The 139,530-nt window shown below is 42.8% G+C and overlaps 7 protein-coding genes across 14 annotated transcripts in view; 5 read left to right on the top strand and 2 right to left on the bottom strand.

The window, feature by feature from the left end:
- Nucleotides 1-49,938: 49,938 nt before the first annotated feature.
- Nucleotides 49,939-74,685, top strand: LOC123997136 (tropomyosin alpha-4 chain). 4 transcript variants are annotated; one of them, XM_046301218.1, is made up of 9 exons: nucleotides 49,939-50,290; nucleotides 54,389-54,514; nucleotides 68,941-69,074; nucleotides 69,496-69,613; nucleotides 69,782-69,852; nucleotides 70,145-70,220; nucleotides 70,915-70,977; nucleotides 71,090-71,159; nucleotides 73,325-74,685. In XM_046301218.1, exons 1-9 carry the CDS (start codon nucleotides 50,177-50,179, stop codon nucleotides 73,405-73,407), a joined length of 855 nt encoding a protein of 284 aa, XP_046157174.1. In that variant the 5' UTR covers nucleotides 49,939-50,176; the 3' UTR covers nucleotides 73,408-74,685. The 4 variants fall into 4 exon arrangements, with proteins under 4 accessions (XP_046157174.1, XP_046157173.1, XP_046157177.1 ...); XM_046301217.1 differs by lacking the exon at nucleotides 73,325-74,685 and adding an exon at nucleotides 72,448-72,708 and having other exon boundaries at nucleotides 49,944-50,290; XM_046301221.1 differs by lacking the exons at nucleotides 49,939-50,290; nucleotides 54,389-54,514 and adding an exon at nucleotides 58,052-58,538.
- LOC123997138 (40S ribosomal protein S27-like) lies at nucleotides 74,686-78,559 on the bottom strand. The gene is made up of 4 exons (XM_046301223.1): nucleotides 78,398-78,559; nucleotides 77,461-77,569; nucleotides 75,178-75,288; nucleotides 74,686-75,042 (listed from the first exon to the last, which is right to left on the bottom strand). Exons 1-4 carry the CDS (start codon nucleotides 78,401-78,403, stop codon nucleotides 75,014-75,016), a joined length of 255 nt encoding a protein of 84 aa, XP_046157179.1. The 5' UTR covers nucleotides 78,404-78,559; the 3' UTR covers nucleotides 74,686-75,013.
- Nucleotides 78,560-78,738: 179 nt separating this feature from the next.
- Nucleotides 78,739-85,137, top strand: LOC123997137 (ras-related protein Rab-8A). The gene is made up of 8 exons (XM_046301222.1): nucleotides 78,739-78,918; nucleotides 80,893-80,953; nucleotides 81,105-81,165; nucleotides 81,543-81,620; nucleotides 81,738-81,827; nucleotides 82,093-82,158; nucleotides 83,846-83,896; nucleotides 83,984-85,137. Exons 1-8 carry the CDS (start codon nucleotides 78,795-78,797, stop codon nucleotides 84,071-84,073), a joined length of 621 nt encoding a protein of 206 aa, XP_046157178.1. The 5' UTR covers nucleotides 78,739-78,794; the 3' UTR covers nucleotides 84,074-85,137.
- Nucleotides 85,138-87,337: 2,200 nt separating this feature from the next.
- On the top strand, nucleotides 87,338-90,793 carry hsh2d (hematopoietic SH2 domain containing). 2 transcript variants are annotated; one of them, XM_046301216.1, is made up of 6 exons: nucleotides 87,338-87,617; nucleotides 88,359-88,497; nucleotides 88,659-88,748; nucleotides 89,000-89,165; nucleotides 89,393-89,686; nucleotides 89,930-90,793. In XM_046301216.1, the coding sequence occupies exons 2-6, from the start codon at nucleotides 88,376-88,378 to the stop codon at nucleotides 90,467-90,469; spliced, it is 1,212 nt and encodes a 403-aa protein (XP_046157172.1). In that variant the 5' UTR covers nucleotides 87,338-87,617; nucleotides 88,359-88,375; the 3' UTR covers nucleotides 90,470-90,793. The 2 variants fall into 2 exon arrangements, with proteins under 2 accessions (XP_046157172.1, XP_046157171.1); XM_046301215.1 differs by having other exon boundaries at nucleotides 87,338-87,667.
- A 16,292-nt stretch (nucleotides 90,794-107,085) lies between these two features.
- On the top strand, nucleotides 107,086-112,099 carry LOC123997134 (tax1-binding protein 3-like). Its single transcript, XM_046301214.1, has 4 exons — nucleotides 107,086-107,293; nucleotides 109,270-109,389; nucleotides 109,722-109,799; nucleotides 110,359-112,099. Exons 1-4 carry the CDS (start codon nucleotides 107,255-107,257, stop codon nucleotides 110,491-110,493), a joined length of 372 nt encoding a protein of 123 aa, XP_046157170.1. The 5' UTR covers nucleotides 107,086-107,254; the 3' UTR covers nucleotides 110,494-112,099.
- Nucleotides 112,100-115,580: 3,481 nt separating this feature from the next.
- Nucleotides 115,581-131,238, top strand: LOC123996817 (excitatory amino acid transporter 1-like). Its single transcript, XM_046300555.1, has 12 exons — nucleotides 115,581-115,789; nucleotides 116,019-116,124; nucleotides 119,588-119,851; nucleotides 120,115-120,252; nucleotides 120,503-120,710; nucleotides 120,833-120,875; nucleotides 121,034-121,162; nucleotides 121,287-121,471; nucleotides 121,643-121,876; nucleotides 122,046-122,240; nucleotides 129,581-129,715; nucleotides 130,334-131,238. The coding sequence occupies exons 3-12, from the start codon at nucleotides 119,632-119,634 to the stop codon at nucleotides 130,530-130,532; spliced, it is 1,686 nt and encodes a 561-aa protein (XP_046156511.1). The 5' UTR covers nucleotides 115,581-115,789; nucleotides 116,019-116,124; nucleotides 119,588-119,631; the 3' UTR covers nucleotides 130,533-131,238.
- Nucleotides 131,239-135,304: 4,066 nt separating this feature from the next.
- LOC123998028 (C-C motif chemokine 17-like) overlaps nucleotides 135,305-139,530 on the bottom strand; it is a 14,311-nt gene continuing 10,085 nt past the window's right edge. The window contains exons 1-6 of one of the 4 annotated variants that reach the window (XM_046302849.1): nucleotides 139,312-139,530; nucleotides 137,505-137,553; nucleotides 136,675-136,804; nucleotides 136,212-136,359; nucleotides 135,878-135,954; nucleotides 135,305-135,724 (exon numbers count right to left, since the gene is read on the bottom strand). The exon at nucleotides 139,312-139,530 is cut by the window's right edge and continues 311 nt beyond it. In XM_046302849.1, coding sequence (XP_046158805.1) covers nucleotides 135,916-135,954; nucleotides 136,212-136,359; nucleotides 136,675-136,804; nucleotides 137,505-137,553; nucleotides 139,312-139,359 — 414 coding nt within the window. In that variant the 5' untranslated portion in view covers nucleotides 139,360-139,530 and the 3' untranslated portion in view covers nucleotides 135,305-135,724; nucleotides 135,878-135,915. The remainder of the gene's footprint in view (nucleotides 135,725-135,877; nucleotides 135,955-136,211; nucleotides 136,360-136,674; nucleotides 136,805-137,504; nucleotides 137,554-139,311) is intronic. The other 3 variants (XM_046302846.1, XM_046302847.1, XM_046302848.1) reach the window with 3 other exon arrangements.

Below are 139,530 nucleotides of genomic sequence, written 5' to 3'. Positions count from 1 at the left end.
TATTTATTCAATAAAATGTGTTGATTTAATTTTGAATCAACTTGCGTAATGTCACCCATGAGGGAGAGGAGCAATGAGTGTGTTGAGTAAGCCCCTTCTCTCATAGCTCGATCTTTGCTGAACAATTACTTTCAGCTGAATTTGGAAATAACTTGAGCTCGATTGACTCACAGATGATTGTTCTCTGTTGAAATTCAGAAGGACATATTTTAATGTGTTATGTTAACATGTGCAGTACTGAACTGCACAAACAGTCTCTTGGCATACTCAAATAAATGACTCATTCAATGGGACTATGAAAACCAGATGTTTAAAACACAATTCATATAGTATGTTGTCAGCTAAACCGTCTTAAGGTTCTGTTAACTTGAATCTCTCTTGCAAATAGTGCAAAATATATATATTATATATATATATCTGGTGGAGAGGGAGTGGTGTGGGTGTGAAATTAGTGTGATCATATCACTGGTTTTATGAACAGTGAAGTATAACACTGACTCATGTCTTGACAGAGAGTGATGCATTCCAATATCTTAGTCTGAGACATGGGCTCGTTTTCCCCTTCATGTTTGTCTTCTACTTCGGGCAAAACATAGAGTAACCTGAAGGTCAACATGACATAGCTTGATGAGAGAGCAATAACATGTACTGTTTGATTGAGGATAGAATATCATTGGTCTATAAGCATAATGCATATCCACATTTCTGACTAACTCCTGTGATGGATCTTTAGTAAATAGCCTGTCCTCCGACTATAGAACATTCCAAACATATATCTTACACTGCAGTAATATTGTTTCACTAAATCTCATCATCTGTAGAGACAAACTCTCCAAAATAAGCAAAAACCGAGGTCAGGGGAGCATGTAACAACTTAGTGTTATTTGTCAGGGAGGACTTGTTCTTTGCCCTCGCTAAGAAATGACCCACAGATCTGAGTTGATGTTTAAACGTTTCTGTGTGTCTTATATGTACAGTAACTTATGCAGGTCACCGTAAACCTGAGATTTGTGGAGAAATTACAACTCTGTATCTTTTCCGAGTGCAGATGCAGCATTGTTGGCCAAATAAAAACTAAAAAATGTTTGGTAATCATTCAACTAAGCTTTCCCATTCCTAATATAGTATTTTGTTTTTTGATGTTTTCCAATGATGTGCATAAAACTAAAGGAATTGATGCTTAGCAAGACCAAAGTGACAACCCGGTATTTAAGATGGTAATCTCACCTAACCGTGGTCTGTGATATCTAAACCACTGAAGGCACATTCTAATTAAGAAGAAAGATGCCTATTGGCTGCGCTCCCGTTGTATCTCTCTTATCTCAGACAGACTATCCAATGAGGTTGACATATTTGGCCCAAGGGGGAACCATTATGGTAGAAGAAATGTAAGCCTGACTCTGCAATCCACAATACACACCTGTGGGCTTTCCTGACAACACTGAGGAAAAGTCTACTTGACTCTTCAATTGGTATGGTTTATTAATAAACAGAACCACAGACCCACGTTTCCCAACAACCACTTTAGAGAGGAGATTTAAAGAACGGTAGTCACACCATGAGGAGACAGCTGGACATGCATAGGATGACAGAGACCGAGACACAGAGAGACAGCGAGACGACAGACAGGCAGACGGACGGACATAGCTTTCAAAAAGACAGACAGTTATCTTTACATGCGTGAAAACAGCATACGTGACATACAACAAACATGATCATTCACCAAAGGATGCACCGTGACATTATTGCCATTTTGCAAACTCCAGTCTAAAAACCTGCAGCTCTGTCTAGGAGGTCAACGAGCCCTGTGAGCATGAATTACTAATGTTTACGCAACATGCAACATGCAACAATTTGAACGATTTTACTGAGTTACAGTTCATATAAGGAATTCAGTCAATTGAAATAAATTCATTAGGCCCTAATTAAAGATTTCACATGACAGGGCAGGGTGCAGACATGGATGGGGCTAGGAGGGCATAGGCCCACCCACTGGGGAGCCAGGCCCACCCACTGGGAAGCCAGGCCCAGCCAATCAGAATGAGTTTTTCCCCACAAAAGGGCTTTAGTACAGACATAAATACTCCTCAGTTTCGTCAGCTGTCCGGTTGGCTGGTCTCAGACGATCCCGCAGGTGAAGAAGCCAGATGTGGAGGTCCCTTTCTTGTCCCCAGCACAAGGTGCACCTGTGTAATGATCATGTCGTTTACCTGTCAGGTGGCTGGATTGTCTTGGCTAAGGAGAAATGCTCACTAACAGGGATGTAAACAAATTTGTGCACAAAATTTGAGAGAAAAGCGCTTTATGTGCATATGGAACATTTCTGGGATCTTTTCAGTTCACACCTTACATGTTGCTTTATATTTTTGTTCAGTATACTTAATTATAAACATGCATATGTAGTAAATACTACTCCAGCTGGTCTCCTCACTCTCTCTGCATCACACAAACTCACACAGGTCCTCTAGCTGAGTCTGCAGTCAGTCCATTGTTTATTAGAACTCTGCAACCCTCTTCAAAAGGGCCCGTATCTGCATCAAACAACCACACTGCCAAGGTCCCCAGTGTTCTCACTCCAAACCCCCATTTGATTACTCACAGAGTGGAAACGCTGTTGGAAAACTGTAAACGAGCATAAACGTAACTTATATATGTTTCATGAGGAAGCCAGCGGTGAATCCATGTGTACAGTGCTGTATGTCTGCAGGACTTTGGCTTGTGGTTTCCTCATTCAGGGGAGTGTGTGTTCTTTGCTTTAGCTGTAGGCCAAGCTGGACGTCCATGCCCTTTGGTCTTGCGGTGTGTAATGAGTATATTGTCTGTGTATACTGTCTGTGATGTACTGCAGTGGGTTCAGCATTTTTTCACTATAATCCACCAAAAGTGTTTTGCATATGACATACCAAGTCAACACAAAACAAATGTTTCTAGATAGGATCCTGTCTTCAGTTGCAATCGTCCAGTGGGTCTCAGCTCATCATTTGGGAAACACTGTCTATCATAGAACCTCCTCTCCTCTCCTCCCCTCATCTAATCCTTCTCTCCTCTTTCGCTCAGCTGGGAGACTGTTCCCAGAGGCCTTTGGTAATGCTGTCTACAGCTGTGCCTTTTCCGACACCGCCTACAGTAATCTCGCTACCTCAGCCTAGCCCCAAACCTATATCTCCATCTATGTCAAGGACCCCTGCCGGCCTGTCCTAGCACACACATGTTGACCCTCTGCCCTGGACCTTGTGCTTGGGGAGGGAGGGAGTAGAAGAGCAACTCTCCTAGAAACTGTAGAATTTATTGTTGATTGAAAAAGGTCACATAGCACTGTTGTTTTGCATACCAAGCTCTTTATCTGAAAGGGGATTTGTTGTATTTCCAGTCGTTCCCCCTATCGTCATGTCCTAGACACAACTAGAGAAGACCAAGGTGCTGCTAAAGGCCTCGAGGCCAGCTCAGCCGAGCTGAAATGTAAAAAACACACATTTAGCCATTAAAACCATTAAAACAACCGACATGGCTTATTTCAGTGGGACATTTAAGAGCTAAAGAAAGCAATCATTTGTGACAACACACAAGATGTTGTCTCCATATTTGTAAGTCCCATTAAATAATTCACTATGAGAGGCGGTGGATGTTTGGGGCAGTAAATTGGAAAGAATGAACCCAGAAAGGGTTGAGTCTTACGACTTTCCTCATTACAGTAAAAAGCCCACAGTCAAAAAGTAATGGAGAAACACTGGAGAGAGGAAGAAAGAAAACCCTCTCCTGCTTCATCCCTCCGTCCTGACGTGACATGAAGGAAGTGACCTTGTTCTGTCCTCAGGCTGTGAGCTGTATGGAGGCTGAATGACACAATGTCTGTCTGTCTGTCTGTCTGTCTGTCTGTCTGTCTGTCTGTCTGTCTGTCTGTCTGTCTGTCTGTCTGTCTGTCTGTCTGTCTGTCTGTCTGTCTGTCTGTCTGTCTGTCTGTCTGTCTGTCTGTCTGTCTGTCTGCCTGTGTACATGCATGCTTGTATAAACATGCATATGTGTGTGTGTGCGTGTGTAAGAACCTGCCTGGTGAAATTAGTAAATAGACCAATAAGAAAGACAGTTCCATATCTCTCTGCCAATAACAGCTAGTTTTCAGTTTTCCCCTTACCACTCAGACCACTACCAGACAGTCCTAGCAAAATTCTTGCTTGAGAAATTGCTCTTGGCTAAGAAGCCATTTTTGATTCTTTTTGACTCTTTTAATTGACAACCACCACAGTAAGGTACTTAATTGTTACCCAGAAATGAATTGATGTTGAGATGGAAACGGCTGCATTGGTCCTTAAAAGCACAGGGACATGGAGCCTTGCAGGGGAGAACCAGTTTGGCCTCTAATAAGAATCAGACTGTTGTAAGTCCACTCCTCCTCCTCATTCTACTTACACAATCATATTTGGAGACATTCCCATCTATCTAAACCAGTGGTGTGTTCAGTCCACTCTGACCTGAATGAACAATCCTCAGAGGTTTAGTTATGACTGATTAGACAGCTGCAGTACAGCTACAGTTATATATGGTGAAACCTTATTCTATATTATACATGACGATGTCCGCTACTGTACCTCCCCTACTCATAGGTGTGCTATGTCAGTGTATTTCCCCCCCCCCCTTTCATAATTCATGAAAATAAAACACTAATATATCTTGATAAGATAAGTATTCAACCCTATGAGTCAATACATGTTAGAATCATCTTTGGCAGTGATTACAGCTATAAGTCTTTCTGGGTACGCCTCAAAGAGCTTTCCACTCCGGGATTGTGCAACATTTAAACATTACAATTTTCAAAATTCTTCAAGCTCTGTCATATGGTTGTTGATCATTGCTGGACAACAATTCTTAGCTCTTACCATAGATTTTCAAGCAGATTTCAATCAAAACTGTAACTCGGCCAATCAGGAACATTCACTGTCTTCTTGGTAAGCAATTCCAGTGTAGATTTGTCCTTGTGTTTTAGATTATTGTCCTGCTGAACAATTAATTCATCTCCCAGTGTCTGGTGGAAAGCAAACTGAACCAGGTTTTCCTCAAGGATTTTGCCTGTGCTTAGCTCCATTCTGTTTCTTTTTAATCCTGAAAAACTCCCCAGTCCTTAAGGATTACAAGCATACCCATAACATGATGCAGCCACCATTTACAGTGCCTTGCGAAAGTATTCAGCCCCCTTGAACTTTGCGACCTTTTGCCACATTTCAGGCTTCAAACATAAAGATATAAAACTGTATTTTTTTGTGAAGAATCAACAACAAGTGGGACACAATCATGAAGTGGAATGACATTTATTGGATATTTCAAACTTTTTTAACAAATCAAAAACTGAAAAATTGGGCGTGCAAAATTATTCAGCCCCCATAAGTTAATACTTTGTAGCGCCACCTTTAGCTGCAATTAGAGCTGTAAGTCGCTTGGGGTATGTCTCTATCAGTTTTGCACATCAAAGCAAAATTTTGTGGAACATCCCATTGCACCTCTAACCCAGACACATCAGCAACAGGTACAGGGGTTCCCACATACTTCTCAAGACGCCGCTGGCGGCGTGACTTTCTGGGCCCTTTGGTTCCCCCCTCGCACAGACTATCACACAAGTCAGGCAGAGGTTGTAAACCAGCTTTGGCCTGGGCACGAGTGACAACTGAACATGCCATCTGAACATCAGACTGGCAAACTGACTGCACATATAGCTGACCCCCCACACTTCCCAACAGATCAGAGAGTGCAGGCGCATCCCTCCCCAAAATCATCTCAAAAGGCAGCTTCTCCATTACCCCAACTTTGAGGAGGTATTTCTGACCCTGAATCTCAACTGTGAGCTCAGCTGTGGGCTGCTGTGACTGGTCACCATGGACACATTGGATCAGTGTCTGATGACCATAATCAATGTCATTAACAGGTACATTACCTTTTCTGATCAATGACAGGGAACTGCCGGTGTCAATCATTGCAGTAAGACTTTTACCATTCACTTTTACAGGTACCAAGCATGACCCTTCCCGAGTCTGTCTATTCTGAACACCATCCCCCTCTCTGGGTACATAACAGTAACCTGAGAGCTTGGATTTACGTAGCGGACACATTGAAGCTTTGTGCCCCTGCTGCCGGCAGTAAAAACAGGTCAGACCCCTCCCATCAGAGCGAACTGCATGATCCCTTACCTCCCTCCCAGACACATAACCCCCAGAGTTACCTCCACCATCTCTGGCGTTTCTGATGTCCCTTGTGTCTCTGAGACTCCTTGGAGCGGGTGCTGCAGGTTGTGGTGGGCCCCCTTTACGTGCATTAAGATACTGCAGTGCAAGCTTGGCCGCCATAAGCCCGTCCTTGGGCTCGTGCTCTCGGACCCAGGTTCGAATGTCGTGTGGTAGAACTTGTAGAAGTTGCTCGAGGATGATGACCTCCCGATTTCGTCCTGTGTCTTCTCCCCGGTCGAACCCATCGTCGGTAGAGACCCTTGAGGCGGTGGTACGTCTCTGTCTGCGACTCACCCGATGGCGTTGATGCAGCTCTGAAGCGTTGACGGTAGGTTTCCGGTGAGATGTCAAACTTCACCAGCAGCGCTTCCTTCAAGCCCTTGTAGACATTGGACAGCCCCTCATCCATTGCTGTGTAAGCCTCTAAGGCCTTGCCCGTGAGCAATGGGACAAGCCTGCAGGCCCAATCTACCTCAGGCCACTGCCACGTCTTAGCCATGCGCTCAAACCTCAGCAGGTAGTTTTCAATGTCCTCCCCCTGCTGGTATGAGGGCATCTTTGGCTCCTTCCTCAGGAATGCTGGAAGATGGACGTTAACACTGCTGGACTGGTCTCCTGGTGCTGGCCTCATTACTGCTTGGGGTGCCTGCTGTGGAGTTGAAGTCCCTGCTGCATCGAGCCTTTGTCGTCCTGGTGTTGGAAGACCCAATCTTGGGCTCTCACTGACGAGTTCCGCCTGGTAGGGAGCTGTGAGGATAGATTGGCGTAGGCCACGTAACTCCTGCTTGAGGTCTTCGTCCCTCCTCTCAAGGCAGGTGAAAAGTTGCTGAAAAAGGGTTACCATGGTTGGGTGTGGTTTTGGTCCCCCAACTGCTCCTTCCGTCAGCAGCTCACCCAGTTCTGGTTGTTTTTGGCCCCACGGTCGGGCTCCTAGTTTCTCATACTTGACCTATTCTTCACCAGACGATTCCATGGTATTCCACCCCGGTTCAACTTCAGGTACCTTTTCTGACAGTTGATGCTGTTGCTGAGAACGCCATCCTGTACGCATTCCTTTACCTCTCTTGTTGGAATTCACTGATTTGCGGTACGCCATCCCACCACTGCCACCATATGTCACGTAGAGTAGGCCAGAAGGCTAAACTGGATAACCTAACCTCTATCAAAATAAAAAGATGGCGGAGCCGCAAAAGTTCTTCTGTGCAAAGGTGTTTATTTACAAGTGATTCCGGAACAAAAAAACAACAGTACTGCCATCAACATCTACCTTATGGGACAGCTTAAAAACAATGCTGCCCCATCCACAGCTCAATCCAAAAATGCCTCTCCATGACTGAAAGAGAGGCTCCTTTTGTAGGGCTAGCCCCTCCCCTCAGAACAATTAACCCTAATTAATTAATCAATTAACAATACAAACCTACATTTTCCATGAACTAAACATACTAAAGGATATACATTGCAACACGGTTTTAAACAATATCACAAAATACCATTTACAACATTACATCACTACTGACAATATCTTTCAATATGCCCATATGCATTAATGAGCCATTTGGGACAGGCACTATAAAGCCAACCCAATTCCCTTAGCTCGGGTCCTTTTCCAGCATACCCGGAAGCTACAGAGATGGAGAGAGAGGAACAGAACAAACAAACAATGCGCTCATCCACAACATTGATAAGTATAATAATTATTGTATCTCTCAAATATTAACATTGACAAGTGTGAGGTGCATGCACCAAGACAGAAGTTAATTTGTGTGTCGACCCACATTGTTATCTTATCTTATAATGGCGCAGGGAGGAGTGATGAATATGTGTGTGCGTTAAAGAACCAAATGCTGCCCGCGGCCAGTGATGGACTTCTACGTCACAGAGAGACTGAACATTTTTTCCATTCCTCCTTGCAAAACAGCTCGAGTTCAGTGAGGTTGGATGGAGAGCATTTGTGAACAGCAGTTTTCAGTTCTTTCCACAGATTCTCGATTGGATTCAGGTCTGGACTTTGACTTGGCCATTCTAACACCTGGATATGTTTATTTTTGAACCATTCCATTGTAGATTTTGCTTTATGTTTTGGATCATTGTCTTGTTGGAAGACAAATCTCCGTCCCAGTCTCAGGTCTTTTGCAGACTTCAACAGGTTTTCTTCCAGAATGGTCCTGTATTTGGCTCCATCCATCTTCCCATCAATTTTAACCATCTTCCCTGTCCCTGCTGAAGAAAAGCAGACCCAAACCATGATGCTGCCACCACCATGTTTGACAGTGGGGATGGTGTGTTCAGGGTGATGAGCTGTGTTGCTTTTACGCCAAACATAACGTTTTGCATTGTTGCCAAAAAGTTCCATTTTGGTTTCATCTGACCAGAGCACCTTCTTCCACATGTTTGGTGTGTCTCCCAGGTGGCTTGTGGCAAACTTTAAACAGCACTTTTTATGGAAATCTTTAAGAAATGGCTTTCTTCTTGCCACTCTTCCATAAAGGCCAGATTTGTGCAATATATGACTGATTGTTGTCCTATGGACAGAGTCTCCCACCTCAGCTGTAGATCTCTGCAGTTCATCCAGAGTGATCATGGGCCTCTTGGCTGCATCTCTGATCAGTCTTCTCCTTGTATGAGCTGAAAGTTTAGAGGGACGGCCAGGTCTTGGTAGATTTGCAGTGGTCTGATATTCCTTCCATTTCAATATTATCGCTTGCACAGTGCTCCTTGGGATGTTTAAAGCTTGGGAAATCTTTTTGTATCCAAATCTGGCTTTAAACTTCTTCACAACAGTATCTCGGACCTGCCTGGTGTGTTCCTTGTTCTTCATGATGCTCTCTGCGCATTTAACGGACCTGTGAGACTATCACAGTGCAGGTGCATTTATACGGAGACTTGATTACACACAGGTGGATTGTATTTATCATCATTAGTCATTTAGGTCAACATTGGATCATTCAGAGAACCTCACTGAACTTCTGGAGAGAGTTTGCTGCACTGAAAGTAAAAGGGGCTGAATAATTTTGCACGCCCAATTTTTCAGTTTTTGATTTGTTAAAAAAGTTTGAAGTATCCAATAAATGTCGTTCCACTTCATGATTGTGTCCCAATTGTTGTTGATTCTTCACAAAACAAATACAGTTTTATATCTTTATGTTTGAAGCCTGAAATGTGGCAAAAGGTCGCAAAGTTCACGGGGGCCGAATACTTTCGCACGGCACTGTATAAATACACACACATTCACATCACACACATTCTTAGAAATGTGAAACGTATATATGCTGAATGCCACATGTTTTTCCACATGATGCCCCCTCTGTGTCGGAGACTTGCCTTCGTAACTGGTATAAAACAAAGAGGGACTTCGTGAAGGCAAGGGTACCCCATGTCCTTTTACTAATGCTTTTCTCAAATCTACAGATCCCAGGTCCCGTCCCACACATCTACGAGCATCAAGATCAGGTCCTACATTGTATTTGCCCCTTTACTTTTGACACATTTTTTTATGTTACGGCCTTATTCTAAAATGGATTTAATACATTTTCTTCTGCATCAATCTACACACAATACCCCATAATGACAAAGTGAAAACAAGTTTTTAGAAATGATGTTTAGTGTACCATAAACAATGAATGAACATGTACCTGTGGAAAGGGAACAGATTACAGATGGTAGGCAATTAAGGTAACTGTTGTGAAAAATTAGGACTAACTTTCTACTGACTCTGAAAACCACCAAAGGAAAGATGTCCAGGATCCCTGCTCATCTATGTGAATGTGCCTTAGGCACGTTTCAAGGAGGCATGAGGACTGTAGATGTGGCCAGGGCAATAAATTACAATGTCTGGCCTCCCGGGTGGCGCAGTGGTTTCGGGCACTGCATCGCAGTGCTAGCTGTGCCACCAGAGACCCTGGGTTCGAGCCCAGGCCCATGGTGCGACACAAAATTGGCCTAGCGTCATCCGGGTTAGAGAGGGTTTGGCCGGTAGGCAAATCCTTGTCTCATCGAAGCACTAGCGACTCCTGTGGCGGGCTGGGCGCAGTGCATGCTAACCAGGTCGCCAGGTGCAAGGTGTTTCCTTCAACACGTTGGTGCGGGTGGCTTCCGGGTTGGATGCGCGCTGTGTTAAGAAGCAGTGCGGCTTGGTTGGGTTGTATTTCGGAGGCTTTCGACCTTCGTCGACCTTTGCATGGCTTTCGACCTTCGTCTCTCCCGAGCCCGTACGGGAGTTGTAGCGATGAGACAAGATGGTAACTAATAACAATTGGATACCCTGAAGTTGGGGAGGAAAAGGGGGTAAAATAAAAATAAAATAAAAATACAAATTGAATGTCTGTACTGTGAGACGCCTCAGACAGCGCTAGAGGGAGACAGGATGGACAGCTGATCGTCCTCGCAGTAGCAGACCACGTGTAACAACACCTGCACAGGATCGGTACATCTGAACATCACACCTGCGGGACAGGTACAGGATGGCAACAACAACTGCCCGAGTTACACCAGGAACGCACATTCCCTCCATCAGTGCTTAGACTGTGCAAAATAGGCACAATAAGAGTTTGTAGGCCAGACATCACAGGCAACAACGTTGCCTATGGGCACAAATCCACTGTCGCTGGACCAGACAGGACTGGCAAAAAGTGCTCTTCACCGACGAGTTGTGGTTTTGTCTCACCAGGGGTCGGATTTGTGTTTATCGTCGAAGGAATGAGCGTTACACCAATGACTGTACTCTGGAGTGGGATCGATTTGGAGGTGGAGGGTCTGTCATGGTCTGGGGCGGTGTGTTATAACATCATCGGACTGAGCTTGTTGTCATTGCAGGCAATATCAACGCTGTGCGTTACAGGGAAGACATCCTCCTCCCTCATGTGGTACCCTTCTTACAGGTTCATCTGACATGGCCCTCCAGCATGACAATGCCACTAGCCATACTGCTCGTTCTGTGAGTGATTTCGTGCAAGATAGGAATGTCAGTGTTCTGCCATGGCCAGCGAAGAGCCCGGATCTCAATCCCATTGAGCACATCTGGCACCTGTTGGATCGGAGGGTGAGGGCTAGGGCCATTCCCACCAGAAATGTCTGTTAACTTGCAGGTTCCTTGGTGGAAGAGTGGGGTAACATCTCACAGAAAAAAACTGGCAAATCTGGTGTAGTCCATGAAGAGGAGAAGCACTGCAGTACTTAATGCAGCGGGTGGCCACACCAGATACTGACTGTTACTTTTGATTTTGACCCCCCTTTGTTCAGGGACACATTATTCCATTACTGCTAGTCAAGTCTGTGGAACTTGTTCAGTTTATGTCTTAGTTGTTGAATCCTGTTATGTTCATACAAATATTTACACATGATAAGTTTGCTGAAAATAAACGCAGTTGACAGCGAGAGGACGTTTATTTTATTCTGAGTTTATGGGAAGCAAGATCCTTTGTTCTGGTGAAACCAAGATTGAACTCTTTGGCCTGACTGCCAAGCGTCAACCTCACTGGAGGAAACCTGGTACCATCCCTACGGGGAAGCACGGTGGTGGGGATGTTTTTCAGAAGCAGGGACTGGAAGTCATCAGGACCTTAGACTGGGGTGAAGGTTCACCTTCCAACAGGACAATGACCCTAAGTACACAGCCAAGACAACGCAGGAGTGGCTTCCGGACAAGTCTCTGAATGTCCTTGAGTAGCCAGCCAGAGCCCGGACTTGAACCCGATCAAACATCCCTGGAGAGACCTGAAAATATTTGTGCAATGACACTCCCCGTCCAACCTGACAGAGCTTGAGAGGATCTGCCGAGAAGAATGGGAGAAACTCCCCAAATACTTGTGAGCCAAGCTTGTAGCTTTATTTGTGTTTTTTATTGAACCTTTATTTAACTAGGCAAGTCATTTAAGAACCAATTCTTATTGACAATGATGGCCTACACCGGCCAAACCCGGACGATGCTGGGCCAATCACGGTCAGTTGTGATACTCCCAATCACGGCCAGGTGCGATACAACCTGGATACGAACCAGGGTGTCTGTAGTGATGCCTTAAGCACTGAGATGCAGTGCCTTAGACCGCTGCACCACTCCAAAGAAGACTCAAGTCTGTAATCGCTGTCAAAGGTGCTTCAAAAAAAAGTACTGAGTAAAGGGTCTGAATACTTATGTACATTTCTGTAAATTTGCAAAAATGTTTTTTTTTAAAGTTTTTGCTTAGTCATTATGGGGTATTGTGTGTCGATTGATGAGAAAAGTCATCCATTTTTTTATTAGGCTGTAATGTAACAAAATGTGGAGAAAAGTCAAGGGATCGTCATACTGTGAATCGATCAGTGGTTCACCAATCAAGGTCTTGATGGACTTGGCAACTTTAACAAGGCGTGATGGGATAATATGATTTTTTTTAAAATTCTTTGGGACCATCAGGCGATGTCCTCACAACTGATACAATGACATGTACTTGCAATGTTCCCATGAAATATGTCTAGAATATAAGATATCTTATATTCTGAGAACATTGTAACCACATTCTAGATAAGTTCTGCTTGACATTAAGGGAATGTTCTCGTAACTTTAACACCAGTTCTTAGAAGATTTTTGATAACATTCAGTGTATTCTGTTGGCAAAGGAAAATCACACATTCTTTTAACATACAGTGTTTTCAACTTGCATATTTGACACACATGATTACATTGTACATTTATATAGTAATTATTACTCAACATGTCCTCACCTGGGATTTGAACTCCCAAACTCTTGGTTCACAGTATTCATATCTTCCTGCTACGCCACCATGTCTGTGTCAATGAGCATTGTTTAAGGCCTTTCTGTATAGTTGTCTAATGTTGGTGGGGAATATTAACCTGTTTAAATAATATTCCTGAATCACTCTGGTCAATATATGTTTTTCTTGAGTGTACTTTTAACAGAGCTGAGATTTACTTCAAAGTGCATTCACCGTAATCCTTACCTCTACGGAGCTGTTTCAGATTCACACAAGTGCCTAGGGAGGAAAGGTGAGTTTTTTGTGTGTGATAAGGGCCTAACTATACTGGCCCAATAAGAACATGCCCTAGAGATATCCCTTATTGGGTTAGTGCTTAGGGTGTTCGTCATTGATGCTGGTGACTTGGGTTTGAGAACCACTAGCGGAGTCACCCTACTCTCACATTTTTAGCAATATACAGGTATGTTAATGTCATTATTTGGCAACAGTTACAACACACCTATCTGACCTAATAAAAAATTATAATTGAAAGACGGTAATCAGTAGAATTCTAGATAGCTGAGCATCTCAAAGAGAACTCTCTTTTGTCTTTTTGAAATTCACAGCACCACGTCGAACAAACGTGTCTCTGATAATGAAACACATCAGCTCTCGTCAATGCATTTCTATCTGTAACGTTCCTAATTTGTTGCCGAAACATGGCCCAGGTGGTGATGTTGCTTCTGATAGAAATGTACGTAGAACATGGTTGCCATAATTCTCAGAATATCATAAATGTGTATATTTACAGTAGAATGTCTGTACTTCCTCACATTTGCCAATGAAGCAATGATGATGCCAGTTATAACAAAGCCATACACAACACAGAGTTCCATCTCCAAGTTTTAATGTGGACAAATTGACAAATTGCAACAGAATCACTTGGGATCAGTGTTGTAGTCCAGTGGATAAGAACCAAATACACTTTACCCGAGATCGTTCCACATTATGATAAAAGTATCAAACTTGGTACATTGATACTAGATACCTTAAGGAACATTTTAAGGATTGCAAGCAGTCTGGGAAGCCTGTCAGTCAACCAGGGCGACCATTTCAATAAAATGGCTATCATTTGGATATCATGTTAGAATAAAATCATTCCAAACAATATCTTACTTTGTAATGTTATCTACCCACTAAATACACCCCACAGATAATATAGACAATCATTCTGATCATAAAATACTCTTAAGACCTTCATGAGGGTCATACTGTCCATAATCCAGTGACTACGGGAAAAAAAATACTGACTTTGTGACAGAGCCACCAAATTTTACACACAGCTGGCGTATTTCTAAAGAAGTATATTTGGCTATATTATCATTTCTAATATGGCCACCAACCATCTGCATGAGTCCATATTGGACAAGATTCACTTGGCCATATATCCATAAATAATTGGTACGTACAGCCCAATGATGGCTTAAAATGTTTGAGGGGGTCTGGAAAACACACTAAAATGAACTAAAGATGCCATATCCTTTAAACTTGAAACTTTTAGTTATAAACATTTGTAAAAACACGTGCCAAATTACTGTTTTTTGTAAATGTTTTCATGACTAGTTACAATAGATTACACGTGAACACTCGAAAAAGTAATAGATTTGGGTGTTCCCTGCCCTGTACATGTCACTTTTGGTCAAATCCCATAGGAATGTACAGCAGAATGACAGGTTACCCATTTTAACAAAATACTTTTATGATGAGTCCTTCCAGCCTTTACACAAAATAAGTCATTTATTATACTCAGTGGTTGGTGCAGTGCAATTCTTTTGCTGCCAGAGTACAAAAATAAGGAAATTATGTTTATGTTTCTCAATCAACGTAGCCTGTTGAATAATATAATTTTATATGCATATGACAAATCATCCAAAAGGAATGTCTGCCGAAGCCTACACACATTGCCTTGAATAAATGTTTGTATTTTTAATACCTTCAAACACCAAATTAGGACTACCAAATTTCAAAATAAGTCATCATCACTGTCAATAGTGAATGATAATCCTTCTCATTTTACAAATGAAACGTCCAAGCTACATCTGAATGCCAACCCCATAACCATGTGATCTCTCCCAGTTTCATGAAAATATGCATTTAGATCTTCTTTCGTGATGTGAGTAAATATTATTTGAGTTGAGTTCAGAGCACACGATACTAACAAACAGACTAGCCCACCAGTGTTGTTTTCATCAGAGCACATTTCTCCTTAAATCACATGAGAAATGATGTGGTGTTTTTGGTCTTACAGTAACGTTATAGTATGCTATTATATTCAGGCTGCTATGCAGAATACTAATTCATCATTAATTAAGTGATCTTACAAGACATTGATTAGCCTCTCCAGTGCACTCCGGCAGCACTACACACAAAGCTATACTTAGTTTTCAAAGATGACTCCCAACCACCTGATAGGGCCATAATGGAAGGACTCACATGGCCATATCTCCATAAATAATTGGTACATACAACCCAATGATGGCTTAAAATGATTGAGTAGGTATATTTGCTATGAGACTCAAAACTGAGCTCAGGTGCATCCTGTTTCCATTGATCATCCTTGAGATGTTTATACAACTTGATTGGAGTCCACCTGTGGTAAATTCAATTTATTGGACATGATTTGGAAAGTCACAAACCTGTCTATATAAGGTCTGACAGTGCATGTCAGAGCACAAACCAAGCCAGGAGGTCGAAGGAATTGTCAGTAGAGCGCCAAGACATGATTGTGTAGATGCCCAGATCTGGTGAAGGGTACCCACAAATTTGTGCAGTATTGAAGGTCCCCTACGGTAAAGCATGGTGGTGGCAGCATCATGCTGTGGGGATGATTTTCAGTGGCAGAGACTGGAACATTTTCTAAAAACTGTTTGTGTAGATTGATAAGGAAAAATATATATCCAGTACCAGTAAATTTTGGGTTGGAACCAAAAATCTCAAATTTGGACTCATCAGACCAAAGGACAGATTTCCACTGGTCTAATGTCCATTGCTCATGTTTCTTGACCCAAGCAAGTCTCTTCTTCTTATTGGTGTCCTTTAGTGGTTTCTTTGCAGCAATTTGACCATAAAGGTCTGATTCAACCAGTTTCCTCTGAGCAGTTGATGTTGAGATGTGTCTGTTACTTGAACTCTGTGAAGCATTTATTTGGGCTGCAATTTCTGAGGTACAGTTAACTCTAATTAATTTATCCTCTGCAGCAATGGTAACTCTGGGTCTTCCCTTTTTGTGGCGGTCCTCATGAGAGCCAATTTAACCATAGAGCTTGATGTTTTTTGCGACTGCACTTGAAGAAACTTTTAAAGTTCTTGAAATGTTCCTCATAGATTAACCTTCATGTCTTAAAGTAATTCTGGACTGTCGTTTCTCTTTGCATATTTGAGCTGTTCTTGCCATAATATGGACTTAAATAATAATATAATATAATATATAATATCTTTTGTACACTACCCCTACCTTGTCACAACACAACTGATTGGCTCAAATGCATTAAGGGGAAATAATCCATAAATTAACTTTTAACAAGGCACACCTGTTAACTGAAATGCATTCCAGGTAACTACCTTAGGAAGCTGGTTGAGAGAATGCCAAGAGTGTGCAAAGCTGTCATCAAGGCAAAGGGTGGCTACTTTGAAGAATCTCAAATATAAAAGATATTTAGATTTAACACTTGATTACTACATGATTCCATATGTGTTATTTCATAGTATTGATGTCCTGACTATTATTCTACAATGTCGAAAATAGTACAAATAAAAACCCTTGAATGAGTAGGTCTGTCCAAACTTTTGACTTAAATATTTTGTACAAAAGTGGTGGAAAAGTACCCAACAATCTACCAAAATGACTGATTCTTTAACATACTTTCATTCTCATTTTCAGTCTTTTGTCTGAAACTGTCAAATGGGTGTTCCCTAAAGTCTACTAATTACAATGACATAAAATATGCTATTCTGTAATTTGTCAATTTCAAGAAATATGACAAGAAACCTTCCCTGTATTTAATTCCATGTACTTAGAATGTTGAAAATGGAACCAAGGACATGAAGCCATTCCAATAGAACTCTACCTTATTGAATTGAATGTATGGTATATGATACTAATGACTTATTATGCAAGTACTGTTTTGGTACATGATAAATTGTAACGGCTCTCTTCTATCTCCTCCTCTGACGAAGAGGTAGAACAAGGATCGGACCAAAATGCAGCGTGATGATGATTCATGATATTTTAATGAAGAGAAAACTATACATACAGAAACTACAAAAATAACTAAATGAAATAACGAACACCGAAACAGCCCTATCTGGTGCAAACACAAAGACAGGAACAATCACCCACGAAACACTCACAGAATATGGCTACCTAAATATGGCTCCCAATCAGAGACAACGATAATCACCTGACTCTGATTGAGAACCGCCTCAGGCAGCCATAGACTACGTAGACACCCCACAAAACCCCAAGACAAAAACACACCACAATAACCATGTCACACCCTGGCCTGACCAAATAAATAAAGAAAACACAAAATACTAAGACCAAGGCGTGACAGAACCCCCCCCCCCCTAAGGTGCGGACTCCCGGACGCACCTCAAAACCATAGGGAGGGTCCGGGTGGGCGTCTGTCCATGGTGGCGGCTCCGGCTCGGGACGTGGACCCCACTCAATAAATGTCTTAGTTCCTCCCCCTCGCGACCTGGGATAGTCCATCCTCGCCGCCGACCATGGCCTAGTAGTCTTCACCCAGAACCCCACTGGACAGGGTGGCAGCTCGTGACTGAGGGGCAGCTCGGGACTGAGGGGCAGCTCGGGACTGAGGGGCAGCTCGAGACTGAGGGGCAGCTCGAGACTGAGGGGCAGCTCGGGACTGAGGGGAAGCTCGGGACTGAGGGGAAGCTCGGGACTGAGGGGCAGCTCGGGCAGGTAGTTGGCTCCGGCAGATCCTGGCTGGCGGATCTGGAAGAGTCTGGTTGACTGGCAGATCTGGAAGAGTCTGGCTGACTGGCAGATCTGGAAGAGTCTGGTTGACTGGCAGATCTGGAAGAGTCTGGTTGACTGGCAGATCTGGCAGCTCTGGCTGCTCCATGCAGACTGGCAGCTCTGGCTGCTCCATGCAGACTGACAGCTCTGGCTGCTCTATGTAGACTGACAGCTCCATGCAGACTGGCAGCTCTGGCTGCTCTATGCAGACTGGCAGCTCTATGCAGACTGGCAGCTCTGGCTGCTCCATGCAACCTGGCAGCTCTGGCTGCTCCATGCAGACTGGCAGCTCTGGCTGCTCCATGCAGACTGGCAACTCTGGCTGCTCCATGCAAGTTCTGAGAACATAGTAGCCACTTTCTGTCTTAAGTTCTATTTGACATTAAGGGAATCGTCTCTTGGAAACATTCCTTGCACATCACGGGAAAATTCCCATGAAAACATTAGTGAATGACCGAATGACTCTTCAGGGAACATTGTTGGATTGTTTGTTAGCTGGGTTAGTTGCTTAACTCAGTTTAGGATTGAACGTGCGAATGTCTTATTGTGTACTAATATGTTTGTGTGCTTGCATGTATACATGCCTATGTGTATGAGGAATTGCTGTCAGTCAGTTATGTGGGGAATGCAGAATGGCCCAACAGGATAATGTATCTTGTGTTCACCCAGGAGCTGACTGACCATGGGATCCATCCCAGCGCCAGCAGGCCCCATGCACAACCGTCAGCCAGCCTCCACTGTGTAACAGCATTTCACAACTCATCACATCTACCCCTCCACCCAGGCCCAGGAGACAGTCTTGCCAGTCCTGCTCTCAGCCTACCCATTTCACAACGGCGCAACTCCATGCCATTATGGCCCATTTATGATATTTTGTATTTCCTGAAACGAAATCCATCAAACGATCATTTGGGGGTAGGATGTTTGGCGTACTTTTGAAATCTGTATCCAAAATAATTATTGAGAAATAACTCATTAAAGTTGTGACATTTTGACTTTATCCTGGCCTTCTTTCAGACACTTCAATGAGTTTCTAGATGATAAATAGCGTGTGTTGGTGTCATCTGAAACATTACTGTGTTTTCTGACATATGATTAGTGGTTAGATTAAGGATACAATTGATTTACATTAATGGATAGAGAAATATATATATATATATCTCAAAAGTATTCCCTTTTGATTTGTTCATTTTTAGACCTGTTTTAAAACATATTTATGCCAAACATCCTTTCCACAAAGAACTTTTTATGGATTTAATTTCAGGAAGATCCAGTGTATTTCTGCGTGCTTCCATGAACAGTGTGTGAATGTGTTTCTCATGCCAATAAAAGCCCTTAAATTGAATTGAATGCATTTGCAATTGTGCATAGTACAGAATCAGAGTACAGGCATGTTGGTTAGTATATACTCGGTGTACGTGTGAATCTACATGCATGTGTGTTATTCTTGGCGATCAGCCTTGTTGGTCAATTCTATGACCTCTCTTTCTCGCCTCCTTTTCTTGATGTAATACAGAAACAGTCTTATTGTTCTGTTTGACTTATAGCCTGAAGGCTGCCTCCCAGGAGCTCCAGTTACTTAGCTGAGCTTGAATTCCATGAAATGATAAGGATGTTTTCACAACTTTACTTCTGTTCAGGGAAGGACCTATGGCAATACGCATGTGCCTCCCACCTCAGTTTGGACCAATCATAATTAGGGCCAGGAGTTTTCCCTGAACTAACCAGGAACAACCTTGGGCCCTAATAGCAGCATAACACTTTTAGTGCCCGGAAAAAAAGGATGATGTTATAAATGAGCACGTCACACTTACACTTTCTGCTTTCAGGAACTTCCCCCATGTTGTGCCGATGTATCCATCGCACGCATCTCACACAAAGTGGGATCAGGTGGGGCTCGGGTACCTGCGGCCATAATAATATAATAATAATAATATAATGCTATGAACGCTGTGTAAAATGTCAATTGAAAAATGGATAGCCAAAAATAATATTATGAACGCTAGCGTGGATGTTGTCCTACTTTCTCTTAAACCTTAGACAGAGTGGGGATGGATGGATGGAGGATTGTTCTGGGAAGAGCCTAGTGACTCCTTCATGCTGGTTCCTTGGGGCTAGCTGTAGCAGGTCAGAAGAGTGAGAGAGTGTAACCAGTGTCCTCAGAGTGCCTTCATGTGCAGGTCTTGTTGGCCTAGCGTGTGTGAGTTCAGGTCCAAACCACTCATCAACAGAAACAAGCGAAGCCATTTCCAAAGCCATTTGATGTGGATGAGTGAAGGGATGTTGCTCTGTAGGTGGATGACAGGGCTGCATTGTGTGTACAGACCAAGGTCTCTGACTGAGGGTGGTTGTCTGTCACCAGGCCTACGTGTGCTTCCACTCTCTCCACTCTCTTGCTGTACACATGAGGGGCCAAGGAGATGGTCATGGATGAACAGGTTCAGACATGGAAAGGGTGGAGATGGGGTGAAGGAAAGATGCTAATACACAGATGATGGGTACAAATGTTGTTTTTACACACAGGGAGTCATCAGGGCTCAGATGGTCCTGGAGGAGATTAGTTCATGACTTAGTAAAATAAAAACCTGCACAGTTTAGTTTGGGTGCTGTTTCTGTGAGTCTGTTTTAAGTTTAGTTTCTGAACTTTAACCACGGTAAAATGAGACAAATGGGAAAGTTCACTCACGGAAATTAAGAGAGAAACTAAAGTTTCTGATGTCCAGCCTACATTTACATTAAGTAATTTAGCAGACTCGTATTCAAAGTGACCTAGTTTTATGGTTTATGATAGGGGCCCGATCATCCCAAATAGTGTCCCTTTGACAAAATGTCTCCCCCCTCCCCGTTTAAACTAGTTTTGTTTAGCTAATAAGATGAAAACATTACTTCAAACTACTTTTGGGTACATTGTTAACATTTCAACATGAAATTCATGTCTTAAACCTTGCTATGTTTCGGAATTAGCAAAGAAAATCTGCTTGACACAATGCTAATTACCTTACAGATCACAAAGCCAGCTCATTTCCATTCCATTCATATGCAAATACATTTGATTCATACACTGGCTTGTCTGGTTGGCATGTTTTCATTTGAACCTGCCCTTCGCTTTTATACACTGAAATAATCATATTTTAGTAGTCCTCTATTATGAGTCAATTTTTTTCCATCTCTCATAGTTTATTAGTACACCATTCTGGCTGAATACACATTATAAGTATCTATTGTAGGTCCTAGGATACAACAATTAATGATGTTGAACTAACAAATACCATCAAGGGATACCTTACAATTTACAACAATAAACAACTTGTAAAACAGCTGTGAAAACTAACCTGGAAATATTTCTGAATTAAATATATAATCCTTGATCTTTTTTGATACAGGTGTGTCATTAATTTATTTTCACTGATTTTATTTTGGTACACAGATGGAGATCATAGACTGAAATACTGTGTGGTTCTGGAGAACAGGAGCAGAGTTAAATGGAAGTCCAGGGACTGGTCCTTTAGATGTTTGCAGTGAGTCCATTTGGTTACATATTATTTTGTGAAAACTTTCAAGCAGATAATGCCAACAAGACACAGTAGCTGTAGATTAATGAAAAGAATGGACTCAGGTGGATCCCCGTCTGGGTGCCATCCCTTAGGTTCTGGAGAACCAGTTAAATGGAAAAGGCCTGATTGGTTACTTTTGGAGGCAGGCATGTGCAGAGATGGTTGTCCTTCTAGAAGGTTCTCCCATCTCCACATATGAACTCTGGAGCTCTGTCAGAGTGACCATCGGGTTCTTGGTTACGTCCTTGACCAAGGCTCTAGGAAGAGTCTTGGTGGTTCCAAACATCTTCTATTTAAGGATTATGGAGGCCACTGTGTTCTTGGGGACCTTCAATGCTGCAGATTGTTTGGTACTCTTCCCCAGATCTCTGCCTCGACACGATCCTGTCTCGGAGCTCTAAGGACGTCCTTAGACCTCATGGCTTGATTTTTGCTCTAACATGCACTGTCAACTGTGGGACCTTATATAGACAAGTGTGTACCTTTCCAAATCATATCCAATCAATTGAATTTACCACAGGTGGACTCCAATTAAGTTGTAGAAGCTTCTCAAGGATAATCAATGGAAACAGGATGCAGCTGAGCTCAATTTCGAGTCTCATAGTAAAGGGTCCTTAATACATTTTAAAATAAGAAATTTCATTTTTTTACCTGAGGATTGATTGTTGAGGAAAAATTAGGATTTAATACATATTAGAATAAGGATGTAACAAAATGTGGAAAAAGTCAAAGGGTCTGAATACTTTCCGAATCCATGGGCCGAACATGCCCCCATTAACATCAACGGGGCTGTAGTGGAGCGGGTCGAGAGTTTCAAGCTCCTCGGTGACCACGTCACCAACAAACTATCATGGTCCAAACACACCAACAAAAACCCCTTTCCCCCTCAGTAGACTGAAAAGATTTGGCATGGGTCCCCCGATCCTCAAAACGTTCTACAGCTGCACCATCGAGAGCATCCTGACCGGTTGCATCACCGCCTGGTATGGCAACTGCTTGGCATCTGACTGTAAGGCGCTACAGAGGGTAGTGCGTACGGCCCAGTACATCACTGGTTCCAAGCTTCCTACCATCCAGGATCGATATAATAGGTGGTGTCAGAGGAAGGCCCTAAAAATTGTCAAAGACTCCAGTCACCCAAGTCATAGACTGTTTTCTCTGCTACCTCTCGGCAAGCGGTACCGGAGCACAAAGTCTAGGACCAAAAGGCTCTACCCTCAAGCCATAAGACTGCTGAACAATTAATCAAATGGCCACTGGACTATTTACATTGACATCCCTCCCCGATTCCATTTGTTTTGTACACTGCTGGCACTCGCTGTTTTTTATCTATACATAGTCACTTCACCCCTACCTACATGTATAAATTACCTCATCTAACCTGTACCCCCGCACACTGACTCGGTACCGGTATTGTTACCCCCTGTATATATTCTTGTTATTGTTATGTTATTGTGTTACTTTTTATTATTATTATTTCATTATTTAATTATTTATAATATTATTTATTTCTTAACTCTTCTTGAACTGCACTGTTGGTTAAGGGCTTGTAAGTAAGCATTTCATGGTAAGGTCTACACTTGTTATATTTGGCGCATGTGACAAATAAAGTTTGAATTGATTTAATGTTACCCTAAATTGTGAATTTCTCTGCCCTCTATGAACGTTGCACCTCGTGTCGAGATCAGTGGTGCGTTCAAAGTACTACGCCTGGTTGGAAAGAAAAATCTCCCTCTGGGGATGCCATTGAAGTAGCTGTCAATCTAAAAACAGCTTAAATAATTTATTCTTATAACAATATAAATAAAAATGGAGTTCTCTTTCCAGTCTTTTCGCTCTTCTGAAGCAGGTTGTCACACAAAAACAGTCCTAGGAGGCCTGGAGAGGTAATCACTTTGAAAGGACTGAGCAAGCACTTATGGGGGTGAAATAGAACTAGAACTGCCCGCATTCCCCGTGACCGCTACAAGGTCACCGCTACAAGGTCACCGCTACAAGGTCATAGCCAAGCATCCAGCATAGCAATGGACGCTTTGGTTCAAAGTTTCTTCAAGTGCAGTCGCAAAAACCATCAAGCGCTATGATGAAACTCTCATGAGGACATCCACAGGAAAGGAAGACCCAGAGTTACCTCTGCTGCAGAGGATAAGCACATTAGAGTTACCAGCTTCAGAAATTGCAGACCAAATAAATGCTTCAGAGTTCTAGCAACAGACACATCTCATTATCAACTGTTCAGAGGAGACGACGTAAATCAGGCTTTCATGGTTGAATTGCTGCAAAGAAACCACTACTAAAGGACTCCAATATTAAGAAGAGACTTGTTTGATCCAAGAAGCACGTGCAATGGACATTAGACTGGTGGAAATCTGTTCTTTGGTCTAATGAGTCCAAATTTGAGATTTTTGGTTCCAACCCCTGTGTCTTCGTGAGACGCAGAGTAGTACTATTGCACCCTCTGATGGATTTTGTAGGTGGTGCAATTATCAAAAAGAATCAGGGTTGTATTCAATGCATGCATACTGAGCAAATCGTAACAAAACGTTTTGCAATGAAAATTAACATTTCTTATTCCGGACCCAGTTGCTTTTCAATATAGCCTTTCTTAATGTGGTGGAACTTTGTCAGAGAACCTAGTACTACATTAGTACTAGGTTCTCTGACAAAGTTCTTTATTTTTTAACAAAATGAGTGGCTAATTATGGCAGAACTTATGGAAAGAAAACACTCATCTTTCCATTTATTGATGGCTTTCAAAATAAACTACATTATAATGTGGAAAGATGAGTGTTTTCTTTCCATAAGTTCTGCCATAATTAGCCACTCATTTTGTTAAAAAAGAAAGTATTATTGCTTTGTTAGTATTTTCACGTGATGAATTTTCAAAACTCTTAGTACAAAACTGCAAACTAGTAACACTTGTTACGCAGTCAGTGTTACGTTCAAAACGTTTAATTGTGCATTCATTCTGTTTGTAGACATCTTTCATCACACAACCTTTGATTGAAAATACAAGTTTCCTGCGAAATACTGTGTTATGAGTACATTCGTTTAATCATCAAAGCACAACATAAGGATATCTTCTTAATTTAGTTCTTTTAAAAATCCATTAATCCAATAGCAAGAAATGTAAGATAGATGTTTAAAAATGGCCTTTTTGAATGTAGTATACAGTATATACAGTACTGTACATTACACTGTTTTCACATTAGGCAATACACTTGCACTACTCAATTAAATTTGACTGAACATCACATCTCCATCATTTCTATCCCATGTGTGATCAAAGGTGTGGTCCCCGAAGACATATTCCACAATGCAATCAAAGGAAAGAAATGAAACAATTAGAAGTTGTCACTAGTTTGCATCAAGCCTGTCTTGAGCATTTGGCCGTAGGTTCTCATCAAAATTGCAGTAAATATCCTCATCGTTCATGCACCTGGGGAAAAAACTTTTTTGCATGGCGAATCCAAGCCTGACATTGGCCTGGACTGAAATCCTTGCATGCCTCACCCATGGGTGGTACGCTTATAGGGATGGCAATCATACATCTTCCACCTGCATTGTAATCGTGTATTGTATTTTATAGTATTGTACAATCAAAAAGACCCCAGCAACGGAATGTTGGACACATGTTTATGCAGTTCTTTCTTGTTTGGGACTTTCTTGCTTATTTGTGTATTAGTATTGTATTTATATTGAATTAATACACTGTAGAAGCTAGAAACACAAACATTTCACTGCACCTGCTGTAGTAACATCTGCTAATATGTGTACAATAATCGGTGTATAAACATACAGTACATGGGTGGCAAGGAATTGCATTTGGGACAAATCATTCACTAAACCCTAAACCTCAACTTACATCTCATAATGAATCATGTGGAAATTGAGCAAGTTGAGGTGACTAAACTGCTTGGAGTAACCCTGGAATGTAAACTGTCATGGTCAAAACCTATTGACACAACAGTAGCTATGATGGGGAGAAGTCTGTCCATAATAAAGCGCTGCTCTGCCTTCTTAACAACACTATCAACAAAAAACAGGTAAAGATACAGCTTATGGAACAACAGGGACTGTGAAGAGACACACACAAAAGGTACAGACACATACATACAGCACACAAGCGCTAGCACTCACACTACACACACGTACATTGCAATATTGTTGCATGGTGGTATTACAGTGCATTCGGTAAAGTATTCAGACCCCTTTGACTTTTTCCACATTTTGTTACTTTACAGCCTTATTCTAAAAGAATTTTTGCAAATGTATTAAAAATACCAAACTGCACCTTTGGCAGTGATTACAGCATCATGTCTTCGTGGGTATGACACTACGAGCTTGGCACACCTGTATTTGGGGAGTTTGTCCCATTCTTCTCTGCAGATCCTCTCATGTTCTCAATGTACTCCTCCATGGCCTTGGTCTCAGGGCCAGACAGGGAATATAGCCGGCCTTGACATGGTGTGGTGCCCGGGAGGAGGTCAATATCAGATTTATATAACCCTTCTTCCATCAGCTGATATATCAGCTGATATATCAAAGTGCTGTACAGAAACCCAGCCTAAAACCCCAAAAAGAAAGCAATGCAGATGTAGAAGCACGGTGGCTAGGAAAAACTCCCTAGAAAGGCCAAAACCTAGGAAGAAACCTAGAGAGGAACCAGGCTATGAGGGTGGCCAGTCTTCTTCTGGCTGTGCAGAACATAACAGAAAATGGCCAAAATGTTCAAATGTTCATAAATGACCAGCATGGTCAAATAATAATAATCACAGTAGTTGTCGAGGGTGCAACAAGTCAGCACCTCAGGAGTAAATGTCAGTTGGCTTTTCATAGCCGATCATTGAGAGTATCTCTACCGCTCCTGCTGTCTCTAGAGAGTTGAAAACAGCAGGTCTGGGACAGGTAGCATGTCCGGTGAACAGGGTTCCATAGCCGCAGGCAGAACAGTTGAAACTGGAGCAGCAGCACGGCCAGGTGGACTGTGGACAGCAAGGAGTCATCATGCCAGGTAGTCCTGAGGCATGGTCCTAGGGCTCAGGTCCTCAGAGAGAGAGAAAGAGAGAAAGAAAGAGACAATTAGAGAGAGCATACTTAAATTCACACAGGACACCGGATAAGACAGGAGAAATACTCCAGATTTAACAGACTGACCCTAGCCCCCCGACACATAAACTACTGCAGCATAAATACTGGAGGCTGAGACAGGAGGGGTCAGGAGACATTGTGGCCCCATCCGATGATACCCCCGGACAGGGCCAAACAGGCAGGATATAACCCCACCCACTTTGCCAAAGCACAGCCCCCACACCACTAGAGGGATATTTCAACCACCAACTTACCATCCTGAGACAAGGCCGAGTACAGCCCACAAAGATCTCCGCCACTGCACAACCCAAGGGGGGGCACCAACCCAGACAGGAAGACCACGTCAGCGACTCAACCCACTCAAGTGACGCACCCCTCTTAGGGACGGCATGGAAGTGCACCAGTAAGCTAGTGACTCAGCCCCTGTAATAGGCTTAGAGGCAGAGAATCCCAGTGGAGAGAGGGGAACTGGCCAGGCAGAGACAGCCAGGAGATATGGAGGGTGAATCAGAGAGGTGAGGAGGGCTGCCTTAATCGACACCACATCTTTGGCACCCGGGGAACATTGGGTTAACTGTCTTGCTCAGGGGCAGTTTTCACTTTGTCATTATGAAGTATCGTGTGTAGAATAATGAGGGCGGAAAACTATGTAATCAGTTTTTGAAAAAGGCTGTAATGTAACAAAATGTGAGAAAAGTCAAGGGGTCTGAATACTTTCCAAATGCACTGTATACATTTTTCATTGTAGATATGTAGTGGTATAAGAATGTTATATGATGTACTGTTTTATCGTTTGTTTTGTATGTAGTGTATCTGCCTTGGCAGCAGCTAATGGGGATCCCCAATACATACAAATACAAAATCTCTAATAGACCACTACATTACATAAGTACATTTGTACTTTATGTAGTTCTCAACATCTGTGGTAGATAAACCAGTTTACATGTAAAATCATAAATTAAGAGCAATCAAATTAAGTACTAATAAAATGTATTTTAACAAAAGAGAAGAGAATCATATGAAATTAAATGTGAGCATTGCATTGTGAAAGGCAATTATGTTATATGAACATGTATTGCAATGTGAAACATGTATTTCTAGATGAAACTGATTAAGTTATGTGAAAAGTGACTGTGATTTTGTGTGTTATACTTAATCAATAAAAAAACGGTTCCTCTGAATATTGACCACTAGAGGGTAACACATTATTATATACCATGACATGAACTCCACTTTAAGAGCAGAGTCATTAGACATAGTAATACACTCCACAGTAGAGCAGTGGTTTCCAACCTTTTTGGTTACTATACCACCAACATTTCTTTTACTCTTCCCAAAGTACCCCCTCGTGTGCATTTTACCAGTAGGCCTATGGGCTCATGAGTCTTCCCAAGTACCCCCTGTGGATAGACCAAGTACCCCCAGAGGTCCTAGTACCCCTGGTTGGGAATCACTGCAGTAGAAGGGAAGTACAAACACACACAACTCCACACAGTGAATCACTTTCATTTGTGCTGTGTGATAGGAAGGACCCAGAGAAAAAGGAGGAGACCCCAATATTTGGAACCAACCACATGCCTTTTCCCTGGAACAGTTAGCAGTGGGCTGTGAGCAGGAGAGCTATGCCGGCCAGGGTGTGTTACAGGAAGGGCAGGGCCCCCTTCTCTCTGCCCAGGGGAATGGTACATTATGAGCCCTGGAGGTGGGTGGTATGGCTAAAAAGTGTGGTGGTTATTATGGTGGAGAAGGACGCATTTCCTGCTAGAAACTAAAGTTTTGGAGATGGGGAGGGTAAGCTGATCCTTGATCTGTACCTAAGGGAAAGGTCTGATTTGGAGCTAGCTATTGTACAATGTTTGCTTGTGTGCGTGTGGAATGCGGAGTACAAGTGACATCTATTCACAACAGTTGCCCCTCAGTCTAAACCCTGTCTCAGCTATATGGAATTGTTTTAAGAAGGTCATAATAATGATCATTAAGCTATTTTATTTAGAATTTTAAGACCACTTGAAATATTTAAAAAATATTATAAAAAAATATTTGCTGAAAAACTATTTTTGTGTCATGTTTTGTCATTTATTATCATGTCTTGTCCCTGTGCTCCCCATTCTATTCGTTTCCCTCTGCTGGTCTTATTAGGTTCTTTCCCTCTTTCTATCCCTCTCTCTCCCCCTCCCTCTCTCACTCTCTCGCTCTCTCTTCTCTCTATCGTTCCGTTCCTGCTCCCAGCTGTTCCTATTCCCCTAATCATCATTTAGCCTTCCCACACCTGTTCCCGATCCTTTTCCCTGATTAGAGTCCCTATTTCTCTCCTTGTTATTCGTTTCTGCCCTGTCGGTTCCTTGTCTAGAATTCACCGTGCTGTGTTTGTGTATCGCCCTGTCGTGTCGTGTTTTCCTCAGATGCTGCGTGGTGAGCAGGTGTCTGAGTCTGTCTGGTTCAAGTGCCTTCCCGAGGCAACCTGTTGTTCACCTGCTGTTCAAGATCGAGTCTCCAGTTTGTCCTCGTCATTTCGAGTGAAAGTTGTGTTTTTTGGATTGTATTTACTTTACTGGATTAAAGACTCTGTTTTCGCCAAGTCGCTTTTGGGTCCTCTTTCACCTGCATGACATTTTGGACTTACTGCTATTAGCCCATACAATTACATTGAATAACAGCTTCACTACATTGAACAAATAGTTGTTTTTTACATGTATTTAATCGCTTATTTTTGGCATTAAACCGTTTCCATATATACTTCCTTTGATTTTTTCCTCTGGTACCGGGGACCTTCAGGCGAGTCTTGTGAGGCCTGTGGGCATCCAAAGCACAAAACAGAGAACACCATCATGTTATTGAAAGTCTTGTCATTCCATAATAGTTTGTTGGCCAAACCGTTTGGACGCTACAGATGATTTTGTGAAAATACCGAATTTCAGAATGTCTCTTGGTCTGACAAACACCGCTCTAGCTCTGTCACCTTAACCGCAGATGTTGAAGTGCAAAATCGGCGGATGTGGTAGATAGAGACGCATCCAATGCAGATATCTCTACTTGAAATGTACAGATTTGTATGGGGACATTTTTATTATGCTAATTAGATTTCAGAGAGGGTGCAGACATCTACCTTAGGGGGTTAAGTGGGGCCATAATCTTTACAGAATCTCAGTGATGCAGAGACAGACAATTGTGACCATTGGCCAGGAAATCAAATTTACCTTAGGGAACTCTAGGAATCAAGGTCTGGGCTATCCCCTCAGATACAGGGCCGGTCCTGGCTGTTTTGCCGCCCAAGGCGGGGGAAAAAATTGCTGCCCCTACAAGAGTAGTCCCAGTAAGCAAAATTACGTTAAAAAGACATTTACTATACATATTTTAAATGTTCAATTTAGGTTCTAAATGAAAGGTGAAAAGAGGTATTTTCTGGATGTGGAAATCAGGTTCATTTTTGGTTATGAATGAAAGTTGAAAATATGCAATTTATAGACATATAAATGTAGATATCTATCTAAATCTATATAGATATCTATGTTCGGGCCAAATCAAGACTGGTCTAGACCGGACAAAATCTGATCCAACCATAGAAATCTATGATTTGGACTGGACCAAAAACCAACATCCATGGATGTAGAAATCTAGTACGGACCGGACTGCACAAAAAAAATAAAGTCCAGTCCTGACAGGGCCAAAAAAAAGACATCTAAAAGGCATTAGCATTGGTCCATGCTAACGGAGTTATAGCCTACAGCAGGGATGGGCAACTCCAGCCCTCGGGACCGGAGTGGTGTAACACTTCCCCATCCCTAGTCAACACAGTTGATTAAACTAATTGCATTCTGAACTGAAGATCATGATTTGTTGACTATTGGAGGCAGATGTGTTAGCTGGGACTTGGGCAAAAGTGTGACACCAACCAGGCCCCAGAGGACTGGAGTTACCCATCACTGGCCTACAGTGTTGCTTGAAATGACATTTTGTAAAACACAACAACAAATAGGACCGAAAAAAGACGTCCGGCATCAGTCCGTACTTACTGGGGTGTAGCCTACCATGTCGGCCAGCAATGGAATTTTATCAATGCCCATCCATGTGGTAGGCCCACCACATGTAAACAGGCCGTTGTATTGGTTTTATTAGTCCTGATTCCTGTGACTAATCAATTTCAGCTCTGAATATCAGAGTTATCCTGAAGCGATTTGCAATGTGTTTACACAGTGGGAAATGCAGAAGAAGTATTTTCTTTTTCACTATGATCAGCACATAAAACATTTTCCAATAGAAAATTGAAACCACCTGATCATGACAATTTCGACTATTTGACGTTGACCTGTCCAGTTTCTAGGATATGCTGTTTGTTAACATGTCAGCGCATTTTATATTTGATTGGGTGCCATTTAGGGTAGGCTATTTGATCGAAGAAACCAGCATGATGTAAAAAGTTTACTTCTCAGTAAATTGTCATAGATTTTATCTCCAGACTGTAGGAGACGTACTCTGAGTGTACAAAACTGTTCCTAATGTTTTGTACACTCAGTGTATATATATTATTATTTAAGATCTTTTTGTGTGGGGGGGGGCCCTAAGTGGCCACTTATGTCGCTTATGCCCTGAGCCTGTGAAGGAAGCCTGTCATACCCAGGGTCTCAGGTCATTTGAATGTTCAACTATGAGAGAAGTGGCCAACTGATCGTGTTAAAATAAACACACCTTTCAGTCTCTGCTCGTATGAGCAGTACTATTGCACACTCTTCTAGATTTTGTAGGCGGCGGAACTATCCCCAAGATCAGGGGTGTATTCAGTACATGTATACTTAGCAAACCGTAGCAAAAAGCTTTGCAACAGAAAACATTTTTGCACGAAAATGAACCTTTCGTCTTTCGGACCCAGTTGCTTTTCAATATAGCCTTTCACTGATATAGCCTTTTTGCTGTCTCACATGCCTATGGTGGTGGAACCTATGTCACTGAACCTAGTACTACACTGTAATGTAGTTTAGTTTGAAAGGCATAAATAAATGGAAAGATGGGTGTTTCCTTTACTGAAGTTCTGACATAATTAGGTTTTTTATCGCTTTGGTACTATTTTCACAAGTATATGGTGAATTTTCAAAACTCTTAGTATAAAACTCCAACTGGTAACACTTGTAACTCTTCACATTGAATCACTTTCATTTGTGTTGTGTGAAAGAAGGAGGGACCAATAGAAAAAGGACCCCAATATGTGGAACCAACCACATGCCTTTTCCCTGGTGTAATTAGTAATGGGTAGTGGGCAGTGGGCAGGGGAGCCATGCCAGCCAGGGTGTGTTACAGGAAGGGCAGGGCCCCCTTCTCTCTGCCCAGGGGAATGGTACAGTATGAGCCCTGGAGGTGGGTAATATGGCTGCAAAGTGTGGTGGTTATTATGGTGGAGTAGGAAGAATTTCCTGCTAGAAACTAAAGGTTTAGAGATGGGGAGGGTAAGCTGATCCTAGATCTGTCCCTAAGGGAAAGGTGTAATTTGGAGCTAGCTACTGTAGAATGTGGTTGTTTGTTTGTGTGCATGTAGAATGATCAGGACAAGTGACACTTATTTAGTGCCGCAGAAACCTTTTTGGTTCTAGATAACACCTTTTTTCCCTAATAGCGTAGGAATCACGGTCTGGGCTATCCCCTAAGACACACACACACAGTTTTTGGTACAGCTAACCTTGTGGGGACACACAATTCAGTCCGATTCAAAATCTTATTTTCCCTAACCCGTACTCTTACCCTAACCTTATCTTTTTTTAAATTTTATTTTACCTTTATTTAACTAGGCAAGTCAGTTAAGAACACATTCTTATTTTCAATGACAGCCTAGGAACAGTGGGTTAACTGCCTGTTCAGGGGCAGAACAACAGATTTGTACCTTGTCAGCTCAGGGATTTGAACTTGCAAACTTCCGGTTATTAGTCCAACGCTCTAACCACTAGGCTACCCTGCCCTAACCCTAATTCTAACCCTAACCCTAATTCTAACCTTAACCCTAAACCCCCTAGAAATAGAATTTGACCTTGTGGGGACCAACAAAATGTCCCCAGTTGGTCAAATTTGTCTGGTCCCCACAATAATAGTTAAACATGTCCACACACACACGTCCACACACTGTCACGCCCTGGTCGAAGTATTTTGTGTTTTTCTTCATGTATTTGGTCAGGCCAGGGTGTGACATGGGTTTTTGTATGTGGTGTGTAGCTTAGTGGGATTGTAGCTTAGTGGGGTGTTCTAGGAGAGTCTATGGCTGTCTGAAGTGGTTCTCAATCAGAGGCAGGTGTTTATCGTTGTCTCTGATTGGGAACCATATTTAGGCAGCCATATTCTTTGGTTGTATTGTGGGTGATTGTCCTGAGTGTCTTGATGTCATTAGTCTGTGTTAGTTTGCACCAGTTAAGGCTGTTTCGGTTTTCACTACGTTTATTGTTTTGTAGAGTTTGTGGTTTGGATTCGTGTTACGTTGTGTGATTAAACATGGATCGCAATATACACGCTGCAGTTTGGTCCGACTCTCCTTCACCACATGAAAACCGTGACAGAATCACCCACCGTAAACGGACCAAGCAACGTGTCAACAGGCAGGAGCAGCCCAAAGAGGAGCTGCGTATTAAGGATTTCTGGACATGGGAGGAAATCCTTGACGGGAGAGGACCCTGGCTAAACCAGGAGAGTGTAGCCGCCCAAAGGTGCAGCAGGAGAAGAGGAAACAGGAGCAGCCCAAAGAGGAGTACAGTATGGACTATACTTCTTGGGAGGAGAGACAGGTGGGCGGTCGACCCAGGGAGAGTGCCGGAGCCCGCCTGGGATTCCATGGAGCAGTGCTCAGAAGGTTACAGGAGAATGAGTTTGGCAAAGCAAGCACGACGGCGTGGACGGAAGCCCGGGAATCAGCCCCAAAAATGTATTGGGGGGGGGGGCTTACAGGGAGTATGGCAACGCCAGGTAGGAGACCTGCGCAAACTCCCTGTGCTTACCGGGGGGCTAGAGAGACCGGGCAGGCACCGTGTTATGCAGTGGTGCACACGTGGGTGCCAGTGTCCAGTGTGGGTGCATAGCCCCGTGCGGTATATTCCAGCTCCGTGTATCGGCCGGGCTAGATTGAGCGTCGAGCCAAATGCCATGAAGCCGGCTCTACGCATCTGGTCCCCAGTGCGTCTCCTTGGGCCGGCTTACATGGCACCAGCCTTGCGCTCGGTGTCTCCGGTTCGCCTACATAGCCCAGTACGGGCTATTCCACCTCGCTGCACTGGCAGGGCGACCGAGAGCATTCAACCAGGTAAGGTTGGGCAGGCTCTGTGCTCAAGAGCTCCAGTGCGCCTGCACGGTCCGGTCTATCCAGTACCACCTCCACACCCCAGCCCTCCGGTAGCAGCTCCCCGCACCAGGCTTCCTGTGCGTATCCTCGGCCCAGTACCACCAGTGCCAGCACCACTCATCAGGCCTATAGTGCGCCTCTCCTCTCTTGTGCTGCCGGAGTCTCCCGCCTGTCCGGCGCTGCTGCCGGAGTCTCCCGCCTGTCCTCATTTACCACCATAATTTGCAAATAAATTAATTAAAAATCCTACAATGTGATTTTCTGGATTTTTTTTTTCTCATTTTGTCTGTCATAGTTGAAGTGTACCTATGATGAAAATTACAGGCCTCTCATCTTTTTAAGTGGGAGAACTTGCACAATTGGTGGCTGACTAAATACTTTTTTGCCCCACTGTACATGGAATGGACACTTCTCCCTGTCACGGATGCCATGGTTGCCCTTACTTAGTTTGAAGATGTAATCCGGAAACAGCTGTTTTATCCATCTCCTTAGATATCATACTCTAACTGATTTCAAAACTCAGTCCTCCCAAAAGCGGAGAGCAACACTTATGCAGTTCTTCTACGCAATATATATATATTTATGTTAGACAGGATTTCCTAGACATACTGACCAGCTCAAATAGACAGAAATGTGCTACATGGCAGACCAATCCAAACGCGTCTCTCGGCATGTCCAGCCCACTTATTTCAGCCAATCATGGCTAGCAAGAAGGTTGCTTCCTTTTTCTGTGGCTAAACCAACTAGGCTCGTAATTTAACAATTGTGTTTGTATTTACAGATGGCATACAAGGTTGTTATTAAGGAACATGAAAGTTCACATGTTCCAGAATTTTGATTTTAAAAAACAGGTTACATTCAAATGGCTCTCCTGCGAAGTAGTGACGCGTGACATATGCCTAGTTCCCTGAAATGAGTCACATGTTACAAATTACAATGCGTATGATATGTTACGAATTCCAATTTGTTGTCGCTAAGGTGGCTAAGTGGCTAGATGGCTAACACTAACATATATTATAGCTATGCTAGGGGTTAGGGCTAGGAGTTAAGGTTAGGGTTAGGATTATCTTAAAGGGTAAGGTTAGGGTTAGGAGAATGGTTAGATAAATTTGCTAATTAGCTAAAATGCTAAAGTCCATGATATCCATCCAACCACCCCGACCAACCACCCTCATTTTGTATTTGCCTAAAGTGTCCAAATCATGAAAAGAAACTGATCTAGTCTATGTGTGTCTTCAGTAAGGTCTCACTTCTGACCATGGGGAGTGAAACAGTGGCCTGTGTTGTGCTTTTATATGGAGAGTCATCCAGGACTCTAGTGGACACTGACATCTTATTCAGCTCTGGAGATAACGGCTGTGGCTGGACAGAGAAAACAGTCAGGGTGGATAAAACTAATCTGAATATCAAAGCTGTGTTGTGCTGAACTAGCTTCTGAGAGAGTGGAAATGAGGCGAAGAAAAATGTGATGGAATGAGAAAACAGACTTGATTTCTACTGCTTTGGTCTCCCAGAATGCCTACGATGATATCAGGGCTGAATTAAATGAAAGCTACAGTGTATTGTAATTTCACCTTAGCAAAGAAATCAACATTTGTGATTACTTTACCTAAAACATGCCTTCTCACTTCATTGACACAAGCAACATTATTTCCCGACAGTTTATGTTTCCGTGTTGCATGTTTGATTGAATTACATCTCTTAGGCCAGTGATTCATTCTGTCTGCCTTTCCTCTCCTAACTGCTCTTTGCATTCTTGATTGGGCATTTTGATTGCTGACAGGGTGGCCTGTGTCCATGTACCCAGTCTACCCACTTTTCAACAGCTCGCGAGGCACTTCGTATGGCCACGCTGGCTGCTGCCGGCCTATCAGTGGAATGTTAGGCCTGATTACATCATGCATTCTTCCTGTGCTCTTAAGTGTAATACCCAGATAACCTCAGCACTACAACTCCCTATGTGTGTCAGAAATAAATGTGAAGGAGCAGAACACAAATAGCTCTAACGATAAAGCTAGCTAAATATGGAAATGTTCATCCTTTCTTTGGTTATGGATGAGCACAATGCATGTCATCAACTGTGAAATTGAAACATTCAACAATGGAAAATGTAGCAGTGAAGATTGCTCCACATTTCTCTGAAACCGGGTCATGAAGCTGTGGTTAAGATGTTCCCACGCAATCATTTTTATATTCATGTATGTCCTCATATGTCTACCATTTGTGTGTGGAGTTTTGAATAATGGTCAAGTCAGTGTGGTCATCGACTGTAAGGTGTCATGCTAACAATACAAACGCAGAGGTACTGTTTGTCATGTTGTATTAAGATTGGAGACAGGCGTAGGAATACGTAATAGGGGGTTTTACTTTCTCCACCCAAACGAAAGAGAGATGTGTAAACCTTTAAATAACACACCGGACGAGACCCGCAACACAAGTGCACAATAACACTTAGCACGGAAGCCGATACAATAGCACATGTACTCACACGACCAACGTACATAGTAACAATAACCGACATGGACAATGGGGAACAGAGGGCACACATACTAATCAAGGGGAATGGGAACCAGTTGTGCGTAATGAGACAAGACAGTCCAGGGTTGGTGGTAATGAATCCAGTTCAGTGAGGCCTAGAAGGCCGGTGACGTAGACCTCCGGAGCTGGTGAACGGAATGAGCACCAGTACCGGGGGGATCCGTGACAGTACCCCCCTTGACAAGCTGCATCAGTAACGGGGCGACACCGGCCTCGGGAAGCGGTGCGGGTCGGTCAGAGCGCTGACAATGAAAATCCCTGGTCAGCGAAGCGTCCAGTATATCCACCACAGGAACCCAGAACCTGAGACACAGTCGTATATTGCACAAATCTGGCCTTTATGGAAGAGTGGCAAGAAGAAAGCCATTTCTTAAAGATATCCATCAAAAGTGTTGTTTAAAGTTTGCCACAAGCCACCTGGGAGACACACCAAACATGTGGAAGAAGGTGCTCTGGTCAGATGAAAAAAAAATGCAAAACATTGCAAAATGTTATGTTTGGCGTAAAAGCAACACAGCTCATCACCCTGAACACACCATCCCCACTGTCAAACATGGTGGTGGCAGCATCATGGTTTGGGCCTGCTTTTCTTCAGCATGGACAGGGAAGATGGTTAAAATTGATGGGAAGATGGATGGAGCCAAATACAGGACCATTCTGGAAGAAAACCTGATGGAGTCTGCAAAAGACCTGAGACTGGGACGGAGATTTGTCTTCCAACAAGACAATGATCCAAAACATAAAGCAAAATCTACAATGGAATGGTTCAAAAATAAACATATCCAGGTGTTAGAATGGCCAAGTCAAAGTCCAGTCCTGAATCCAATCGAGAATCTGTGGAAAGAACTGAAAACTGCTGTTCACAAATGCTCTCCACCCAACCTCACTGAGCTCGAGCTGTTTTGCAAGGAGGAATGGGAAAAAATTTCAGTCTCTCGATGTGCAAAACTGATAGAGACATACCCCAAGCGACTTACAGCTGTAATCGCAACAAAAGGTGGCGCAACAAAGTATTAACTTAAGGGGGCTGAATAATTTTGCACGCCCAATTTGATTTGTTAAAAAAGTTTGAAATATCCAATAAATGTCGTTCCACTTCATGATTGTGTCCCACTTGTTGTTGATTCTTCACAAAAAAATACAGTTTTATATCTTTATGTTTGAAGCCTGAAATGTGGCAAAAGGTCGCAAAGTTCAAGGGGGCCGAATACTTTCGCAAGGCACTGTAACTGGAGTCAAGGGCTAGGGTATTCAGGGAATTTAATGAGAAAACACACTTGTTGAGTTGACAGAAAAGGAGGAGAGATCTTGCATCCTACCTGGGTTGGAGAAGGAGAATTCCCTGGCTTGTCACCTCGCCTATTAGTGGATCGAGGGCAGGTCTGGGAGAAATGACCCCTTTCTCCACAATAGGAGCAGAGCCTCAGATTTCTCCTTCTCCTAAGCTCTGCCTCGGGCAAACGTGCAGAGCCCACCTCCATCGGCTCTGGCCACAGAGCAGGTGTAGCCATGGGCTCCGGATTCCACACAGGTCTTCATCGGGACCGCAGGAGGTTGTCCAAACGAATCGCCATGCTGATGAGCTGGTCGATTGACAGGTTGTCATCACGGCAGGTTAATTCCATCTATACCTCCTCCCGCAGTCCGCTGCGGAACACAGTGACCAGAGCCGACTCGTTCCGTCCGGTAGAGGCCGCAATGGTCCAGAACTTCAGAGCGAACTCCGAGGCGGTCCTAGCTCCCTGGCATAGTCGGAGTAGGCGCTCACCCCAACTTTCCACCCTCCACAGGATGATCAAACACTGGGCAAAAGAGGAGGGTGAAGTGCTTGTAGGACTCAACCTCGGGTCCGCCCCTTTCCCAGACCCCGGCACCCCAGTCCAGGGCCCATCCGGTCAGTGCAAAGATGATGTGGCAACCCTGCCTCTCCCGGAGGCAGCCTCTGCGTAGCGAGCGAGGTACAGGCCGCATTGCAGAAGGAACCCCTTGCATCCCGCTGGCGCACCGTCAAAGCGCTTCAGGGGGGACAGGGGTATTCCGTGGACCAGCTCAGATGGGACGGAGGCAGGTAGTGGTGTGGGGGCTGGTGCCAGAACTGGTGCTGCAGACTGGATGGACTGCACATTCCCCTCCAAATGCAGGATGGTTGCCAGCACACTGTCCATGGTGTTGCCTAGTCTAGAGAGACAGTCCTCTTGATGCTGGACTGTCTCTACGATGTTCGACAGCTCGGTCTTTCCTGCTGTCTCCACTTAGTGGGTTGGTTATTCTGTCACGTTGGAGCAGAAGATTGGAGACAAGCGCAGGAATACGTAATAGGGTTTTTTATTTTCTCCACCCAAACAAAAGAGTGATGTGTGCAAACAAGTGCACAATAACATGTAGAATGGAAGCCGATACAATAGCACAGGTACTCACTCGACCAATGGAAATGGGGAACAGAGAGCACATATGGGGAACAGAGGGAACATATACGTATACACATACTAATCAGGGGGAATGGGAACCAGGTGTGTGTAATGAGACAAGACAGTTTGGGGGTTTGTGGTCATGAATCCAGTTCAGTGACGCCTAGAAGGCCGGTGGCATAGACCTCTGGAGCTGGGGAACAGAATGAGCAGCAGTACCAAGGGGATCCGTGACACTGTTTCACTTTCCTGTGGGAAGTGGGTAATCCCAGGACAGAGGCAAACGATTCACCGAATGTTGAATTAGAGCCTATTAATAATTAGCAATCATTCAAACATTATGTTGGCCCGGTCTCACTCATGTCTCATCCATGCTAATACTCTCATTTTCCTTTGGACAAAGTTTTGTATTTGCTCTCCTTCCCTTTCAACGCCCAGCCCTTGTGCAACTTGTGGCTGCCATTTATGAATGAATGTAAATGAAATGATAAGCATTGTAAGTACACTTCGCTTCACATCATATTCATCAATCATTCAAAGCCCTGGATCTTTATTTATTCCCTGTCTCAATGAACAGCAGGAGGAGGCAAATGTAACTGCAGATAACGGTGCCGGCTGGAGAGGATATAATGATTCAGCTGTAAAGTGCTGACTGATACAGTCTTTGTGTGGAGAAAGACTGTCCTCTTTCCCATAGCTTTTACTGCCACGTAAGGGTGCCTACATGATGACGTGCTCCACTGATGAAGAGAACAATAAAGAAAGGGTCCGACTTGAGTTATCTGTGTTATTGTGACCTCCATGAACACAGCTCACACAGTGTAATCCAAGTCAAAGGGAGGGCACAGAGGGTAAATGTTATTGATGAGAAAGACTCCTGGAGGTAAATCTCTGGCCATGAGAGGTCATGTGTGCGAAATGTGATGTTTGATGTTTTTTCGCAGTGTTCATCCGGGATATGGACACATTTCTTGTTTAGGTTTCCTTTGTAATTTATGACACGTTTCCTATGGTCAAGAACTGCACTGTAAAAATAAATAATATTGTTTTTACGATAACTTACTGGCAACCAATTACTTGTAAAAAATAAAATAAACTTTGGTTTAACAGTACATTACTGTACCTTTTTTTTACAGTAACTTGCATGTAACTGGCTGCCAGTAAGTTACTGTAAAAACAACAGCATTTCTTACTATGTGAGTCATTCAGTACTGTAAACGTCTGGAGAGGACGACACCGTGAGGAATGTTTACAATATATCGTCAGTGCCAAGGCTCATTGGCTTATATTATGCAATAAAGATATAGAAATGCCTGAGGTTCATGAATGCTCTGTACATAAATGCTCGATAGTGAAATGTTATGAAAATTTGCCATGTGTAAGAGACAGTGACGTGAACCACCTCAAACAGCCTTAAACTAAGTATAGTATCTTCACCAAGGACAATAAGAGAATGTAAGCTAATGCCCTGAGTGTTTTACCGATTGGTATCATCTGTTCTTGTAGAATTTAACTGCCATTTCTGTTTTTTGTCCTTAAGGGTATCTTATCTACACTAAACAAACATTCAGATTAACATGTTCAAAGTAGTGTGAGAGTTAAATCCCTGTTTTGTCCTTCAGAAATACACTAAGCTCTATTTTTCCCTGTGACTCTGTAGCTTTAAATCCAGCTATATCTTACTCCTATTCCCCAGGCAAACAGCTTTTAGGGAGTTTTTTACCTTAAAAGGCCATGCCGAGTTGAGCTGTGGTTTCCTGTGGGAGGGTTTTCCTCGCTCCGCCTGTGCAACTGGGCGACTTGACCTGCCCCCACCCCCCCCTTTACATCCCTCTCTCTCTCTGGTTCTCCCTCCCTTTCCAGCGGCAAGTCCTGGCTCCTCCACTGTGCCACTCCCTCACACACAAATACATGTTCACTTCTGGTCTCTTTCCTGTTCCAGGCAGAGTGGAGCACAATCCCCACAAAGCCAGATATACACAGCTTATGTGTGGCTCAACTGGACGGGTCTCTGTGAGATTGTGCTATCCCCACCACTCAAAGCTGACCTGACCTCTTACTTAACAGAGGTTTAATGTACTTTAAGGCATTCCTCCTATCTCTCATGCTGGTTTAGATTTTTCACTAAATAACCCAAAAGTCAGAACCCAATGATTGCTTAATGTAGGATATTGTAGGTATGTCCAAACAATTTTACTGCCCACTACAACTAGACAATCATGAGAGGCTGGGTGGGGGTGGGGTGGAAGAGATGGTGAGAAATGAAAAGAGAAAGGGGAGAGCGACAGAGAGCGAGCGAGAGAGAGAGAGAGAGAGAGAGAGAGAGAGAGAGAGAGAGAGAGAGAGAGAGAGAGAGAGAGAGAGAGAGAGAGAGAGTACTCCAAGTAGTAGGTGCTCATTGAAACATGAAATCATCCTCATTAATAAATGAAAAATGTCTCCCAATTCTCCTCCAACATCAAGTACTCTAGTAGGTGCTCAGAGTAACATCCTCTGTGAGAGGCATCCTGATTCCTCCTCAGACCAGACAATAATACATGACTCAGTCAGCTCATGTCCATATAAGGTATACTTCCACATGCTGAAGATGACTCCTGCTTTACTGAGTACTGTGGAGAATTGCCACAGGTGTCGGTGTATCATTACTCATCATTAGGTTGGATATTTGAGGAAATTAACAAGTGTGTTGTGACACAGAAACATAGCCTTCTGAAAACAGTAGCCATACAATAAATAGTGTATTATCACATTTGAGTACTACAAATGATTGGAATAGACCTGCATTCATGATACAACATAAATAAGGGAGAGATTAATAGTTCAACTCTCCTTCTCATCTAGTCTCAAAATCAAATCAAATCAAATCTTATTGGTCACATACACTTGATTGGCAGATGTTAATGCGGGTGTAGTGAAATGCTTGTGCCTCTAGTTCCGATAGTGCAGTAATATCTAACAAGTAATCTAACAAATTCACAACATCTACCTTATACACACAAATACACACAAATGTAAAGGGATGACTAACAATATGTACATATTGTAACGAATTTCCTCCTCTTCGTCTGAGGAGGAGTAAGGATCGGCCCAAAGCGCAGCGTAGTTAGTGTTCATGATGATTTTAGTTAAAGAAAGCACTAAACCCTGAATCAAAACAATAAACGATGCTGTGAATTTACAAAACCGAAACAGTACCGTGTGGCCCAAAAACTCACGCGGAAACAAACACCCACAAACCAAAAGTGAAACCCAGGCTAAGTATGATCAGAGACAACTAACGACACCTGCCTCTGATTGAGAACCATACTAGGACGAACACATAAACCAACATAGAAAAACAAACATAGACTGCCCACCCAAACTCACGCCCTGACCATACTAAAACAAAGAATAAAATAACAGAACTATGGTCTGAACGTGACAGTACCTCCCCCCAAAGGTGCGGACTCCGGCCGCAAAACCTGAACCTATAGGGGAGGGTCTGGGTGGGCGTCTGTTCGCGTAGGCGGCTCTGGCGCGGGACGTGGACCCCACTTCACCATAGTTTTTGTCCGCCTCTTAGCCCGCCTCCGTGGCTTCTTTAGAGTGGCAACCCTCGTCGCCGACCTTGGACTGGGAACCCAAACCACGGGTCCCGAATGGACGGGAGATTCCGTCAGCGCCGGACAGACGGGAGACTCCGGCTACGCTCCGGAGTGAAGGGCAATTCTGGCATCGCCTGGCTGACTGACGGCTCTGGCAGCTCCTGGCTGACTGACGGCTCTGGCAGCTCCTGGCTGACTGACGGCTCTGGCGGCTCCTGGCTGACTTACGGCTCTGGCGGCTCCTGGCTGACTGACGGCTCTGGCGGCTCCTGGCTGACTGACGGCTCTGGTGGCTCCTGGCTGACTTACGGCTCTGGCGGCTCCTGGCTGACTGGCGGCTCTGGTGGCTCAGGACAGACTGGCGGCTCTGGCGGCTCAGGACAGACGGGAGACTCTGACAGCGCTGGGCAGGAGGAAGGCTCTGGCAGAGCTGGACAGGCGGGAGCACCTGTAGGGAGAAGACGGAGAGACAGCCTGGTGCGGGGAGTTGCCACCGGAGGGCTTGTGCGTGGAGGTGGCACAGGATAGACCGGACCAAGTAGGCGCACTGGAGCTCTTGAGCACCGCGCCTGCACAACCTTACCTGGTTGAATGCTCCCCGCAGCCAGGCCAGTGCGGCGAGGTGGAATAGCTCACTCTGGGCTGTGCTGGCGAACCAGGGACACCATGCGTAAGGCTGGTGCCATGTACGTCGGCCCGAGGAGACGCACTGGAGACCAGATGTGTAGAGCCGGCTTCATTTCACCTGGCTCGATGCCCACTCTAGCCCAGCCGATACGAGGAGCTGGAATGTACCGCACCGGGCTATGCACACGCACCGGGGACACCGTGCACTTCACCGCATAACACGGTGCCTCGCTCTCCGGTAAGCACGGGAAGTTGGCGCAGGTCTCCTACCTGACTTCGCCACACTCCCCGTGTGCCCCCTCCCAATAAACTTTTGGGGCTGCCTCTCGGGCTTTCTTCTTTTGGGGCTGACTCCATTCGCCGGTATCCCTCCTCACACTGCTCCAAAGAATCCCAGGCAGGCTCCGGCACTCTCCCTGGGTCGACCGACCAACTGTCTATCTCCTCCCAAGTAGTGACATAGTCCAGATCTTGCTCCCATGTCCAGGAGTCCTGTGATCGCTGCTGCTGCCCATTACCACGCTGCTTGGTCCTTTTGTGGTGGGTGTTTCTGTAACGAATTTCCTCCTCTTCGTCTGAGGAGGAGTAAGGATCAGACCAAAGCACAGCGTGGTAAGTGTTCATGATGATTTTAATTAAAGAAAGCACTGAACACTGAATCAAAACAATAAACGATGACGTGAATTTACAAAACCGAAACAGTTCCGTGTGGCCCAAACACTCACACGGAAACAAACACCCACAAACCAAAAGTGAAACCCAGGCTACCTAAGTATGATTCTCAATCAGAGACAACTAACGACACCTGTCTCTAATTGAGAACCATACTAGACCGAACACAAAAACCAACATAGAAAAACAAACATAGACTGCCCACCCCAACTCACGCCCTGACCATACTAAAACAAAGAATAAAATAACAGAACTATGGTCAGAACGTGACACATATAAATATATGGATGAGCGATGGCGTGGGGCATAGGCAAGATGCAGGAGATGTTATAGAATACAGTATATACATATGAGATGAGTAATGTACGATATGTAAACATTATTAAAGTAGTGTTATTTAAAGTGACTAGTGATACCTTTATTAAGTCCATTTATTTAATTAAGTGGCCAGAGATTTGAGTCTGTATGTTGGCAGCAGCCTCTCTAAGTTAGTGATGGCTGTTTAACAGTTTGATGGCTTTGAGATAGAAGTTGTTTTTCAGTCTCAGTCCCAGCTTTGATGCACCTGTACTGACCTCACCTTCTGGATGATAGCGGGGTGAACAGGCAGTGGCTCGGGTGGTTGTTGTCCTTGATGACCTTTTTGGCTTTCCTGTGACATTGGGTGCTGTAGGTGTCCTGGAGGACAGGTAGTTTGCCCCCAGTGATGTGTTGTGCAGACCGCACCACCCTCTGGAGAGCCTTGCGGTTGAGGGCTGTGCAATTGCCACCCCAGGCAGTGATACAGCCCGACAGGGTGCTCTTGACTGTCCATCTGTAAAACTTTGGGAGTGTTTTAGATGACAAGCCAAATCTCTTCAGCCTCCTGTTACGCCTTCTTCACAATGCTGTCTGTGTGGGTGGACCATTTCAGTTTGTCCGTGATGTGTATGCCGAGGAACTTAAAACTTTACACCTTCTCCACTACTGTCCCGTCGATGTGGATAGGGGGGTACTCCCTCTGCTGTTTCCTGTAGTTCACGATCATCTCCTTTGTTTTGTTGACGTTGAGTGAGAGGTTATTTTCCTGACACCACGCTCCGAGGGCCCTCACCTCCTCCCTGTAGGCCGTCATGTCATTGTTGGTAATCAGGCCTACCACTGTAGTGTCATCTGCAAACTTGATGATTGAGTTGGAGACGTGCATCACCACGCTGTCATGGGTGAACAGGGAGTACAGGAGAGGGCTGAGAACGCACCCTTGTGGGGCCCCAGTGTTGAGGATCAGCGGGGTGGAGATGTTGTTTCCTACCTGGGGAAGGTAGGAATCTCTCTGTAGTCTCTTGCTCTCACCTGTTATATCAATGCTTCACGAGTGAGTGATCAGATGACTGTTTGTGTGCATCCTGCTCATTATCACCCCATATAAACTTGTACCACAGGTTTCTGTCCCAGTGTGCCTCAGGACAATTCTCAATTAACTATCTGGATTATTGTGTACTGATCAGAACAAATCAAAGAACATGTGGTCATGGAATAAATCTGCTGGACTTGTCTTTGTTATTTTGCTTCATAGAAACAATTGGCCGTAGGCCTACAGCCCATCTGGTTTCCAATGGGAAGTGTGCATTGTGAGGCAGTGTAATGCGATGGTGATGTACTGATATGGGATCCCACAGGCGTCACATGGTGACATGCACAGGGACAGGCTTTGTCACCGAATAACTGAGAGGTGAGCAAAGGTTGAGTCACACAGGTGTGTGTGTGTCTGTATACGAGTGAGCGTCAGTGTTAATGTGTATGCGTGTACGCGTCTATGTACTGTCTCTGTTATTCTGCAAGCGTACCATGGTACAAAACGTGGTCCTCATGCCCTAGTGCTCAAGGGGAAGTTCATAGGTGAGCTCGCGTCTGATTGGCTAAATGTGATCCAAACATCTGTGCATGGCCGGGGGGGGTTGCATGACGCCATTTCAACAGGCACGAAGGCAGCAATGATAATCAGGGGAACATGTGCCCTTCTCACACAGGTGAGTGTTTGTGTGAGCGTGTTTGTGTGTGTGTTACAGAGGAGAAGGAGAATGTCATCATCACGGCTGGTAACAGAGACCAGGTGGTGCAGTGTCTGGCACGAAGGCAGCAATGATAATCAGGGGAACATGTGCCCTTCTCACACAGGTGAGTGTTTGTGTGAGCGTGTTTGTGTGTGTTACAGAAGAGAAGGAGAATGTCATCATCACGGCTGGTAACAGAGACCAGGTGGTGCAGTGTCTAGGATGAGTCATAGTCAGAGAGTCTGAGATGGATTACAAGGTGATGAATGGAGCTGGAGGTGTACTTCAGGCCTGATTTCATTTCTTTGACTGGGAAAGAGTGAAAGTCATGACTACATGCTTTTGTATTCACCATAGTGATAAGGAATCAAATTGAAAACGAATGGCTGTTTGAACAATTGAGAGAAGTGTAACTACATTGTAATTCATGGTCGAAGCCATTAATAGTGGTGATTAACATGTTCCTACAGGTTTACCACTCATAAAATATAATAGGTATGGTAGGAATAGGATTCCTTTCCTCTTAAGAGAGAAGAAGACCAGCAGATACAAATTATTTTAAAAATGACGTTTAAGAGTTGTTGAGTATGTGCAGATTCCTAATCCATGCCAGAATTAATATCCATCAATTCCATTATAACTCTCCACTTTCCTTACCCCTCTCATATGTTCCGCCTTACATACTTCAGACCAGTATAATTCATGGTTATAAATCAAAACTGTACACTTATACTAGCCATTCAAACTCCGTTAGCAACATATTTAATATTGGTCAAACTTATTTTGAAGCATTTCTGTGGCTTCTTTTCTGAAACAGAATGTGGGCCTGGAAATGTGGGAGAGAATATTAAAAGCACTAAATTATGCCCCATAGTTTCTGTCTCAGATGCTGAGAATGGGAACATGCTGAAATATTCAAAAGTATTTCTGATCTCTGGATCCAGAGTGTTCTGAGGCCCCATCAACCTATGTGGTGCCAGCTCCATAGAGTCCACCCAGTTGCCTGTCTGAACTCAGGCCTATTCCTAAAGAGGAGACATTTAGCAGATGCTCTGATCCAGAGGAACTTGGGTTAAGTGCATTGCTCAAGGGCACATCGGCATATGTTTTATCTAGTTGGCTCGGGGATTTGAACCAGAAACCCGTTGGTTACTGGCCCAATGATCTTAACCACTAGGCTACCTGCTGTCCCAAAGACAGACATTGAAGGGACAGAGGAAGCCAATTGTAACACATATTTAAATAACTATCCTATGTGATCCTTCTGGTTCTCAACCCACATTCAGAAATGGGCTCCGTATTTGGGAGATTCCAGTGGGATCCATCCATGCAGAAATGGGCTCCGTATTTGGGAGATTCCAGTGGGATCCATCCATGCAGAAATGGGCTCCGTATTTGGGAGATTCCAGTGGGATCCATTCATGCAGAAATGGGCTCCGTATTTGGGAGATTCCAGTGGGATCCATCCATGCAGAAATGGGCTCCGTATTTGGGAGATTCCAGTGGGATCCATCCATGCAGAAATGGGCTCCGTATTTGGGAGATTCCAGTGGGATCCATCCATGCAGAAATGGGCTCCGTATTTGGGAGATTCCAGTGGGATCCATCCATGCAGAAATGGGCTCCGTATTTGGGAGATTCCAGTGGGATCCATCCATGCAGAAATGGGCTCCGTATTTGGGAGATTCCAGTGGGATCCATCCATGCAGAAATGCAATGTGAACAGAATAGCAGTGCAATGTCTTATTCTCAAAGGGAGAAAACGCCACAACAAAGAATCATGAAAACACTAGAAAAACAAGTAAATGTTCCTTTTTGGATTTGGATTCCTCGTGTCTCATTCCTTAGTGGATGAGATTTGTTATAATAAGACCCTCTAAGTATCTTAGGGGATACCTTTAATCACACTGGCTTACAGTTCTTACATGCAATACAAATGTGTTGTTCTCCTTAAAGCCATATTATCATCATCTTAACCTATCATCAAATGATCTTTGCCATGTATCAAATGCTTATGGACTTAGCAGGCTTTATCGGAACTACTTATGGCCCCGCGATAAAGCTGTTAGCCTGGGTTAACGGGTGGGCTGGATGGTACATGGTGTGACATTTTTCCTCTAGTGAGCTTTTTCTGGCCAACTCCCTTGGCACCGCTTAAGGAGGAAATATGTATGATGGGCAGGGTTGCAAAATGACGGGAACTTTCAATACATTCCCTGGTTTTCCCGAAATCCCAGTTGGAGGATGAGAGGACCCTAAACGATGGGACTATGGCAGCTTTGCACCTCAGTGTCACCCGAGTCATAGCAGCTGATGTGTCTGTGAACAATGCTGCTCCATGAATCAGGTGAGTCGGGGCGGATGGGATGCCTTCGCCACTGACAACCCGAACATCTAACAGTGAAAGCACAGTGTTTACAAATCAGATCAGGATCCTCGCTGGATACTACATGTAGGGCCATTCAATACAGGTCGCCAAGAGGCCTCTTCCGACCCCTCTTAAAAACATTTACTATTGTGTAACATCCAACCAGTTGGAATATTCAGGGGTTTTTCTTCCTGATCTTTAGGAATGAATAACTTACAGCTATGCTGTCTATACACAAGTAGTGTGTGTGGAAGAGACTGATCCCAGATATAGTTTGTCTATGTGTTTTGCTTTGGATAAACATGCCAAGGAGAATATACACAGTGTTAACACTGCTATTAGCTTCCCAATAACATTGTTATTAGTTGCGTAGGCTGTTGTCGTAGTGGTTTACCACAGCTAGACAGTTGTAGTGCAGCTGCTATGCTACTAAGCTGTGAACAGACAAACAGGCTACAGGTCCAGGTTTCGGGGGGTTACACCCCTACCCCCTGCACATCTCTCCACATACACCCCTATGAGAGAGAAGCTCTCCACAGTTCTACCATTGTTCACAATGCCCTGACTCTCTGTGAATTTTCACCCCTCACTCATCAAACTCAAATATCAGGTTTACAGAAATCTGGGCAAAACTGTATCTATCAGAGGTTGGTGTTTGGTAGCAAAATGCAGAATTTTGCCTGCTATTTATTACTATAGTAGATGTATGTCAAACCTTAATTAGAATCGTGTTTATCTTCCTGTTTTGTTGGCAGCCATTATTCTCCATCAGGGTTGGGGAGTAACTGATTACATGTACTTTTTGGATTACTTTTAAATTCAGAAAGAATGAAAAAATACAATATGACACCTTTCTGTTTTCTCAATGACATTTAATTCAGAATTGAAAAAAGGTGCAAGATTAAGTTTGTTCCACCTGAGCGAGTCTGACCACAGGTCAGAGACCACATGATGACACACCAAATGTGTTTGATGGATCCTTTTTGTCTTCTAACGGAAAGTAATCTAACAGTAACTGAAAGTAATACATTTACATTACTGAGTTTTGGTCATCCAAATGTTACGTTACTGATTACATTTTTGGACAGGAAACTAGTAAATGTAATGGATTACATTTAAAAGGTAACCTATCCAACCCTGTACTCCATTCTCCCCCATCAACAGGACATCTGATCCCCTCATCCAAACCTCAAAACCCTGCCATTCCCACTAATATCAGCTTGGTGAGGGGGGGAAACTACGTCAATGCAACCTCATTAGATCTGTCCTTTGATGTATCTGGAGCTGCTAAGCATCCTGTATTAGTGGCTTGGGTGGCCCGTTCAACAATAGCCTACAGACATCTTCACTAAGCAATCACAACTTGATAACTCTCTCTTTTTCTTTCGTTCTCTTTCTCTCAATCTCTCTCTCTCGCTCTGGCTCACTCATAACAGAGCCTAAACCTATTCTTGAGCAGGACAAGAAGTGTGTTAAGCCTTGTACTGTATGTCAACACTTCCATCCACAAGGTTAAATGTGGAAATGGGCCTTGTGTTTCTCTCTCCTGTCTGATCGGTCTTTTTTTTCAGTGAAAACATAGCAACCCAAATAAGGAGATTGGCTGAGGGCTGCTGTGTGAGTGAGTGTGTACAGCGGGCCAAGACATTCTTTAGAAAGGCCTTGTATGAGTGTTTTGATTGGGTGGAGTGGGGGGGGGTGTCTGGTGAGGTGAGCGGGACAGTGTGGTGAGTGCAGGGTGGGAGGGATGGAGGAGAGGAGAGGAGAGGGGGGTCATTGGAGATTACACTCAGGTTTAGTTGGGCGTTTAAAGTATTGACGGCAGCCCTAGGCTTGAGTCTGCATCCCTCTGTGCTGCGCGTGCTCCCTCGCTCTCTCTCACTCCCTCGCTCTCCCTCGTTTCTACCTCTGTTTGTCTCTCTATCCCTCTGACTCTTGTGGACGCAGGTTCCAGTGGAGGTTGCTCCAGTACTGAACAGGACAGACTCTGTCTCACACTACAGGGGTGACATCTCAACTTTCTCAGCTGCATTTCTCATCTCAGTGAGCACACTCTAACCAAGCACCATGGAGGCCATCAAGAAGAAGATGCAGATGCTGAAGCTGGACAAGGAGAACGCCATCGACCGCGCAGAGCAGGCCGAGACCGATAAGAAGGCAGCGGAGGACAAGTGCAAACAGGTGAGTTCAGAATGATGGAGAGAAGGACACATGCTGATGGATCTATGGACCATACACTAGACACAGTCAAATTGCACACTCTTAGAAAAAAAAGGGTTCCGAAAGGTTCTGTGCCTGTCCTCATATGAGACCCCATTTTTAGTTCCAGGTAGAACTCTTTTGGGTTTCATGTAAAAAAGGGTTTTACACGGAAGCCGAAAGGGTTCTACCTGGAACCAAAGGGGTTCTGCAAAGGGTTCTCCTACGGGGACAGCCGAAAAACCCTTTTATGTTGTACGGAGTTGGATGATGATGATGCTCAAACTCAAGCCATGTACAGGCTCTGATGTTATGTCTCATACTGCCCAGACTCTGTAAGCCAACCTCAGCATTTATTCCATACCAGACATATTTCTGAGGAAATGAGGCGTAAACACATCACACAGTTTATTGAATTAATCCCAGGCATTATGTTTGATTAAAGTATGGACCTAAATCAAAGATTGACATTGTTAGCAATTTATTGTTAGTGAATTTTAAAAGAAGAGGTAAGACCAAGTGAGTCAAAGTTGATGAAAATGGATGAAATAATCCAATTTTATGAAGCAAAATGAAAGCATATTGAAGATGATGCTTCATGGAGTGAGAGTGTACAGTATGCCTACAATGGTTTGAGCTGACAGAGCAAAGCCTGGTTTGAAAGTGTGAATGTCGGCATAAATCAACAAACGACTCGTGGACGCTATGAAACCTGAGGACGCTGACCTCTGAGGCAAGTTCCTTCCCAACAGCCCACAGCAACCTTGGGAGGGAAAGAGGACAGGATGACATCTCCTTCAATGGACCACACACATTACCACTTGGACTTGACAAGAGGAATAAAACAGAGCTACAGTTGAAGTCGGAAGTTTACATACACTTAGGTTGGAGTCATTAAAACTTGTTTTTCAACCACTCCACAAATTTCATGTTAACAAACTATAGTTTTGGCAAGTTGGTTAGGACATTTACTTTGTGCGTGACACAAGTAATTCTTCCAACAATTGTTTACAGACAGATTATTTAACATAAATTTCACTGTATCACAATTCCAGTGGGTCAGAAGTTTACATACACTAATTTGACTGTGCCTTTAAACAGCTTGGAAAAGTCCAGAAAACTCAGGAAGGAGACACATTCTGTCTCCTAGAGGTGAACGTACTTTGGTGCAAAAAGTGCAAATCAATCCCAGAAGAACAGCAAAGGACCTTGTGAAGATGCTGGAGGAAACAGGTACAAAAGTATCTATATCCACAGTAAAACAAGTCCTATATTGCTCAGCAAGGAAGAAGCCACTGCTCCAAAACCGCCATAAAAACGCCAGACTACGGTTTGCAACTGCACATGGGAACAAAGATCATATTTTTGGAGAAATGTCCTCTGGTCTGATGAAACAAAAATATAACTGTTTGGCCATAGTGACCATCGTTACGTTTGGAGGAAAAATGGGGAGGCTTGCAGGCCAAAGAACACCATCCCAAACGTGAAGCACGGGGGTGTCAGCATCATGTTGTGGGGGTGCTTTGCTGCAGGAGGGACTGGTGCACTTCACAAAATAGATGGCATCATGAGGTGGAAAATTCCGTGGATATATTGAAGCAACATCTCAAGACATCAGTCAGGAAGTTAAAGCTTCGTCACAAATGGGTCTTCCAAATGGACAATGACCCCGAGCACAATTCCAAAGTTGTGGCAAAATGGCTTAAGGACAACAAAGTCAAGGTATTGGAGTGGCCATCACAAAGCCCTGAACTGAATCCCATAGAAAATGTATGAGCAGAAATGAAAAAGCGTATGTGAGCAAGGAAGCCTACAAACCTGAGTCAGTTACACCAGCTCTGTCAGCAGGAATGGGCCAAAATTCACCCAACTTATTGTTTGGAAGCTTGTGGAAGGCTACCCGAAACGTTTGACCGAGGGATTAACAATTTTAAGGCAATGCTACCAAATACTAATTGAGTGTATGTAAACTTCTGACCGACTGGGAATGTGATGAAATAAATAAAAGCTGAAGTAAATCATTCTCTCTACTATTACATTTACATTTACATTTAAGTCATTTAGCAGACGCTCTTATCCAGAGCGACTTACAAATTGGTGCATTCACCTTACTATTATTCTGATGTTTCACATTCTTAAAATAAAGTGGTGATCCTAACTGACCTAAGACAGAGAATTTTTACTAGGATTAAATGTATTTGGCTAAGATGTATGTAAACTGCCGAATTCAACTGTACATCAGCTGCTGCCTATATAACCCATCAGTTTAGCTTTAGTTTGCATCCAACAGAATTCAGCACATCATATAAAGATTTGTATTTCTATTATTATTTGTATTATATTCAGCATTGTTGGGAAGGGCCGTAAGTAAGCATTTCACTGTTAGTCTACACCTGTTGTTTACGACGCATGTGACAATAACATTTGATTTGATTCATGGTGATCTGAGTACTACACCCCCCCCCCCCCCCATGCTTGGACTAAAGTGATGCCAACTGAAAAAGGGCAAATAGGGGCTGAATGCAGCATTACTGGGATATGTCTTGATTGACGGTCTGTTTTCAGCAAGGCTCGCCCCAAAATCAAGATATTTGGTCCAGCAATCCCAACCTCTACAGCCACTGAGACCCAGGTGCCAGAGCCTATTCACACTGAGAATAGAGCTTTGTGATGGGGCTCTGGCTGGGGTCCACTGGTAGACCAAGGGCATCTGTATGGTCGTCCATCCAAATGCCTGACAGGTGTCTCCACCTGGATAGCAGCTGTATTTTTAGACAGAGGAGAGATAGGCTGTCTGGAATCCAGTGGGATTATCAGGAGGCTGTGCATGCCAACGCTCTTGTTATTACTGACTAAAAATAAACTCCGCTTTCAACACCCCGAAGGAAGTCATCATGCACTTTATAGACTTATCATCTCATCACTGTTACTTTGAGCAGATGATCAATCCATCAGCAGAATTGTTATAATTTTAAAGGCATTCATTTTCCTCTGTAACATTTTCCCATCCCATGATAGAGGGGTGTAATAATGGCACCCATGCGGGTGTCTGCTAAATAGGTCCCTGAATAACAAGATGGATTGGTCCTGTAAAGTTCACTGAACACAAACATCTAACGAAGTCATTTATTAAATTGAACCTTTATTTAACTTGGCAAGTCAGTTAAGAACAAATTGTTATTTACAATGACGGCCTATGCTGGGCCAATAGTGCACCACCCTATAGGACTCCCAATCACAGCCGGTTGTGATACAGCCTGGATTCAAACCAGAGTGTCTGTAGTGACACCTCTAGCAGTGAGATGCAGTGCCTTAGATCGCCGCGCCACTCGGGAGCCCTGGTAAATGAAAACACACACCCTTTTATTTGCGGCTCTGGGGAATTTGATGTAGCTAGATGTGTAGCTGAGACACAATGCTGTGTAAAGCATACACACTCCCGCCCATACCAAAATATTTTCTTATAGAAAGTGAAAAATCTTTCCAATTCAACCACTTAAATGGATTTTATTCATTCATAAAAGAGCACACACAAGAACGATAAGACATAAAGGAAGCTTGATACTAAAAACCTTGAGTTGACCTCAAACCATAAAAGCCTGGAGGAATTTGAAGAATTCTTCAAGATACTTTCTTGTTTAACTTTGATTGGGCTGTAATTTACGAAGAGTAAAATATGTTATTATAATACTGAAAGAAGAAAAGACACTGTGTGTGTGAGAGAGAGCTAACGAGTGTGTGTGTGTGTGAGAGAGAGCTAACGTGTGTGTGTGTGTGTGTGTGTGTGTGTGTGTGTGTGTGTGTGTGTGTGTGTGTGTGTGTGTGTGTGTGTGTGTGTGTGTGTGTGTGTGTGTGTGTGTGTGTGTGTGTGTGTGTGTGTGTGTGTGTGTGTGTGTGTGTGTGTGTGTGTGTGTGTGTGTGTGTGAGAGAGAGAGAGAGAGAGAGAGAGAGAGAGGAGAGGGGGGGAGAGGGAGAGCGAGCGAGAGACGGAGGGAGAGGGAGAGGGAGGGAGAGAGAAAGAGGGGTGGGGGTGAGTTAACTGTGTGTACTTTTAACTAACAAACACCTGTCCTGCTCTAGCTGGAAGACGAGCTGCTGAGCCTGCAGAAGAATTTGAAGGGGACTGAAGATGAGTTGGACAAATACTCTGAGGCCCTCAAAGATGCCCAGGAGAAACTGGAACAGTCTGAGAAGACCGCCGCAGACGTGAGTAGGCACCAAAGCCTCTGGGTAGAGCCCCTATAACACGCCCACTGGGTAGTGATTGGAGGGAGGGGACTAGGAGGAGGTTGGAGGTATGGGTTAAGTATGTTTGAGGCATACCTGAGCCAATACCCTCATTAACCAAGCCACAGGCCCCCTAGTTCCTGTCAAATGTTTAGGTTTGTTTAGAAAATGTAGAAACTAAGAATAACGGCTAAGAATAGCGGGCTAATGTTGCTTATTTGGGGAACGGTAATGTAATGTAATAGTCCAACTATAACACAGGTTCTCTGTTATGAACAGTCCCTATTACCAAGGCTTTATTATTTAGTTAGATAATTGTTACAGTATTGAGCATTAGTGGAATGGCTCCCACCTGTTGGGACTGAGCCTTCACCCAGTCCCTTCACTATCACCAAGGGCTCGAATACACCAATAGCGTTTGCCTACCGAGAGTACTTGTGAATCGAGTGGAGACCAATGTCAACAGCATAGTGAGCGATCGGTAGGCGGAAGGGAGATCCACATTCCTGTGCAACTTGTGTGACCCTTAAGAGGCCTTAACACCAAAAACTAAATTTGGCCACTGTTGTACCAGCACAGATCATTATTTTGAATGGGAATATCCATTCTACATATTCTAGTTCTATAGCTGGCCAGTTGCCCCAGTGCCAGTGCCAGCTGTGAGTGTGCTTTGATCAGGCCTATCTGCTGGGGAGGAGATCAGATAGTGTGTTCACATTCCTGTGCACCCAGTCCTGAAAGATGAGGTCACTAACACCCCATATACACTCCACCTAAACACAGTAGCACTGGTTAACAGACAGTAATGCTGATAAACCCTGCATAGTGATTATTGCATGGCTGGTCAGCTGCTGTAAAGGGGGTATCCCTACACCTTCTCTGTACTGCACTGTCCAGCTGTACTTACAGGCTTAGGCTTCATTTCAAAGTGTCATATAGAATTAAGGGTGTATTTGTCATACTTAGCCACAATCTCATTTTAATCAATAGCCATTCAATTATACAAAATGTACAGATTTTCATCAGAAGATTTTGACACAAGCAGCTGTCAGATAGGACGACACTGTCTGTTTTGCCTGTGGCTAAATTATGTTATCCTGCGTTCGTCCTCAGATATTATCACTCACACCAAACACAGCAGGCCTGGTGCCTGGGATCTGCAAGCAGACAGACAGAACATATTACCATAAATATTTATACAATAAACAATATAAGCTAACCAACATAATGATTATCATCAGGATTTTGGGGAGGGGGAAGCTGATCCTAGATCAGTGCCTAGGGGGAACTCCAACCTGAAGCGTGTGGTATGTCTTACACTCTTAGAAAAATAGGTGCTATCAAGAGCCTAAAAGGGGTTCCTCGGCTGTCTCCATAGGAGAACCATTTAAAGAACCCCTTTGGGTTCCAGGTAGAACCATTTTGGGTTCCATGTAGAACCCTTTCCACAGAGATTTCTATATGGAACCGAAAAAGGTTCTAACTGGATCCCAAAATGGTTCTACGTGGAACCAAAAAGGGTTCTCCTATGGGACAGCCGAAGAACCCTGTTGGAACACTTTTTCTAAGAGTGTAGGTCTGTGTCTTTGGGGCATGCTACATTATGAGGGAGTGGGCTGTAGTGAATAGGGGGCTGGTGGTAGTTCATTGCAGGCCTGTTACTGATAAGGGCTGTGGAGCAGCAGGGGAGAGCAGGCTCCAATAGCTGAGTAGCAGTCCCAGAATGTCAGGAATGCAGCTAAAGCAAACAGAAAGGCCCACACAGTCCTGTGTCTAATGAAATCAATGCTCCAAGCTTTTCTAGTGGGCAAATCACACTGGCATTTACAGAGCTGGAGCTGTATCGACCACATTTCCACAACAGACACTCACTCAAGACACCATAAATCAAAACCTGCTTATTCTATCTGCTGGTTGGAGTATATACAGACAACTGAATCATAAGTATTGCTTTGTGTATTGGCACCCACACACATATGAGATATTTAACAATAAAGTTACAGTAGCCAATACAAATAGGCATCTCCAGAACTACACCAACACACCACAACATACAGTAGCGTGTTGTCAGGAAAACAACCTCTCACGCAACGTCAACAAAACAAAGGAAATGATCGTGGACTTCAGGAAACAGCAGAGGTGGCATCCCCCCATCCACATCGAGGGGACAGTAGTGAAGAAGGTGGAAAGTTTTAAGTTCCTCGGTGTACACATTATGGACAAACTGAAATGGTCCACCCACACAGATAGTGTGGTGAAGAAGGCGCAACAGCGCCTCTTCAACCTCAGGAGGCTGAAGAAATGTGGCTTGTCACCTAATACCCTCACAAACCTTTACAGATGCACAATTGAAGGCATCCTGTCGGGCTGTATCACCGCCTGGTACAGCAACTGCTTCCTCCTCAACCGCAAGGTGCAGTCTGCACAACGCATCACCGGGGGCGAGCTACCTGCCCTCCAGGACACCTACAGCACCCGATGTCACAGGAAGGTCAAAAGATAATCAAGGACAACAACCACCCGAGCCACTGCCTGTTTACCCCGCTACCATCCAGAAGGCGAGGTCAGTGCAGGTGCATCAAAGCTGGGATCGAGAGACTGAAAAACAACTTTTATCTCAAGGCCATCAGACTGTTAAACAGCCATCACTAGCACAGAGAGGCTGCTGCCTATATACAGACTCAATTAATTGGCCACTTTAATAAATGGATCACTGGTCGCTTTAAATAATTCCACTTGAATAATGTTTACATATCTTACATTACTCATCTCATACATATATACTGTACCATCTATTGCATCTTGCCTATGGCACTCGGTCATCGCTCATCCATATATTTATATGTACATATTCTTATTCCATCCTTTTAGATTTGTGTGTATTAGGTAGTTGTTGTGGAATGTTAGATTACTTGTTGGATATTACTGCACTCTCAGAACTAGAAGCACAAGCATTTTGCTACACTCACATTAACATCTGCTCACCATGTATATGTGACCAATTCAATTGGATTTGAGTATAGGCTAAAAAATCACTTTGGACTTTGATCTGGACAACTGTTGATAAAACCTGGATTTTTTTGGGTACACTGTAACATATACTATATAGCATCATAAGAATTAAGTGTTCAGTTTAATCTCTTTAAGGTCAAGGATCTTTTCCCTGTCAGAGAGGGGAGGTATTTTTTAGGCAGTTAAAAGTGTTACATTTAGCCTCATGTTTGCTGTACTGGATTTCCCCTGTAACGTGACTCCTTGTTCTTTTGTTACTGAACTGAAGCCCTGAATTTGAAGAACATTCGTTGAACAACTGTTGACTTACATACGGCTTTATAGGCTATGCACTGTGTTGATGTCTCATCATTTAAGCTGTTCATTTGAATTTTCATTGAAAGTTCCCTTCGTCTACACCCCCCTCAAGCATCACGCAACCAGGACCGGCACGCCCTGCCTACCCTGGAACCGTGACCTCATCGGAATCACACTTCTCTGGGTTGGAGGAGTGCACATTAACTTTCCTCATCACTCCTGCCATTTTATCTGCCTTTCAAAACTGGAACGCTGCGCTTCGCTAATGCGTTCATCCATATTACATTCCAAATTAGATATTTGAATACTTTTGTGAAGCCATTCGTAGGCTGAAGCTGAACTAAAGAAACATTTCGGGAAACACCTGGATAGCCTACTGCTTTGGTTTATACAACTTTAATTTTTCCACTTGAGATTTCTATTCGGCTCTTTCGGGTCCATTCCAAAGACTTTGAATACTATTTGTAGCCTATATCCTGTTTCGAATAGACTAAAGCAGCTTTGACCACAATATTTTCTTTTTCTATACCAAAAGTTTTATTTTTAACCAAATAGTACGACAATGGCAGGTTTGAATTCTTTGGAAGCTGTGAAGAGAAAGATCCAGTGTTTGCAACAGCAAGCCGACGACGCAGAAGACCGGACCCAGGTTTTACAGCGAGAACTGGATGGGGAACGAGAACTTCGGGAGAAAGTGAGACAATAGAATACTTCTCTTTTCCCTCTCTCTGTCTATTCCCTTTGGAAACGTCTTTTACCTGCCCCCCCCCCCCCCCTGACCAAGTCTGCCATGTTCACTACGACAGAACAGTGTTCCGTTCAGTGATAGTGTGGTAAAGCCACGTGAATTAATTGATCTGCCGGTAGTGATGAAGACATACAATGCATGGCGTTGGTCCCCCCCCAAAAAACAGGATAATCATTCTCAGAGGTGTTATAAAAGTAGGAATCATCCATCTTTGTCTTAGACAGTCCTCTTTTGACATATTTCATAGCATGAATATATGATCTTCTTCTCGTTTTGGACATTGTCACGTGTACTTTTAGTTATAAAGGGAGTAAGCCGTAAGTAGGCTACTTCATTAGTATTACATCTTAATAAGGCCTAATTTTGGTTTGTATAAGTGCAATGCTACTAAGTGTTAGTAGCCTATAGGTAAACCAGGGTACTTCTGGAGGGCCAGTTCAAACTTAGCTGGATGGTTTCAAAAGTATTTCTCACACGGTTCCTTTTTAAATGTGCCTAAGGGGATCTGAATCATCAAACCTAATATGATGATATTTCCAATAAAAGTATTAAATGGCTTGTTGCATTATGCGATATTAGATTTTGACTGAGAGAGAGTGAATGAGGGAGGTAGAGAGAGATTGGCGAAATAATGGGTGCGAGAAAGGGAGAGAGAGTTGTGGAGTTACTGCTCAGTAGAATGGGAGGCCGTCTTGACATGTTGTGTATGGTAAAATACTTGATTATGTATGTAGAGAGCGTATGGAGGCTACCATTTGCATACTTGTAGGAGGCCCGGATGAGAGAATTAGAGAGAGAAAGCTCAGGTCTTTCCTGGAAAGGCAGCAGAGGTAATGAGAGGATCTGGCTAAAGGAAGGGTTTCCCCTTCATTTCAGAGGAATCTATTGCAGGGAGCAAAGAAAGAGAGATGTGAAATGGATGGAATTGTCCTCCATGAGAATCCCAGGATGTCAATGTCCCAGACCACTGGCATCTTGGGAGTTGTTGTCAGCTATAGGCCTTGTGGGGAGGCAGCTTTCACTGATATATGGTGATAAACAAAGAAGAGAGAACCTCAAAGCTCACTGATGACAGAATACTGACTTATTATCATTGTACCAAACGCTTTGACATATCTTTTCAATAACCCAAAAAATATTGTATTTTCAGCTGTTTTAGAAGCTGGTGTACAAAACCGAAAGTAATACACGCACAAACGAAACATAAGAATGGGAATCCAAGAAGGAGCGCACCGCTTCCTAGACTTGCTTTCAATGAGAATGACAGATCTATAGCTCATAGTTCTATGTGAATTTGGTCAGGTCGCTCAAAATGTTATATGTTGCATCCCTTGAATTAACCCCAAGCCCCCAAACTGGTTGCGATTGAGATCTGCCATTCATTCACAGTTTACTGAGACACAGACTGTCTTAACATCATTTCAGTCGTCTCAGCTTCAAAGCATAAGAACACGTACCTCTTAAACTCAAGCTATTTGTCTGTGTTCAAGGATGAAAAGACTTGAAGTGGTTGACTGAGCACTTGTGTAGCAACCTTGTGGGAGTATGGGCCCATGTGTGAGTAATTGGCGCAGAGCAGGATGATTTCTTGGCACAACAAACCCTTTCATTGCAACATGGTGCACAAAAGAGGGAACATTGGTGTGCCTTTGAGGTAATGAATCGTCTTTTGAATAGTTAAAGCGGGGAGACTCTTTTGGCATCAAACAAATTCCTTGACGTTAATTTGGTGTGAAGTGGTATTCTTGTCTTTCAAGGCGTTACTTGACTTCACACAACACCCTCAGCTTTTGTTGAATCACCATTGAAAGATTCAATTAAGGAACGTGTGAGGAGCAAAGTGTGTACCGTTTACATTCTTCTGGATATTCAGGTCAACAGTTCTCACAGTTTAGTTTAGAGATTGAGGTAAGATCTATTTTCCATTCATGTCGATGAGAAGGATGGTTGCCACCCACTGGGCACAGACACCAATTCACATCTATTCCACGTTGGTTAAACGTAATTTCTTTGAAATAATGTGGAAACGACGTTGATTCAACCAGTGTGTGGCCAGTGAGTAGATATAGCCCAGGCTCTGCTAACTCCATTCCCAGCCGAGCCAAGCCTCTTCCTGGAGGGAATACCTCTGGCTTGATATAGACCTTTTTGTGCCAAACCACAGATCTAGGATCAGATTACCCTACCCCCAGTCCTAGTCTTAACCATTAGAGGGATGAAACAGTATCTGACCCAATATCAGTGGTTAGAGACGCAGCTTCTCTACTCCCTGCCCCTGAGGAACATGCCCAGGATACTGCCTGTCTGCCAGCTCCACTCCGACACTTCCTGTGCTTCAGCCCAGATCAGCAGGAAGATAAGCAGATGCTGGACATTTCTCCCAGGCTTGGGCTCTATGATACAGACACATCCTGATGATGCGAAGGGTCAAGACAACCCAGTTGCTATTTGAAGATGGCCGCTGTTGCTGAAAGTATCTCTCACCGATACTTTTTTTCCTTTGAAATACCCCCCAACTAATCCCTTCTTATACGAGTCTTGTTGTCTGTCCCTCTCACCAAGCTTTAAATTACATTTGTTTGCTTAGATCCGTATGCTTTTGACAGCCACGTAAACATACAGCAGCCTGCAGTGAATGCCAAATAGGCCTAGATCTGTTGACTGGCCTGTCTGGTAATTGGCTAGTGGTTTCCTGCCCCTAATAGCACCAGGATGAATTGCATGCCATGGAAAGAATTACTTCCTTGTTCCACTGGATTCTTTTTTCTCTTTGGACTTTCTCTATGGGAATATCACGACTTTCCTAATTTAACTTCAACGGTCGTGCATTTTGGCATTAATTGAAGTTCCACGGGGCACTCCCATGAGCCTTCGAAGTACAGTATTTGAGGGAGTGGATCAGGGATGCAGTGGCGGGTAAACGCACGTGAACTTTTACGCCGTTTACGCACTTTTTCTGTTGTTGTTGTGAAATAGCGTTTACTCACCTTTTTTTATTTAGTTAATTATCGTTTGCCTACTTCTTATTCTGTTCCCAGCGTTGATCAATACTCAGAACACGGATATTCTATATGGGGTCCCCTGAAATGTACATGGAGTCCATTGAGAGAGTCTGTAACCTTATCAAACTTGTGTCTCTTCAAATGGGTATAGAGTACATTTTAGAGGCAAACTAAGGGCCTTTTACACTGGTGCACTTAAGCAGTTAACAATACAGAATTGCAGTGCTGCTCACATGAGATACTAATAACATGAACATGATTTTTTTTAAACACCACATTTCAATATAAACATCTCTGCATCCTATTTTTTCTTTACTTTTCTAGTGTCCAAATTGACTATTTTGGGAGGGATTATCTTTATGTGCATCATGTGGAATTTTTACCACTGAAAATGACATTAGGCTTCCCCTATAGACATGCATGAAAATTCAATCAAACAATACAGTTCTAAAAATGTAATATGCTTTGGTTTATATCGGTGGTTTTTCGTCTTATCTCGATCACCCACTGGAGTTGATATTTTACCACTACATCGCTGGAGTGGATGTTGTCTTATACTTACTTACAGTGTTGACCAGGGGTCCCACTGGCTGCCATGCGTAGTGACAGGCCTAAGCTTGTCCACTGCTTTAGAGTTGTGGGAGGGGGTCACCATGATATATAGACCAGTAATTAGTTTTACTAGCGGAATGTTTACTTGACCTGATGGCACTTAACTCTCTGGTCTCTGCTGTCAGCAAGGCTCAAAGATTTAAGACCCAATTGAGCTCTTGTATCCTTATTTGCATGCATACCCACACTACTGTGGACCCTACTGAAGCTCGGGCCTTTGGTTTTACCCATGTTCTAAAACTCATATACGAATCAGCGAGCAGTGAGCAGTCTCCACTATAAAGCTGGCTTAAGTCTGGATGGAGAATGGAGCAGGGTCTGAATGTGGCTGAAATAGGATGGAGTCGTCCACTCTATTGATTCAGCATCCTATTTGCATTGAACAGGCGTGAGGAGCTGCATTAGAAGCATGTGCCTGATGTTTAATAGCCTCTCTTTACATATCTCATTCTCCTCCTGACATGCCTGCTTATATGAGGCTGTCTTTGCATGTCAAGTCTCTGCTAACAGATGGGATCTCACCAGGACTGGATCAGCATATAACATAGTGCCTGCCTGGAACACTTCCATAGAAACCCAAGCCTTATGCTCTTCATTACTCCACCATCCTCAAATTAAGCAATTATTACATTCCTGATGCCTCACTTCCTTGTGCTGTAGCCCTCCTTCCCTCTCAATGCCTATGACTCAACAGGATGAGTGCAACAACAGGAATGTAGAATGAATGGCATGTCTCACCTCCTCGGTCCTTTGTGGCTCAGTTCAAGTACCCCTCGCTGCGGCACATAGAGCGGGGTGGGGTCGGCCGTGGGGCTGACCCCATCCACAACACATTGTTTTTGGTTGGAGGCGCATTCGCATTCCACCGCGTTCGTGACGTTTGTTCAGCAACACAACCTAGCCTGCGTGGTTATACGTCAGCACGTACATGCAGCTACTGATCAGCTAGATTTCCACTCTAGCTCTAGCTAGCTGGATTATAACTAGGTTTACAGAGTCAGTCACAACTGTCACATCACATGTTTGCAGAGTCCATCACAATAAAAAACATTAGTTTCTAAAACATTTTGGGTAATAAATTTGGTTGCCTGTAAATACTTTTTGAAGCATGTTTATGGTGCTATAGCAATTCACTTTTCACACTTCGAAAATGTTTGTTTACTCCATTGCTATGGTCACCATTGGCTGTCATCCTCTGTGTGTGTGTGTGCGTGCGTGCGTGAGCGCGTGTGTGAATGCACTAGAGTTAGTGCAATCCGGTATCCTTGGGACATCCCTACTATAAACCCTAACTTTAACCCATACCCTTACGTTAACCGTAACCCTTACCTAACCCTAACCTTAACGGTCATGTATAGTCAAAATCATTTTTTCCCTTCATGAAATTGGATGATATTTGGATGAAACCAGTTCAAAGTATGATGACCAAAGTATAACAAAGTACTGGTGCTTCTACAATGGTAAGGGTTGATCATAAAGATACTGGTCCCTTCCCCCATGTCAAACACTTGGATTCAGGATTCAGGATTATTAAGGGGATGGGGGTTACTCTTATTTTAATACACCAATGGTAACATAGGGTAGCCTAGTGGTTATAGCGTTGGACCAGTAAGCGAAAGGTTGCAAGTTCGAATCCCCGAGCTGACAAGGTACAAATCTGTCGTTCTGCCCCTGAACAGGCAGTTAACCCACTGTTCCTAGGCCGTCATTGAAAATAAGAATTTGTTCTTAACTGACTTGCCTAGTAAAATAAAGGTAAAAAAATATATATATATAAAAAAATAAAAAAACATTGGAGAAGGTGTGTTTTGTAGAAGGGCGTGGTTAATATGGCGAAGTAGCTACTCACCTGCTGCCAAAATTTGACTGTAGGCTGTCAGGAAATATAATTAGAAGTTTACACTATTCATCTATGGCAAAGATACTTATATGTTTCCCATTTCATGTGTCTGGTGTTAGCTACTTAATGGCTAGCTAGGTCTTCAGCCACCATGGAACAAAAGGGAGGAGGGTTGTTCAAAACTCTGATGCAGTTGTCATGTCAACACATCCATCAGTGCTGCTGTGAACCGCATCACAAGAAATACGCCAAATTTCAATGTTGTTTCAGTTGCTTTGTGTTTCACCAAATTTGCTTGAGATGATTTTAGTGCAACACTGTTCACTGCATCCAAGTTTCTTGACATGGGCGTTTCAAATAGCTGTCAGTCAAGGCGAGCTCATGATTATAAGCCCTCCAAATCAGGCTCTTTAAAAAAAAATAGCCATGAGAAAAATTAATTTTTCTCAAAATTTGAGCATTTCAACCCCCCCACAAAAAAATATTCTAGGTGATATTTTAATCACCCAAAAGGATATTTTACACGGAATCAGAATGACTGATCGGGACCTTTTAACCCTTACAGAACCATTTTACATTTCATCTTCAATAGGTCAGAGTCGGGAAGTCCAAAGGATTCTGGATAGCACGGACCAAGGCACTAGCCGCTTTGACAAGAGGGACAAGCGCGTACCAGAGCCATGTATTTAGATGAATAAATGCATGCCTCTGGTGGGTACCAGGCATACCCAACTCCACTCATCACTTGTATGTATGGAAAGAACTCTTAAGCAAAGATGGTTTAGTTTGAAAACTCCGGCATAAGTATGAATATGGTAGTAGTAGTAGTCGTCTTGGTCCTGGTTGAATAGCACAGAGCGTCTGCTCTTTTCATAAAGTATGGTCCTTTGCCTCCACAAATAAAAATGTGTGGTGTGCTGGTTCGGGCCCGCCCGGTTCCATGAGCCACAGCGGGTGGTAAGAGCGTGACGCTAGAGACGCCAGGGTCTTGGGTTCCGCTGGGGCCATCAATGCGAAAATGTATTTAAGCACTGTATAAGTCGCTTTGGCAAAAAGAAAGTGCGAAATTATATAGCCAATCCCTGTCGTCTATTGCTCGGAATTGACATAATTGTGGCAATTGAAAAGGCTCTGGTGTTGATATAAAGTATCTTGGAAGTTATATTGGCAGCATAAAGAAAGCCAGTCGTGTGGCCAAAGAGAGGGAGATACCACTGTGTGCAGAGCGGGGGACAAAGGGAGTGATTCAGCGATTCAGCACTCCAGATGCTGGGCTAACAACATCAAGCTTATTCTAGTGAGCTGCGGGCGCTCATTGAGGATGCTGTGTCAGTGTGTAATTAGTGTCAGTAGGGTGTCGTTGTGTCATCAGCTGCCAAGCTTCAAACAGCCTCCATATAACATAACACATTCAGCTGGTACGGCAGATATGTTGTTGCTACCGACCTGCAAGGAGTCTTTCCTGACCAAATAACTTGGGCTTTCAGTTTTTCCTGATCTAGCCATGGGATCAGATAAAAACCTCCCGTTCCTAGTTATAGACTGTAACGTTAACTGAGGTTGCACGTTTTTCCTGACCAGGAGACACTCCTGGCCCTAGCCATAGCTACTGAGAGACTTTTCATTCTGAACACGTTATTGTTGATAGCTATATTAAGTGTCATCATGACGTAATATTAGACATGTCATTAATGTAGTCTGTTTAGTTTCTCACCAGACATTTCCTATCGTCATTCGTAATAGGGGGCGGCAGGTAGCTTAGTGGTTAGAGCGTTGGACTAGTAACCGGAAAGTTGCTAGATCAAATCCCCGAGCTGGCAAGATACAAATATGTCGTTCTACCCCCTGAATATGGCGGTTAACCCACTGTTCCTAGGCCGTCATTGTGAATAAGAATTTGTTTTTGACTGACTTGCCTGGTTAAAATTATAATAATAATTGAATCGGCTTAGTTTATATGAGGAAGAACAAACAGAGCACGTCCTTGTAGCTTGGTATCTTTCCTTTTCCTGAATCTCAGATGGTTTAATTTAAGCATTGTTTTCTGTGTCTGTCCTTGTGTGATTGTGTGCGCACAAGTGTGCATGTAAGACAGTGTGTGTATGTGTGTGTGTGCGCGCGTGCAGGTCTGTGTGTGTGTGTGTGTGATTGCTCTCAAACATCTTCCTGGCACTGCACCACAAACATTCTTGTGAGTATGTTTTACCATATAAGGCGTGCAGGCAGCTGGAGAATGCTGGGTGACTAAGGAAGGGGCATGGCTAGGGAAAGAGAGAAAGAGGGAGAGCGAACTCTCCTCTGACCCTGAACTGACAGAGAAAGAAAGAGGGGAAGGAGGAAGGAGAGGGTTGGCTTCCTGTTCCTTTTCTACCTTTTACCCCCTTGAAACTTATTCCACTTCCTTTCCCTCAAAAAGGGTCATTACATTTAGTCTAAAACGTTTAATGTGTAACAGGAATGTACTCATGTACTGTATATGGTGAGCCTGTAAGCTGTTATGTCAGCTTATTGGTAATGTGTTGCATACTTTTCTTTGTGGTACTTTTCAAGTCTCCACAGAGTATTCATTAGCGACAATCCATAAGGACATGGGCCTGGGCCATAGATAAGTGACTGTGTAGCTGAACTAACAACAACGAAATGCCTCTCCCATCCAACCCTGAGAGACTTCAGTTGTTGAATGCCAGTATCTACCATCATCATGCATCTCACAGAAGAATGCCTGGTTCCCTCCACATGGCTGAATGAATTACCTTTGGCAGCATGAAGGGACATACTGCCTAGGTGGATAAGCATGTTTTAAAACCCACAGAGTTCTGTCTGAGGGAGATTTCCCTACATCTTAATCGAAGACATTTCACTGTACTTGTGCACGTGACATTAAAAACGTAAAAACTTGAAAGTCTGATGTTCGATCGCCATTCCAAACTAGTACCTCAACACTATTGCACATTTTTTTATGTGGTAAATCCCCTGGTAGTCATGTTTCTATGCTGCTGATATTTTGACTACAGCCGTTAAACTGTTCTGGAAGCTAGCTCTGTTGCTAACTGCCTGCCTGTCTGTATCTGGACCTGTTTTACAGCCGCATACCGACCTGCATACCTAACTGACCTGCGCTCATGAATAGAATGTTTGTTTATGGAGGAATTCTCCAGATTGTTATTTCCTGGGTGAAGTAATGTCTATGGTTTGTATTTTCTTTCAAACTGTCTGACAGTTGATCTGATATCCATAAAATCCCATAAAGAAGTCAGGGAACAATACATTATCCACAATGATTCATTTTGTGGTCAATTTATGCAACAGTATTCACTTTCTGGAAAATCGGTCATTGGATTCAATGGATTCAATTGGTTTTTAGCTGGCTGGTTGTTGTTCCATCAACCTTCATTTAACAGACATTTCCTGCCCTCCTCCACTGTCTCTTTGCAGGCTTCTGTCGTAACTAGGGAAAGACAGAGAGAGAGAGAGAGAGAGAGAGGGAGGATGGGTGGGGTGTCAGTCAGGCCTGAAAGAGAGGGAGAGATCAAGAGAAATAAAAGGGAGGCATAGAATGGAGAGTGCTGACTAACCACCGTCCCTGAGCAGAGCAGGAAGCCATGTCCCTCTCCCACAGTCAGAGCAGAGCAGGAAGCCATGTCCCTCTCCCACAGTCAGCCCAGAGCAGAGCAGGAAGCCATGTCCCTCCCACAGTCAGCCCAGAGCAGAGCAGGAAGCCATGTCCCTCTCCCACAGTCAGCCCAGAGCAGAGCAGGAAGCCATGTCTCTCTCCCACAGTCAGAGCAGAGCAGAGCAGGAAGCCATGTCCCTCTCCCACAGTCAGCCCAGAGCAGAGCAGGAAGCCATGTCCCTCTCCCACAGTCAGCCCTGAGCAGAGCAGGAAGCCATGTCTCTCCCACAGTCAGCCCTGAGCAGAGCAGGAAGTCAGCCCAGTCAGCCCAGCAGAGCAGGAAGCCATGTCTCTCTCCCACAGTCAGCCCAGAGCAGAGCAGGAAGCCATGTCTCTCTCCCACAGTCAGCCCTGAGCAGAGCAGGAAGCCATGTCTCTCTCCCACAGTCAGCCCTGAGCAGAGCAGGAAGCCATGTCTCTCTCCCACAGTCAGCCCTGAGCAGAGCAGGAAGCCATGTCTCTCTCCCACAGTCAGCCCAGAGCAGAGCAGGAAGCCATGTCTCTCTCCCACAGTCAGCCCTGAGCAGAGCGGGAAGCCATGTCTCTCTCCCACAGTCAGCCCAGAGCAGAGTTGGAATATCCAGCCCATGAGAAAATGGAATGGAATGGCACTCTGCACAAATAGCTCCTAATTACCCTTTTCCCCTGTGCTCTGTTAGCTCCCTCTCCAACTGGAAACATCCCTCTCTGTGGCCCTTTTATTCCAGGCCCTAGCCCTAACGTGTGTTTTACTGGCCTCTGAGACAGCATCTCCAGCAGGCAGGCCTCATGTTCAGTCCTCACACCCATGGTAACTACCTGACTGAAAGACTGACTGGCTGGAGATAGGACCAAGTGATAGAGGGCAGTGGAGGGCAGCTCCCTTTGTCAACACGCCTTGTAATTAGGAGGAGAGTAACTGCAGGTTATGTAAAATGGGTCTGGTCATGGTCAGCCAGAGGCAGGCCTGCGGGTGCTGTACTGAACTGTGGGATAAGTAGTAGTAGGGCCTGAGTGAGTCGGAGTTTGCTGGAGAACTTCCATTGCACTGGTCTGGAGTCAGTTCGCTGGGAGGTGGATATGCTTATGGACTAAATAAATGTTTGCTTTTCTGTTTGCTTTCTACAACGTGGATTGTTTATCGAGTGAAGAGCATCCAATTTAGTACAACAGCGTTACGATGCGAGTGTGACCCTGATATCTGCCTAACCTTCGACCCCTCTTCCCCCTCTCTTCTCCCAGGCGGAGGGTGATGTGGCGGGTCTGAACCGCAGGATCCAGCTAGTGGAGGAGGAGTTGGACCGGGCCCAGGAGAGGCTGTCTACCGCGCTGCAGAAACTGGAGGAGGCAGAGAAGGCCGCAGATGAGAGTGAGAGGTCAGCACCAGCCAGCCACAGAACCTGATGGATTTCTAATCTTTCATTTGACAGCATATTTATATGCCCTATTTTCCTGCTAATTTGAGGCCTGTTGGATAGTACCAGGCACATGCAGCTTCCTTTGAAGGTTCTTTATATATATATATATATATATATATATATATATATATGCCATTTAGCAGACGCTTTTATCCAAAGTGACTTACAGTCATGTGTGCATATATGTTGCTATGTGCTTTGCTAGCAAATGACAAGCCCCTCCAATAGCGTAGTGAAAGCGCGCTATTTCCCAGACAGCCATCTTTGATTGTGTAAAACGATTCAATGTGCCTCCGTGTTGGATGAGCTATCTAAATGACAGTTGAAATTGAGTGTGTCTTGGGTGTTGCTGACATCGCTGTGTGTCCTGTCCAATCAGAGGAATGAAGGTGATAGAGAACAGAGCCTCTAAGGACGAGGAGAAGATGGAGATCCAGGAGATGCAGCTGAAGGAGGCCAAGCACATCGCTGAGGAGGCCGACCGTAAATACGAGGAGGTGAGATTTCATATAGTCCCATAGAGATTGTCCTGTCTGCAGTTCTACACCAACCGTCTGTTCACCCATCCGTAGTGTTTTCATACTCTTCTCCCATTCATCCCTCTTCCTTTTCATATTCCTTTTGCTCTTACTGTTCACTCATACAGTTGGCTCTGTCTACCTTAGGTGGCCCGTAAGCTGGTGATCTTGGAGGGAGAGCTGGAGAGAGCTGAGGAGAGGGCAGAGGTCTCAGAACTGTAAGTGCAGCACAGTCCGCCTATTACGCTGGAATGACAAAGGGGAATTGGGGGTTAGGACCTCTGTGATGGGGTCTCTTATCCTCCTATTTAGAAATAGATGAGTTAAAGACTACGGTTTGTAAGGAGTTTCATAACACTTTTTTAAAATTAACATTTAAAAAACAGTGTCTAGTTAAAAACGGGGATTTTCTGCCATAAGCTAAAATGGACATCAGTAACTTGAAGTTTTTTCCAGGCCAGCTATTACGATGTCAAAGCAAAATACTTTTCTTCCTTTCTCCCCCTGTAGTAAATGCAGTGACCTGGAGGAGGAGTTGAAAAATGTGACCAACAACCTCAAGTCCCTAGAAGCCTCGTCTGAGAAGGTCAGTGTGCATACTATGACATCATACAAGTCAATGCAGTCAACTACTGATAAGTGAACGTTGGTTAAGTGCGGTGTAGATCACCAGTCACAATTCAGAAAATACATGATTTGAACTTATTCTGGATATCTGCGTGTTCAGGGTTAGTTCACCCACTTAAGGGCTGTCCCGAGCCTTTGTATCTATCAGGAGTTGACTCGACAAGGCTGATGTGAAAGCAGAGTAGTTGAGAGTATAATCACTGCCTGCCACACTTTTACCTTCACAGACGTCAGAGCAAAGACCCTGTTATCAACCGGACAAACTAGACGTTGATTTCTTTATGATAATGTTGATGACGCATGACGGCGTAATAGTCCTAAACCAGCACAGATTTGTCTCTGCGTTCCGACCCAGCCGCTCTAGTGCCAGTCACGCCACATGATTCCACCTTAGCCACTTAAGCAGTTGCCCTGTGCTGATTAAATCAATGTCCTTCTCTTTGGCATCGCAGCACAATGTGTTCCTTATACCAACACATAGCCAGTTTGATCACACCTGAAGAGTTGTGTTACAACTAAGCATGGTTGACACACAGTCCTGCAAGACCATCATTCTCTGTGCACTTTCATGCTAATATGTCTGCATCTGTCTTGGGAGTTCAGGCATGTTCAAGAGTTCAGAGCTTGTCTGTAACAGACTTGTATTTTGACAGTACTCAGAAAAAGAGGACAAGTATGAGGAGGAGATCAAGGTTCTTAGTGACAAGCTGAAGGAGGTAAGGAACTGCTGGCATCTGATTCTTAATTCATACAGTAGTAAACCAATTTGCTCCATGTCAAAGATGGCGTCTTGTTCTGACGCCCTCCCACTTCCTCTGTGTCCCCCAGGCCGAGACTCGTGCAGAGTTTGCAGAGAGGACTGTGGCCAAACTCGAAAAGTCCATCGACGACCTGGAAGGTATGAGTGCTTTGTTTAAGAAACTGTTGCAAACTGCTCTATGGCAATATAGAATAGAAAGACAACTTATCTTATTGCAGAGCAACTTACTGTAAGTTAGACATATTTCATGGCATGATATTAAACTATATTTGGAAAGAACCATTTTATCATTGTCTTTAGTAGAAACCCAGACCTGTAAACCTGGGTATCTCTAACAAGAATAACATACAGGGATTATAATTATTGTTTGGATAAACGTTTTTAATATTATGATAGATTTGTACCTTTAATTTTTCACTCTTTATGCAATGCAAACTGCAGAGAACCCCGGAAGAAGAATTATCACTGAATTACCACAGTGAATTATTGTAATGTTTGTTTGTGTCAATTGATCACATAAGGGATGGGTTGCCAATTGGCGATTTGACACAAAAATAAAATGTCATTAATTTCATCCATACAGTAGTATATCAGGCAAGAGAGGCCACAGTTTACCATAGTTTACCATATACATTTCTCCCAGGGAGACGTTCCAATTTATTACATTACTAAAGATATCAAAGCTTGTTCAGGAATCCTCGATGGATGTAGTTTCCTAGGTCAAGAGGTGTGGTTATTTAATCCTCTCCGTGAGCAAAGAAACATCATCTTAATATACACATTTCCATTTTGTGATAACGTTTCACGTTGACACGGTCCCAGCTAGGGTTTTGTGTTTCAACTAGCTGGAAATATTTCTCTGGAAGAAATGGTAACCTGCCAAACGTATGGAAACTTCTCCGACAAGCTAATAAAACACACTGCTGTGGTCTCAAGTGTAAAGAAATATGTAGGCCACTTCTCTACTAACCGGCAAAACGCCGGCTTCCAAAGAGAACCACTTTTTGTGTCTGCTGTCTGCACAAAGGACAAAGTATGCTCAAATTCCTTTTAGATCAGCATATTTGGCCCTAAAGCCACATGGAATGGGTTTACCGGTATGAAGTACTTTGATGAAAACCTTTAAATGGGCTTAATTGCATAAGGTAGTCACCTCCTGCCCATAAAAAAAGATTTGCAACAACATTTTTATTTTTACATGCTCAGGTAGACAAACATCTCTTATCGTTCTGGCATCTTCTGTTGTTAAATGTTTATACTGTATGAATTTTCTCTTCTGCAACCAGTGACCTGTCCTCTATTTCTCTTCCCTCTCTTTTTGCTGCTATTTCTTTTCTCATTCCCTGTCCTCCACCTCTCTCTCTCTGCTACTGCTGCTTCCCTTGGGCCTTACCTGCACTACTTCCTGCTGCGCTTTGACCTCCAGATGAACTGTACGCTCAGAAGCTGAAGTACAAGGCAATCAGCGAGGAGCTGGACCATGCCCTCAATGACATGACCTCCTTGTAGATGTCTCTTCCTGTCTGTCTCATGCTGCCTCTAGGGTGTCTGTCCTCTCACCCTTCCCACTGTAGGCCTACTGTGTCCCAGGGTTCGCTTCCAGAAACACAGGCCGTTCTCTGTGCCTTCTGTCCATCTCACTGTGCAAATGAAACTCATTAAAAGCCTAATCTTTCCTACGTCTAAACCAGCCTTTATTCTTGAATTCAATGTTTCAATGTTTCAAAACAGCTGTTTTAAGAAGGTGAGAATTTATGGAGTGACGTATGCATTCACGTTGAGTGTCCCTCACCTCTTTTGCATAAATGTCACACAACTGTGTATCTCTTGACTAACACACTCCTGGTTGTGGTTGCAGTTTAAGTATTTGAAGTGTGTTCACAGCAACGTGTTTTAAAAAGTGTGCATTTTGCTTACAGCTCATAAGATCGGAAATGTCCAGTGGCTTTGTCTTTTAAGTTCAGTTCAACAAATTGCTTTCAATAGACTGTCACTGTACATAGTTGCTGAATAGAGACAGACTTCGCCATCATCCATTTTATGCATGCAAATCTGCCTTTTGTTTTGGGGTAGGGTTCTTTAATGTGGTTGGGGTTTGCATATGGAACAACTTAACATGACCACAGCAGTTATGTTAAACAGCTGTTGGGACATACGGTATAAGAATTGCTTTGGCGTCAGTGTAGACTATTGTTTATCAAACCTAAGGAGAATGAATGCATATGAATCAACTTTATGATGCTCCTGTCCTGTGTGGTTTCACTCAATTATTCTTCAATATGTCATTCTTTTTTGTTTTCCAGAAAAATTAGCAGGTGCCAAAGAAGAGAACTTGGGGATGCATCAAGTCCTGGACCAAACACTGCAAGAGCTCAACAGCTTATAAACATGATGAAGAAGATGGAAAGGATAAAAGTCTTGCAACATTCCATAAATATTCAATTTCGTTCCACATTTCCAGCTGTAAAGTCTTATTCCCAGGGAAAGGGGATTAACTTAAATACTTGTACCCTTAATTTTCTCTTCTCTTTTTAAGTCACAACTTTCTCTCTCTCTCTCTTTAAGAGAAATGCATTCCAAATCACCAGCTTCCTCGAATCCCGATTCTTATGTTTACAGCATTTTGTTTCATGGAACTTTGAGATTATAGACCAGCATTAAAATACAATGGATTATGACCATATTTACAAACAGTCTTATATTCAGGCCAATTAGTAAAGAATAGAAATATGACAATTAATATCTGAAGTGTGCACTCCAAGAGCATGTTTTTGAAATAGGTCTTGTGACATGGTCTTCATTTTACGTATGATTCATGAGCTCCACCTCGGGGTCTTATGTGAACAGTTTACAGGAATCAGCTTTACTGTCCATGCACCCATCGACATGGTCATGTTTTATGCATTCACAATGTGTGTGACCATATTCACAGGTTGGACTGTGCCTTTTCAGAATGAGCCAATATCCTACCTTTGGTGTGCTTGCGTGTGTTAACATGGTCGTTGAGACTAAAGGATGACTCAAGGAAAGTGTGGTGAACATGTCTGTGGTGCTACTTGTGGTGGTAAAATACTATGACCGACAGTCAGGTGGAGGGTTTGCCAAAGCCAAACTCAAAATGCTTTTGATGTGAAAAGAGCCTCATGCAAATCCTTTAAAGAACTGCATCCCATCCTCTGACTTAACCTATAATCTGTATGGTTTTAAAGTGCCACCATATGCTGACATGCAGCTTTATAGCACCTCCTTTCCACTATCCCAGCTCTACATTTGACTGCCTGAGCATTGGATGTAAAATCACATTCCTGGTATTAAATGTGGTGGTAGCATATGCAGTAAACGTTATGCCAAATAAGCACCACTGGAGCCTCAATCAAGGTAATACAACATGGATACTTATTGTATATAGTAGAATAATGTTAGTTATTGAGAAGATGTATTGCTCCAGTTTTTCACCACTTTCCGGCAGGGGAACTCTCGAAACCAAAGAATACACATACCAGAGAAGATGAACCCTCAAATGTTTTTTATTGTTGTCTGTGAAGGTGATCATGGCTTCTCATTCTTGGCCCGTGAAAAAAGCTCATTTGACTTGAGTCTGTGTTGAAATGTTTCATTCACCTTTCCCTCTTTCAATCTAATAAATTTTTACAAAACAAAGTAACCTGGTTTAAGCGATTATTTATTTGATGATTTACTAAGAAAAATATACATTTCATACACATACAGAGGGAGACTATTTCAACTTATATTATATCATATTATTCCTATTCAATATGAAAAGAAGACATAATATTGTAGCCGAACATTAATCTGCTTGTATTTTGTGTGAAATACATCACAATAAGATCAAAACACTGTCAATCAGCTCAGCTAAATATACCCATTCCAATCAACATAATGTAAGCTAAAATTAAGACTGAACAGTCAGAATCATTCATGGTCCACCTTCCACGACTATCAGAGTTGAAAGCTCACAACTGTAACCTCCCTCAGTGTTGCTTTCTTCTGAACGAGCAGCCTGGACAGAGGCGAGAAAGAGGAGTTGAAGTTCATAATCAGTAGACATTCAATAGAGCTCTAAACTGATATAGTGTGCGTCATTGCTACTGTATAAGTTCAGGCTCTTGAGCAATGTGATTGTACAACGTCTTACCCTCAGTGAGGCGACATTTACCCCCTCTGGGCTGGCACAGGACGAAGGAGCAGCCGCCACAGGGCACCACTCTCTGGGCATGACTGAACACTGTGGTGATCCTGTAGCAGCCTGGAATAAATGTGGAAACAAAGATGTTTTTCTGTTCCCTTATATATGTTTTATTTATCTGTTATTTTACCAGGTAAGTTGATTTAGAACACATTCTCATTTACAGCAACAACCTGGAGAATAGTTACAGGGGGAAGAATGAGCCAATTGTAAACTGGGGATTATTAGGTGATCGTGAATGGTTTGAGGGCCAGATTAGACATTTTAGCCAGGACACCGGTGTTAACACCCCTACTCTTACAATTAAGTGCCATGGGATCTTTAATGACCTCAGAGAGTCAGGACACCTGTTTAACATCCCATCTGAAAGACAGCACCCTACACAGGGCAGTGTCCCCAATCACTTCCCTGGGGCATTGGGATTTTCTTTTTAGATCAGAGGAACGAGTGCCTCCTACTGGCCCTCCAACACCACTTCTAGGAGCATCTGGTCTCCCATCCAGGGACTGACCAAGACCACCCCTGCTTAACTTCAGAAGCATGCCAGCAGTGGTATGCTGCTGAAAATGAAAACATTCATATGTTTTCATGAAAGTGATAGTTCGGGATTTTGGCAATGACACCCTTTATCCACCCCAGAGTCAGATGAGCTCATGGATAACATTTTTATGTACCTGCGTAGTTTGAAGGAAGCTGCTAACTAGTGTTAGTGCAATTGCTAACAAGCGTTAGCGCAATGACTGGCATGCTAGCTGTTCCTGTAGATTTTGTCTTTTTTGCGCAACACAAAAAGATACATAAAAATGGTATCCACAAGTTAATCTGACTCTGGGGAAGTAGCTAAAGGGCCTCATTGCCAAAATCCCAATATATCCCTTTAATAAGCCTTTGTAAATGCTTTATTTTCATGCTTCATTTATTTGTTGTAAATTATAATTATTTTAGATAATAATGTTATTAGAATAATAATGTGAACATCATTTTCATTTATTTTATTTTTATTTAACCATGCAAGTCAGTTAAGAACAAATTCTTATTTACAATGATGGCCTAGGAACAGTTGGTCAACTTCCTTGTACAGGGGCAGAACGACAGATTTTTATCATATCAGCTCGGGGATTTTATCTAGCAACCTTTCGGTTACTGGCCCAACGCTCTAACCACTAGGCAGCCCGCCGCCCTGTACATACATACACATAGTTTATCAATGGAGTATGGTAAATAGTGATGGTGGGGAAATAGTTACATATCATTATATTATTTTGCAAGACATACAGTATCCATACTTTGACTCCATGTAGAGGGCTGCGCGTCCTGACAGAGATCATTGTGGTGCATCGTAATTTTCCATGCTGTGGGCAGGAGCGGCCAGTCAGACAGACAATTTTGGGATGAAAATGGTTTTCTTTTGGTCGCGCATATTATTTGGAAACTATTGTCTTTTTGCTTTGTATGCATTAGCCTGGGCCTACCTACTGTATTAAAAGCAACCTTTTGGGGCATCATTCACACTCAGAATTCACTGCTTCCAAGTTCAATGGCCTACCTCTCCTCTCTAGTTTACTACAGTGTCTGTGAATAAATGTTGGTAATGGAAAGAAGTGTCAGGCCCTCAACCAATGAGTCGAGGTACAATCAAACAATTAGATCCTCATTGAAAAGGTAAAGGCTCAAGGCGCACATAGGCTATGGTGAGCAAGCGTTGTGCTTTTTCATTTTCTGTACTAAAACTCCAGTATTGTTCATCCAATAGCTCGTTCCCAGTCTTCTTTCTATAGTGAGACAACACGCTGGGGCGGCAGCGTAGCCTAGTGGTTAGAGCGTTGGACTAGTAACCGGAAGGTTGCGAGTTCAAACCCCCGAACAGGCAGTTAACCCACTGTTCCCAGGCCATCATTGAAAATAAGAATGTGTTCTTAACTGACTTGCCTGGTTAAATAAAGGTTTAAAAAAATAAAAACATGTTTCCAACACATTTATTTCCATGACTAATCAAAAATCATTTTCTCATGGTCTCTCTGCAGCAGATATATAGTGAGCAAAATTTGGACCATCAAATTGCAATAAAATATCAGTATGGAAGTGCAATGCATATACAGAATCGTGAGAATTACAATGCATATCATATCGGCACATATGTATTGTGATAATATCATATTGTGAGGTCCCTGGCAATTCCCAGCCCTAATGGTAAATCGCAAACTTGGGAAGTTGTACATCCTTAATACTCACCTGGGCATTTTACATCCATGAAGTAGGAGTTGGGACTCTGAACCAACCTCTTCTTCTTGTGTCTTTGCCTCTCAGCCACCAAAGTAGGGTGCATTAGGTCCTTAGCGAGCTGCAATACGGATTAATGTGTAAATATATGACTGTACAGTTTATACATTTAAGATCCATAGAAAGATATAAACACAGATTAGAAGGGAAATCGTTGGTTATAATAACATTTGAGGTGGTCCTTCTGTAGCTCAGTTGGTAGAGCATGGCACTTGTAACGCCAGGGTAGTGGGTTCGATCCCCGGGACCACCCATACATAGAATGTATGCACACATGACTGTAAGTCGCTTTGGATAAAAGCGTCTGCTAAATGGCATATATTATATAACTGTATGGTTTTTATGTAAATAAGTCAAGGGCGCCCTCTCATGTCTCATACAAAAACTTCAGCAGAGCTATTTTTGAGGCATGCCCAGACATGTATCCCATTCCCGGGACAAGGTCCACTATTTAATTTGTTTATGACATGTGGTGAAAAAGTAATCAATCGTCATACTTGAATAAAAGTACAATTCTATACATCAAATTCCTTATATTAAGCAAACAGCACGATTTTTTTTACTTACGGACAGACAGTAACACTCCAACACAAGACAAAATTTACAAACAGTATGTGTTTAGTGAGTCCACCAGATAAGAGGCAGAAGGGATGACAAAACATTATATTGATAGGTGCGTGAATTGGACCATATTGCTGTCCTGTCTGAGCATTCGAAATGTAACGAGTACTTTTTGGTATATATTTTTACTAAAGTACTTTACACCAATGAAAGCAAGGCCTACAATAAAGAATTAGGCCTACAGTATTTGACTGGCTATTCCAATGGTGTAAACACGATAACAGGTATATGTGGCTACTTCTCACATGAGCAAAGAAAAAACACTTACCGACATTGCTTCTCTTGGTTATTGTTATTTCACTGGCACTGTACTTTGATAACAAGATTATCTCACGGCTTTCAGACTGTACACTGATATTGTTGTCGTGAATGTGAAACTGAGAAGTTGTAAAACTGTATAAAGGGTGAGATCATATAATGGGTGGGATCACATCTTAATGGGTGGGACATTGACTGCAAACGCACAATCAGCTGCCTTTTCTATTTTGATTGACAGTGGGGAAGTCGCGCTTCCGGAGCCACGACTGCTGTCAAGAGTGACATGTTGTTTGTCCAATCACTGGTCCAGTATAAATCGAAAAAGAAGTGACATATCCAAATATTTTTTCAACTAACCATATCTCTTTACACAGCTGCCGGGCGGGATTTCCGCAATAGCTAATAACATGGCGAAGACTTACGATTACTTGTTCAAATTACTGTTAATCGGCGATTCTGGCGTCGGAAAGACTTGTGTGTTGTTCAGATTTTCAGAAGATGCGTTTAACTCAACGTTTATCTCGACAATAGGTATGTACATTTCGTAAGTTTTGTGGTTCGAAAAGTTATGCAGGAGGAGGGGTAAGCTAGCTCTCGACCCCAACTAGCAATATTGGTGGTGAGCGCCCATCCTGTCATACTAACGCTAGCTAACTAGAGCTTGTTTAGTTAGCATTTAGTTCTCCAGCCAGGAAACAACCGGCTTGTTTACAGGGCTCGCTTCACAATAAAACCAGCACTTCAGCTTCCCCGGCATACCTCAAGTTGAAATGTTCATGATATTTTTTTAGCTGGCGACGTCACCAGCTGACTCCTTAGCTATCTAGCTAACGTTAGCTGTCAGGTGAGCAAGTAAACTACCCTGACTAAGTAACTACACAATATATATATATACAAAAGTATGTGGACACCAGTTCAAATGAGTGGATTCCGCTATTTCAGCCACACCCGTTGCTGACAGGTGTATAAAATCGAGCTCACAGCCTTGCAATCTCCATAGACAAACATTGGCAGTAGAATGACCTTACTGAACCTGGCACCGTCATAGGATGCCACCTTAACAACAAGTCAGTTTGTCAAATGTCTGCTCTGCTAGAGCTGCCCCGTTCAACTATGTGCTGTTATTGTGAAGGGGAAACATCTAGGAGCAACAACGGCTCAGCTATGAAGTAAGTAGGCCACACAAGCTCAGTGCTTAAATCGTCTGTCCTTGGTTGCAACGCTCACTATTGCTACTGAGTTCCAAACTGCCAACACAATAAATGTTCTTTGGGAGCTTCATGAATTTATTTTTTATTTTTATCATGGCCGAACTGCCATACACAAGCCTAAGATCACCATGCACAATGCCAAGCTTCGGCTGGAGTGGTGTAAAGCTCGCCCCAATTGAACTCTGGAGCAGTGGAAAAGTGTTCTCTGGAGTGGTCAGTCACACCATCTGGGTTTAGCGGATGCCAGGAGAACACTACTTGCCCCAATGCATAGTGTCAATTGTAAAGTTAGGTGGAGGCGGAATAATGTTTTTTATGATTTGGGCTAGTCCCCTTATTTGCAGAGAAGGGAAATCGTAACGCTACAGCATACAAGGACATTGTAGACCATTATGTGCTTCCAACTTTGTGGCAACAGTTTGAGGTAGGCCCTTTACTGTTTTTGCATGACAATGCCCCTGTGCACAAACAGATGGTTTGTCGAGATCGGTGTGGAAGAACTTGACTGGCCTGCACAGAGCCCTGACCTTAACCCCATCAAACACCTTTGGGATGAATTCAAACTTTGACTGCGAGCCAGGCCTAATCGCCCAACATCAGTCCCCGGTCTCACTAATGCTCTTGTGGCTGAATGGAAGCAAGTCAACGCAGCAATGTTCCAACATCTAGTGGAAAGCCTTCCCAGAAGAGTGGAGGCTGTTATTACAGCAATGGGGGAACCAACTCCATATTAATGCCCATGATTTTAGAATGAGATGTTCGAGCAGGTGTCTGTTTTTAATAGAGTCGCACACTACATGTATAAACTCCCAGTAATTTATTGGGTAAACCTGATGAGCATGTGTCCACATACTTTTGGTCATATTGTGTATTCTAGCTAGCTAATCTAGCAGTGATGTTCATACACAGCAAGAAGTCCAATTTTAGCTGAGTTGCATTACAGAAAGGTTAGCTCGGAGGTGAGGTCTCCCCTGAAGTTTTGCAGCAATTTACATTTCCTGTGTGTGGCTTGCAACATCATCTAAAAAAATGGGCCTCCCTAGCCAGACCCCAGCCACTCTGGACTTGGTGTCATGCAAATAAGTACTTGCTAGCTTCCGAGTAAATGTTGAATGCAGTCTGCTTTTGCCACTTGTGCATAAACAGTGCTGTACATCAACGTCAAATGGTTGTTTCAAAAATCTTTTGTCATTTGCAACTCCGAGACGACCGTGAAATGTACATCTATTTTAGGTGGGTAGAAGTGCAAGAATTGTCTCACTCTTGCTAATGCTAGTCCTCTTTGCCTTTTTAGGTATTGATTTCAAAATTAGAACAATAGAACTAGACGGGAAGAAGATCAAGCTACAGATATGGTAAGACAGCCCTTTGACTTCTTCACACAGTGTCTTAAATTATGTATTAGAAAGAGCACCTTGGGAATGCTCACAATTGGCCTATAATTCAACAAGTGGGTTGATTCAGGGACAGGAATGAAAGGCTCTCATTGTGTTGTTCTCTTACCAGGGACACAGCTGGCCAGGAGCGGTTTCGAACAATCACAACGGCATATTACAGAGGAGCCATGGTCAGTTGCCTTGCTTCACTATGTCACTCTCACAATGTCAGAAATGTACTAAGCATATGCCTAGCTAGCTAAGAACTTAGTTTGAATAAAAAAACATTTTTTAAATAAATCATATTCGGAGACGTTCATGGCGATCAGTGCATCAACTAATAGATTCCAAACTAGTTTGAGCCGCTCCCTTTTTAGAGTTGTAAATGAAGCAGTACATACCTGAGATCATCCATGGGAGGTGGGTACAATCACCCTGGAATCCTGTTTAGGCCCTTCATAACAATTCGCTATCCTCCCAAGTGTACAGGTTTCTCAAGTTTAACAGGATGCTAATATCTGACATGCCTCTGTTTTAAATTGGTTGTTTGTTTTTTCTTCCTCCCCAGGGCATCATGTTAGTCTTCGACATCACCAACGAGAAGTCATTTGAAAACATCAAGAACTGGATAAGGAATATAGAGGAGGTAGTCGTCAGAAATTGTAACATTTACATCTCTGCAGGAGAACAGAAGTTAGTGAAATTGAATGCGTTGCATTGCTCTATAAATGCTATGGATGACTTATCCTCTCTTCCTGTCTAGCATGCCTCTGCAGATGTCGAGAAGATGGTGCTGGGCAACAAGTGTGACGTCAATGACAAGCGACAGGTGTCCAAAGACAGAGGGGAGAAGGTGGGTGATCACTGACCAGTAGATGAAAAGTATATCATAAACTAAATAACTCATAATAGTGTCTATAGAGTAGATGTCGATTTCTGATTGTGATACTGTCCATGTAGCCACTCAAGGGCACCTGATCCACACAAACTTACATTAAAACGCTGCATGTAAGCTCACGGGATCAGGTGGCTTTGCGAGGCAACATGGACAGTACAATAAGAAATCTACATGTTGACTGAGGTTTTTTGTGTGTGTCCCTCTTATCTCCTGTTGGCAGTTAGCGTTGGAGTACGGTATTAAGTTTATGGAGACCAGTGCAAAGGCCAACATCAACGTGGAGAATGTGAGTTGCAGTGGGGTAAAATTTGATAAGACTATGCAATTAATATGATCAAAGTCTATTAAACCAAATGCCTGACTCGATTTAACATTATAGTAAAACCATGTGCAATTATGTGTTTAGCTGACTAAGATCAAGGAATGGTCATGAGAAGAGAATATCAAAGCAAGTATTATTTAATAACTCTGTTAAATGAATGGATTCACATTAGAGGTCTTCACGGGTCCAAGTCCGAAATGGATCTGGGCTTTCCCGCCCAGACCCGATATGAATTTATTATTTTATTTTTTTAATATTGTGACTCATTCCAAACGAACGCGAGGACAACTAGACCCATTCCGTGTCGACCTGGTTGGCTCCAGACCCGGTCCGATCCGAGTGAGGGAAACAGCAGAAAATGATTTTTACAAGCTACTCTATTAACCGGAGCTAAAGCGTAAGAGGGAGAGAGAGGTGCTGCTTTAGCAGGTGGGGGAGGGGCCGAACTGTGAGTGAGTGACACGGGGAGGAAGAGATGGCAACCAACCAAGACGACTCGCACCATAGTAGACTAATGGCTGCCGTAGCTAACTTATTTATCGTCACATATCATTATGTAGTACCTGTCTTGACTGCGTCAAACCGGGAGAAGCCAATTAAGCTCGCTAGCTATGCTAATTGCAGTTTCTCATCCTACAGTTAGAAATAACAACTCCATTCAGAATATTAAGTAGCAGCCTAGCTGTTTACTCTTGGTCATTGTAGCCTATCCTCCTTTAACATTTAATTACATCATTTTAATTACATCTTCCATTGAGTAGATGTCTCCTAACTTTAGACATACACAGAGGCTCTATGACTAGCTTATTGCTGCTTTGATGGCTTATGATAGGCCAAAAACAAGCTACACGTGCCATGCTCCACTCTCGTGAAAAGCAAGAGTAGCAGCATAAATTATTAAAATCTTTCTCTCTCTCTCTACTGCAGCAGTTGCGTTCGGATCCGTACCAGCCCTTACACATACCCGTGACGATCTGACCCGTGACTTTATTTAGAATTCTGGATCCAGACCCACTCGAGTCCCGGTTTGGGTCTTGTGTATTCGGATACAAGTGGATCCATGAAGACCTCTAATTCACACACAAGTCATAATATTAAGGTTAACTTACAAGACCAAGCATGAACGAAGAGATGCCTACTAGGCCAGTGTCTGAGGAAATATCATACAACCATTATCCAATGGACTGCATGCAGGATAAGAGGAAGAACAGAACTTCATTTCAAACATCTGAAGGTGTAAAACCAACCACCATTGACCAATCATATGATACAAAGTTTACAGTAACCTGATCACCCATAGGGTGTCACAGCATCTAAAGGCTTGTGTGAGGGGTGAGACCAATGCAAATAAGACAGAATTCCTGAAGACAAACTCTGATTCATCTATAGTCATTTAAAGTTCACCCTGTACAAATACAAGTTACCACAGAGATTATACATCCATATAGACAGCTTCATTTGCCGTACAGCCCCAGGTGACAGCGAGCACACCGTTTAGGGCCAAGCCTACAGAGTTGACTCATTCCAAGCAGTTCTAAAAACAATGGGAGTACAGTAAAGTTGTGACATTAGTGAAAGACAATGCACATTGTTTTGTCTCTTTTGATTTGATCTCTATTTGCCCTGTTTTTTTTCCCCCTGACATTTTCAGGCATTTATGACCCTTGCCAGAGACATCAAGGCGAAAATGGACAAGAAACTGGTAAGTGTGTGTAGCATGTGCACATCTATTTCAATGGGCTATAATGTGTGTTCCCTCTGACTTACACTCAGTGTATGTGTGTTCCAGGAGGGCAACAGTCCTCAGGGCAGCAGTCAGGGGGTGAAGATCACAGAGCAGCCCAAGAAGAGCAGTTTCTTCCGCTGCACCCTCCTGTGAGGACCACGGCCTTCTCATTGTCCACAGCTGGACAGAACTGGACTGAGCTTGCTCAGAGCTCTCCTCTCTTTAGCCCTGTTCTCATCCCTTTCTCATTCCCCATATCCCAGGCCTCTGGGTTTTGAGCTTTTTTTTCTGATTCACCATGTGTCCCCCAGTTTAAAAACGGATGTATTCATTGGTCAGGCGGATCAATCAGTTGCTCAATCAGGGTTGTTAGATGGAGATCTCTATACCGGGCACTCCTCATGCTCTTATATCGTTTCTCATAATTACACTTAGGCTTCTGCTCCTCCTCTCTTTGTCTTATGCAACTGGTATTGTTACAGGTACTTCATGTTGCTATGTGGTTGCACTGCTGCCAAAGTTGATGCTTAGTGAGTTTTTTTCTTTTCTTCTCAACATGAATTAACCTTAAAAGCAGTGGCTTATTTCCATGATAAGACTAGTTAACCATCATATACATCTGACGTCTTCTGTCAGAGTTGCCTTCTATGTCATCTAGCTACTACTATGGAGATCTATGCGTCCCTGTTTTTTCCTTTCTCAAATGATAGTGATTCTCTCTTCTACCTTGACATTACTCATTTGCCATCCAAGAAAGGACACTTATGTTCTTAAGATAATACCTAGAAAAATTCTGAAGTCTTACCATGTTAATAGTGAAGACGTGTGAGGTGAGGACAGTGGGAAGGTAGGCCCCTAAATGGCAGGCAATCCAAGAAATAAGATGAGTAGGTGGCCAGTACGTTGTAATAAACTTTTCTGATCTGTTAACAGAAAATATACATATTGGAGCAGATCGGCATTGTACTTGAGGATGCACAACTGCAATGCATTTTGACGCTGACTGTAGAGAAGTCAAAACGCGTTGCAGTTGTGTCTCCTCATGTACATTGCCGATCTGCTCCAATATGTATATATTTCTGTTAACAGTTCACTGAAATGTATTGCAACGTACTGGCTGCCTAATCATGATTTTTTTTTTTTCAATAGTGGACATTCCATCTTAGACATACCTAAAAAATAAAATAAAAAGAACTGTGTTCATCATTTTACATGTACTCTATCGTTATGCAGTTCCAATTTGTTTCCTACGCAAGGTTTATCAACCATATTTGAGTGGTAAAACAATTCTGTGCCGATATCTGCACATTTTGATTGCACTTTAGTAATGAAATTGGCTTCACTGCTTAACATTTGCAAAAGCATGTCTTATTCTGTTAGCTTGTATAGGAATATGTCAGTGTTCTTTAGAACTATTACATTCCGGAACTTCCAGTGGCTGTCAGTTGAAATCTGTTCCACAGTAACATCAGTCTAGATGGAGCACAATTCATTTCCTAACAATTGAGTTGCATAAATTGCCCACAACTTTGGTTTTGGCATTCGAAATGTGTTTTAATATTAAACCACTCCACAAAATGCTTTCTTTGCCCCAATTATGAATATTGTGTGTGATGTGGAGACCACTGAAACGGAGAGAAACTTTTGGGTGGTAATAATCACTTTGTCATGGATTATAATTATTTTTTAAAGTCATGTCTTGGGCAACCTTTCCAAATGCCAACCTCAACCTATTCCTTATTTGTTTACTGGTTGTTAAATTGTGATACTGTAATACCATTCGGGTTTAGTTGTGTGGCCTTTGTCTTTCTAAGCCTGTTTTAATGCTGCTGTTGTCGGTATTTGTGGCAGAAAATGAGTGACAATTGCGCAAATATTAGTCTGCCTTGTAGTTGTTTTGTAGGCCTTTTGTCCATTCCAACTAAAGTACATGTTATGGTTATAAGAACTCAATTGAGTAATGTCAACCTACTGTATTGAGAATATTTGAAATACAATATGCAATGACAGTCCATTTCACTAGAGAACCACTCCTGCAGCTTTTTTTAGTCGAGGATAGTAGCTATATGTTTTCCTAATACTTGCTGCTTTGAAACTGAAGAGACCAACATTTTGGTGTTGATAATTACTATTCATGTGCCAGTATTAAGACAATCTAATTCTGGGTGTTTTGGGTTTGATTTAATGTTGCAGTTTTACATTGAATGCATTGACATCAGTACTTTATCTAAGCACTAGGGGGCAATGTCGTGACGTGGCAATGGACTAAAATGTCACAAGCAACGAGTCAAGAGGACATTTAGTCAGTATTTTCAGTGAAACAACATGAAAGTGCCCTTGTAGAAACCCTTGCCAGAGTTGAAATATTCTTCCAGTCCCTATCCTCAAGACTTAATCATAGTCTCAGTGATTTTTAGTCCGTTATAGGGTGACAATGTTAAATGGATGCCTGGAGGAAAGTAGCTTTGCTTATTGGAGTTTGCGTTTCGGTTTCGTTCTCCTTCCTTGCTTGCCCTTCCCTCTGAATTTGCCACTGTCCATGACAGCGTGTCTTATTTTCACCTAATACTTGATATCATGGTCTTTGCAACTATGCATCATGAGGCTGTAGGTCCTCTTGAGGGTTTGCACTTGAAGAGCTTTTCTTTGATATTAGACATGTGCAAAGGATCATTATTGCATTGCTTTCTGTTCTCTTTATACATTGTCACTCCCATCATTCCCATTCAATCCGTCTTAATGTGGAACTTGCATTCCATTTGTCAACACAAACATTTCTAGGAAATTGAGCACATATTAAATCACAGCAAAAGGAAACGACTTCCCTGATTTTGCACAGGTCTTATCTCTACTTGTGACCAAGTAAATTGTATTTAGAAATACTGTATATTATTTTGCGGATGAGCTTTTTATGTCCTCTCTTGTGTAGAACATCACGAGTGGCACAGTCAGTTTGCTGAACAGCTGTGTATGTTCAGGACCTTGTATAGGTCTGGCAAATGTTTATTCAGAATAGCAATTATGACGGTTTCGTTTCCTTTTGGTGGAACTATTTGTACATCTTTTTCAGTTCATAAATCATTCCAGCATTCCATGTTCAAGACCATTTGGATTTCATAGATAACTATGGAAAATGGGGGAGAAATGGCATTTAGAAAACAATTGTAAATAAGAAAGATCTAAAATGATTGTACTTGTACTTTCATAAATATTACTGAATTGATCTACACCTTTTGTAGACGTGTACTTTTGATGATTTATTAAAATGATTATTTTAAAACTTGCTGCAGTTTCTCAATTTACTTACAACTTATTAGGCTACCATCATTGTCCCAATTAATTCCTTCCTATAATATTAAGGGAAACGTTAGCCATGCAGAAATGTCAGATATTTATATCCCAAGATCGGCCACAACGAAACTCGTTTTTATTTTTCTTACTTTCGATTGCACCTGTGCTGTATATCTTATCAATCGTATATATTGAAGAGGACTACTCCTATAGAATTAAAATGAAATGTTTAAATTAGCTTGATAAAGCTGCAATTGGTATTGAGGCTAGGCAAGGCTATTTTACGAAGATAGACCTACCCGTTTCACGCATGGGAAAAATATCTCCACCCTTTTCCCTCACAGGAGCTAACTTGTAAAGGTGTGTGAACAGAGCAAAGCTTCAGTTTCGAGTTGCTCCTCATGAGGTAAATTGCTTTATTGAAAAGGCGACAAAAATTGTAACTAGCCACAACAGGTGCGTAGACAAAATGTAATGTTCGTTTTATTTGTGGGATTGGACAACTTTTCTTATTATGTACATTTTCAAAGAAGAGTATTTGTTTTGTTAGACAATGTGGTATGCAGATGTATAGTTAGTAGGCCTAATTACTCGGGTATTACTATAGTTTTGGTATTGTATTCATTTGGATGCATTTTTTGTATTTGGTTTTACCCACTTGTCTAAATAATATTTGAATATTAAGAGCAGAGTAAAAAAAATAAAGATTTCCATTGAGACCAACAATGTGGCATGTATGTGAAGCTATTTCACTTTGTGTTAACTGTCTCAGTTTAAATGTAGTTGAATATATATGTAATACTAATCCAAGGTTTATTAGTGCTACTAAATATTTGGCAGCATAAATGTCTTTGTTGCCCTAATGTAAATAAGTGTATCAACCAGCCAGCTGAATGGTCTTCCTCATTGAATTCAGAAACTGCAAATTATAGAGGAACAATCAGAGCAATAGCGAAGTGCTCTTTGAAATTGGGATGATTACATCTTTTACCTTACAGTTTATAACTGGACATTAAATCTGTCATTTATACCAAATGTGTTTACTGTCCTTTAAAACATTTTTTGTTGACATGTCAAACTGGCAATGGAATAACATTTAGAGAATGAGGGGTGCTTCCTGACATCATTCTTTACTGTATGTTACCAGGACACAACTGGGGGGGTATGGATGGAACACAGACTCAGGGAAGACATGACGCCCTTTCCTGGTTCACTGAGTTCCAACTGGACTGTGTCATCAGGAATGGGGTAGTTCCAGAATGGTTCCATGGCATTATTTCCAGGAAGTAAGTTATAAAATTGTGTCTGTTTCTTTTCCCTGATAAACAACATAGATGAGACCAATGTGTGGCTTGTGGTGAAGGATATACTGTATGCTTTATGACTGTTATTGTCTTACAGTAGGGCACTAAGTTTGTTCTAACGCTGTAGTGTTTATTCACCGCAGGGTTGCTGAGGAAATGCTCCTGTCCAATCCCACAGGCTACTTCCTGATCCGTGTCAGTGAAAGCAGGATAGGATACACACTCTCCTATCGGTAAGCATCTGTGCTTTGTACATGAGATAGACAACTCCAGGCGAGGCATCATTAGATTGGTTGTTTGTTCAGCTGATGACAATAAGCATATTGGTGTGTTCTGTTTCCATAGCTTTTATCCTATTCTACGTCAATGCCACATACTACCCACTCTGAAACGTTCTATTCCATAGAACGTTCCATTCTATTCAACGGTGTAGTTCAAAGTCCATCTGCATTTCCTTATCAAAATTAATTATCTGTACATCTAGTGCCACTGATCGGTGCAGGCACTTCATGATCGATGTGCTGAAGGACAATCGCTACATTATTGTAGGAGAGGACATGCATCACAGCTCACTGCAAGACCTGGTGAACTTTCACCGCAGGGTGCCTATCATGCCTTTCAATGAGCTGCTGACTGTAGCTTGTGGACAGGTGAGGAACTATACTTGATTCAGTAAACTACAAACTGTCGTATTGTTTATTTTGTATACACACCAGTACGCTATAGGCTTGAATTGAGTTGGTTTGATATAGCATAAACACACAGTGGTCCGGATACGGTACACTGTGCTGCATTTCTGTACACTGTTGTGGATACATTAGTGAATTGACGTGTGTTTGACTCAACATTCTTCCCCTTCATCTACTTCTTGTTGTAGGTATCAAAGGACAAGACTGATTATGCAGAACTGTTATTCCCCAAAAGACCAGCCATGAACCCTAATCATGGTGTGTTGCCAAATAACCCCCCACACATGCACAGTAGTACTCATCTGAAAGTAGCTGAGGACATTCCACCTGCCCTCCCACATCGTCCCAGCACATTGAGTGATCCTGCCGGCCCACCTCCAAACACTAGCACACCACCTGTATCTCCAAACACCCCTTCTCCCAGACTCTACCCCTGCCTGGAGACCGAGTTAAACACACTAAGCTTCCAAACCCCAAGCATGGTAAAGACGCTGGACTATCATAGTGTTTACAGTATGTGTTTGTTGGGGGATAGGGCTAAATCTTTATTTTCATACTTTGAATGGTGAGATAATGCTATTGCAAACGTGTTGTAGGCCTACATTGCCATAATATTGAGGTTTCCTAACTCTGGGTCTAAACTAAATACCTACATATTTCATTGTAGGTTAAGCAAACTAAGGTTAGACTGTACTCTTATACAGAATTTATTATTTTCATTCCAGGTAGATCATACTGCTAAACCAGTGCCATTGCCCAGGAAAATGAATGTAGTCACCACGGCCCAGCCGGACCAACCTCCTGAGTTACCTGCCAGAGGCCCTGCTCTACCACAGAGAAAGGACACGAACCAGAGCAGCACAACATCTAAAGGTCCCACAGAACCCAGGACTGTGGGTACAGGCAGACCACAGACCCGACCAAACACACACCACCAGGACCCAAACTCCAACCAACAGAAGAATCAAGATGTAAAGTCCGTGGTCAGCAACCTGAGCTACTTCAGGAGGAAGTTCCATAAGAAGAGAAGTGCCTCTCAGGAGCACATGTATGCAGAGATTAGTGTGGAGGATGAGCAAGGGCTAGACCAGGGGAAACTCACAGCCGTGGAGTCTAGAGATATTGATACAGCTGCTGATAACGAGTATCAGATGCTACCAGGAGAGATTGACAATGGCCTTCCACCCATCACTGCTGTCAGACCCACGGACTGTGGGTTACTGCCAGAGTATCTGAACCCTCCTCCTTTTGCCCCTGGATACTAATGTCCACTTTTCTACCCTCAGGATGGCTGGGTGGCCAAACGGACACATGCATTTTGAGAAGGCACCGATGAGTTAAAGTTAGTCTGACGATGTTCTAATTTAACTGGATAAATCTAGAATCTCTTTTACAACGTAACATTGAGAACTATTTATGTCTGCAACCAGCTCTGGTTAGTGATTAGACAATATCCCATGTTTTTTTACAGTGCTATGTATGGTCAACTATTTCATATCAAATGTGAAAATACTTTTGTTTTATTTAATTTGATGTGAGGAATTATGTTAGACATCTATGTATTATTTTCATTAAAATACAACCATGGCAAATAACTGTTTCAATTGTCCATCCAGTTATGTGATACAACCTTGTTTCTGCAAGAGATGGCAGTCAAATGCTGATTTGTTATCAACAATGTAATAGGGAAGTGTGCTCTCAGAGATAGGTGCTGGTCTAACTGGTTTGACCAGATGAATGTGAGTGAGTCAATCGGGAGAATCAAGTGACAACGTGGGCATTCGGGTGCATTCGGGCACCTTCACTTCTTCCACATTTTGTTACGTTTCAGCCTTATTCTAAAATTGATTAAATTGTTTTCCTCAATATACACACAATATCCCATAATGACAAAGCAAAAACAGGTTTTTAGACATTTTTGCAAATGTATTCAAAATGAAAAACTATCACATTTACATACTGTAAGTATTTAGACCCTTTACTCAGTACTTTGTTCATGCACCTTTTGGCAGAGTTTACAGCCTCGAGTCTAATTGGGTATGACGCAACAAACTTGGCTCACCTGAATTTAGGTAGTTTCTCCCATTCTTCTCTGCAGATCCTCTCAAGCTCTGTCAGGTTGGATGGGGTGTCGCTGCACAGCTATTTTCAGGTCTCTCCAGAGATGTTCAATCGGGTTCAAGTCCGGATTCTGGCTGGGCTACTCAAGGACATTGAGACTTGTCCTGAAGCCACTCCTGTGTTGTCTTTGCTGTGTGCTTAGGGTCATTGTCCTGTTGGAAGGGATCCTTCGCCCCAGTCTGATGTCCTGAGTGCTCCGGAGCAGGTTTTCATCAAGGATCTCTCTGTATTTTGCTCCGTTCATCAGTCCCTGCAGCTGAAAAACATCCCCACAGCATGATGTTGCCACCACCATGCTTCACCGTAGGGATGGTATTGGCGAGGTGATGAGCGGTGCCTGGGTTCCTTCAGATGTGATGCTTGGCACTCTTCCTAGTGCTGGCCGCCTGGCCAAACTGAGCAATCGTGAAAGAACAGCCTTTGTCAGGGAGGTGACCAAGAACCTAATTGTCATTCTGACAGAACTCCAGAGTTCCTCTGTGGAGATGGGAGAACCTTCCAGAAAGACAACCATCTCTGCAGCACTCCACCAATCAGGCCTTTATGATAGAGTGGCCAGACGGAAGTCACTCCTCAGGAAAAGGCACATGACAGCCTGCTTGGAATTTGCCAAAAGACACCAGACACAAGATTCTCTGGTCTGATGAAACCAAGATTGAACTTTTTGGCCTGAATGCCAAGCGTCAGGTCTCGAGGAAAACAGGCACCATCCCTACGGTGAAGTCTGATGGTGGCAGCATCATGCTGTGGGGATGTTTTTCAGCGGCAGAGAATGGGAGACTTGTCAGGATTAAGGGAAAGATGAACGGAGAAAAGTACAGAGCGACCCTTGAATACTGGGGCGAAGGTTCACCTTTCAACAGGACAACGACCCTAAGCACACAGCCAGCCAGAGCACAGAACCCGATCTAACATCTCTGGAGAGACCTGAAAATAGCTGTGCAGTGACGCTCCCCATTCAACTTCACAGAGCTTGAGAGGATCTGCAGAGAAGAATGGGAGAAACTCCGCAAATACTGGCGTGCTTAACTTGTAGTGTCATACCCAAGAAGAGTAAAGGCTGTAATCGCTGCCAAAGGTGCTTCAACAAAGTACTGAGTAAAGGGTCTGAATACTTATGTAAATGTTATATTTAAAAAACAATGTATTAGGTGCAAAAATGTATAAAAATCGTTTTTTGCTTTGTCATTATGGGGTATTGTGTGTAGATTGATGATGGGGGAAAACAATTTAATCGATTTTTAGAATAAGGTTGAAATGTAACAAAATGTGGAAGGAGTCAAGGGGTCTGAAAACGTATCCGAATACCCTGTATGTCGTCTGCACATGCAGGTGATAGAAAGCTGAAAGCACTGCCATCGTTTAAAAAAAAGTATTTTTAATAATTATTTCCTGTGTACATTTTGTCACAAATTCCATCTGCATCATGACTAATCACCTAGACAACAGGTTGAATAAATTAAAATGTAATTGTATTTAAGAATCTGGCTTGCAGTGGTCCTGAAAGCACCCCTTCCAAATTATTGTACAGACAAACGTGGTTAGGGGAGGTGGGGTTCCGTGTATATCGTGGCCAATGGTTTTCCGATGTAAAACAGCAACGTGAAAACTGTTTTTTTTTTTCAAAACGAGAAACGCTTTGATTTTTGTCATCTCGTTTTCAGAACATGAACAAAACAACAATTAGCTTTTATGCATTTTTTTCTCTCTTTTCTTTTTTAAAAATGGTTAGTTTTTTGTTATCTCGATTTATGCATATAAAAAACAACTTGATATTTCGAATTGCAGTGGGTGGGGTTACATGTGGAATGTCTGTCATTGGCCAAATGCACGGCCAACACTTCCTGTCCCTTCAAAATAAGAGTTAACTCTTTCTAACGTTTTTCTATGAATCTACTATGAATTAATGTATTATTAATTCATTATTAATCTGTTATTAATGCATCTACTGTAACATACATGGTAGGCTTTTTCTACATGCTATCAATGTTAGTAAAGGGGTTTGTGTGTCTCTGTGCTAACCATCATGCACAGTAAAAATCTTCTGTCCTCGGCTGAAACACTCACTTCCGAGTTCCAAACTGCCTCTGGAAGTAATTCAGCACAAGAACTGTTCGTCGGGAGCTTCATGAAATGGGTTTCCATGGCCGAGCAGCCGACACAAGCCTAAGATCACCATGTGCAGTGCTAAGCATCGGCTGGAGTGGTGTAAAGCTCGCTGCCATTGGACTCTGGAGCAGTGGAAACGCATTCTTTGGAGTAATATTTCACGCTTCACCATATTGCAGTCCGATGGATGAATCTGGGTTTGGCAGATGCCAGGAGAACGCTATCTGCCCCAATGCATAGTGCCAAGTGTAAAGTTTGGGGCTGTTTTTCATGGTTTGGGCTAGGAAATCTTAACGCTACAGCATACAATGACATTCTAGATAATTCTGTGCTTCCAACATTGTGGCAACAGTTTGGGGAAGGCCCTTACCTGTTTCAGCCTGACAATGCCCCTGTGCACAAAGCGAAGTCCATACAGAAATGGTTTGTCGAGATCGGTGCGGAAGAACTTGACTGGCCTGCACAGAGCCCTGACCTCAACCCCATCGAACACATTTGGGATGAATTGGAATGTAAACTGTGAGCCAGGACTAATCACCCAACATCAGTGCCTGACCTCACTATGGCTCTTGTGGGTGGAGTGCAAAAGAGCTTTGTGTGCATCTCTGTGTGTGGAGTAAAGGTGGTCTAGAGTTTTTTGACATACTGGTAGAAATGAGGTAAAACGGATTTTAGTTTTCCTGCATTAAAGTGCCCGGCTACTAAGAGCGCCGCATCTGGAGGAGCATTTTCTTGTTTACTTATGACAGCTCGCTGAGTGCGGCCTTAGTACCAGCATCGGTATGTGGTGGTAAATATACAGCCATGAAGAAGATAGATGAAAACTCTCTTGGTAAATAGTGTGGTTTACAGTTTATCATGAAGTACTAACAGGCATTCAAAACCTTGAGACTTCCTTAATATTAGAGCACACCAGCTGTTGTTGATAAAGAAAAATAGATCACCCCCCAATCTTACAGGGGGCTGCTGCTCTGTCTTGTTGATGCACAAAAAACCCAGCTAACTGTATATTATCCATGTCCTTGTTCAACCAGAAATATAGGACAGTACAGTTTTTAATATCCCGTTGATAGGACAGTCTCGAACGAAGTTCACCCAGTTTATTCTCCAGTGATTGCATGTTCACCAGTGGAACGGAGGGTAGAGACGGAGGGTAGAGATGCAGTCTCGCCAGGCATCTGGCTTGTCGACCCCTGGAGCGGCACCTCCTGTTCTTACGAATATCAGGGTTTTGGGCCTGGTCCGGGAAGAACATTATATCCTTTCCGTACGACTCATTTAAGAAAACATCCTTGTCCAGATCGAGGTGAGAAATCGCTGTTCTGATGTCCAAAAGCTATTTTCGGTCATAGGAAACAATGGCAAAAAAAGTTAAAAACACACAAAATATCACAATTTGTCAGGAGCCATAAGAACCGTGGCAATCCCCTCCCGGCACCATTCTAATAAAGCAGCGTTCTACAGCAGCATTCTAGAATTATATTGGGGTCTAAAGGGTTAATTACTGTTTCCCTTTCCCATGTGAAGCCCACTGGTGTTGATAGGGTTAATTGTTTTCTGTATTTTATCTGGATTTTTGCACTATTGTGTTGTATTAACTATTTGTGAGCCCAGTGTAAGTAGGAAGGGGAAACAGTAATTAAAGGGATAGTCATACTCAAATGACAAACACTTCAACAGGAGGTCAAAACCTGAGAATTCTACCTGAATTTGATAAAGTTGGTATATATTGTCCGAGCTGCTGGAAGGAGAGACAAGGAAGATGTGTCTATCCTCAGCTTCGGATGAACACATCCTCCACATCTCTCTTCCCCAGCTGGTATTGAAGCATGAGTGAGTGAGGTATTGCTGCCCCACAGGAGAAGGGGAGACAGGGAAGGTGTCGCTCTTCGGCGTCAGATGGACACATCCTCCCAATCTCTCCATCCGCAAGCTAGGACATACCATCCCTCACTCCATACCAATCTCCACCCTCAAATACACCCCTCTACCCAAGTCCATCATGGCACAGGTGCCTCCACACCCCTGACTCGTCTCCTCCTTCCTCCTTCCCGGTCTGCTGCCAGCTGCAACCACATCTTCATGACTGACTCCACTGTACTTTAGATGTTTTGGGATTCTTCCGGACAGCAGCGGAACAAGAACACAATTGGTTGGAAATATGTGAAATGTAGTTGTAACAGGTAAATGGAATGCTGTAAAATTGAATCTCTCAAAAAGAGCATGACATACAAAGTGGAATGAAACTCACCAGTTTCAGTTTGAAGTCGGCCCCTGAAGTTTGGTTTCCAGGCTGTGGAGACCTTGTTGATCCTTAGACGGCAAAAGGCCTTCTTCAATCACATATTCTGCAGCATTCCACTATGAGGTGTATGATGATTGTTTTCTGTTCCATGCTTGGTGAGCATTTTCCGAATTTACGCTGAAAAACCTTTTAATGGGCATTTCCCTATAACACAACGAGGTGGACGAGAGTGAAGTATATTGCTGCCCACCAGGAGGAGAGATTGAGAAGATGTATCTTTCCTATGCAACGGATGGACACATCCTCCCCATCTCTCCCTCCACCAGCTGACACTGAAACATGAGCGAGTGAGGTATCGTTGCCCACCTAGATAAGAAGGAGAGACAGGGAATATGTTGTCTATCCTCAGCGTAGGATGGACCCATCGCTCCCTTGTGCGTCTGATGAATCCTTGGGTTTTCTTGTGGTGGTGTCTGCTGGGAGCCTAGGTCTTGCAAGGTCTTGAGGAATCTGGTGGGCTAGAGATAGGAAAGGAAATAAGGAAAGGATGTTTCTGAACACGTCGACGTTAATGTGGATGATAACATTATTATGGATAATCATGAATACATTGTGAAAGATAAAAAGTGAGAAAGTTACAGAAGGACAAAGATCATACCCCCCCCCCCACACACACACACACACACACAAAAATGCTAATCTCCACTGTTATTGGTAATGGTGATGGAGGTTAGCATGTTTTGTTGTAGCCTCTGTAACCTTCTCACTCATCATTATTCCTGATTTTTCTGAATCATGGCATTATAATATACTGCCCTAACAAGCAAAAAGGCAGCAACTGCTCATTTGGTCGGAAATTAGTTAATGTCCTTTTTGCTACATTAAATACACGCTTAATCATATGGACAAGTATCCTGTCACGTCCTGACCTTAGTTCCTTTTTTATGTTTCTATTTGAGTTTGGTCAGGGCCTGAGTTGGGGTGGGCTTTCTATGTTTTGTTCTGTGTGTTATATTTCTAGGTGTTTGGCCTGGTATGGTTCCCACACAGAGGCAGCTGTCAATCGTTGTCTCTGATTGAGAACCATACTTAGGCAGCCTGTTTTCCCACTATGGGTTGTGGATAGTTGCTTTCTGTTTTGTGTATTGCACCTTGCAGAACTGTTCGTTTGTCATTTATTTTGTTCAAGTATTCGTATTGATTAAAAGGTATTATGAATACTTAGCACACTGCACCTTGGTCTTCTCCTTCTCCCGACAACAGACGTTACATATCCTGACTCTATTGTATTGTGTTTTGGAGAAAATGGGGGTCATGTTAGCAGTAACTGCATAAAGTTACTGTGAAACCAAGGTAAATAAAAGTAATTTTGCTCAGTTTCACACTCTGAGCAGTTACTGCCTTTTTGCTTGGTAGGCAGTATAGTTCAGAAACATTTTACTGTATCCACTTACATAGACAGAAAATTATTCCAGTGATCATTCAGTTTCTATTGGGAAAAACATCGCCCAAACAAACTGCAAATGCATCCAAAGAGTGTGTAGAGTCACACGATTGATATAGTCATTGCAAGCTAGGAATATGGGACCAAATACTAATCTTTTGACTACTTTATACACTTTGGGTGAATTTATTTTTAGCACTTTTATCCTTTACAGTCATGTGTGAATGGGTGGTCCAAACTACCCTGTTGCACATGCTCTACCAACTGAGCTACAAATACATGTGACTTCTTCAAATTGGGGTACTAGATATATAAAGTGCTTCAATTTCTAAACGGTAAAAACAGATATGTATGAAAATCCCCATAAGAAACATGCTGTGAGTATAGAGCCAAATATTATTATTACATTTGTCTTAGCGTCACTGTACAAATACATACGAGGGGAGTGACTGTGGTAGGGAGATTAACCACAGTCAATAGTATTAATATTAGTTTTAGTGCGAGGCCAGTGTATTTAGTGACAGGCCATGCTGTCCTTCAACTACACTGATATGAAAAACCTGCACAGAAAAGGAGACAATGATGGGGTCCCCTCGGGGGTGCGTGCTTAGTCCCCTCCTGTACTCCCTGTTCACCCACGACTGCGTGGCCGTGCACGACACCAACACCATTATTAACTTTTCCGACAACAGGGCGGTGGTAGACCTGATCACCGACGATGATGATTCAGTCTATAGGGAGGTTAGAGACCTGGCAGTGTTGTGTCAGGACAGCAACCTCCCTCTCAACGTGGGCAAGACAAAGGAGCTGATCGTAGACTACAGGAAACATCAACAGGGCTGTAGTGGAGCAGGTCGAGAGCTTCAAGTTCTGTTGTGTCCACATCACTAAGGACCTATCATGGTCCAAACACACCAACACAGTCATGAAGAGGGCACGACAACGCCTCTTCCCCCTCAGGAGGCTGAAAAGATTTGGCATGGCCCTCAGATCCTCAAAAAGTTCTACATCTGCACTATTGAGAGTATCTTGACTGGCTGCATCAATGCTTGTTATGGAAACTGCTCTGTATCCGACTGCAAGGCGCTACAGAGGGTAGTGCGTACGGCCCAGTACATCACTGGGGCCAAGCTCCCTGCCATCCAGTAACTCTATACCAGGCGGTGGAAAGCACACAAAATTGTCAAAGACTACAGCCACCCAAGTCACAGACTGTCGTCTCTGCTACCACACAGCAAGCGGTACTGGAGCACCAAGTCTGGGACCAAAAGGCTCCTGAACAGCTTCTACCCCCCAGCCATAAGACTGCTAAATAGTTAGCTTATACATACTGGGTGAGTGTATGTGGTAGGGAGATTTAGCCACAGTCAATAGTATTTATGTTAGTTTTAGTGAGAGGCCAATGTTTTAGTGACTGTCCTTCAACTACAGTGATATGAAGAACCTAGAGAGGTTAAGGCAAAATTACCTGAGAAAAATCTTAAAAGGAGACGATGATGATGTTGAGATGCAGCCAGGGTAGCAGTGCAAGTAAGTGCATCAGGAGCAGTTGGTCTAATGGAGAAGGTCAGTCTGCGATTGAAGTGTTTGTCTCTTGATTCAGTGGCAGACATTCAAACAATGAGACATAACATTGTGTGATTTCTCTATGCTACAGACCTTGGGGACCCGTACAGATAGTTACAATCTGTAAATAAGCAGCTATCCAGGTTGCCTGTTACATCATCTGATAGCTAGCTAACGCTATCGCTGAACCAAAGATACTAAAGGATGGATTGAAATGTACAGAATTGGTACCTGGATGAAAATGGGGAAGGGTCATGCTTTTTCAATTTCAGTCAAGGGGAGAGTTTTTTTTATTTTTATCATGTCATTGTGTTTTAGAATGAGCTGCTTGTTAGGCTATACAGTATATCGATGTGTGCCCTATGCCGACCCTCATCTCTGATTCTCAGCTGGGTGCACAATATCAAGTTCACCTATATGCTATTTAGTGTGGTCTTAATCTATAGGCTAAGAACTGCATGCTCGAAGAAACACAAAGTTACAGTATATTTCTAAGATAGCTGCTGGGATCGTGTAAATACAACTAAGATATATTATACACGGCAATGGATATTGGGCAGTTCAGGAAGAGAATCAAAGGTTTCTTCTGAATTTTTGTGTCGTTTGGGCCTAGTCCAAAAAATGCAATATCTTATAGGCGGATTAGCCTATAGCATATGTTCTGTTCAGTTTAAGAAGGAAAGTGCAAAGACGAGGAGGACCAGAGGTCAACTTTGATAGTTTGATACAACTATAATTGATTCGAATAAAAACTGTTTCTTACCCATGACGTATTTATCAGAGATATTGTCCTCAAAATAAGCCAGATTCAAGTAACTTACATTGTGTTGCTGAAACATGAAACAGCAGCTGAGGCACAATCGGAAATGGACATGGAAATGGACATGGCTCACGGTGCTGAAAGTAGGCAAATTCAAGTAGGCATAATTCAAGTAGGCATAATTCAAGTAGTCATAATTCGTTTCAACGTCTTTATTTGAATGCGACTCACAACTAGACGGCTTTGTGTTGGAGTCTATTGCTTACTATTTAAGAAATAAGAGGTAGGCCTACCTGTTTAACAGAAAAATGTTTGCCCATGCTACAGATGGTTGTTTTGGTCCGCTAATACAGGACTAATACAGGTCCAGTGTACTACTTTTGGGGGAAAAGTTATATATTTTAAAAAAAATAGAGTTTCTCAGGGGGTGCTTTATGCCCGCCCACCCTAAAAGCCTACCTCTGTGTCAGTGACTGTTAAGTTAAAAACAGGACGAATTGATGAGAGAGTGTGCCATAGGCCTACCTTTTATTAAAGAAAATGGAAAAAAGCACAGGCATACCCCTTGTTAGGTTTGGAGGAAAATAAAACTGATCCGATTTATATAAATTGATCTATGACAGCGCTTTGGTCCGCGGTGGTTTATGCTACAAACAAGCTGTAAAATACCCGGGAAAGACGTAACTCTGATGCACATGGGGATATCATTGTTTAGTTTCTTTGAGTTTTAGAGGCTGGGCTACAACCTTCTATAGCCGAGGAGACCAAAAAATGACTTTGTATGGGAAGTAATTCAAATTATCAAATTATCAAATTTATTTATATAGCCCTTCGTACATCAGCTGATATCTCAAAGTGCTGTACAGAAACCCAGCCTAAAACCCCAAACAGCAAACAATGCAGGTGTAAAAGCACGGTGGCTAGGAAAAACTCCCTAGAAAGGCCAAAACCTAGGAAGAAACCTAGAGAGAAACCGGGCTATGTGGGGTGGCCAGTCCTCTTCTGTGACCCCAAGTAATCTAATTGGGTCACTATTAATTGGTTAAGCTATTCACTTTATGTGCAATAGAAGATGTTTACACCCAGACAGCTGTTAGGGAAACACTTGTGACCTTCTCTAGTTGGATTAAGCCACAGAAGAAGGGTAGCCAGCAGTTAATTCTTACATTTTTCAGCATCGGTAGTTCTACTCTGTCTGGGGAGGAAAGGTAGACCAAACTTTTGAAAGTACCATGCTAATGGCATCTCAGATTTCATTGCAAACAAGACACACTGATTTGACATTGGAGAAATATGATAAGATGAACACACAGGCATATATCTCTCTATCAGAACTCAGAATAAGATCCAGATGCAGACAGCTAGAGTCAACGATGTTTATTGACCCAAACAGGGGGCAGGGAAAATACAGGTCAAAGGCAGGCAGAGGTCCATATTCCATGGCAGAGTCAGGCTGGTACAGAACGGCAGGCAGGCTCAGGGTCAGGGCATGCAGAATGGTCAGAACCGGGAAAACTAGGGAACAGAACTTGAGAAAGCAGGGAGATGGGAAAACACACTGGGAAGACCTGACAAGTCAAACTGGCAACAGACAAACAGAGAACACAGCTATAAATACACTGGGGACAAGGAGGAAGATGGGTGATACCTGGAGGGGGTGGAGACAAAGCAAAGACAGGTGAAACAGATCAGGGTGTGACACTGTCCATTTTTAGCCTGTAGTTTCAGTAGTTTGTGTGGTATTAAAAAAGACACTGCTACTATGTCAAATTATGTAGAATTGTTTATAGAAGTGTTTTTTTTAAAGACTATTTTTTCTCAGACCTGCAAATAGATCCACCCCTACTTTTGTCCACGGTGGTCTGTGAACCCACAACCTTCTGGCTGACAGCCTTCTGTGCTATCAAAATTCCTTGTAAGTCTTGTAATGCTTACAGGATCCAAAACAGTTGTTAAAAGCTCTGGTCTGTCCAAGTAGATAGAATAAATGGTAGGCATGTTCTCTGCTATCCACTTTGTTTTAATTATTATTTTGGGTATAGGGGAGGGTCACTTGTTTGTTTTTTCAAGTGTTCAGGGAGGGTTTAGTTAAAATATATTTTACTGAAGGGAGGGCCATCCATTTTCATTTTAGAGAGGCCCTTATTATAAATAACGTTCACTTCCAGTGTATATCCGTGTATATCATGGCCAATGGTTTTCCGATGTAAAACGGCAACGTTAGCAAGGTGAAAACGGACCATTTTTTGTTTTGTTTCACGTGAAAAATTCCTTGACTTTTGTTGTCTCATCTTTGGCAGATGAACAAAACAAATTGTATTTTTGTTGATATTTAGTTGTTTGTTTTTCCTTTTTGTAAAAAAAAATGAAACAATTGAGAAATGTCAATTTTTTTGTTGTAGATTTTTTGTTGTTGATATTTAGTTGTTTGTTTTTCCTTTTTGTCAAAAAATGAAACAATTGAGAAATTGTTTGTTTTTGTCATCTTGCTTTTGCATATAAAATTTGATATTTAGATTTTCACAAGTGGGTGGAGTTAAATGTGGAATGTCTGTTATTGCTCAAATGCACAGCCAACACTTCCTATCCCTTCAAAATAACAGCCCAGCCTTCTAATTTATTTAATCTACTATCTATAAATTAATCTATGATTAATTCATTATTAATCTGTTATTAATTAATATACTGTAATGTTAATAGTAGGCTTGCTACATGCTATCAGTTTTTAGTAAGGGTTTGTGTGTCTGTGCTAACCATCATACACAGCCTATAGGCTATTATGTGATGATGTGTTAGCTTGATTGCTACTTCAATTGAGTTTTGTGTGTCTGGGTTTGTGTTTGTGTGTGTGTGTAGGGGCTGCCGAGATGCAGCTGTGTGTGAAGTCTCTCTGGTGACAGTGTTCTAGGTGTTGGTCGAGAGCTGGGAGAGTTCAACGTGACTGTGGAAAGGGCCAGAGCGGGGAGCACCCCTTATACTGCATGCACACAGCCATGGAGCTTATCAACAACACTCCTTGTGGTACAGCCATTACGCGTAAGACGGGGAGAAATAAGGGAGACGTGTGTTTGTGTGTGTAGGAGGTGGGGAGGCAGACCGTGTCGTACCCTCTGTCCTCTCTGAAGGGGCTAGTGTGTGAGGGCTCTAACCTGCTACTCTCCCTCTGAGGAAGTATGTCACGGAAGACATGACCTTCCTCTCCTTTTGTGTGTTGTGTGTCACTCTGTTGGTGGACATCCCAACAAAGTGGCAGTGTTGGCACAGCTACCTCCTACATGATGAATAGGAGGTCATCACTTGTACTTAATATACCAACTATCAATCAAGTATATATTTTTTATTTCAGCAGTTGTCACAAAGTGCTTTTACAGTAACCCGGCCTACACCAGAGACACCCGGGACATACAAGGAACTACTGCTCCTGCCATATATATCTTCCTGTTTGATGTCATATCCTGTTCCTGTTTAAGCCAGCCGAGTGCAGGTGGGCTCTCCTGTCAACATGAGCTTCCTGCTGCTCTCGCCCCAAATACACACACAGTATCATAATGATGCTATACAGCACTTTCAATTAATCAATATTATTTTATGAAGCCCTATTTTAGTGTCCAGATTGTTTTTCAGTTCATGGTGGGCATATGTATGTCAGACTGATGAATAATCAGACAGGATAGAGTACACAAAAAGACATTCATGAATATGTTCATAGATGGGCCATATTATAAATAAATAGGATACACATACCTCAAAATCGATGGTCAGATTACTTTACATAGATGATAAATTAGTGTGGCACAACTGTTTACAGATTCAACACATCAGCTATTGTTTATTTATGTTGGATGTTAAAAGTAAAAGATTACAAAGAAGACACTACATGAAATTTAGCCAAACAGGTTTAGAATAATTATTCGTGTATTTCGATGGGTATAGTTGGCTGGTTGTTTTTGTGGGGAAGGAGTGACGATCAAGTGACAGCGTCGCGAGTGAGCAATCAACTCAACTTCAATCAACTCTTGTTTTCTTGCCTGACAGACTAACTACAGAGTTTGCCAATGTTAGCTGATTAGTTACGAAGCTAGGACAGTTTCCACATGAATAGCATCGGTAGAAACAGGACAAAACAAATACATGTAACTTGTTAGCTGGCTATGTAAACAAATATCACTGCGCGGGCATCTACCCTACCTAACACGAGAGCTAAACTGTCAAATAATAGGAAAACGAGGCAATGTAAAGACTGTGAATATCTGTACCTAGCAAACATGACAAACCATAATATAACAGATAAACAACAATTACTCTAATCTACATTTCGGTGGCTAGTTAGCTGGTATGGCTAGCTAGTAAAAGTGACAGCTGAGTTTGACGCGTCGCAAACGCAGTTTACTGCCACACAACCTTTCTTTCCTGACAGACTAGCTAGCTAGATATACCAAGCAGTTTGGGACGTTTCCATATGAATTACATCAGTAGAAACATTACAAAACAACCAACTAGTTAGCTGACTATATACAGCTAAACACTGCAACTCTTTCCATGAGACAAAGAGCAATCCTTTGAGTTCCACCGTTGATGTGTTCGCCTGTACCAACCAAGACACCGTGACAGGATTTGCTAATCTGAGAGCTACTCCCCAAATGTCAATGCATCAAACATCGACAACTTCAAACATACAGTGCATTCGGCAAGTATTCAGACCCCTTGACTTTTTCCATATTTTGTTTCGTTAAATACTCATTATAAAATGGTTACTAATACCCCCATAAGGATCCATTTAAAACAGGCTTTTTAGAAAAAGTGTTAAGAAAAAAGAGAAATAACTGATTTACAAAAGTATTCAGACCCTTTGCTATGAGACTCGAAATTGAGCTCAGGTGGATCCTGTTTCCATTGATCATCCTTGAGATGTTTCTACAACATGGTTGGAGTTCTGTATTATGTCATGTTTCATGCTTTTGCATCAGCTAATGGGATCCTAATAAAATAACAAATACCACCTGTGGTAAGTTCAATTGATTGGACATGATTTGACAGTGCATGTCTGAGTAAAAACCAAGCCATGAGGTCGAAGGAATTGTCCATATAGCTCTGAGACAGGACTGTGTCGAGATCTGGGTAAGGGTACCAAAGCATTTCTGTAGTATGAGAGGTCCCCAACAACACAGTGGCCTCCGTCATTCTTAAATGGAAGAAGTTTGGAACCACCAACACTCTTCCTAGAGCTGGCCACCCGGCCAAACTTTGCAACCGGGGAAGAAGGGCCTTTGTCAGGGAGGTGACCAAGAACTCGATGATCACTTTGAAAGAGCTCCAGAGTTTCTCTATGGAGACGGAAGAACCTTCCAGAAGGACAACCATCTCTGCAGCCTTTATGGTAGAGTGGCCAGATGGAAGCCACTCCTCAGTGAAAGGCACATGACGGCCCACTTGGAGTTTGCCAAAAGACACCTAAAGGGCTCTCAGACCATGAGAAACAAGATTCTCTGGTCTGATAAAACCAAGATTGAACTATATGGCCTGAATGCCAAGAGTCACGTCTGGAGGAAACCTGGCACCATCCCTATGGAAAGCATGGTGGTGGCAGCATCATGCTGTGGGGATGTTTTTCAGCGGCAGGGACTGGGAGACTAGTCAGGATCGAGGGAAAGATGATTGGAGGGGGAAAAAACAATTGAATCCATTTTAGAATAAGGCTGTAACATAACAAAATGTGGAAAAAGAGGTCTGAATATTTTCCCAATTTACATCTGCTGTTAACGCATCTCAATTACCTCGATATCATAATTTGTGGCAGGAAGCCGAGCGGTTAAGAGCGTTGGGCCAGTGACCAAAAGGTCACTGGTTCGAATCCTGGAGCTGGCAAGATGGGAAGAAAATCTGACGTTCTCTCCTTGAGCAAGGCAGTTAAACCCCAACAACAAATGCTCCCCAGGCGTTGAAGACGTGGACGTCAGTTAAGGCAGTCCCCCGAACCTCTCTGATTCAAAGGGGTTGGGTTAAATGCTGAAGACACATTTTGGTTGAATGCATTCAGTTGTGCAACTGACTAGATGGCCGTAGATGGCCGCTATGGGTTCTAAAGAATAAGGAAATCTCACCCAAATGTAATTAGAATGTAAGCAGTCTATGGATAAGGTATGACAACAGTCCATGCTTTGGTTTTGTTTACCTGGCCAATGTTTCAAATGATAACTTTTTTTTGTATTTGTGGCAACAATCCACTGCAAGTCACTAGTACCTATATACAATGAGTACAAAACATTATGAACACCTTCCTAATGTTGAGTTGCATCTCCTTTTTCAGAACAACCTCAATTCATTGGGTCATGGACTCTACAAGTTGTTGAAAGCATTCCACATGGATGCTGGTCCATGTTGACTCTAATGCTTTCGAAGGTTGTGCCAAGTTGGCTGGAAGTCTTGGCTGGTGGACCATTCTTGACATACAGGGGAAACAGTGTGAAAAACCCAGCAGCATTGCAGTTCTTGATATACTCAAACTGGTGCGCCTGGCACCTACTACCATACCCCGTTCAAAGGAACTTAAATCTTTTGTCTTGCCCATTTACCCTCTGAATGGCACACATACACAATCCATGTCTCAACAGTATCAAGGCTTAAAAAGCCTTCTTTAACCTGTCTCCTCCCCTTCATCTACACTGATTGAAGTTGATTTAACAAGTGACATTAATAAAGAATCATAGCTTTCACCTGGGTTCACCTGGTCAGTCTGTCATCGAAAGAGCAGGTGTTTCTAATTTTTGTATACTCGGTGTATTAGCATTTTGTGCACTACATGTCAGAAGCTGTCTCTTTTTCATATGCTCCATGTTACCTGTTGCAACTTTTTATGAACCAGATAGATGTTTGATTGACTACATCTGCTCTTCTCTTTAATTTAAATACATAATTTGATAGCAGAGTACATAACTGTGATTTGGGGAGTAGCAGGTTTAATATATCCCCATATAAGGCCCGTGTTGCAGCGTGCATCTAGCCACCCTCTAGTCTGGGAATCTAGGTGGGAACTCAACCTTTGTGCAGTACGTGAACCAGACCTTTTTATTTTTACAACCGTTTTGCACCAGATATGAGCCACACCTTTTACAATGAGCAATTGTACAGAGGGCCACACATTTCAATTGGATCAGTCTGCACTCTGTGGGCCAGGTCCTTTTTAATCTGATGGTGATGCCGTATTTTACCAAGGCATATGGTCCAGAAAAACACAAAGTATGTGCCCCACAGCTGCACCAGAGTCATTTTGCTAACTGGGGAACAGGAGAAAAGGCCAAGAGGCCATTGATTTTAGGCAGTTAACTTGAGATGCATGCCCTGTCAAACTCAAACACAAAGCAGAATTCTGTGAGAAAGACCATTTATTTTAGTGGTAATGAATCCTCCATGACATGAGTTTTCCAGTTGCCAATTAAATGAAGTCCTTAAAAAGTAGTGGGCATTCAGTAAAGCTCTTGACAGAATAACTATTTTCATAATTGGCAGGTAGTATGCCCATCATACAAAGAGAAATACTGTAATGGGCCTGCCTAACCCTTTTCTGGGCTACACCCCAACCTTGTCCCAGGACATTACAGGATCCATGATGATGACTAACCACGGAAGGCAGTATGACATCACCAACCCTGCCTTTACATGCCAGGAATCATTTGCTAGTTGTTACTCACGCTTAGCAAGTTGCTTCGAGTATTGTATGATTTAATGAAAGGAGCAAAAACGACTTTAGACCGTTGAGTTATTTGCAACCGGGGAGAAACACAAAAGTGTCTGAACATTCTGAAACAATGTCTTTCATCCCAGGACAACCAGTTACTGCTGTTGTGGTAAGTTTTGGAATGATAACGTTCCTCTTCATTCAATAGCTACGGCATCCATTGTCCAGGCCTACAATCTTTCCAGCAGTGCCTCGATGCGAACTATAAATACCTACCTGAAATATTTCGTTAAAAAAAAAAATCGGTTTCACATTGTAGTATTACTGTTTACAATAGTGAATGTAACATTGTGGTCATGCTATGCTTTCTACTCTTGTCAATGTAACCTGGTTATTCGAATTGACCCTTGTAAAAGTGTTACATTCTAGCAGTAAAACTCGTTCGAAATATTGCTGTTCGATAATCCAACTACCTATCTTCGTTTTACTCTTTTCTCTGTTTGTTGTCAGTCTTGTTTCTTTTAGATTGAATGGAACTGCTGTAGCTAGCTGGCTAACAGTTTAGGAGAATTTCATTTAAACTTAATGGCCTATGCATTTCATTTTCATATGCGCAATCTAGTATTAACCTAAAGTAAATTAATCTAGCCAGCTAATGTTACACTGTTCTGTCTTGGCAACATTTTCTTTCTTTAGTAGCCTGTTATCTCTGCACTATGGATAGCAGCTAGCATTAGCCAAATTGTTCGCTAAGCTACTTGCATGAAAGTGAAGTGTTTCAGAGGAAGGCGTCACCTAGCTATCTGAGACAACTTTGGTACAAGCGCCCCCCTTCCCCTGGTCAAATAGCCCTTACACAGCCTGGAGGTGTGTTGGGTCATTGTCCTGTTGAAAAACAAGTGATAGATTCCCACTATGCCAAGAATGTGCAAAGCTGAGTTACAGGAGTAATAGTGACCAGCAACAGAACACAATAGATCATTTTTGCAGCAGTAGCGGTTTTATGGCCAGGGGATAGAAGCTGTTTAGCAGTCTGTTGCTCTGAGCCTTGATGCACCAGTCCCGTCTGCTGGACGGGAGCATGGAGGGTAGGTGTCTCTGGCAAAATTTCGGGCCTTTTTTAGACACTGCCTGGCATGTTAGTCCTCAATGGCTGGGAGCTCACCCCCAGTGATGCGCTTGGCTTTCCACACCATCCTTTGTAGGGCCTTCTGGTCGAGAGCGGTGCAGTTGATACAATCAGCCAGGAGGCTTTCGATGGGATTCCTCGCAACACACTGTTTATTCCTAACATCAGCAAGAAATATGAGTCACGGAGTAATTGCCTAGTGACAAAATTATGTGATTTAGGCTACAGGCTACACACACCAATCGTATTTAGTTGTATGATTTAGTATGTGTTGCCTACTCTTATGCAACAGCTATCTTCCATACACTCTATAAGTTGAATGCTGTGGTATGCTGCTGTTTTCTGGTTGATCTTTTTTTTTTTACAAATCTGATGTCAGTCATGTGAACAATGGGTTACACAGATACTTTGGGTTGATCTTTCCGTTAATATGGTCAGCCTGCGTTATACATTTCCATGAGTATTTCCCATGTTCTCATCACCAAGAACTTCAGATCCACTGAATGATTGTTGACCATGTTGACCACTGAGTGCAGTGGTTGGAAGAACTTTGAACCACTGACACTATGAACCACACTGCTGAGGCTCCTCTTATTCACCATCACACAGACTGGCTTTGTGCTGTAAAGAGCAGCGAGCTGGATGTGCCAGAACTCTCCATCTGCTCTAATGAGAGGGCAGCTGTCTGAGGACCATGGGGATAGCGAGACTGAGAGAGAATCTGTGTCTCCAGTCAGTTGGTGGCAGAGGGCTTCCCTTTCAGCCGGTCACTCGACTTCACACGACAGTGGGATTCTCTTTGTTCCTTCGGGGGAACTACAGCCTATTCATAACCATAGTGTACTACATTCTTAAAGGGAACACAGTGCTCAGCAATCAATTTTTACATTCTATTCATTTACCACATTTTTATTATTGCAATGGTGGAATGGGAATATAACAACTACTTGATGGTTGTTAAAGTTCTGAATGATTTCCTCTCCAAGCTCGACTCCCAATGTTCATGTGTTTTACAGCAACGGATAGAAATCCGCAAACTCCGCCAGGGTGAACATTTGATCCTGGGTTTCAGCATTGGAGGAGGAATAGACCAAGACCCGGGCCAGAACCCCTTCTCTGAAGACAAGTCAGACAAGGTACGAGTGAAACAGGGAAAACACTCTCCCTGTCAGTTCTCAGGGAGCTCAGCTCTGGCCAAACTCCATTAACATCAGTCGTAAGGTATCAAAGAAGCAGGTCTGAACACATCAACTGTAGCCTCAGGTAGCAACACCGCAGACCCAGGTAGCTCATCTTATACAATAGCATACAGTGTTACTCAAATAGTGGCATTTTATAGTTCTATAATCAAACCAGTTTATTGAAGCTAGTTAGTTAATACATTTTATTTGTAGTTGCACAGATGTTACGCTTTCATATATCTCTCTATTGTTGTTTTGTCTTTTTCTGTGTGGCTGTGGGATCACAGGGCATCTATGTGACACGGGTGACACCAGAGGGACCAGCAGAAGTTGCAGGCTTGATGATGGGAGACAAAGTAATGCAGGTAAACTTCAAAATATTTGTAGAAATGCATGTTTCAAACTTTTGCCCTCGAGACCTGTTACCTAATCCCTCTTGGACAAATTACGTAAACATACATTTGACCAAATTACGCATAATTTTAGTTCTGGGTTAAAGGTAGACTCGGGAACCACCGCAGATATTGAAATGAGCGAGATGCAAGACACAGTCACACAGTATCTGCGCCTGCGCATTGGTTCACTTCACGCTGTCACAGGGTGATCGCCAGGGCACCAAAACAGCAGAGAAGTTAAGCCCCACGTTTCAACGCTCTGAGTTGTGGAAATTGACCCACTATGCTGTTTACTGTCTGCATCTACATCATATCACTGAGTCTACCGTTAACCGAGATTACTTTTTACTTTATTGATACATTTCCACAAGGTGGCACCATTTACTCAGTTTCAGTTGTGATTGGACTTTGCCGAGTGACTGTAAAAGACCAGTACACTATTCAATCCAGATATTATACTTACCTCACATCAGGAATAATAACTACTGTAAATAATAATATTATAATTATTGATGTCTGTTGCCACCAGGTAAATGGATGGGATATGACCATGGTGACACACGATCAGGCACGCAAACGGCTGACGAAGAAGAATGAAGATGTCGTGCGGCTACTGGTGACCAGGAAATCCCTGGAGCAGGCTGTCAAACATTCTATGATGTAATGACTCCAAACAGTAGCAGCAGCTTGGTGACCTCATTGTCTTTCGACAGGTGGCGTCCCTTCTATGCAACGCTAGTCCTTTCGTGCAGACCGAGTTCGCTATCTGACGTCAGACAATGCCAGTGACCGAGAGCACAGTATTCCAAAGCTTTTCTTGCAAGCTGTAAGGTTGGGGTGAATTCCATATCAATTTTGTCAATTTAGGAGGTGGAAAAGAAAATGCTATTCAAGATTTGAAAATTGGCATTTATTTTCCTTCAGATTTTTAACTTCCGGAATCGATGGAGTTGAAATTAAATTGATTACAGTCCTACTCACATTTTCCCAATTCAAACATGGTACAACCCTTTTATAACATCACTGTAGAACCAATATGGTGCAAGTTATTGGGATCATTAATGCCTTTACTAGCTGACATGAGCATGACTTATTAAGTAATTAGTACACTTCATTACAGTTAATGATCTGTCATTTTTAATTTAGCCAACTAATCATTTGATGTTTTTCAAGTCGATGTCTTTACAAGCCAAAGGAAAACAATGCCAAGAAACTGTAGATTGATAGAGGATGCTTTGCAAACACATGTGTACAACGCACATAGCATTTATCTGCTACGGTAATTTGTATGTATTCCATAGAGGCTTCCTGTTTATATGAGTTGTTATGTTTGATGTATGGCATTAATAAGAATGGAACGCTTAGTGCTTAACACTGCTCTGTGTTGGTCGAAATGAATGAATATTCATCGGGCTTGGACAATATATCTTTATTTTGGTATCTTTATCCATGCAGTGCATCTACCAAAGTAACAAGCACAGCCAAACTGCATACTTTATATTTCATTATACTCTAATTGTACTTGTCTACCAAATACTGTAATACTCATTTGAGGATTGGATTTTTGTAGGTAGTGTAGCAGGAACACAGTTACTTCTCATTCTCAACCCTCTGGGTATAATTCATTTGGTGTTGCCATCGTTGCCTGGAAATCAAGGCTAGGGTATAGTCAACTTTTTAAGTGCCTTCTTTCTCAGGTTTATATAGAGAAAGTGGCATGTTGGATTGTTAATTAGGTTGTTTGCTGGTTGATGTCAGACAGCTAATACACTTTAGTTGAATGCTGAACAAACGTTGAAGGATCAAATGAAATGAGACGTTTGAATACACTTGAATACAAATTACACTCTAGTGAGTACCACTAAAACGTGATAGCGCCAATAGGGTTTTAGTATTCATGCTCCTTTCCATTCCTATATAGTTCAGTAATATATCCTTTTTCACTGCCTCAGCCATGTTTTACACAGTGATGCCTCACTTTTGTAATCCAATTTGATCAATTCCTATTCAAATGAATCAAAGGTAAAGCAATATTGTAATGTGGATTACAATAGTACCTAGTATGTTCTACTAATTCAATATTTTGTATGGCTTGGTTTTTGCTAGAATTCTTTGAATTGGGAGATTATCATTATACTGTATATCGTTGGCAGAGTGATGTAACTAAGTCTACACACAACACACAAAGAATTAACACTTCAAAAGACTGCCCAAACTTTTGATAAATGTAGCCTTGCATGAATTTTCTATAAAGTTGACTTCTATCAATATGTTGTTTGTGTTAAAATATCTTTTTTTATAATTACTCCAAGTATATGAGGAAACACTTTGATCATTGTGGCATATGATTGTATATTGGACACATTCTGAATGTTCTTTAACATAAATCAAAAATGAACTGAAAGATTGCTTTCTTTTTTGCAGTATTATGTGTTTGTCAGGCACTTTACATTTGTGGTTGTTGTCAACCATAGACAGTCACCCATACTGTAGGTCCCAGAGGGATGGATAGATAAAGAGAATACTTGGTTATAAGATATGAGCAGGGATATTACCTCCCAGTGTGCACTGGATGTTGGAAGAAATATCCCAAAACAAGCTGTTTTTGTGAAAAAAAGAACCCAACATCAGCTAAAACCATGAAGAGCAGCTGTTCTTCACAGATTCACAGCTGCTAATTAAATGGTGTTAGTGAGCATAAGAGTGGTGGAGAAAAAAGTGTGAATGTTAGATTTGAAGCAATTGGATCATCCGGGTGTGTGCATAGATTTATGGTGTGTGTGGGCAGTTCCACAGCTTACCATCACCCCGTCATCCACCATTGTATGTAGCATATGAATCAATAGAAAAACAGATGTGTGTTTGTGATGCAGTATTTTCATAGGTCGATTCTTATTGTCATATTGAAAGATGTGATCTTCAATATTGTTTGTTCATTGTACTGTATTTTGTCAAATTGTCTTGATCTGCATGGCCTTTATCACCACTATTGACTGTAGATATATTCATGTCACCAACTCGAAAGTAATCGGATGACATTTCAAAGCAGCGAATCTATTACCTGACCTTTCCCTGTGTGCTCAGGCATTTTATATGGGGGTGCAATAGAAACACATTTAATAATATTCATAGATGGCAAAAGAGGCATTCAACAAATGTATCATAAGGAATAAGGTTTTGAAGTGTCTGTCCTATATCTAGGAGATTTTTTTATTTAAATTGGACACATTTAACCACTTTTTGTTGGCACAAAAGTACCTCCATACTTCCAATTATTTTTTAAACTGGTACCGGGTTACCTTCAGATGAGTCTGTGACACAATCATGATCGTGTGGTCATATTTCTTTCTAGGCCAAACCTTTCTGACAATACATAGGTTTTCGTGAGAAGACCGATTTTTGGGATGTCTGACAAACAGGGCTGGGGGGTCGATTCAGTGAGATGCTAGCTAAAATCTTTTGAGAAATAATTGATGAGGAAACTGTGTGCGTGCGCCGCACACATTGTGTGGGTGTGTTTCTCCCTATGAGAGAGGGAGTGAGTCTGTTGACATGAAGACTTCAGTAAGAGTTTTGTTTGTCTCATTGGGACTGACTTTTTGGGGGGTCTACTGCAGAGGGAAGCATGCTCCATTCCACTTGCCTTAACACTGTAGGGAGATTTTACGTGGGGCTACAGTGGATGTGGTTGACCACAGATTTCTTGTTTGCTTGTTGCTAGGTAACTGGATATTATGAGATATGAGATAATCACCTTCTAATAAATAATACTGTAGTGGAGTAGTTGTTCATGTAGAGGAAATCATTTCATTGAAGTAAACTCTAACCAAAACTATGCCAAAACAATAAGCTTATTGAGAAACTATTCATACTGATATTCTACTAATAAACTGGAAAGCCAGAGACTTTCTTATTTTTTCTTCCTTATCTGTACTGATTTACATTGGATTAAGCAACCATTTCACACTTGAGAAAATCACATTGATTTAATTAACCATTCAGATTTCATGTGAGACAATAGAGCCATCACCCATCACACATACTATCCAGCAAATGACATGCCTTACTTTCTACAGAGAAGTGCATAATTATCTGGCTAAATGTGGATCATACATGGTCCAAACCTCCCACGCTGTGACAGGGCAATTGTGTTTCCATAGTGATGCAATCTGCTCCCATCACTTTGGAGACACCAGATTGGAATCATGTGATCATGGAATCATAGCTTCCAATCTCTGCTGGTTCTGAGGGAAAAGGATTTTCAAGCCATTGGTTATGATGATGGTTCAACACTTAAGACAGTGAAATAATGCAGCACACAATTAACAGTATTCAGCTGTTGGACAATTCCATCCCACTGGGCGCAGATGTCATTTTAACGTCTAGTTTTGATATACATTTGATTGAGATGTCAACTAACATGAATTCCACATAAAATCAAAAAAACATTTCACTCTGTCATTGGATTTAGGTTCAAAGTTGGGTTCAAAAAAGATGAAATGCCCTTCTGTTGATTACTTTTTGCAAATCCAATCAGTTTTCCAAGTAGCTTCAACGTCATCACATTGTATTCTTTGGTTGAAATGATGTGGAAACAACGTGGATGTGGATTCAACCAGTTTTTGCCCAGTGGGAGCCTTCACAATTTGAATTTGAAAAAAAAAAACCTAGAGAAAGAGCCTTGCTCATACTTGGTCAGAACTAGGAGACACAAATTTAATTCTAATGAAACACTAAATTGAGGATAGACCATAGCCTACTTGTTTTTTTAAGTATCAGAGAAAGATGGCCTATTGAGCCATTAAGAAGTATTTTGGCTTGAACTTTGTCTAAGGCTTAACATTGCATACTATTTTGAGATGGATGGTATTCACGTCTCCATCTGACTTATTTAAAGGCCCCCTGGGACAGTTTTTATAGAAATGTCAAATTCTCATGGTACAACAAATATGTCCAATGCGCTTCCTGTTTGTGCGGGGGGGGGGACACAGTTGATCACCTTTGTTGTTTTTGCCATACAATAAAAATCAGTCTAATTCACATCTATAAGAGGACAATATCTGAGTTTCAAGGGTATACACCTTTTTCTATTAATAAACAGATACCAGCGCATGACCTCACCCACACTACAGCTCCAATACTTAACATTATTTTACTACTCTGTAGAATTTAATGGTGGTATTTCAGTGAAAATACTATAATGTCAATAACATGATGACGAGGAGCCAATGGATTCTGAACAAGGAGTTATCTGAAGCCCTCTGGAAAAGTTTTAGAACATCCTGCTTGTGTATGAAGAGGGCCTAAAACAATGTGTGGATGGGAGTGTGGGTTGTCAGGAGTTGAATGTTACACATACGGTTTTCTTTGAGCTGCTAAAATCAGACCCTGAGCAATTGCAGGAAGGCAGGTTGTCATGGAAATAAGAGCAGGGTGTATATACCTTTTCACCCCTCTCTCTCCCAAGTTCACAACATCCAATGAGATGTAAAAATAAAAATAAAAAAACGATTAAAATGTGTCAACTATTAAAAATATCGTCAACCTCACAGTCATCCTTATAATGACAGCAAATGGATTACACTTTTAATTGGTTGACCAATTACTGTGGCCATTAGAGAGCAAATTATCTCTGTTATCAGTATTGCAATAACCACTCTAACTACCACCCGCATTGGGACTCTGCTCCTGTATTTGAGCTCTGCCGATTCGGATGGGCAGCAGGTGTCTTTTCTTCGCGCCAGAAAAACTCTTAACCTCTTTCCTCCCACGCAGACCTCTGCTCGATGTCAAGGCGTTTTTCTTTCGCGCCGGAGGGCTGGAGAAAAAGCGCTTAAGCTCATGTAGTAAATGAAAATGAACTGTAGATGTGTGTGAGTGTGTGCTACTGTGCTTCATGTGAGTGGAAAGCAGGCAAGGAAAGAATGAACCATACCGAGTGAGGACCGTCATGAGATAAGGTATGAAGATATGACAAGGCCTACTTTTTTTGGGGGGGGGGTTGTATTCATTTTAAATGCATGGTTAATTATCACATGCAAAACATGTATTTCACCGGTTTCAATTAATTCCTTCTCTGTTCATAACTACATGATTTCATGACTCCTATAAGTGGTACCAACTTTGAAAACGGATTATCAAGTACTAATATTGCAATTTAAACGTTACATTTTTACGATTATGACCTAGAGTGAAGAACCATCAGTTGAAAACGTTCCACCTGGACCAGAGAAGCTCTCCATGTCTGTGGACTATCTCAATCCGTGAAGACAAGAAAGGAAGCATCAGAAACAGGGTATCTTTCTCTTTGCCTATTTTATTAACAGTGATTAAATAGGAAATACATTTAAGTTATAATTTATTCATTGTCCAGATTTGTTTGTCAGTCAGTGTTTGGAGAAAAAAAGACAACGACAACAGCTAATTTCCTCCAGCATCGAAAAGGGGAAAAAAATAGCTCCCACAGCTGACACTGACAACTCACTTGCTGATGCTCAGTGAGTATGTCTGTTAACCATTTATTAGGATTAGGACTAGTTGTAAGGATTCTGCTCTCCTGGGTTATCACCACGCCCATGGTAGAGTAGTGTCACTAGTGTTGATGCAATGTGCACCAACAATAAGAGTATTTATATGAATGAACAACTATGTGGAGGACCACATTTTTGAAAATGAGTTTGCTTTGTTATGTATTATGTATTGCTATTTCCAGCCCTGATACTGATACTAATGTTGGCTAGGGCAGTGGGAAAGGGGTAGGGTAGGTTGCAGTTAAACTGTACCTGCTGTTGTCCCAGGGCTTTGTAGTGGTGTTCTGGTGTGTGTGTGTGTGTGTGTGTGTGTGTGTGTGTGTGTGTGTGTGTGTGTGTGTGTGTGTGTGTGTGTGTGTGTGTGTGTGTGTGTGTGTGTGTGTGTGTGTGTGTGTGTGTGTGTGTGTGTGTGTGTGTGTGTGCGTGCGTGCGTGTGTGCGTGCTAGAAAGGGAGGGGAGAGCAGGCATGTGAAGGTCAGATCAGACGAGATGACAGACCTTTTCATGTCTGCCTACTTCAGATTATTGAAGTGTCACCTCCAGTCACTCTGGCCCTGAGTCTCTGGACAGTACCCGCTATCTGTTTTATCTAGGCTTTGGACTGTTCGAAGACAATCCCTAAACTCAACCATGAGTGGTGAGTATGCTGTAACGCTTAAAGAGTGTGCTAAAGGTAAGGCAAATAGAGTCTGCTTGGAAAAAGGGTCCACAGGTGGGAGATTAAGTTGTGTAGCTAAAAGGAACTGGAATATATTTTCTGCAAAAACTTTGTGTCTCTGAGAAACGGAGCTGTTTGATCTCCCATGGTGATTTTGCTTCTTTGTTTCCAAAACTTGCTTAGAAAAGCTTTGATTTGTTTCTGTCGGTAAGATGTTAGAATTATACTGTCAAATGGCTTTTAGTACTCTGTGCTCCTGCATATTTTAGCAGGATAGTTGGAAGAGGCTCAAGGCTTTCTGTTAGGTGTGAAATACCATCTCCTCTAACAAAATGGGGCCATGTCTATGCTAGCCTAGTCCCAGATCTGAATGTGTTTTTTACCTAACTTCTCCATACATGGCATGGCAATTCTACCCAGAGGAGTTGGCTATATCTCAGACAGATCTGGGACCAGGCCAATGTAGGTTACCTGTACTCATCTAGACAGAAATGTATGCAACTTTAATACCATACTGCTGAGTGTCTGAACCAGAACTGGCCAGCCTGCCAGCTTGCCAGGGAGGACACGCAGGGTGTGTTCATTAGGGTGAAACATAAAGAGCTTTGCCAATAGAAATATAATGTTGACTACAGAGCTACCAATGTGGTTGGATCTTCATTGAGTGTACAGTAATGCCCGTATACTGTCTGAATTCACCCCTTTGGGAGTAACAGTCGATTATTAAGGCACGTAATAGGTCAATTTCCTGGGATCAGTTACGTATACGATATGATTTGGACCTGGCCCATCTCATTCTTCTGCAGGGCATTCATTGACATAGCTTGCACACTGTATATGCAGCACAATAATGCTTTTCTGTCTCTAATGAATAGATTTGTGAAAGGATTCCCAAGTGGCCATCCATTTGAATAATAACTGCATGGAGAATTCCGTCATGTTATCCACTTATTGAAGCACACAACGCCCACATCAATTAAGACTACTGTGTGAGACTGAATCGAACCCCCTTGACTGTTATATGTGGCTTTATGATTCATTGTGAAAGAGTGTTAGTACGTTTCAATCAAGGTAAGTATCACAATGGATTTTTTTTATTTGACCTTTATTTAACCAGGCAAGTCAGTTAAGAACAAATTCTTATTTTCAATGACGGCCGAGGAATAGTGGGTCAACTGCCTGTTTAGGGGCAGAACGACAGAGTTTGACCTCTTTTTTTCTTTTTTTACCAGCTCGGGGATTTCGATCTTGCAACCTTTCTGGTTACTTGTCCAACACTCTAACCACTAGGCTACCTGCCGCCCGGCTGACTTGATCCGCTGATCCGTTAAAACAGAGACACTGTTTTCTGCAGTGCGGGAAGTATTATGCTACTGACACCTAGCTAAATGATAGATATGGACCACGGGTCATTCAACAGTCCTCTACCACGATGGATGGATGGATTGCATTATGAACATTTATAGACAGAGCAGAGCAAAACAATGAACAAAGAGGATCAATGGGCAGTAAGACAGAATCGGAGGACATTCCCTGTGGACCATGTTGCCACTGGTCACCTCTAGTTAGTGTTCATCCTTGGGGGAAGCTGTAGAGATATAAAGGTGGTTCAGAGAAAGATCTGGAAGGGCATCAGCTACAGACACACTGTTTTCCTTATAGGATTGCCTTGGACCAGGTAGGAAAATATTCAGAAAATAACAGAAAATAAGTATTTCAGTGCAGAGCTGTGATCCTGCACTGTATGTATTTGCCATGCATGTCACCAAATCTCATCCATCACTGTTTAAACATTAGCAGTGACCATCAGGTTCTTGAGTGCTGAATTGATCAATATTTCCAACCAACTTCTCTATCAAGAGCTCTTGTGCACTTCATACACACCGTTTATTCACTGAATTATAACATAATGCTTATAGTCTCCATCTTCTCTTTTTACATTTGTTTTACATTTATTTCACCTTTATTTAACGAGCTAGGCCATTTGAGAACAAGTTCTCATTTACAACTGCGACCTGGCCAAGAGAAAGCAAAGCAGTGTGACAAAAATAACAAACAAACGTACAGTCAATAACACAAAATAAAATAAAAATTGAAAAATCGATGTACAGTGTGTGCAAATGTAGAAGAGTAGGGAGGTAGGCAATAAATAGGCCCAAGAGGCGAAAATAATTACAATTTAGCATTAATACTGGAGAGATAGATGTGCAGATGATTATGTGCAAGTGGAGATACTGGGGTGCAAAAGAGCAAGAGGGTAAGTAATAATATGGGGATGAGGTAGTCGGGTGTGCTATTTACAGATTGGCTGTGTACAGGTACAGTGATCGGTAAGCTGCTCAGACAGCTGATTCTTAAAGTTAGAGAGGGAGATATAAGACCCCAGCTTCAGAGATTTTTGCAATTCATTCCAGTCATTGGCAGCAGAGAACTAGAAGGACAGGCAGCCAAAGGAAGTGTTGGCTTTGGGGATGACCAGTGTAATGTACCTGCTGGAGCGCATGCTACGGCTGGGTGTTGCTATGGTGACCAATGAGCTGAGATAAGGCGGAGCTTTTTCTCTCCTCCAGTTTCCCACGAAACCTGCCTCCTGGACCAGGTGCTGGAGCTGATTATGAATGAGAAGCCCCCCAACACTGCCAGCCTTTTCCTGAACGAGGACGCCGACAAGCCCCCCCTCCCAAATCGAGGCCTCTGGCGGCGGCTACGTAGAGCTATGCAGAAGAGAGCGGCCAGCACCCAGGACAGGATGAGCACCATCACTAAGGAGAGCATCAAGGGCTTCCTGAGACGCAACCTCTTTGTCCTCCTCACCATCGCAGCAGTGGCTCTGGGCAAGTGGACGAGATACTCGCTTACTGTCTTTCTAGGTTTAGGGCAAAGCTTAAGGTGGGGTTAAGGCTAAGGTTATGGGTAGTTTGTTGATAGTTAATACAATTTTAATTTAAAAAACAATAATAACTGCAGTATTATTATAATTACACAGGTATATGAGCTGTAGCCCAAGGTAAAGAAGTCTTTGTCGAGATGACTTGAAATACAGTATTCTTCATCAATGCACCAGCCTTGAAATCATATCCCCTGTGTGTGTGTCCAGGTGTCATGCTGGGTTTCGCCCTGCGGCCCCACAACCTGACCCTCAGGGAGATCAAGTACTTTGCCTTCCCTGGAGAGCTGCTGATGAGGATGCTGCAAATGCTGGTTCTGCCTCTCATCGTCTCCAGCCTGGTCACAGGTAGCTGGTCACAGGAGTTCTGCTTTATTAGCGTCATTATTTGCTTTTATGTATTGCTTTTCTCAAACTCAAAATGATAGTCATATTATGGTGATCGCTCACCCCTCCTGCAAGCTACTATTTTCCATACTAAGCTACTGTTCTTCACCCTAATACTACTTCTTGCAATGTTGAGTTTCAAAGTGAGTTGGTACAGTGGAAGTACCTAGAATGTTCATGAGAAAGGAATGAACTTTGTCTTGTCTTGCAGGTATTTCCTCTCTGGACAGCAAAGCGTCTGGGAAGATGGGAATGCGGGCTGTGGGTTATTACATGGTGACCACCCTCATCGCGGTCTTCATTGGCATCGTCATTGTGATTGTCATCAAACCAGGGAAAGGCCATAGGGACAGCCCAGTGGCCTCTAGCGGTACCATAGAGCCGGTACAAGCAGCCGACGCCTTCCTGGATCTCATCAGGCGAGTAACTACTGTAGGATCTAAATTACGGTGTCAATATGCGGTATGAATCATTTATTGGCCTTTATTCACTGTGATAGATGCTGAAGGGAAAAAAAACATCACCATTGTTTATCTTTCAGGAACATGTTCCCTCCTAATTTGGTGGAAGCCTGTTTCAAGCAGGTAAGGGAATTCACTTCAACGTGATTGATCATGTTGCCGATTCCCTATACACTGTGTTAAAATGCTCACTCACCATCACAGTATATTTTTGAGGACTGATACTTTATACTGCTATGGTAGATTTTTTTTTTTACAACAATATATGTGTTATATATCAGTACAAAACGGTCTACAAGAAGACCATCCACACGAAGAACGTGACTGTTGCCCTCAGTCTGACTGACTCCCTCAACGCTACAGAGGCTGCCTTGGCTGTTAACATGAGCAGAGTGCTGCAGACCATCCAGGTGGGTGATACATATTTGTGGTGAATAGGGGGACTTACCCCAAAGTCCTTTGGGGGGAAAATAACTACAGTTACTTCGGATAAAAGTAAAGATTATGTGGATGGTTGTTCTCCTCCTGCTCCAGGAGACAGTGGTGGAGATGATCCCCGTGTCTGGTTCCTCTAACGGGGTGAACGCCCTGGGTCTGGTGGTGTTCTCAATGTGCTTCGGCCTGGTCATTGGCAGCATGAAGCAGCAGGGACAGGCCCTCAGGGACTTCTTCGACTGCCTCAACGAAGCTATCATGCGCCTGGTGGCCATCGTCATCTGGTCAGTAGTCAGATTAGTGTTCACAAGTAACATGCTAATGAACTCTAACGTGCCCCTACCATTACTTCTCACATATATCTCTCAAAATAGTTGCTTTTGGTGGAATTGTTGTAATAGGTGAGAGTGTAAACTATCTCTGTCTTTCTCTCTCCTCCTCCCTCTCTCTGTCAGGTATGCTCCAGTGGGCATCCTGTTCCTCATAGCAGCTAAGATCGTGGAGATGAAGAATCTGGCCGAGGTGGGAGGTCAGCTGGGGATGTACACTATGTCTGTCATCGTGGGTCTGCTCATCCACGGCTTGTTCGTCCTGCCCCTGCTCTACTTCCTGGTCACCAGGAAGAACCCCTACACTTTCATGGCTGGCCTTCTGCAGGCCCTCATCACAGCACTGGGAACATCCTCTAGGTGGGTGTATGAACTGATTCAGGGTGGGAACATAAACTGATTTTGCAATTCCTCTAGGTGAATGTATGAACTCATGAACTGATTCAGGGTCAGGCTAATTAATTTCCCTGGGGACACCGTGTAGTTATGATCTCACAAGGTCTTCCATTATCTACCACTCCTGCCATAGCTCTGCCACCCTGCCCATCACCTTCCGCTGTCTGGAGGAGAACAACCGTGTGGACAAGAGAGTGACACGCTTCATCCTTCCCGTGGGTGCCACCATCAACATGGATGGCACTGCCCTCTACGAAGCCGTGGCAGCCATCTTCATCGCCCAAGTCAACGACATGGAACTCAACTTTGGCCAGATCCTCACCATCAGGTCAGTCTAAAGACACGATCTGATAAGGCACAATTCTATCAATGTGCTAAAGAATAGAATAAAACTGTATTGTCCATCCAGATGGACATTTTTCTTTGGCATCACTTTACATTAAAAGGATCACACACACACATACAGTTGAAGTCGGAAGTTTACATACACTTTGGTTGGAGTCATTAAAACTTGTTTTTCAACCACTCCACAATTTTCTTGTTTAACAAACTATAGTTTTGGCAAGTCGTTTAGGACATCTACTTTGTGCATGACACAAGTAATTTTTCCAGCAATTGTTTACAAACAGATTATTTAACTTATATTTCACTGTATCATGGTCCTTCTGTAGCTCAGTTGGTAGAGCATGGCGCTTGTAACGCCAGGGTAGTGGATTCGATCCCCGGGGCCACCCATACGTAGAATGTATGCACACATGACTGTAAGTCGCTTTGGATAAAAGCATCTGCTAAATGGCATATATTATTATTATATATTATATTATATTATCATAATTCCAGTGGGTCAGAGGTTTACATACACTAAGTTGACTGCCTTTAAACAGCTTGGAAAAGTCCAGAAAATAATGTCATGACTTTAGAAGCTTCTGATAGGCTAATTGACATAATTTGAGTCAATTGGAGGTCTACCTGTGGATATATTTCAAGGCCTACCTTCAAACTCAATGCCTCTTTGCTTGACATCATTGGAAAATCAAAAGATATCAGCCAAGACCTCAGAAAAGAAATTGTAGACCTCCACATGTCTGGTTCATCCTTGGGAGCAATATCCAAACGCCTGACGGAACCACGTTCATCGATACAAACAATAGTATGCAAGTATAAACACCATGGGATCACACAGCCGTCATACCGCTCAGGAAGGAGACGCGTTCTGTCTCCTAGAGATTAATGTACTTTGGTGCGAAAAGTGCAAATCAATCCAAGAACAACAGCAAAAACCTTGTGAAGATGCTGGAGGAAACAGGTACAAAAGTATCTATAACTACAGTAAAACGGGACCTATATAGACATAACCTGAAAGGCCACTCAGCAAGGAAGAAGCCACTGCTCCAAAACCACCATAAAAAAGCCAGACCATGGTTTCCAACTGCACATGGGGACATTGATCAAACTTTTTAGAGAAATGTCCTCTGGTCTGATGAAACAAAAATAGAACTGTTTGGCCATAATGACCATCATTATGCAAGCCAAAAAACACCATCCCAACTGTGAAGCACGGGGTGGCAGCATCATGTTGTGGGGGTGCTTTGCTGCAGGAGGGACTGGTGCACTTCACAAAATAGATGGCATCATGAGGATGGAAAATTATGTGGATATATCAACATCACAAGACATCAGTCTAGAAGTTAAAGCTTGGTCACAAATGGGTCTTCCAAATTGACTATGACCCCAAGCATACTTCCAAAGTTGTGGCAAAATGGCTTAAGGACAACAAAGTCAGGGTATTGGAGTGGCTATCACAAAGCCCTGAACTCAATCTCAAAGAAAATTTGTGGGCAGAACTGAAAAAGTGTGTGCGAGCAAGGAAGCCTACAGAACTGACTCAGTTACACCAGCTCTGTCAGGAGGAATGGGCCTAAATTCACCTCTACTTATTGTGTGGAAGCTTATTGTCCTCCTACAATCTAAGCTTGATGCCCTCAATGCCATCAATCTCACACAAATTATCAGTGAACCTACCAGGTACTACCCCAAAGCCGTAAACACGAGCACCCTCATAGATATCATCCTAGCCAACTTGCCCTCTAAATACACCTCTGCTGTTTTCAACCAAGATCTCAGCGATCACTGCCTCATTTCCTGCATCCGTAATGGGTCAGCGGTCAAACAACCTCCACTCATCACTGTCAAACGCTCCCTGAAACACTTCAGCGCGCAGGCCTTTCTAATCGACCTGTCCGGGGTTTATCCTGAAATGATATTGATCTCATCCCGTCAGTAGAGGATGCCTGTTTTTTCTCACCATCTTAAATAAGCATGCCCCATTCAAGACATTTAGAACCAGGAACAGATATAGCCCTTGGTTCTCTCCAGACCTGACTGCCCTTAACCAACACAAAAACATGCTATGGCGTTCTGCATTGGCATCGAACAGCCCCTGTGATATGCAACTTTTCAGGGAAGCTAGAAACCAATATACACAGGCAGTTAGAAAAGCCAAGTCTAGGTTTTTCAAGCAGAAATTTGCTTCCTAAAAACACAAACTGAAAAAAGTTCTGGGACACTGTAAAGTCCATGGAGAATAAGAACACCTCCTCCCAGCTGCCCACTGCACTGAAGATAGGAAACACTGTCACCACCGATAAATCCACTATAATTGAGAATTTCAATAAGCATTTTTCTACGGCTGGCCATGCTTTCCACCTGGCTACCCCTACTCCGGTCAACAGCACTGCAGCCCCCACAGCAACTCGCCCAAGCCTTCCCCTTTCTCCTTCTACCAAATCCAGTCAACTGATGTTCTGAAAGAGCTGCAAAATCTGAACCCCTACAAATCAACCGGGCAAGACCATCTGGACCCTTTCTTTCTAAAATTACATTTACATTTAAGTCATTTAGCAGACGCTCTTATCCAGAGCGACTTACAAATTGGTGCATTCACCTTATGACATCCAGTGGAACATCCACTTTACAATAGTGCATCTAAATATTTTAAGGGGGGGAGGGGGGGAGAAGGATTACTTTATCCTATCCTAAGTATTCCTTAAAGAGGTGGGGTTTCAGGTGTCTCCGGAAGGTGGTGATTGACTCCGCTGTCCTGGCGTCGTGAGGGAGTTTGTTCCACCATTGGGGAGCCAGAGCAGCGAACAGTTTTGACTGGGCTGAGCGGGAACTGTACTTCCTCAGTGGTAGGGAGGCGAGCAGGCCAGAGGTGGATGAACGCAGTGCCCTTATTTGGGTGTAGGGCCTGATCAGAGCCTGGAGGTACTGAGGTGCCGTTCCCCTCACAGCTCCGTAGGCAAGCACCATGATCTTGTAGCGGATGCGAGCTTCAACTGGAAGCCAGTGGAGAGAGCGGAGGAGCGGGGTGACGTGAGAGAACTTGGGAAGGTTGAACACTAGACGGGCTGCGGCGTTCTGGATGAGTTGTAGGGGTTTAATGGCACAGGCAGGGAGCCCAGCCAACAGCGAGTTGCAGTAATCCAGACGGGAGATGACAAGTGCCTGGATTAGGACCTGCGCCGCTTCCTGTGTGAGGCAGGGTTGTACTCTGCGGATGTTGTAGAGCATGAACCTACAGGAACGGGCCACCGCCTTGATGTTAGTTGAGAACGACAGGGTGTTGTCCAGGATCACGCCAAGGTTCTTAGCGCTCTGGGAGGAGGACACAATGTCTATAATAATAATAATAATAATAATAAAATTATCTGCCGAAATTGTTGCCACCCCTATTAATAGCCTGTTCAACCTCTCTTTCGTGTCGTCTGAGATTCCCAAAGATTGGAAAGCAGCTGCGGTCATCCCCCTCTTCAAAGGGGGGGACACTCTTGACCCAAACTGCTACAGACCTATATATATTCTACCCTGCCTTTCTAAGGTCCTCGAAAGTCAAGTCAACAAACAGATTACCGACCATTTCGAATCCCACCATACCTTCTCCGCTATGCAATCTGGTTTCAGAGCTGGTCATGGGTGCACCTCAGCCACGCTCAAGGTCCTAAACGATATCTTAACCGCCATCGATAAGAAACAGTACTGTGCAGCCATATTCATTGACCTGGCCAAGGCTTTCGACTCTGTCAATCACCACATCCTCATTGGCAGACTCGACAGCCTTGGTTTCTCAAATGATTGCCTCGCCATGTTCACCAACTACTTCTCTGATAGAGTTCAGTGTGTCAAATCGGAGGGTCTGTTGTCCGGGCCTCTGGCAGTCTCTATGGGGGTGCCACAAGTTTCAATTCTTGGACCGACTCTCTTCTCTGTATACATAAATGATGTCGCTCTTGCTGATGGTGAGTCTCTGATCCACCTCTACATAGACGACACTATTCTGTATTCTTCTGGCCCTTCTTTGGACACTGTGTTAACAACCCTCCAGGCGAGCTTCAATGCCATACAACTCTCCTTCCGTGGCCTCCAATTGCTCTTCAATACAAGTAAAACTAAATGCATGCTCTTCAACCGATCGCTGGCTGCACCTGCCCGCCTGTCCAACATCACTACTCTGGACGGCTCTGACTTAGAATATGTGGACAACTACAAATACCTAGGTGTCTGGTTAGACTGTAAACTCTCCTTCCAGACTCACATCAAACATCTCCAATCCAAAGTTAAATCTAGAATTGGCTTCCTATTTCACAACAAATCATCCTTCACTCATGCTGCCAAACATACCCTTGTAAAACTGACCATCCTACCAATCATCGACTTCGGCGATGTCATTTACAAAATAGCCTCCAATACCCTACTCAATGAATTGGATGCAGTCTATCACAGTGCCATCCGTTTTGTCACCAAAGCCCCATATACTACCCACCACTGCGACATGTACGTTCTCGTTGGCTGGCCCTCGCTTCATACTCGTCGCCAAACCCACTGGCTCCAGGTCATCTACAAGACCCTGCTTGGTAAAGTCCCCCCTTATCTCAGCTCGCTGGTCACCATAGCAGCACCCACCTGTAGCACACGCTCCAGCAGGTATATCTCTCTGGTCACCCGCAAAACCAATTCTTCCTTTGGCCGCCTCTCCTTCCAGTTCTCTGCTGCCAATGACTGGAACGAACTACAAACATTTCTGAAACTGGAAACACATCTCCCTCACTAGCTTTAAGCACCAGCTGTCAGAGCAGCTCACAGATTACTGCATCTGTACATAGCCCATCTATAATTTAGCCCAAACAACTACCTCTTTCTCTACTGTATTTATTTATTTATTTATTTTGCTCCTTTGCACCCCATTATTTATATCACTACTTTGCACATTCTTCCACTGCAAATCAATCATTCCAGTGTTTTACTTGCTATATTGTATTTACTTCGCCACCATGGCCTTTTTTGCCTTTACCTCCCTTATCTCACCTCACTTGCTCACATTGTATATAGACTTGTTTTTCTACTGTTTTATTGACTGTGTGTTTATTTTACTCCATGTGTAACTCTATGTTGTTGTATATGTCGAACTGCTTTGCTTTATCTTGGCCAGGTCCCAATTGTAATTGATAACTTGTTCTCAACTTGCCTACCTGGTTTAATAAAGGTGAAATAAAATGAAATAAAATTGTGTGGAACGTTTGACCCATAGTTAAACAATTTTAAGGCAATGCTACCAAATGCTAATTGAGTGTATGTAAACTTCTGACCCACTGGGAATGTGATGAAAGAAATCAAATCTGAAATAAATCATTCTCTGGAGGTGTCCTCGAGGGCAGGTAGTTTGCCCCCGGTGATGCGTTGTGCAGACCTTACTACCCTCTGGAGAGCCTTACTGGAGAGCCTTACGGTTGAGGGCGGAGCAGTTGCCGTACCAGGCGATGATACAGCCCGACAGGATGCTCTCGATTGTGCATCTGTAAAAGTTTGAGAGTGCTTTTGGTGACAAGCCGAATTTATTTAGCCCCCTGAGGTTGAAGAGGCGCTACTGCGCCTTCTTCACCACACTGTCTGTGTGGGTGGACCAATTCAGTTTGTCCATGATGTGTACGCCGAGGAACTTACTACCTTCTCCGCTACTGTCCCGTCGATGTGGATAGGGGGGTTCTCACTCTGCTGTTTCCTGAAGTCTACAATCATCTCATGTTTTGTTGACGTTGAGTGTGAGGTTATTTTCCTGACACCACACTCCGAGGGCCCTCACCTCCTCCCTGTAGGCCGTCTCGTCGTTGTTGGTAATCAAGCCTACCACTGTAGTGTCATCTGCAAACTTGATGATTGTGTTGGAGGAGAGGGCTCAGAACGCACCCTTGTGGGGCCCCAGTTTTGAGGATCAGCGGGGTGGAGATGTTGTTACCTACACTCACCACCTGGGGGCGGCCCGTCAGAAAGTCCAGAACCCAGTTGCCCAGGGTCTCGACCCCATACTGCATACACTGGAAACATAGAGGACATTGATAGATTCACTCACAACTGACCACTGCCCCAACTGCACTGTTAAATAGAAAAATAGATAAGTGTATATACCGATACAATTTATGTTGCATTTGGTAGTCCAACAGCACAATCAACTAATTAATGTTTAAACACATTGTTCTTGGCCATGGGCATTCTGAAGTGCCGGCCAAAGGGAAGCCTCTCAAACTGAGGGTGTAGAGGGTGGGAGGGATTGCCAACGACAGCCAGTGGCTTCCTTTTGTTTGCCTTGTGGACAGATTGCTCAAATGTACCTGTGGTCGACCAGTTACTTTGCTGGCTGTGTTTACTATTCTGGTCAGTTTGCTTTTGCTCCTCACGCTCAGATTACCATACCAGACTGAACATCATATTAAACATGAAGAAGCTCTCCACCAGATTGCTGTACACCCTCTCCACAACCTGGCTGACCCCAAACCTCTTTCAATTTCCCGATTAAAAACAGGTGTTGGCTTGCTTTAAAAAAATATGTTGCATTCTCTGTAAAGCTCAGCTTGTCATCAATTTGTGTCCCTAAGTATTTGAAACACTCAACCACCTCCACTGGTTGGTCATTCAGAGATAGTGTTTGGGACATTGGCAGGTTGTTGCCATTGATGATCAGCTCCTTTGTCTTGTCCACACTGATGTGGAGGGCACTTGACCGGCACCTTTATTGAAAGTTGTTGGCCAGTTTAAAATTGCTGTCCCCTTAGCATCTTTGAAAAATAGTCTCACCAGAGTCATGTCATCCGCATACTTGAAAAGGCTCATATAGTTTCCTTGGATTTTCATCTCACTAGTGTAGATAGAGAACAACAATGGTGAAAGGACACACCCCTGGGGTGCCCCTGCGTTCAGTGCCAGTTCATCAGAGAGGGCCCTATTCATGAGAACACTTTGTGGGAGGTCAGTTAATAAAAAGGCCTTGATTCAACCTGCAAGGCCGTTGCCCTTCAACTATCAGACCTATTAAGTCATGTTAATGCGAACTAATCTTACAGTAAAATACTTGTAAAGGCTATATCAGCTAATTTTATGTCCACATTAGTGGAAGGAGAGAAAATAACAAAGACTTTTCTTGGTCTTGATAAGATTGATTTTGTGGTCTTTGCCGAACTCCTCCATGTTATTGACTTTCTTCTATTGACTTCACTACCAAGAGGGTTAACCTCTACCGTGGAGTGTTGATTTATACTTCTCTATATCCATATCACTCCCCAATGTGTGTGTGTTTGTCTCTGTTATTAAATGGCGCTGTCGCCACCTCCTCCACAGTATCACAGCAACAGCTGCCAGCATCGGCGCAGCAGGCATCCCACAGGCTGGTCTGGTTACCATGGTAATCGTATTGACATCGGTGGGACTACCCACAGAGGACATAACGCTGATCATTGCTGTGGATTGGTTCCTGTAAGTCTGCCTAAATGTCACTATGAGGCCGCCACCCCACTAGAACAGGTTATTGATGCATTATGCACATCAGATTATTGTAATTAATTAAGTGTTTACAACTAGCCCTATCTAATTTTGTGCAGTGGTGTTGTATTGTGGCTGGAAACCATTTGAATACATTTTGGGTTGATTACTGGTGGGTGGATTACCCCAAAGACTGCCTTGTGTTTTTGTATGGCTGAGCAGGGGTTGAGACCCTGACGAAGCGTCTGTGTGTGTGTGTGTGTGTGTGTGTGTGTGTGTGTGTGTGTGTGTGTGTGTGTGTGTGTGTGTGTGTGTGTGTGTGTGTGTGTGTGTGTGTGTGTGTGCATGTGTGCGTGTGCAAATCAAATCAATTTGCATTTTTCACATGCACCGAATACAACAGGTGGATATATGGATATACAACCTTACAGTGAAGTGCTTACTTACAAGCCCTTAACCAACAATACCGTTTTAAGAAAATACCTATGAAAAAATAAAAATGAGTAAGAGCAGCAGTAATTAACAGTAGCGGGGCTATATACAGGGCGTACCAGTTCAGAGTCAATGTGTGTGTTTGTGCGTGCACTATATAATGTGGGTATACCTGTGCAGGGATCGCTTAAGGACTACCACCAACGTGCTGGGGGACTCTATCGGGGCAGGCATCGTGGAGCACCTGTCTCGCCAGGAGTTGCAGAGCCAGGATGTTGAGGTGGGCAACTCAGTGATTGAAGAGAATGAGAAGCCCTACCAGCTCATCTGCCAGAAAAACGACTCAGTGAAGCATCGCAACAGTGAGACCCCCATGTAGGGGTTACGACAGTCTGAAAGCATCCACTATCCGCTACCGTACTTCTTCAGTGTTTGTAGATATGGAGGAACTGGATAGGTGTAAGCAATATGGGGAAAGCTATTGGATGCCTAGGTGGAGCCATCACCATATTGCTAACACTTATCTGGGTAACGTCAGATCTGCAAACACTGTAGGGATAGTGGCTGGAGGTTTTGACACTGTTAACCATATCAACTCATATCAACTGTTTTGGTCCTTTCAGTCCAAATCTGAGATGCATCTCAATTGTCTAGAGCAGTGGTTTCCAAACTTTTTATAGTCCCTTGCCCCTTCAAACATTCAACCTCCAGCTGTACCCCCTCTAGCACCAGGGTCAGCGCACTCTCAAATGTTGTTTTTTGCCATTATTGTAAGCCTGCCACACACACATTATATGATACATTTATTAAACATAAAAATGAGTGTGAGTTTTTGTCACAACCCTGCTAGTGGGAAGTGACGAAGAGGTCACTTTTAGGACCAGGGCACAAATAATAATATATTCATAATAAATAATTTAGCTCTTTATTTAGCCATCTTACATATGAACTTTATTTGTTCATCTAAAATTGTGAATTACTCACCACAGGTTAATGAGAAGGGTGTGCTTGAAAGGATGCACATAACTCTGCAATGTTGGGTTGTATTGGAGAGAGTCTCAGTCTTAAATCATTTTCCACACACATTCTGTGCCTGTATTTAGTTTTCATGTTAGTGAGGGCCGAGAATCCACTCTCACATAGGTATGTGGTTGCAAAGGGCATCAGTGTCTTAACAGCGCGATGTGCGGATACTCTGAGCGCAGCCCAATAAAGAAATCTGTCAGTGGCTTCTGATTAAATAACATTTTCACAGAACAGCTTGTGGCAATTTCGATGAGGCTCTCTTGTTCAGATATCGATAAGTGGACTGGAGGCAGGGCATGAAAGGGATAACGAATCCAGTTGTTTGTGTCATCCGTTTCGGGAAAGTACTTACGTAGTTGGGCACCCAACTCACTCATGTGCTTCGCTATGTCACATTTGACATTGTCCGTAAGCTTTGAGTTAATTTGCACAAAAAAATCATACAATGATGGAAAGACCTGTGTGTTGTCCTTGTTAATGCAGACAGAGAAGAGCTCCATCTTCTTAATCATAGACTCAATTTTGTCCCGCACATTGAATATAGTTGCGGAGAGTCCCTGTAATCCTAGATTCTGATCATTCAGGCGAGAAAAAACATCACCCAGATAGGACAGTCATGTGAGAAACTCGTCATCATGCAAGTGGTCAGACATGTGAAGATTATGGCCAGTAAAGAACTTTAAGCTCGTCTCTCAATTTAAAAAAATGTGTCAATACTTTCCCCCTTGGTAACCAGCGCACTTCTGTATGTTGTAAAAGCATTACATGATCGCTGCCCGTATCGTTGCATAGTGCAGAAAATACACAAGAGTTCAGGGGCCTTGCTTTATCAAAGTTAACAATTTTCACTGTAGTGTCCAAAACGTCTTTCAAGCTGTCAGGCATTCCCTTGGCAGCAAGAGCCTCTCGGTGGATGCTGCAGTTTACCCATGTGCTTTACCACTCCACTGTGTCTCCCTGTCATGGCTTTTGCGCCATTAGTACAGATACCAACATATCTTGACCACCAAAGTCCATTTGATGTCACAAAGCTGTCCAGTTCCTTAAAAATATCCTCTCCTGTTGTCCTGGTTTCCAGAGGAGGATGTCTTCCTTAATTGACTCCCCGTAAACATAACGGACATATACCAGGAGCTGTGCCAGCTGTAACACATAGAATTCACTGGCTTGTAAGCGAAGCCGTTATTGTTTCAAAACATCTCCTGCCATGTCACTGGTGCGTCGTGAAACAGTGTTTGAAGAAGTTTTTGTCTGTATAGTTTTTTTGGCCTTTACCCCAGCATTGTCCCAGCCATATCTGCAGCAGCAGGAAGAATGAAGTCCTCCACAATAGTATGGGGCTTGCCTGTCCTAGCCACTCGGTAGCTCACCATATAAGATCCTTCTAGCCCCTTCTTATTAATGGTATCTGTTGCTTTTTGCACATATAACACACCGTGGCTGAGGAAAGGCACTACTCCCAATATAAATGAACCCCATTTAGTTCTCATCATATTTCCTCCTCTTCGATGGTCCATTATCCGTCTGTTGTTTGGGGCAGAAGCTCTTCGGCTGCAACAGATTCACAAATGTAGAATTACTGATGCTAGCATTGGATGTGCTTGTGGAAGCAGAACAACTTGTGTCGTTGACAGGTGTAGTACTGCTGGTGTGTCTCTATGGACGAGGGCCTTACAAGTGGAATGAGCAGCAGCTACGTTTGGCTACATACGGACCGTTAGTGGAATTCCCGCGAGAGAGTAACGGTTAATGTGATTGGATGTTAATTATTTGAGTAGGCTACTTGTATTTGACCTCGTGTTGTTATTTTGCTGAACACTAGATGGTTTCATTTTATTTTTGGCAGTGAAACGAGGCTACTCAGGCGAGAAATAAACCTTACCCAAATGTATAGCCCTGTTGGGAAATATAAATGGACCATTTGAAAATGTGAATATTTTATTTTTCTTTGTTAAAAATGTATCACATTTGTATTTGGCATACCCCCGACGGAATCCCCAGTTTGGGAATACCTGGTCTAGAGGAAACTGATGTGAAATAACTGGACAGGTGAAATCAAATTTCTCATAGATATCTAGCTACTATATTGTTTTCACTTATTTTATGTGTTCATAACAGTAGAGACCACTTTTGACTGTTGTTATGTACTCTGTATAGGATTGATTTTCATGAGCAAGAAAATAAATGCCATTCAATGGCCTTTTTAGAATTTGTGAATAAATGGGATATCCATTTGTATACTCACAATCAATTAGCTGGTTCTGTTGCATGGCTTGATTTTTAGTTTATTGTTCTATATTTTGCCACTTTAAGTTGGTGGTTATTCTTTTTAATGTGAATCTACCTCTAACATTCAAGTGTACATTATGCTTTCTCTTGAGTCATTTTATTTTCTGCCCCAAACATTACCAAGAGGTCATTTTTATTCCATATTATCCGTGCTACCAACTTTGATAAGCATTTTTTTCTACAGTTTCAAAAACAAGTATTGAATTTATGATGTAATGTACTGTAGTTTACTTGATCTGTCAATTGAATCAACGTGAATGTATACAGTAAATATTTGTACCGATATCTGTTTTATACTTTGGTGATTTCTATGTTACTTATTGAGCTAAATTGGGGTTAGACTTTGTTTTTCAAAACAATATTTGTAACAAAGTATTAACTAGTGTTACTTAACTGAACATATTTTGGTACTAGTCACTTAAGTCTGAAGTATGTGAAAGTATTACTGTATGCTTGCTTTGAATAGGAATGTTGATATCATTGGGGCTGTTGTATGGTTCTGTGTGTAGTAAAGATGGACAAAAGAATGTTACATAGCCTACTGAATTACTTGATATGTTTCTCCCCCAATGTTGCTATGGTTTATATTTTAGGGCTTGAATCCATCCCTCTTTGTTTGAGTGTTGCGAGTCTTTTCAATGTGAGGGTTGAATATCCATTTGTAGAATAGAAGGGAGATCTTCATGTATTTCTTGAATCAGAACTAAAAAGTTCACCAGATATTCCCTTTCCTTGATGCTGTAATCTTACCTGGCCATTTCAGTTCAACGTCTGGTGCTTTATCGATGAAAGCACTATAGCCAGATGTGGTACATTTGATTATGACTTTTCTCTTTGATTTGACTGTTGAAAAAAGTGGAAAAATTATGCCTAAAACATAATTTGAAAGCAATTAAGTTGAATGTTAAGTGCGAAAGGTTTTAAAAGTAAGTAGGCCTACTGTGTATGTAGTTACGTAAAAACTAAACCTGACCGTGGTTGAGAGCATATTGTTGTAATGTGTGACTCTTGTTTAATGTATTAAATAGTTGATTTATGTTTTTGTGAGATGGCTCAAATTTGAATTGCTTTTGGGAAGTGTCATTATCAGTATTTTGTTGGAAGAATAGCAGTTGCAACAAATAAATGTCTCAGGAATTGACAATTGTGTTTATCTCTGGAGTGTAATAGATGTGGTCAAGAGATTCCCCAGGGCGTGGTGGTATCTTCCCGTTTTCTGGCTACCCCTGGTGGAGAATCTCCTGTTTTTGGCCCTCAGTCTCCATGGATTCTTCCTCACGACCAGTCTAAACTGCAGGACTGAACACCTGCATTACATTCCAGTTGGCTTCACACTTCCAGTTCTGCCTCTCATTGAATAAAGTCTCCCCATTGTTGGTCTAAACCTCTAGGTAGCGATATGGTGTCAAGCTGCCTTCACCAAAATGAATGAACTGTCAAATGGAGTCCCAGAGCCGTTTTGGGCGTCTCAAACAGTGTTGAGCCAGAAGCTCAACGCTATGGGAAGCATCAATTACCTTTTGTCTTTGAGTGAAGGTGCTGGGTACCTCGACATCAAACAGAGTGCACCCACCCAGGGCCAGTAAACAGAAGCAGCGTGGGGCCTCAGCCAGAGAGGAACCAACACCACCTTTGTGTGTACATATACACGCTGCTTCTATGGGCTATTAATACAGCCGTGTTTTATAGCACTTACTGTTACAACTGCACCTATAAGAAATCATTGAGTAGCTACTTGAACCAATTAAATATAAACACAGTAATACTTTGAGTAATCCACTGACCTATATTATAGATTGAGCCTAGGCTACAAAAAGGAAGAACATCTCATTCTTTCAGGTCCATTTATTTAGAAAAGATCCACTTCAGATGTCGTGTTTAAACAGACAGTGCATTTTTCTACATTACATTGTGTTTCAGGCGAGAACAAGCTCTCTAGGAAATTGAACAGGTATACATTGAACAGGTATAAATTGAACAGGTATACATTGAACAGGTATACATTGAACAGGTATACACAGACGGTGAAGACTGGTTTCTTGGGCTAGAGTAATCAGAAATACTTAGCATAATACTTTGGCATAGTTAGCGACAGTCAGTGTAAAATACATTTAGCTATATATCAAAACCTCTCATGGACTGTATGGCAATGACAGCTCCGCCACCACACTCCCAGGGAGATATTGACACGAGACGACTGGAGAGTCAGAAAGCTTGGCTGAGTTAGAATGACAAGCCGCCGGAAGTTTACTTGGCCTGCAATGACAGGAGAGATAGTTCGGGTTCAATAAATCTTTATTGTCCCCAAAGGGCAATTTAAGGGTAATTTAAGTGCACCATAAACGTTACATGCTTTAGATCATAGAGACAATACAATATTGCTGGAGTAAAAGGAAGAACACATGTCACCTATGACAATAATTCTCGTGGTAACAACAACCTCACACTCATTCCACATGGAAGGCATCCCACCCATCCTTCTTGTCCTGATAGAGAAAATAAAACTGTTCAGCAGTGTACTCAAATGTGGAAAACCATTGTCTATGGAGACATAATCAGGGGTAAAAGTCTACAGCACACTTTTGAATAAAGCTAATATTTCCACTCTTTCTAATAATGCCTTTTGGATGTTCAATCACTCCCACCATAGGAATGTTTATGTAGTATCTTAATGTAGTATAACTGCAGTGTGGGTTAGATTGAATTGAGCCCTGTGTGTATAAACACAGTGCATATTTCCCACCTCCGACATGACTGGCAGGTTGCCATGAGGGTAGAGCCACATGATCCTATGTGCTTTGGTCCTCTGCCTCTGGAGCAACTTCCTCAGTAACCTCTTGACCTTTCGGTCTCTGGGGTCAGCACACTTCACCGCCTTCTTGGTGTACAGTCTGCAGCCACAACAACACAGACAAAGAACATTCACCACGACAACCTTCCAACTGAAACATACAGTACAAACTGTAGATATGCAGCATGGTTTTAATAAAGCCTTCTCTGAACCAAAGACTCAACAAAGTTGGCTAGTGAGGATAATTTTTTGGGGGGTATGGCTTATTATTCCCACATATTTCCTTCCTCACTTCCCTGGCAATTATAGTAGAACATGAGCCATAACAGGACCTGGATAGATGACAATGCCTCTTAGCTCTGAGAGACATATTTTCCATGTCTGAGAGTTGCTTCGGGATAGTTGAAATACTTGCATGATGGCTTTTATACTGCAGTCTGGCCCCTCCGTCTGTACCTCAAACCTCAGCACGTCTTTGGTGCGCACTTTCCCCTGGGAGTACTGCATACAGCACTGAACATCTCTCTGCATCTGTACCCCGTTACCTGAGAGAGAGGGTGGGAGAGAGGGTTGGGGGAGAGAGAGAGAGATGGAGAGGCAAACGCTTAAGTCAAAATTCGTCAAAGCACACTTACAGTATATGAAGGCTATATGATTGCTATTGGCTCATAAGGAGGGTTGTTATGATACTGTAGATTATAACACACATATATTAGTAGGAATGTAAGGCATTTCACTGCACTGTTCTATACAGTATAGTTAGACTAAGGTTCATATGTAACGGTTGCTCTTTTTGACAGGATATGTCATCTAGAGTGCAGACAGCCAGAAGGAGTTAGAACATCCCATGATCCCCCATAATGTGCTGTTATGCCAGTGGCACTGTGACTACATGACAAGGCTTTTCATCCAACCAGAGTGAGTTAGCACAATAATATTAGCTGAGATAAACAGTTACCATATGCGTGTCATATGAAAGCTGCTCTGAACCTTGTCATTGATATAATTTTTTCCCCCATTAAAGTCTGAGGTTTTCAGTTAGCTTGTTATTAGCGTTCAATGTTTTGATGTGAAATCAGTCTTCATTCTAGCCCTCTATTTACATCCATAGCTCTCCCTGCTGCTGCTCCAGTATTCCCTCTTCCCCTCTCCTCTCGCTTGCTCTCCTTCGCTTCCCTGCTAAACTGGCTCCCAGCAGGGTGCATGCTGCTAACGGTATACACTGTAGGTGTTATTGTGTCTTACCTTCCACCGAGCCCAGGAGAATGACAGTCAGAGAAATAACAGTCACAGTCTGCAACAGAAACATGGTGAGCCTGGCAGGGAAGTAATCTGCTGTGTTACCTTCCCCTCTATTTCTGTCTCTTATATTTCTCCCTCCCTCCTTTTCACTCTCTCCCTCGCTCTCCCTCAAACACACACATGCACTCCCTAACCCTCCCCTCTCCAGCTCCCCCTCTCCTCTGAGTGCCCCACTCACTGTGTTCATTTCCATGTCTTTCCCACTCCTCAAAAAGGTGCTTTCCCCCCCCAAAAAAGCTCTTAAAATAATCTAGATTTATGGCATTCTCTAATGCAGTCATGGAAACTGCTCTACCTTGTTATAGGTGTGTCCCATTAGTCTTACAGCTATGTTATGACTGGTCACTGCTCAAGCACAATACAGGGAACACCAAAGCTTGTGCAACACATGACACTAATACATTCATGTTGTTTTCATTCATGTAAAATGACAAAAGGCATCTCTAGTAGCAACATGGTTCAAAGCACAAGCAAGTTACATGCAGTCTGTTTCCCAAAATAAACCACCACTGATACCATAAAATGGCAACCAGCTCTCTACCATTAGATAGATCACAAGAAATGATAACATGTTGAGAACAGAAGCTGATTTGCCAATTAATGTACAGCTGTACATGTTCAATAGAGTCTGGACTGTGACTGACTTTAAATAGCAGCTCAATTCTAACAATCATTCTCCGTACAACACCTAACAACCTTTTCAAGAGGCTTGGACCTTCCTTGGTTTAATGGCAAAGGTCTTGGACTCACAAATGCAAGTCCCAGACGGCTACCCCATAAATTTGCAACATTTGGTGTCAGAAGTGTAACGCATGTGGCTAAGCACGATGGCATCCAAAGTGTAGGAGTAGTTTGTAAGTGTGTTTCTTTACTTGCCTTTCTGAACAGAGTGTCTGACAAGTCCCCAAATTCAGTACTATAACTAAATACAAAATGTCAAATATAAAATGGCCTACGTTATTGGAGGAAATGGATGCAAAGTCAACACTGGTTGGCAGTTGAGGATTGACTGACCCAGAGTGTGGTTTTGGGTAATGACTGTTTGCTGTGGCAGGTTGAGTGTCATTAGAACCCAGCTGATTCTCCCCCAGTCAAAAACCACCCTTCTAACCAAGCAATGAAACTACTGCAGAATTACAGCACATTCTCTAATGCCTTTGGTATTCAACGATATTAACATGGTTGAAAAAAAGTGGAAGTAATGCTATGAAAATATTTTTGTACACAAAAAAAAGCTAAGTTACAACGACACAAATGAAATAACACTCGTCTGAAAAACAATGGACAGGAAAACATAAATAACCTTTGCATTTAATGACGAGACTGATTACCCGCTGCTTAATGTACCTTAGAAGAAATGCTTCCAGTGACTACAAGGAAGTGTTTAGCTATTAACTACTATTGAGAAGAGTCACTTCACCATATCTTGTTAGTATTTTACAGCAGTAGCTACTACTTATGTTATAGTACAATGGAATAACACCTGGAGAGTTGCAACATCCATGAACAGACAAAGAGGTAAAGCACATGGTAAATGAATACAGGGTAAATCTCTGCTGAATGCGAGGCTTTAGGTAGTGGCGTTTATTAGATGACATGGCCAGTGCAATCCATACTATCTGACTGTGCATACCTGAGACCTGGAATTAAAAATATGCAGTCTGTGAGGTAGGGAGGGGAGAGGGGGGCAGCGTGCAAGAATTCAACCCTTAAGAAATCAAGCTGGAATCTTTCAGCTGCAAAAACATACCTTCCCCTTGACTTCAGTCTGCTCCTGAGCCAAACACATTTCCGGCATATCTTTGGGGCGATTAAGAGATCACTGTAAAAGTATACTAGGCACAAACTTTCAAACAAAAAGGTCAAAAAAAGAACTAGTGACTGTAAATCATTGACTAAATCGCTGTTCCTCTTTGAGGAGGTAGAGAGCCAGAGGAGGGATAGGTATGTCATGGGGATGTTGTAGGGC

Source organism: Oncorhynchus gorbuscha, linkage group LG15, assembly GCF_021184085.1.
Source record: "Oncorhynchus gorbuscha isolate QuinsamMale2020 ecotype Even-year linkage group LG15, OgorEven_v1.0, whole genome shotgun sequence".
In the NCBI taxonomy this organism is placed as follows: domain Eukaryota; kingdom Metazoa; phylum Chordata; class Actinopteri; order Salmoniformes; family Salmonidae; genus Oncorhynchus; species Oncorhynchus gorbuscha.
This window is presented reverse-complemented; position numbering and strand designations above follow the sequence as displayed.

Excerpts from the sequence above, each read along its gene's own strand:
- LOC123997136 (XM_046301218.1), top strand. The coding sequence starts at position 50,177 with ATGGAGGCCATCAAGAAGAAGATGCAGATGCTGAAGCTGGACAAGGAG. Across the intron at positions 70,978-71,089 it reads TTAGTGACAAGCTGAAGGAG|GCCGAGACTCGTGCAGAGTT; the intron begins GTAAGGAACTGC and ends TGTGTCCCCCAG. Across the intron at positions 71,160-73,324 it reads GTCCATCGACGACCTGGAAG|AAAAATTAGCAGGTGCCAAA; the intron begins GTATGAGTGCTT and ends TTTGTTTTCCAG.
- LOC123997138 (XM_046301223.1), bottom strand. Across the intron at positions 75,289-77,460 it reads CATGGATGTAAAATGCCCAG|GCTGCTACAGGATCACCACA; the intron begins GTGAGTATTAAG and ends CATTTATTCCAG. Across the intron at positions 75,043-75,177 it reads TAAATGTCGCCTCACTGAGG|GCTGCTCGTTCAGAAGAAAG; the intron begins GTAAGACGTTGT and ends GCCTCTGTCCAG.
- LOC123997137 (XM_046301222.1), top strand. The coding sequence starts at position 78,795 with ATGGCGAAGACTTACGATTACTTGTTCAAATTACTGTTAATCGGCGAT. Across the intron at positions 80,954-81,104 it reads AAGATCAAGCTACAGATATG|GGACACAGCTGGCCAGGAGC; the intron begins GTAAGACAGCCC and ends TTCTCTTACCAG. Across the intron at positions 81,621-81,737 it reads GGATAAGGAATATAGAGGAG|CATGCCTCTGCAGATGTCGA; the intron begins GTAGTCGTCAGA and ends CTTCCTGTCTAG.
- hsh2d (XM_046301216.1), top strand. The coding sequence starts at position 88,376 with ATGGATGGAACACAGACTCAGGGAAGACATGACGCCCTTTCCTGGTTC. Across the intron at positions 88,498-88,658 it reads CATGGCATTATTTCCAGGAA|GGTTGCTGAGGAAATGCTCC; the intron begins GTAAGTTATAAA and ends TATTCACCGCAG. Across the intron at positions 89,687-89,929 it reads GCTTCCAAACCCCAAGCATG|GTAGATCATACTGCTAAACC; the intron begins GTAAAGACGCTG and ends TTTTCATTCCAG.
- LOC123997134 (XM_046301214.1), top strand. The coding sequence starts at position 107,255 with ATGTCTTTCATCCCAGGACAACCAGTTACTGCTGTTGTG. Across the intron at positions 109,390-109,721 it reads CTGAAGACAAGTCAGACAAG|GGCATCTATGTGACACGGGT; the intron begins GTACGAGTGAAA and ends GTGGGATCACAG. Across the intron at positions 109,800-110,358 it reads TGGGAGACAAAGTAATGCAG|GTAAATGGATGGGATATGAC; the intron begins GTAAACTTCAAA and ends TGTTGCCACCAG.
- LOC123996817 (XM_046300555.1), top strand. The coding sequence starts at position 119,632 with ATGAATGAGAAGCCCCCCAACACTGCCAGCCTTTTCCTGAACGAGGAC. Across the intron at positions 121,163-121,286 it reads GAGTGCTGCAGACCATCCAG|GAGACAGTGGTGGAGATGAT; the intron begins GTGGGTGATACA and ends CTCCTGCTCCAG. Across the intron at positions 122,241-129,580 it reads GGCCAGATCCTCACCATCAG|TATCACAGCAACAGCTGCCA; the intron begins GTCAGTCTAAAG and ends CCTCCTCCACAG.